The 129,845-nt window shown below is 43.7% G+C and overlaps 1 protein-coding gene across 1 annotated transcript; it reads right to left on the reverse strand.

Annotated features, from left to right (window-relative positions):
- Positions 1-5,669: 5,669 nt before the first annotated feature.
- Positions 5,670-107,499, reverse strand: XPO6 (exportin 6). The gene is made up of 24 exons (XM_055339985.1): positions 107,276-107,499; positions 76,331-76,421; positions 72,437-72,549; positions 71,472-71,669; positions 65,832-65,991; positions 63,844-63,921; positions 54,063-54,516; positions 50,632-50,758; positions 45,075-45,184; positions 36,399-36,507; positions 34,604-34,696; positions 33,303-33,372; positions 27,490-27,649; positions 24,650-24,742; positions 21,650-21,794; positions 19,950-20,096; positions 18,884-19,073; positions 14,194-14,349; positions 13,051-13,165; positions 12,705-12,876; positions 11,064-11,225; positions 8,724-8,822; positions 8,315-8,545; positions 5,670-6,377 (listed from the first exon to the last, which is right to left on the reverse strand). Exons 1-24 carry the CDS (start codon positions 107,276-107,278, stop codon positions 6,276-6,278), a joined length of 3,378 nt encoding a protein of 1,125 aa, XP_055195960.1. The 5' UTR covers positions 107,279-107,499; the 3' UTR covers positions 5,670-6,275.
- Between the last annotated feature and the right edge of the window lie 22,346 nt (positions 107,500-129,845).

Here is a 129,845-nt window from a genome sequence, read left to right on the forward strand (position 1 = left end):
CTTCCCACAGCTCAGGCGCTCCAGCAGCTCTGCCCACAAAGTGCCTCCGCTCAGGTCTATCAGGAGGCAGAAAACAGAGTCAAGCAGCCACAGTGCCTCTGGCAGCGATCGGGGCAGGATGTGGAATTCTCCAGACTCTGGAGCCACAGAGACCTGAAAGTGGACCCCAGCTTTGCCAGTGACTTGCTGTGTGGCCTTGGGCAAGTCACCTCCCTCTCTGAACCGCGATATTCTCCTCTGTAAGCTTTTGCTCTGAAGGCAGGGAATACTAAGGGGGTGGGTGGACAGCTGCAAAAGGCAAACCCGGCTGCATCTGGGAGGCAGTGACGGCCTGTCTCCTCCTCTCTTCTAGCATTGCAGTGGCAGAGGGAACCATTTGGGAAAATGCCATAGTACAGATCGTCAACATAATACAAGCCCCCAGAGCTTCCTCTGAGCTCCTGGCCCCACCCCAGGCAGGCTCAGCAGGGAAGATTGAGATGCTCTGCACATCCTTCTCTAGAGTCTGAATCACTCCTAGAGTGCCCTCCAGAGGCCGGAAGCAAGGTCGCCAACACTCCTGGAGTGCTCAGGAGTCATCAGCTCCAGCATGGGGACACAAGTGAGGAAGAGGCAGGGCAAGGACCAGTTGTAGCCTCGAGCCTCAGGCTGCCCCTCTGCAAAATGGGGATTATGCCTTCCTCAGCGGCTCCAAGAATGACAGTGTGGTTATCGCTGTAGACTCTTCAGGGAGAAGATGCACCTCTGGGTGAGCCTCTGGATTCAGCCCCCAGCTCCAGACACCAATGTGGGTCTGAGAGACAAGGACCAGATTAACTTCCTGCAATATTCTAGAGGTCACTTCCGCCTAACTGGTCTGCCATGGCTCAGCTGAAATAGCCACAGAGAGATGGGGTCTCTAGGGACCATACGGCTCACTCAAAGGAGTGTGTGTGTGTGTGTGTGTGTGTGTGTGTGTGCGCGCGCAATGAGGCTGCCACAAATGTAACGCAATCTTAATTCCTGCTGAAAGAAGAGGTGTTATGTATGGATATATATATAAATGTAGAATTTGTGTGTATATATATATTTATAATAAATAATATATTTATATTTATAATAAATATATATATAAATAAATATATATACACATTATATATATAAATGCAAGAAAAGGTCTGGAAGGCCACCCATTGAAACATTATTATATGATTTTGTAGATTTTCATGTTGTTTATCTTCAAGGAACATGTATTACTTCTACAATAAAGGGGAGAGAAACAAAGTCTATTTTTATTTTTTTAAAGATCTGTATTTGTTTGAGAGTGCGTGTGTGCACACGTAAGAGGGGCAGAGAGAGAGGAGAAAAAGAATCCCAAGCAGACTCTGCGCTGAGATGCTGATCACAGACCTGAGGCGGGGCTCCATCCCCCAACCCATGAGATCATGACCTGAGCCGAAACCAAGAGTCTGACGCTTAACCGATTGAGCCACCCAGGCTTATTTTTAAAGAGAAAAATCTACCCATTGCCAAAATGCCCAGCTATATCTGGCCTACGTTTCATTTAAATACTCTTTCAGCCAACCCCCAGCCCACTCCAGGTGGGGACCCAATGTGGACTCAGCCAAGAGCTTCTGGTGCCCTTCGGGGTCAGCAGGGCTCAGAGCCAGCTTCAGGTCCAACCTGGAAGGCCACCTGACCAGAGCTATCAACCATGCTACCCCACCAACGCCAAGGCTGGAGCTAATTAATTAACATGTATTTCTAAAGATGTTTCTAATGATGCAAGCAGGGAAGAGCAGAAAAGGGAGTCCTTGAACTAAAGAAAACCTCCACTGAAGAGCTGTTCACTCGAGAGCTTCTCCCTGAGGAGCCCTGCAAAGTAAGGCCAGGCATTCTGAGCAGGCACCAAGGACGAGGCTTCATTATGTTAAAAAAACTCATCAGAAGACACCTCCGAGTGACTCCAGGCTTCCTCCTGTGAGGAGAAACCCATTTGGATAAATCTGGAAAACCCTCGCACACTCGACATTTTGGGGCACCTGCTGTGGGCAGAGCTCCATGTCCAGCCTTCATTTGGGCGGGGGATGCCGCAGGTGCCATGGGGCAGTGAAGAAGGCCCTAGCTGGCAAGGTGAGTTCAGGGGAGCTCCTGAGGAGGCGGTCGGGGAAGACCTCCGCTTTCCCCCAGGGCCATCAGACCACATCCTCTTGCACACTCGATGCACAAACAGGAGACTGCCAGTCAGCTGTGTGTCTCCACGCTGGTGACCACAGTACCCCACCCCCATCCCATGAATCAGGTAGCTGCATTCACACCTGAAAGAAGAAAGTGGTGGGATTCCTTGTCTCCCATCTGTGCTGACGCACCAAGCCACGGAACCGGATGCGTTCTCTTCAAGGACAAGGGAGACCAAAATCCCAGCTCACCCCTGCTGGCCCAGGATTACTGCTGATACCGTCCGTTTTAACTCCAAACATCCTTGTTTGGAAAGAAAAAGAAAACTGATGGTCATCCCACCCATTTCCCCATCAAAGTTTCATGGCAATTTCGCAACTTTCAAAGTCTCCATCCAGGCTGCCCCAGCCTGCCGACCAGCCTTCTAACACCTTCACTCCTGTGTCCTCACCCACTTGCCCACTGGTGAGTTCCTCCACACTATCCAGGAGCCGGCTCAGTGGTCCTCGCCCTCGGGGAAGCCCCCCGATCCTCAGCCCTCCATCCATTTCCTGGGTCCCCAACCTCATTCACTGCACTTAGCACACCACTCTGCAACAGCCTATCTCTTGGGCCTGTGAACTCCTGGCAGGCACCCACTGCCATATTAGCCTCCTCCAAGTCCTTCACTTGCAACGCAGCACCTGGCTTAGACAGGTATTTGGTAAATAACATTTGCTAAATTCACTGCCATCAATCAGGGCCCAGGAGTCAGCTAGAACCACCAGCACCTTTCCTCTCCCTGGTCCCAGGTGCCCTACAGAGATGTCACTCTGGGATGATGGCAGCACTTAGAAGTGGGCAGGAGGCCCAATCAGACCCCACAACTACCCGGGCAGGAGAGTCCTCAAGATCCACAAGAGCAGGGGCTGATTTGGTCACATGATCTCAAAGGAGCCTTTACAAGCTCAGACATTTTGCAACTCTTAAGTCTGTAACTCAGCTTCTTCAGAATAGAAATCGGGCCTAGCGATGTCCATCACAAGCCTCGAAAATATTAGTGCCATCAAGTCCACATGGGGAAATCCTCAGACAAGCACCAAAATTTAACATGCACGGACGCTCACTGCAGCACCTTTTGTAGTAAGAGAAACTAAACAAAGCATGTCCTTGGAATGCCATCTGCCATTAAAAATCACATTTTAGAACAGTAACATGAGAAGATGATCCTAACACGTTAAGTGAATAAAAGGGACTGCAAAACATGAGCCCAATTCTACAAAGAAAAAAAGGGAAAGGAAAAAGCAAAACCATATGTATTTGTATATATTTGGAAAAAGAAAATTCACCAAAATATTAACAGTGGCTCTGAGCAGGATTAGATGACTTTTCCACTTTTCTACATTTATTTTTAAAGATTTTATTTATTTATTTGGCAGAGAGAGAGAGAGCACAAGCAAGGGGAGCAGCAGAGGGAAAGGAAGAAGCAGGCTCCCCACCAAGCAGGGAGCCCAATGCAGGGCTCAATCCCAGGACCTTGGGATCACAACCTGAACGGAAGCCAGACCCTTAATGGACTGAGCCACCCAGGCGCCCTTGCATTTTCCACTATAATGTTAGTCAGGAGGTGAAAAAAAAAAAAGGCTATGGAAAAGAAAGGTGACATTTCATGGCATGAGGCTGATGGCAGGCAAGTGGAGGAAAACGTTGGAAGTTGGAAAGCATTTCATCAGACCCCTTCCCAGAGCCAGTGGCTATGCCTCGGGTGGATGTCACTGATGGAAACCAGAGGAAAAGCAGGGTATGGACTTTTATTTATTTTTAAAGATTTTATTTATTTATTCATGAGAGACAAAGAGAGAGAGAAAGAGAGAGACAGGGAGGGAGAGAGAGAGATAAAGAGGCACAGACACAGGCAGAGGGAGAAGCAGGCTCCGTGCAGGGAGCTTGACATGGGACTTGATCCCGAGTCTCCAGGATCACGCCCTGGGCTGAAGGCGGCGCTAAACCACTAAGCCACCCAGGCTGCCTGGGTACGGACTTTTATAGCAGCCTCCCCGCACTCAAAGGTGGCAGGTGGCAGGGCAAGCAGCTCATTGCTGTCCATCTCCTGCCTCTCCCCATCATGTCCCTCAGAACACAGAGTCTTTGGGTTTGTCAAGGGCCTGTTCTTGCCAGGCCCTAAAGTGGGTTGGCACTGCAGACAAGAGGGATCAAGTCAGAGGACTAGGGAAGCAGACCCTTTCTGCAGGTCAACCACCCTCTGCTTGCACACCTCCAGGGACTAGGAGCTCACTACAACCCACACAGGCTAGGCCCACCTTACTCCCCTGCAGCCTTTCCCCTACCACCCTAAAATCCTATCTCAAGTTCTGTCCAAGGGTGCAGCTCTTGGGTGACAGATTCCATCCTCTCGCCCCTTCCATCTGTGGGCATTCAAAAAGCCTTTTCACCTGCTCAGGCATAGACCACACTCAGGCCTTTCCGACAGGCAGGTGAGGTGGTATTTATAACCAAGGAATAATTGGATGTTAATTCCTTTCTGCAGAAGAGTGACTGGAGTTTCAATTTCTTCCTCTGCAAACTCTCAAGTGGGGCTAGCTGCAGCTGAGAGGCTATGACTGACATGCATGCACGGCCCAGGCTCCCCTGCCCCGTCAGCCCCCACAGTGATTCTTATAAGGGCCTCAGAAGCCATCAGCCCCCAACTCCCTTCCTCCCCAATTCTACCACCAACCAGTGGCCAACCTCACTTCAGGCGAGCAAGCCTCTTCCTGCCAGGTGTGGGATTCCACATTATAATCTAGCCTTGTCCAGGGGTGCCTGGCTGGCTCAGTAGGTAGTGTGTGACTCTTGATCTGTGTTATATTCAAGCCCCACACTGGGTGTAGAGATCACTTAAAAAAAAGAAAAAAGAATCTAGCCTAGTCCTGTCAGTCTGGTCACTGTTCCTTAAGGCAGGAAGGAGCCGCTGATACATCACCCCAAAAACTTCAGAAGCACCACTTCCACACACGAATGGCTGACAAGGCCCAGCTCTCAGACACACCAGTGAGCCCTGAGCACCACCCACCACCACCCCTCGCCCACCTCCAGCCTCTCTCCTCAACCCCTCCTCTCAGATAAGCCACCTACTCAGACCTCCACCCTGCTGCTGACCTCAAGAGAGACTTTGGTCCACTGACAGGCAATAACCCGCTGAGTCTCTTGGCAAGGATCCATTCCCTAGGGGGAGGAAGAGTGTGAGCCCACGCCTGATGAGCACCTGGGCTCCACACCCATTCCCACCACAGGTGAACTGTAAGGGCAAGTCCCTACCATCAGACTCTCAGAAAAAGGGGCCCTATGTCTTCCCGTAGCTTTAATGGAGAGGCCGTCTAGGAGACCCTGCCCCAGCCAGCCCTCCTCTGCTGTGCTCTCCCAGGGCACGGCCACAGGCCTCATCCCTTACTGCCCAGCTCCCCACCAGGATGGCCCCTCCACCTGCATACTGGCCCCAAGAGGCTTAGGGGAAACACGCTCCCTGACCAGTGTTTATATAACAACAACATAAGCATTTTATTTTTTCATTAAGCTTCTTAGTTCCTTAGTATCACAATGGAATGATGAGAAAACAAGAACAAAAAAACCCATGAGTCTGCAAATCTCTGACAAAGAGCAGAGACTTCAAGGCAATCGGAGGGGAGGGCAGGAGAGGCTTGACAGAAGTGCCAAAACAGTTCCAGCATCAAGTCTCTCCAGGCCGGCTGGGCCGGGGTTGGGGGTGGAATGGTGAGAAGGTGGCACTGTCATGAGCGGTCCTTGGCGTTTCTGCCTCATGGCTGACGTCCAAGGGAGTGGCGCAGACCAGCCCACAGGATTCCCTGGGGCCTCCCTGGAACCTGGCCACATGACCCTCTGCTTGCTCCCGTTGCCCTGGGCACTCCAACCAGTGCTAAGATGCACCCTGAAGCCAGCTCGGCTGGGTGGGCAGCAGGAGAGGAGCGTGGAGAGGGGCAGGGGGGCAGGCAGCACTGTTCAGGGTACAAGAATCCAAGGAGCAGCCGAGGCCTGTCTCGGAGCCGTCTGTGGCAGAGGGCAGAGGTGATGCGGGTGGCAGCAGCAGGAGTTCGAGTCCCTTGGCAGCAAGCAGGCTGTGCCTAGAGCTTCACGGTGCCGGGGGGCAGGCTGTCATTGCAGAGTCTGTAGTAACGCAGGTCGTTGACCAGCCTGTGCACGTTCTGGGTGAATGAGGGCAGGTCCTGGAAGGCAGGGGCACAGCTGCAACCCAGCCCCATCTAACACCCCAAATCATCCCACCCCCACCCCACCCCAGCTCTTTCCATCCCAGGGTGGGCCTCAGAGGTCTGCAAATGTTTTATTAAACTCGAAATTTCTACTCATTCATGTACCATGTGTCAGCCAAGGCCCTATAGGAGCAAAAGAACAATAGTTAACACTCCCCTAGTGCTCACCATGTACCAGGCTCTGCCACGAGGGATCCAGATACTAAGTCACTCAAACTTCGCCACGAGCCTGAGATATAGGTTTCATTAGTACTTCCATTTGAAGGACAAAGAAAGTGAAGCACAGAGATATTCCAAAACTTGCCCCAGATTCCACAGAAAGAAGGGAAGGGGGTCCAGACTAGACTCTCTCGTGAACATGGGTACATCTGCCAATGCACATCTCTCCTTTGCCACAGCTAGCCAAGCGGCGTCCACAGACTCCTCCTCCCTATCCAGGGCTCTAGGCAGGTCCTATCAATCAAGAGAGACACCCCAGTAGGAGCCCACAGGCCACAGACACCAGTGGAGAGGATCCCTTGCAGCTAGAACCCCAAACTCTACCATGATCCAGCAAGACATATGAATGAAGGCAAAGATTCCTTTACTTATTTCATCCTTCAGAAAACAAACCAAAGGGGTGTCTTTTAGATCAGTGGCTCACAAATGCCAAATTCAAATTTCCTGAGTGGAACACAAGAGTACGTTTCTGTATATTTAATAAGTCCCTCCAGGTGCACTGACATATAACTAGATTTAGAAGCCGCTACTTTAAGTCAAGAATTGACTGATAAGAATATCATTAGAAATGGAGGGTTAAATATGAGGATTTGGCCTCAAGGAACAGGAAGGAAACTACCCAAGTGGCTGAAGTGAACTTCCAGAAGCTTAGGAGAAGACAAGATAGATCCCAAGGAAAAAAAAAGATTTCAAGACCAAGGAAAACAGGAACTGACTCTAAAAGGAAACTACCCTCACACATTATCACAGATGTGATAAGCAAAAAGTGAGCAGACTTTGCTCCAGCAAGAGCAACGTGTAAATCGGCAGAGGGCAGTAGGCCTGCAGGCTGGCTACTCCAGCATGGGAGGCAAGGCAGGGACAGCACGAGGGCATGGAACAAGACTGCATTTTGCCACGTTGACACGCAGTGAGGGATGAAACAGACTCATCCCATGGGAAGAGATCCAGAAAGAGCCCAGCAGGCAAATGCAGAGAACTAATGGTGGAGAGAGGAAGGAGGGCAGGTGAGAGCCCTGACAGGACACCCTGGGACAGGAGATGGCATGTGCACCAGCAACGATGGCTCCATATGCATCCAGCGCCTTCACCCCGGCCCCTACCTAAGGTGCTATACGGGACTGGAGGGGTGGGGCGGGACTATCACAGCCCCCTTCCCACCTCCCCATGCTCCTTGGGCAGGCAGCAAGGGGCACAAGGGTGAGACCTGTAGGAGCTCATCCCAGGACACAACAGCAGGTCAGCCCATGTTGAACCAGAGGCCTAGGCAGAGCCCACAATTCCATCCCTGACCCTGGGCTCTCAGAAGATGTGATTCCTGAGCACCAGTCTTCCCAGCCTATCTGCAAGTTCAGACTACAACTGCTCAGGATACTTGAGGAAATGATGACTGGGCCCGGTGGCGGGGGTGATGCTCGACGGGATGCGGTGAGAACAAAGAAGCAGAGGCCATCAGATGGACTGCTGGGGCCAGTGGCTGAGATGAAGAACACATGCGTTGCAGAAGCCCACATGGGGGGGCTTCCCACATCCAGCCACAGCCCCAAGTCGATCAGGAGCCATCAGCAGGTACAGACCACACAGGGAAGTGGCCTGCCCTTTCTCCACTGAGTGGGCACCAGGGTGAAAGCCCATGCTTGCCCTTCCCTTTAGCCTAGCCTCTCTCTCCTCACCCGATCCATCTTGAAATTTCGCCCCAGCACATTTTTCTGGTTGGCATCCACACCATCACAGCTGGTCAGAAACTCTGGGAGGAAGGCTGCAAAGAAGCCATCAAAGTCCACAGAGGCCATGTTGTAAATGGCGATGCCGATCTCCTCCTGCAGAAGGTCATGGGACTTGTGAACCAGGACCTGCAGCAGCACGTTCACAAACTGAAACAGCATGGCGGTCCGGAAGATCTTCTGCAGACAGAGAGGCTGGGGTGAGTGAGGGTATAAGGGCTCACTCTGCCCCCGGGGGCCCATCTATGCCCCAGCCCGCCTCCTGCCATGCATCCCAGCTGCTGCCCTAGAAGACTGGGACTCCACCCACCCCACTGACACCTCTGATGAAGGACCCTTTCTGAGAGGGGGTGCTAACCTTGTGGTACAGCTTCTGCTTGGTGTTGAGAGTTTCCAAGTAGAAGAGATTTTGTTTAAATAGGTGGATGTCAGGCTGAAGAAAGGACTGTCCAAAAGCCTAGGAAATAAGACCACTATGTGATGAGCAGCACTTAAACCATCTCAGACCCAGCCCTCCTGGGGCCCCACCCTCACTCCCCACCAAAAGAACCCACACCCCACAGGTGGTTCCTCATGCCCATGGCAGGACAAGGGTATCTACTGCCTTGATTCTCCTGGTCAGATCTTGGAATATTCCTGTGTAGTCTTAGCTCTACAGTCCTCCCGCACTGGGCTTAACTCCACATACTAGTCTCACCTTAACCTTTTATAATAAACCTCCAGATCCCTTCATGGATTCCACTTTTGAAGCAAGAAGCTGGTCAAATGACTCTAGTCAAATCCTCAGCAATCCCAGCAGACTCCTGCTGCCTCCTCTCAAGCCAACCCCTCACCTCTGGAAGCCACACACCCTCTCCTTGGTGTCCCAACTTTTATAAACCACAAATCCTGGGAGGCTCCTTCAAACTGGATGCCTCTGTCTGGGGGTTAAGCAACAACAAATTTTTAAACTGCTTTGAGTTTCTGGACTATAAAAGTTACAAGTTCTAGGGCAAAAAGTAATACCCTTCCTCTGCAAAAAAAAAAAAAAAAAAAAAAGCCAATGATGTGTAAGCTCCCACCCCCAACAAGCTGCTGTCTGTCTGTCCTTTTGCGTCCAGGCCCCTGAGCTACGAGAAGAAGAGTCTCGTAAGGCCTGATGCAGCAGGGAGATCTTCAATGATGTCCAATGGTTTTATTTATTACTGGAGTATGACACTGAGTAAAAAAAAACTCACCCTTTTGGGGTTCACCCTTGTGCAATTCTGACCAAACCACAGTCATCTAACCACCATGACAAACAAGACACACAACACTTCCGTCTCTCCAAAAAGTTCTCTCATGTCCCCTTCACAGTATCCTCCCCCTACCCCAAGGGAACCACTGCTCATTCTGTCCCTCTGGTGCTGCCTTTTTCAAAAGTTACATGATGGAGTGGAAATCATATGGTCTGGGGCCTTCTGGATCTGGCTTCTCACCCAGCATAACATATTTGGAAGCATCTATGCTGGTCTTGGTGTAAGAACATGTTCCTTTTTACTGTTAAGTAGCAGTCCATTACATGCATGTGTCTCAGCTGATGGCTATCTGGATTATTGCCAGATTTTGGAATGTGTCTCAGCTGATGGCTATCTGGATTATTTCCAGATTTTGGCAATTATGAAAAAAGCCACTATAAACACCTACAAACACATGGCATGAATACATTTTCATTTATCTTAAGCAAAATGCTTAGAAAGTGGGATTCTTGATCAGGTAGTGACTACATGCTCAACTTGATAAGAAACTGACACTATGAAGCTGTTTTCCAAAGTGGCTTTCACAATCCTGAGTAGGGGGCCAGGCATCCGTCTGCCCCAGAAGGCTTAAAAAACAAGGTTGAGGTGAAGGGAGGAGGAAAGCACACGAATATTCCACACCCAAAGCCACACTGGAGACAGCAGGGCAGCAAGAGGCCAGGGGTAGGGCTTGTGTTTATCCAGAGAAGAATCTCTACACAGGGAGCTCAAGGGAAGAAGTGGGAGAATCTCTCTGGCTATCCCAAAAAGAAAACCTTGCAGTGACAAAAAAAAAGGGAAAACATTCTACTTTGACCTGGGCTTAGAATAAAAAGCTATACGATGAAGTATGGAATGAGGACAGCAACCAAGCAGCAGCCACTAGGCAGCCCGGCCATCCCCAGCAAGGGGGGTACCCTGGTCTCCTACAGCAGGGTCCAGTCAGCCCCCAAGACAGCCTGCTCATAGGACAGTGTTTCCCCAGTATAGTACCAGCCAGAATGATCTTTACAAAATGCAGATCCCTGGGCCCCTCCCCAAGGGACTTCACTTAGCTTCCAGTTAAGTGGGCCCCAATGTACTACAGGCAGTCCCCTCACACTTGGGAAACACCCACTACAAGGCATATGGACAGGTATTTATCCAGCACCCGCAGGCGCCAGCTGCTGGGTGGAAACTAACTCAGTCCACCCTCACACTAAAACCCATGAAATAGGCAGCATTCTCTCCACTTTACAGATGAAGAGACAGAGGCTCCAAGAACTTAACTTCCCAAGTACTAAGTGGTAGCACTAAGCTCTGATCAGACACTATATGGCTTCCTCATATGCCAGGGAAGCAAACCAAGGGACAGACAGCCAAAGGACCCAGGTGGTGTCCAGAATGAGGCCTCTCCATCCTGGGATTGCGTGGCAGCCTCACCAGCTCTGCCTGCACATTACCTGCATGATGGCACTGAACTGAGGCTCATTCTCCATCTGCTCCTCAGCGATCCCCCTCTGGACACTGGCCAGGACAGTGGACTTGAAGAAGTACCTCCAGTTGTGATGGAGCGTCCGGAAAAGGAGCTCAAACAGCTCAGCCTTCACATCAGGGGAGGGGCGCTGCGGAGACACACAGACCCTCAAACCTTCCCTTCCTGCGGCTCAGGGGGCCACTCACAGCCTTGGCTCAGAGCAACAGAGAGGCCTAAGCGATGCCTGGTTAATAGCACAGAGTCTCAGCGTCCCACCCACACTCTTGTCCAGTCAAGTTCCCCTCGGGCCAGCAGTTCAAACCAGGCCAACTTCCCCAGAGACACGACACTGGAGTCAGTTCCAAGGGGCCCTTTATTTTACATTTTTTCCCCTAAATGTTTTATTTTTAAGTAACCTACACTCAAAGTGGGGCTCAACCTCAAACCCTGAGATCACCACAAGTAGCACACTCTACCAACTGAGCCAGCCAGGCACCCCCAGGGGCCTCTTTTCTGTCGGAAGCACTCAGTCCTCTCAGCTGGGGAAAGAGGCTACCAAATGGCAGAACAAGTAGGAATGTGGGTTTCCTATTTAGAAAGCAGCTGCTGTGACCTGCCACATCTTCTTGGTCGTGCTGTTCCTTTTCCCAGGATAAAAACTGCTGTCCCAGCTAACCTGCTGATCTTATGCAAAACAAGTAAAAAGTCTTAAAAGCAGTTCTGCCCTCTGTGGAACAGGAGTTCAAGGAGCACCTACAAGCCACAGAAAGCCACACTAGAGGATCCCCAGGGGGAGGCGGCGTGCGGGGCTAAGTACTCTGGGCCCATCTCCCCAGCCACTGGTAGCAAGATTCTGAGAGGAGGGGTGAAGGGGAAGATAGACTCAGCAATATTTTCTAATTGAACCAAAAATCTCCAAGTCACTGAGGGGCATGCCAGGTCACCATATTCCAGATGTCTCTGCAGAATTCAAAACTGTAAGGTCCGGATATATTTAATTCAGCCTTGATTAAAATTAAATTGGGACCAGAGGGCACGAGCTCCCATGGCAGGAATCCTTACAGGACCCAAGTGTGTTTAATGATGCAAAGCAACTGACTTATTTAAGCCTTAGTTGGGGCACTTAAAAAGGTTAGTTCTTATTTAACTATGACATAAAATGCAATTAAATGCACACTTATTCTGGATCTTGTCATGCTGAATGTCTGTTTTCAAAGGAGGAAGAGCATTCCTTTAACAACAGAACCTTTGCATGGTTCCAAAAACTAGCCTAATATCCTTGAGATCAGTGAAATGTTCTTACTAGGATAATACATTTGTTATAATGTTTGCTAGAGAAAACCACATATTCACTTAAAGTTATGAATTGTTTGCCATAGGAGACTGATCTTACCAACCAACCTGGTGGCAATTAACTTGCTATGCTTTCACTAGACTAGTTCAGATTCACACAACCAATATAAACAGACTGGACCGAGCTAAAGGCATTCTTTCTTAGAAAAAATTATTTTACAAGAAAAGTAACTAACAAATTAGCTTTAAAATGCAATGCATTTTCTTCACGATTTCATTCTGTCCCCAGGGGCACACAGGAGGCAGCATAGGGTACCGGCCCAGCCTCTCGTACCTCGGCAATGATGGGATACACCTGCTCCATGCACAGGGAGATGATGCTGGGGAGAAAAGGCTTGAACACCTGGCCAGGCTCCTGGACCACCACCTGCAGGATCTTCAGGAACTTCTCCACCACCCGGCAGCCAGTGCTGCCTTCATGGAGGATACTCTCAGCCAACTGCTCTCTAAAGACAAGGGGAAGCACACGGTAGCCAAGGGAATGTTTCTCAGGGGCCAGCACAAAAACCAACACTTGAGGCAAGTGAAGAAAAGGAACAGAAAGTCCCAGGCTCTGTAGCCGGGCCCCACTACTTCTCCCTTGGGAATCTGGAAGCCAAGGACAGTAGATCTGCAGTTACCTGGTAAACATGTTGAGGAAAGTCTGTATGATTTGCTCCGTGAAAGGCACACCCATCTGTACTCTAAGGCCTCGAAACAGGGTGAGGAAGAAGCTCAGCATCTCATCAGTCACATCTACATAAAGGCACAAAGCAAACAGTCAGAGACACATGCATAGATATCAACAGAAGCCCTCCTTTTACAAACTGCACCACCATCTCTCCCAAAGACTTCCTGCTGGAAGAAGCTTCCCCAACACCACTGGAGTCCATGATGGAAAGTGGGAAACAACTAGGGACATGCCAAGAAAACCAGTCTGGCGTCATGAACCTCTGGTTGACAACGGCTCACTAGAGAAGTGAAGGTCACTAGGAAGCCTCCTTCACCACTCGGCATCCACCAGCACTGAATTCTCAATGTAGATAGATCATTTTTGTGCTCACTCTGATGGAGCCATTCAACTGGGCCAACACCTGAGTGCTCTTACCATTTCTCTCTGACCACTAATCCTCGCACTCGGGTCAGGGGTTAAGTGGCTAAAAGTGGATAATGAGGGTGTATTCAGGCTGCATAGCCCTAGTCCATTAAAGGGATTAATTGCAGAAAATACTGGTTACATTTAGTCTGGTTCCACTTGCAGATCTAAATAATCATCTTGTACAGTACATTTTGGCTCTAATCTCACACACTCTGCTTACAAGAGGCAATCATGGAGTGCGTGCTGACTGACAAACCCCACTATCTCCCTTTTGAGAGCCAGGCCATGTGCAGTCACTGTGCCACAGCACCTCACTGGTGACACTGACAGAGGGAGAGAGGGATCCATGTCAGCAAAACCCACCTTGCCATCTAAGGAAATAAGCAGCACTCATGGGGAAAAGTTTTTTCTTCTCCTGTACAATGACCCCATCACCTCATCCTCTCATATTCCACTCTGGGAGAAGGCAAAGACTCAGAAGTGAACACTATGCAAGATGCCCCAAATTGACTCTGGGCCACATGACACAGGTGCAAGGTCCAGGTAAGGGCTGCCCATAAGCATCCCTGCCCTCTACCGTCAGCATCAAGGCCCGCACTGCCCATGCCATGCATTCTGCAGAGCCAACCAGTCATTCTGGGACTTGCCGGCACCAGCCACCAGGGGGCCTGCCGCCAGCTCCTACCTGACTGATGGATAAAAGCTGGAAAGAGGGCCAGGGAGACCTGCACGGATTCCTGCAGCGACTGGTAGCATATCTGCCGGGACTTGGTGGACTCTCCGGAGATATTCTCCACGATGTCCTCTAAGACGCTAAGTGTCTGGTGGATAATCACTTTTGCTGCAAATTGAGATTCAGTGCACGTTACAACTTGTCTGAGGATAAAGCAGGGTAAGGGAACACACGGGGAGGGGACATTTGCACAGGTATTCAAAGGACAGTTGCAGAAGTCTTGCTAAAGGAACACTGTCTCTCTTGATTATCCATCTCTCTCTCTTTCTCCATACAACCTTTTCTCTCTTTTTGCCCTTTTACTGTCAGGACTCCAGTTGCCTGCCCACTCAGTTTTTTGCCTCTCTTCTGCCTCTATCCACCAGAAACCAGTCCACAGAGAGGGAAAGGTAAAGTGCAGTCTCTGGTTAGGGGACGAGTGAGAAACTCACAAGGCAACTACCCCAGGCAAGAATGGACACACGCAGATCAAGCACACCTTCAGCTCCAGATATACCTCTGGTATATCTGGAACTCCTAAAATCCACACCAACACCTGCCAGCACGTGTGCTGCTGCTGTCCTCAGGAATAGACCATCTGATCAATTCTTGCCCACTGTGCTTGTGGCCTGACAATACATACAATTATCATATGATATTGTGTTATTAACCACAAATACTTCTAAGGAGACCATGATGTGAATGCTCACATGATCCCTCCACAGAGAAAGCAGAGGTAGTGGCCAGCAAACTGGCAGGAGCTAAGAGGACACAGCAAGGGCCCAGACCAGAGGAGCCTGGAGAAGAACTACAGATGAGCACTAGATGGCTCTAGAACCGGGGCAAGCCCCTTATCAGGACACTGGGGATAGCCAACAGCCTCACCTTTGCAGGGTTGCTGTGAGGATGATAGACAAGGTTGAGAATGTTTCAGCAAAGTACCTGGCATATCAGAAGGTTCGGTACAGGGAAGCTGTCATCCTTCCCCAGCACTGGTGGAGTTGGCTCTCACCCTTACACACAGAGTTGCCTCCCCATGGCTCAGGGAGCTTGGCGGACTCAGCCCTGGTGGAGCTCTGGAGGCTGAACCAGGACAAGGCTGAGAGCTGGCCTCCACCTGGCCACGCTCCCTGGGCCCCCACGCTCACCAGCCTCTCTGGAGACTGAAGCAGCTTCCAGGGAAGGGTACAGCAGAAAGAATCGATGTCTGGCAGTGGATGCAACCAGGATTGACTCCTAACTCCACTAGATTCTAAGTCTCAGTTTCTCATCTGAAAGTATGGATAGATAGATAAAACCACCTCATTCAAAGGACTGAGTGTAATTGAAAATAACAACCCACGACACTCCTGGTCTTCTAAAGGCTGGTCATGCAGACGAGGCAGGTGAGCCAAAGGGACACGCATCATACTGAAGGAGCCACTCACACACCACTACTCCAAGCACAGGGACTTAACCAAACCAGGAAACTGTACTTGGGTTAGATGTTTCCCCAAGAATACACAAGGCACAGGAGAAGTAGTTTAGGGGGAAAAGCTAACAGAGTCAAGAGACCAAAATCTGACCTCTGATGTGTAAGGAAATTGAAACAAGAACCAAAGTACATTCACAGAAATGTAGAAGGGGAAACTAAAAGCACCATTAAATATGTAATAATAGGAGAATAGGTATATAAAATGTGGTACTTCCATAGGATAGGATGTTACCAGACCATTAAAAACAATTCTTTCAAGAACAAGGGGGCGGGATCCCTGGATGGCGCAGCGGTTTGGCGCCTGCCTTTGGCCCAGGGCGCGATCCTGGAGACCCGGGATCGAATCCCACGTCGGGCTCCCGGTGCATGGAGCCTGCTTCTCCCTCTGCCTGTGTCTCTGCCTCTCTCTCTCTCTCTGTATGACTATCGTAAATTAAAAAAAAAAAAAAAAAAAAAAAAAGAACAAGGGGGCAATGTGGTAAAGAATCAGGATCTGGAGTCATTCAGATGCAAGGCTGATTCCTGATCCCATTCCTTCTCTCTGATCCTAAGCAACCTACACCTGCGAGCTGGGGGCGGGGGTGGTGCAGACACACACACGGGAAGGGCACTTTACAATGGAGAAACTGGCAGGCCCTGCTTCCAGCAGGTGACCACACTGAGCAGGCCAATAATGGAGCACATGGAAGCGATGCAACAGAAAGGACACAACACTGCCCAAGTGGTATTCCTGCCCAAACTGCTGGAAACAGTCAGAAGAGCTTACAGAACATTTTACAAGAATGTGGGTTTGGACTCTTCAAAAATGTCAAGATTACATAAAACACAAACCAGGAATGCTTTTCTGTATTAAAAGACTGGAAGGATTGGACAACCAACTAGAATACATGATCCCTGACTATATCTTGGATTTTTAAGAAGCAAAAAGGTCACTTTGGTAACACCTGGGGAAAATCTGAATGTGGTCTTTATGTAAAATGGCATTATCATTTACAAGGCTGCACAGCCTGGTTGTATTCATGGTGTTTGGGTTATATAAGAGAGTATCATGTTTCAAAAGTCAAGGTTAAGAATTCAGGGATAAAGTGTCAATGTAAGCAGCTTACTCTATTTATATGGCTCTGTTAAAAAGAAAAGTGTGGGGGTGGGCAAGAAGACAAGTGTGGCAAAATATTAAGTGGTAAATCCTCGAGTGAGAGAGACAGTTGCTCCTTTGCTTAGTCTTTCAAGTATTGTGTAGGTATCAAAATTTTTCAGCGTACTAAGCTGCAATGGGAAAAGCTTTCCAGGCCTTCATGTTATCACTCATAGAAGAGAAGACAAATTTCATTGGGCTGCAGGGAAGGCTGAATGAAGGAACATGTAGAAAGTTCTCAGCCTAGCACTCAGCACACAGTGAACATGCCACAGATGTTAACTCTGCTGTTAAGTATGTTCCCTGTGGAAATCACTGGTTCTGTTCAGCAGACAGCTCCAGCACACAGTGGCATGCACTCTGCAGGGAAGCCGTGGCCATATACTCGTATGTTCTGGCCAATGAAATGTGAGCAGAAATACAGAGGCCAGGTGTCACCTGCAGACCAGCTCCTGGAGCGCTACTGCAACATCCCCCACGCCCCAACCTCAGTGTAAGCGCAAACTGTACAGCAGCCTCAGCAGCCTGGGGCCTCAAGTGAACAGAATAACAAGCAGGACATTCCCAACCCCCTTGATCCCAGCTGGACATGTAGTAGGAGCAAGAAATACCTCTTGTTCCTGGATTAAGCCACTAAGATTTTGGCCTTATTTACCACGTAGCTTACACTGACTGGTAATAAGTACATGTAAGATAAAGGGAGAAAAGACACTAGCTGTATGTAACCCCTAGGAAAACCACTTCACCTTACCCTAGTTTCCTCAGGAATTAAATCAGGATATCAACAGTAACTAACTCAAGGCTGATCTGGGAATTAAATTACTGAACACAAAGCACTGAGATCCAGGACCCGACAAACACTAGACCGTAAAGGGTGGTGCTGGCACAGCCAGACATGCGGTGATGAGGAGACCACCCAGGCAGGTGCCCAGTGCATAGAGCACCCTCACTAACTCTGTTCTTTTTTTCTTTTTTAAGATATTATTTATTTACTTGAGAGAGAGCAGAGCAAGAGAGAGAGCAAAAGAGACAGTGAGCACAAGAGGTGGGGAGGGGCAGAGGGAGAGGGAGAAGCAGACTCCCTGCTGAGCAGGGAGCCAAACACAGAGCTCGATCCCAGGACCTGAGATCATGACTTGAGCCAAAGGCAGACCCTTAACAGACCCAGGTGCCCCTAACTCTGCCACTCTTAAGCACCCACAGAACTAGAGAAGATATTGAAACAGAGAAAAAGGAAGACAACAAGATTGCTAAAATGGTTACTTTCTAAAATACTGAAATGGGAGATTTAAGAGATTTTTTCATTCTTTACAGTTCCTAATATTTTTGTAAAATGAGCACTTGTTAATGTTCCTGATTATTAAAATAATGTTCTTAGAAAGTATGTTGAGTACTTATTGCTATTTCTAACATTTCACAAAGCATTTTTGTTGACATTCTATAAATGATGTCATCCAACATTCCAGTATTTTCTTAGTGTGAAAATATTGTATTTTTAAAGTATTTCTACAAAATTTGTACTTTCTGGAAGATTTTTCAGAGAAATCTGATGCCTTCTATTTGAACTGGGTTTTCTTGATTCATCTTTTTCCTCCCTTTTGAATATAAACAATCAAATTTGAAGTGCCATTTATGAAGATATCAACTTCTTTCAAAGCCTCTGAAACATATGCATTTAGAGAAAGGTTAAAAATAGTTTCAAAAGACAGTACTTAAATCCATTTTTCCCAGTGTGTAGAGGTGAATTGCTTTGATTGCTTATACAAGTATCTAAAATGAATCAATTAGTCACTGTAGACTTTTTATCCACAGAAGACACCATCAATGGTTTACTTATTTTTGACATTTTAACTAAGAAAAGAGGTGTCCTACATTCAGGAAACAGGTCCAGCTGACAGGTTCACAGAATTCCAGAGAAGCAGGATTCCACCAGCCAAGGCTGGCTCTCCCACCCAGCAGCCATGTGACAACAGACAGATGAATACCTCATCAGCCACAAAGGAAGTGCTGCCCTACCTGTCTTCCCAGGCTGTCCCTGCCTAGGGGATACTTACTGTCATCCAGTGGCATCTTCCTCTGTGGGGCAACAGCATTGGGCTTCAGGTTGCGATAGTCCCTTGAGAGTGCAGAGATGAGGCTGGCATGGTTGATGGAACGCACAGGCCACTGCTGCTCATTCTCAGGGAGGTTTGGCCACGGAAGCAGAAGGATGTTAGAGAGGGCTCGGCACACCAACACCTGAGCCTGGAAGAGACCCCCATGGGCATCCATCAGAGGGCAAAGAGCAACAGACAAGTGCACATTACATGGCCTTAGCACCTAGCACGGGCACACACAGCTCAGGCCTCCAGGCTCTGTTCCCCCAGACTGGGCCTGGAGCTTTGAGCCCAGCCAAAGGTAATGCAGGGAGGGGAGAGAAACTGAAGCGGTAACAACAAGTCTGGGTCCAACACATTCCGGACCCAGCCCTAACAATCTTTCTTGGTGCCATCACTTCCCCTCAATTCTGGTACCAGAAGACTTACAGAGGGAAAAGTCACAGATACTGCAGACGCTAGCATTCAACACCCTCTGAGAAGCTGCTCAGAACAGGGATGAGAGTGTGAGGCAGTAAAAAAACCTCTTAGGACATATGCTCAGCGCTGTGTCCAAAGCAGTATGTTCACATCCCAGGTGCTCTCAAGTAACTGCTTTGACTGCCCTGTGACACCACCTCTGTTTTGCTTTTAAACTTCTAGCCTGAGCCTCCTAAAGATTATGAAAATCTTTGTCTGGAGTGTCTCAACCCTAAGAAAAGAAATATAACAATAAAAACAGACTGTTTCAAACCAAAAAGAATGCAAAGGGGACTCTCGACAACTCCAGTCAAATCCCCAGCTCTCAAAGCAGCACCGTTTGTGTGCCTACCAAGAGGAATGTGTTACATCCTCATCCACATCTTGCCTGCCGCCTGTGTTCAAAGGGCCTGATGAGAAAGTGCTGAGGCTGCCCTAAGTGCCACATGTAAAGAAACCGTCTCTGCTGGCATGGGCTGTAAGCTCCGAGTGCAAAAGAAAGGTCTCCCTGAGTCTGAGCCACACGGCTCCAGGACCAGTGCAGGGTGGCCCTGGGGTCTCCCACCTTATCGACAAGTCGCTGAGCAGAGGCATCGGTGATTCTGTTGAATACTTTCTGCACCGCAGGGATACTGATCAGAAAGACGGGCCTCACAGTGGTGGCCAGGGAGACCAGTAAGTGGCACGCAGATAGCAGTAACTTGTCTTGGACCTGGAGACAGAAGGGGACATGTCAGCTCACTCTCCTGTGAGCCTGGTATTAGAACTTTAATGAGGCAGCCACAAGCCAAATAAGGCTCTGGGAGCCATTACCCACATGGGTTCTATATCAAAGAAATTTCTGGGGACGATGCCCAGCAATGCAACACCCTCCTCTGTGCTACATCTTGGCTCCTGACCTCAGGCCAGAAACACCACCTCTGGTTTCTCTTGTCCATAGTCACCAACACCTCCGGACTCAGTCATTTCTTAGCTCCACAATCCCATGGCAAATTTCTTGGCATACCATTCAAATTACTTGGCATTGTTCATCTCATTCCTCTAGCTCCAACCAAGTCAACCTTTCTCTCCACCTGCCTTTTTTATACTCCACCAGTCACGCCAGGTTCTCTTGCTTCCTCCCCTCAGTGTGCCAATCAAAAACTAAGTTCAAGGACCATCTGTCCTTTTCAAATTAGCAAGAGAAAACTCTTTATAGACAGGTCCTAGTGCTGGCTGGTAGAAAGAAAAAAAAATACACATCAAAGAGTCGTGGGCATGTAGAATTATTTTGGGAAGAAATATTATAATTTCCTAGAACCACAAACTATCCGTCACCTTTAATCCCAATTTCTCTAAGAAAATCATCCAAAAGGATAAAGCTAAGTTCAGGAGTACATAATTTCAGAATTATCTAGGATAACTTTTTTCAAATGGAGGCAACTATAAAGTCCAGCAATGACTAGGTATATTATAAATTATATAAATCCCCCTCATGGGACATTGTAACTCATTTACAAATTACAATTACAAACTCCACAAAAATTTACAGAAAACAATACATTGTTCTGTAAAGAGCAGAAGAGAATGCTATGCCTGATTAAAACTACAAAAAAGGGATGCCTGGGTGGCTCAGCAGTTGAGCGTCTGCCTTTGACTCAGGGTGTAATCCTGGAGTCCCAGGATCGAGTCCCGCATCGGGCTTCCTGCTTGGAGCCTGCTTCTCCATCTGCTTATGTCTCTGCGTCTCTTGTGAATAAATAAATAAAATCTTTTAAAAATAAAACTACAAAAAAACAAATCTCTATATGCTACATAATACAAATCAGTGTCTTCTCGAAGGACAACCCAGTAGAATCTTATCAAATTTACTTGGATACATCTTTGACCCAGCAAATCCACTTTCCAGGATCCATCCTACAGGGATGTACACACCAAGAACTCACTTCCATCTATAGGAAAATTATAAAACATCCCCACTACGGAACAGCAGTGTTTTGGAAGAGGGGATTAAAGAGTACCACAACTTTTTGGTCTATAAATTTGAACAGTGTTTTATGTTTTCACAAAGAGCATGTATTTATTAGTGTGGGACCTAGCTAAAAAAATAAAGTTATATTTGAATTTATGTGGATCACAGCTCAAAAGGAACATTGAAATGACATATGGTTCTACCACAGTGGTGAGAATTATGGATCTAACACCAAGCAATACTTTAATTTTATAATAAGTAGGACAGAAGGACAAAGAGTTAGCTACAAAGTGTAGCCTCTGCTGTTTCAGGACCTTCGTGCTGATCAGAGGTGTGACTGCATCCATGGTGGTGGAGATGAGCGTAACAAATTGCTGTGTGTTCTGCCGATGAGCTTCACTGCAATACTGTGCTAGCCAGTGAGAGTAAGCCTGCAGAGCAGCCAGGGACTGAGCATGCCTGCAAAGGGGAGAAAAGATGCAACTTTCAAGGTCAAGGCCAAAATATATTAGCATTAAACTCGTTTTCATAGGAAGGAAGAATTCCACCCAGTGCATTTGCTGTTCTAAGACACGTGTGACAGCACAGAAATAATTTACTTGCTCAGGTAGGACATAAACATTGAAACTCATCATCTAAACCTTGCTACCACTACCTCTTACACAGAAAGCAATCAGCTCTCTAAGTTGCTGTGGCTCCTTTTAGTGGAGAAAGCACTTGAGAGGGATCCCTGGGTGGCGCAGCGGTTTGGCGCCTGCCTTTGACCCAGGGCGCGATCCTGGAGACCCGGGATCGAATCCCACGTCGGGCTCCCAGTGCATGGAGCCTGCTTCTCCCTCTGCCTGTGTCTCTGCCTCTCTCTCTCTGTGTGACTATCATAAATAAATAAAAATTAAAAAAAAAAAAAAAAAAAAAAAAGAAAGCACTTGAGAAACCAAGAGCGTGAGTACTCAGGGGAGCACTCTCTCTGGTATCTCACTGCTCCTAGGACCTTTTAGTAAAAAGAGAGGTAGGATTGAGGCAGACACCACGTGGAAATCAAATGGAGTATCAATTCAGGAGGGTAAAATGACCTCAAGTGCCCCCAGATGGGATGCAAGGAGAAGAACATACTGCTACCTATCTAGTGTTCTTGCTAAAAATGTTAAATATCAATCTCATACAGTACAAAAACAACTAGACAAATCCTGACTTTAAGATTTTCTTTAAAGAAAAAGAAATAAGGTCTAAATCTCTAATCAGTTTCTCTTTCCTTCTCTCCCTCTCTATCCTTCCCTCCCTTTCTTCCCCACTGGTCTAGATTATAGAAGATAAATATAATACATGATTCATGGTTAGACCTCGGATTTAAAAAAATATATATAAAGGACACTTCTGAGAGGACTGGGAAAATCTGAGTATGGAAAAATATTATATATACACATATATATTCTTAAAAATGCTACATACTGGGTGCCTGGGTGGCTCAGTCAGTTGGTATCCAACTCTTGGTTTCAGTTCATATCATGATCTCAGGGTCATGAGACTGCACTCTATGTCAGGCTCCACCCTCAGCACAGAGGCTGCTTGAGATTCTCTCCCTCTGTCCCCCGCCCCCATGCATGTGCTCTCTCTCTTGCTCTAAAATAAATAAAATCTTTAAAAAAAAAAATGCTTTATCTGAGATCCTCTGTCTACTAAAAGGTCCTAGGAGCAGTGAGATATAGGTATTATTGTATCCGTGAAAGTCTCTGAGTGGTGAAAATGGTATTATGGTTATGTAGGAAGATGACCTTGCTCCTTGTTCAGAAACATGCTGAAGGGTTTATAGGTGAATTGACATGTTGACTGAAATTTACTTTCAAATAGTTCACCTAATTAAAAAAAAAAAAAGTGTGTGTTCCTGTGTATACAAAAAAAAAAGCAAATATAGCAAAATATATATAACTGATGAATCTAGTGTGAGAGTGTTCATTCTATTTTTGCCCTTTTCTACAAAAGATGGGAACTTTTTCAAGATAAGAAGTTAGCTAAGAAAAGGTATTAAATACATTAAAGAAAGAAAATACAAGTAATTCATGGTGACCCAGAAGTTATTTTGTATTTTATATTTAGAATGCATTGATCATTTTACCCTTCAAGCTCTTGAGTACCAAATTAAGAAAAAGGACATCTAAGTCTGCCTTTAGGGTCTAGGAATTTTAGTCAATCTATCAAATTCAGAGAGCTCCACAAAGCTGAAGAGAGGAGGCTCCAAAACTTCCTGAAATTGTGTGCAAGATGTTGTGTTTATGAGCAAATTAGCATTTTTCTCAGCAAAAGCTTCACAGCTTTCTCTAAAGTCTCAAAAAGAATATATATATACACATATATGCATGCATATACACACACATACTTTAAAAAAAAAAAAAAACCTAAACCACTATAGTAAATAAGACTATCATTTACTTAATTTGTAGCTAAAGAACTATCTAGAACAGGGATCAGCAGACTTTTTCTGCAAACACCAGAGTATAAATATTTTTGGCTTTGCAGGCCATACATACTCTCTCCATCACAGCTACTCAACTCTGCCGCTGTGGCACAAAAAGCAGTCACAGATGATATGTTAATAAATGAGCACGGTTGTGTTCCAATAAAACTTAATTTATGAAAGCTGGCAGTGGGCCGGATTTGGTACAGGACATAGTTTGCAAGGCTTCTGGGCAGTGTAATCTCTGGGATATGGCCCCATCTCCAGTCCCCATTCTTCTATCCCTTCTGCAAGTCACTTTCCTAATGGCTCCCCACAGTCCAGAAAGCTTCTAAGAGTGTGGTCCCTGAATGCCCTCAAAATCACCCATGTTCTTATGTAACACACGAACACCCAAGAAGCCTTCTGCCCTCCTGCTGCAGTCAGAAGCTCTGAGAGAATGTGTTCCTTGAGTAAGTCCAGACCCAACAGTTTCAGTCAATGGCCTACAGGGTAAGACTCTTGGCACTCGAGTTGTTTCCACCTTGGTCCTCCCATAACTATCCGGCCTCCTCCCCTACCACACAAACTGCTCACAGCCTCCCTGACTGCGGGACCCTGCAACCCATCTGTGCCTTGGCTCATGCTGCTCCTCCCTCCTGAAATGCCCACTCCGTATGCCCTCTGCTTTCAGCTCTCACCACCTGATGCACTCTACTTACTCCAACCACCCCCACCCCCAATCAACCCTCTCTTCCTAGGTTTGGAGGAGGGAGTCTTTCTTTTCTTCATGGCAGCCACCAGTGTCCCTTTTTACCTATAAAATGACAGGGGGCTAGAGGACTAAGTCTTCCCGAGAATGCACTAACAGCTCCATACTTACACATCGATGAGGTCAGGTTTCAGTACTGATGGCACAGCAGTTTCAATGTTGTACAACTTTATCTGAGATCCATACAGAGTGACTTTAACCAACCTGTTGGCAAAGAAATAGGAAAAAGAAAACACTCAGCTTATGGACTAAAGTAGACAAAATGGACAAGGCACCAACAAGGTCCTGAGGATAGGTATTTTTCCATCCAAATAAGAAATCAAGACTAGACCTTCAATTTTATCCCAAAGATCTGATCTTAGATGTGCATAAAGATTTAAACAAAGATACTAACTAAAGCATGATTTACAGAATCAAAAAATTTTGACCACAAAATAAATAACCGGGAAATATAGACAATATACAAAATAGAAATAGTTAGGATGGAAATATTTCATGTTGTGTGTTTCACCACAACAAAAAATTCGAGAAAAAATAAACATTTCATATGGATATATGCGAGAGAAAACATAGCAAAATGTTCACTATAGAATCTAAGTGATCAGTATATATGGGTATTCACTGTACAATTATTCCACTTTTTCTGAAGATTCAAAAATGTTCATGATAAAATGTTTGAAGGAAGAGGCAGGGCATGAAGTATAAGTTTTTAGAACCAAATTGAGGGGTTTTTAACTTTGAGCACAATCCTTTCAGAAGCAAATCGCTGAGCCCGTTGGCTGCCCGAGGGCTCACTGCATACAAACTGACAGCCAGCTCTAAGGGGAAATGGAAAATGCCTCTTTCCTTAGAGACAGACGTTCCTTTCTGGGCAAAGGGAAGAAGCTGGAGGCCCAGCAAAAGTTCTGTCTGTGCTGGCTCTCTACAGAAGCCTAGGAACAGGTCTGAGGCTGATGCCAGGGAAGACATTGGTGTTCTTCTCCCAAGGTACAGTGTAGAGCTTCTCAAGCTTCAATGAGCCGAAGAATCCACTGGGGAGGCTTGTCACTGTACAAGCCCGTGGTTGTGAGGAGCCCAGAAATCTGCATCTCTGAAAAACATCCAGGGCTCCATGCATGCAGACCACACTCTGAAAACTGCTCTTCTCTTAAGGGAGCAGAAAGCAGGACTTCCCTAGAAAACCACAAGGTTAAAGTCCCAAAGCATTCAAGGTGGGAGGAGCAGTCAGAAAGTGAGGGTCAAAGAGCCAAGGGCTCTCAATCTGAAGTTCTGGGAAGGGACCAGGGTGCTAACATAGTGATGCACCAACGTGCAGCTGGCGTTTAATTCTCTAAACTGCTCTACATTCTGCACACAGTAAGTGTACATTTCAGTGGCACTGAATATACTTATTGTGTGCAACCACTGCCACGCGTCTCCTTCACCTTTTCATCCTATAAAACCCACAATCCGTACTCACTAAAGATAAACTCCATTGCCCCTGCCCTAACCCTGGTGCTTGCCATTCTCCCCTTTCTCTCTGGTTCTGACTATTCTCTGTACCTCACATAAGTGGAATCATACCACGTTTGACTTTACATTCTGTTTTCACATTCTACAGCATTCTTTAGTGCTATTCTACACTTAAAATGGACTTCTAAACGTGTCGTTCATTATTTCTACATTTTGCAGTTTCACTAGTACGTTTGTTGTATGTAACCTCTAAGTGAAAAATCAACTAATCACACTGGCTATGAAGATCACATAGCCATAACAAGGAGCCTTCTCCCACACTTTGTTCTAAAGGAAGACAAAATAACAGTATCTTCAAGTACTGGGCCTGCAAACCCAAGCAGTGCAGAAAAATGTACATATAAGGACCTATAAAAAATAATGATGCAGGGACTCTAAAGTCTGAAAACTGGGATTTCATATAGGAAGAAAGACGCATCCCACTCCTCCTAACCATCAATGGAAACAGGCTTAGCCTGGAAGGAGAGGAAAAAGGGCACTGTAGGTAGGAGTTCTGTGGTTTGGAAAGAGCAGGAAACTGGCTACAATCCATGTGTTCCCTCCTGTGAACAGTGTGACCTTAAGCAAGGTACCTGCCATTTCTGGGCCATAGTTTGCTCACAGATAACATGACAATCCCCATCCCTCAAAGTAAAGAATGAAATGAAATGTACAAAATCACTTTTGAAAATGTCCAACTGCATGCTACTTTTATTATTAATATTAATCTGGCTTCAGGCTTGGCTCTGCTTGGTGTGTTACCAATGATATGGCTATGGGGCAATGAAAGAATCCAGTCTTGACTTTGGGCTGGCTGGACCCACATCCATCCAATTTTGATCTAATCATTCCACGTTACCTTTAAACAATCTAAACCTATCACATTTGAAGCATCTGATTTTTTAAGCATATGAGTTCATGAGGGGGGAGGTGAGGAAAGCCTGGGCAGTGGGAAGTGGTCCTCAATAAATGCAGCTATCAACCCTAAGAGGCACCCGAGGGGAGGAGTTATGAAAGAAGCCTGGTGGTGGAGAGCTGGCAGCCACCTCTTGGGTCAGCTTAAACTCCTGAGGATCTTTAACAGAACTAAGAAAAATCCCACCTCTGGCATATGGCTGTCCAATTAGAAGATGCTGACTTTGTCTCCTGCCAGAGTTTTCCTATTGTCTCTTTACCTTGTAGGCAGAGACATAAGATTGACCTCACTTCGTTTCTTCTGAGGCTAATCCTGTCTTTTATCTACAGACTCGATTTTGACTAGTAGCACTGTGCTAAGTGCTTCCTCTCATTAAATTCTCACAATAAGCTACAAGATACCAGGGTCCCCTCCAAGTTACAGACAACAAACCTGAGTTCTCAGAGGTTATCTGCTCCACATGCACCTCATGCCTGGCAACATGCTGCCCAAGAAGCACAACTGGGTTCTGAAGATGGAAGGGTGCCAAGGAACCACCGCCTACCTCTCCACAACTGTGAGGGCATCACTGAACCGCGCTGCAAACACATCCCCGATGAAGTACTCAGCCAGCCGGCCCACAGCCTGCAGAAGGGAGCTCAAGTCTCTTAGGGAGCAGTGCAATCGCCGACAGTCGTTTTCTGCTGTGATGTTCAACCTGTGACCTGGAACATAAATACCACAAATGGTTTCCCTTGGGAAAAACGTGCTTTAGTTACCACTACAGGGAATAGCTCTTCCAGGCAGACTACAGTGAGCAAAACCAATTCTTGAGGGGCACCTAGGTAGCTCAGTTGGTTAAGTGTCAGACTCTTGATTTCAGTTCAGGTTATGATCTCCGGATTGTGAGATCAAGTCCCACCGCATTGGACTCTGCATTCAGCATCTGGCTCTGTGTTCAGTGGGGAGTCTGCTTGAGATTCTCTCTCTCCCTCACCCTCTGCCTCTCCCCCTACAGTGAAGATGCAAAGGAGTGAAGACAAAAACATCTGCCATTAGGCCACCCCTCCCTGTGTACCCCTCTTCACCAAGGTCCACAAAAGACAGTGGGAACTGCTTGACTGGGAGAGCTCGCTCTGCAATGGATAAAAGTTCTCTGTCCTCACCCAGTCAGAGGGACGGTAGAGTAGCGATAGTGGAGAGACCCCTGCCCCTGCCCACAGGGCACCTGTAATGCCACCACTACCGAAATACCAGTCCCGTCCCACTGCCATCTCAGGAGTTTCCTCTCTGTTAGGAGACAAGAACTGGCTAAAGGCAACCCTCCTCCCGAGGCATCCATTCCACAAACATCTTCCCAGAACCCAGACCTAAGCACACAGTTCCCCTTAAGCAAGGTGCCAAAACTCCTGGGGCTCTATCCTGGCTCTGTAGGAGAACATTAACACCCCCAGCATCAATTCTAAGAACTCTTGTGACCTCAATGCCTCCTGCCATTCCAATTTCTCCCCTGGACCCACCATTAACCCCTGGTGCCTCAGGTCCCTGCCTGGACTGCCCACTGCATCTCTGGCCACTCACACCTTGCATGCTCTTACATATTTTCCACACTCACATAAGCACTATCTCTTCTGGGAGGCCTTCCCTTTGCACTACACAACAGAAGGAATGTACACTTTCCTCCCTCCCTGCCTTCCCCTCCAGGACGCCTCATGTGCTTATGGGAATAAATCAAGGATCTCCAAGTCCCCTCATGGACTATGAACTTCTTCCCTGTGAAGAGCTGAGGTCAGTATCCAGCCCAGTGCCTGGTCTAGAATAGGTGGCCACACTGAATGAATGAATTAGATACCAAAGAACACAGAGCAAACTAGAGCAGGACAAGGAGTCTGGGGCGGAGGGTGTGCTAGAGTGCCTCATAATGCCCTTGGGAATGTTCCCTTGATTATTTAAATCTGACTATGGATAAGCAACACCTGTGGAAATGCAAATAGCAAGGCCGAACACCTAAGAAAGTGCTGGGAAGTAGCAAGTTTGATGCCTCAGATCCTACACTGACTTCCAAGTGTTGAAACTGGAAACAGCCCTCAGAGGCGGACAGGAGTCTGGATAAGAGTGTGGGTCACATCCTGAGGATCAGGAGAACAAAAGGAAGGGGCAGCTCAAGGAAGGACCTTTCAGAGACAGAGCCAGTGACAAAGGCTGGCTTTTGCTTGCCTCCCAAATCACCTGTTCCTCCACCCTCCACCCTGCACTGGGAGCAGCACCTCGAGCAGTAAACAACAACTAAGATTCTCAGCTTTTACGCAGCACTGCCCAGGCCCAGGGGTGGGCGTCGAGGAGAGCAAGCCAGCTCTTCCAGTCAGCACAAGAGGTTGGCTACCCCACACGGCCAGTCAGATGAACCCAGGGAACAGACAGAACCAGGAAGTATTCTCGGTCACGTGCAGAAAACACTGCCTCTCCTCCTCTCCCAGCTAACAAAAGCACCACAATTATGTATCTTTTGAATGTCTAGGATTTTCAGGTTACAGCTAAGTAACTGATTCCCAGGGTAAACTAAAATGTGTTCTTCCTTTGCATACCAACAAAGTTTAAGGCTGTAGAAATAAAGCTTTAAGAAAACTCTACCCTGAAAAAAAAGAGAAGAAAAGAAAACTCTACCCTAGAACTGGATGTGGGGGTAGTAGAGGCCGAAGAGACAAGGCCAGCCCTCCTTCCCCAAGGCAATATGGTTTAGTGCCTGCCTTCAGCCCAGGGCGTGACCCTGGAGACTTGGGATGAGTCCCACACTGGGCTTCCTGCGTGGAGCCTGCTTCTCCCTCTGCCTGTGTCTCTGCCTCTCTCTCTCTGTGTCTCTCATGAATAAATAAATAAATAAATCTTTAAAAAAATAAATAAATAAACATGAAGGGGAACATTCTGTTTCTCTTTTAAAGACCAAAGCAAGATACCACCCTAAAGTAGGTTTCCACTGGAGTACAGTTCCTAATAGTCATTAAGTCATCCCGAGCAGGCCTGTCCCCTTGTGCCTGCATCCACATGAATACACCTGAGGCAGGGCCTCCTCCCAGAACTGCCCCTGGGGTCTGTTCCTGATGCCTCTCCAGGGAGTCTTCCATCTTTAAACAGCTTGGTCAGAAACAATGAGGGGAAAAGTGTCCCCCATTCGAACCCCACACCCGCCAATTCCTTATTATCATACCTGGTCCCACCCCTTGAGGGAATACAAAACAAGCCTAAGCCTGCTGACTGACATATGGCAGTCTTGGGGAGAGGTGAAGAAGATTCTCCTCTTGGCTGAAATACACCCCTGGGTCCCTTCATTTCCCATGTCACCCTCTGCTGAGAATCCTTGACATCCTGACCCGTTCCCCTAAAACCCACCTGAATTTGTTAAACAAAGAGCAGTACTTAGAATAAAAAACAGCTTGGGAATACTGTGATTTTAAACTATTAGTCTGAACCATAAGAAATTGCTGATGTTTAACCATTTCTGACCAACCAAAACTGCAATTCCATATAATTAAACTGAATACACATGTGCCATGGAAGGTTCACATTAATGCAAACTGCAGCTGCAAGGCAGACAAGTGCACAGGAAGTACCCCAAATCAAAGTTGCCACCCCCTGGCTTAGAACCCTCATACTACCAGTAGCACAAAACGCTGCAATCACCTCAACTCGAGGGGCAGGCCTGAGTTCCCACTGAGAAAACTGTTCCAAACCACCCACATCTTATTCTATTTGGTGAAGGCTTAGATGGCCCTCTAATAGCCAAGAATTATCTGCAAAGGGGAACCCTCAGAGGGGAATTACTGCTACACAGAGGTTTTTGAGAGAGAAAATATCATGGCCACACTGAAGTTCTCTCTCCCATAAATCGAAATCACCCTGAAGCTGTCGAGATGCACCCTTTACCACGTCCATAGGACAGCTCCCTGGCAAATCACTGCCCTGGGAAAAAAACATTTTAATGTGAAATATAACTCACTCTTCTCTCTGTTGGGGAGTGGGGAAGTAGGGTTGTAAAAATCGGCATTTGAGGAATTTCACTCTGAGAGAACAAGTAGGTAGTATATAAACCCCAGCAGAACAAAGAATGTAAGACACATAACAACCAAAGACAGGACTTCTCAACCCACAGACGGTGAGAACAATCAACAACGGGAGCAAAGAATGACCTCCCAGGGGAAAAGATGTGTAGCCACTGAGATGCCACAGCGACAACATGTCTTGCCTTGGACCTAATCAGAGACATGGAGTGTAGAAGACCAGCAGTGGTAAGCAGTAAGATTCCAGTCTACACGGGCTCCAGGGGAGACCCAAGAATTACAGGCTGGTGAGAAGCAGTACATGTTAACGTCAGGGGCACCCTGTCAAGAGGAAGACACCACAGTTTGTTATGAGGCAGTAAGGCTGCCATTACAACACAGAGCTTATCTGAGAAGGTGAATGACCATGGGAACCAGAGAACAAAATGTATTCAGAGTTTCCATCTTTTTAGTAGGCTTTGCATTGGAAACTTGGCTTTGGAGCCAACAAGGGATGGGGAATGCTTTTCCATGGATAAGAGAGCTTGTTTTAAAATGGGAAATATTTCTTTGGCCTGAGAGGATTTGCCCCTGGAGTATGCACCAAGGTCAGCGTTAGGGATAAGATTTATAAACGATCTGGAAATACCAAGTACACTGTGAAATTGCCAGTAAATGGCTCTCAATGAGAACCAGGTATATGATATTTCGTGTAGGGAAAAATAAATCAGCTTATCCTTCTCGGATGAGAAATTCTAAGTTACCAGTTACCTCTCAGAAAAAGGATTTAAGAATCACTCAGATTTTCGCCTGAAGACAGACTCAATGTAACATAAAGAAGGCAGCTACAATCCCGAAAAGGAACATAGGGGTCAATGCAGGGGGAGAGGGGTGTTTGCTCCACTTTTTTAAAGATCAAGAATAATGTACTGAGGATGCTGAGTACATTCTAATTTGATGAGTGGCCCTGCGGGAGAGACCACCAGGGCACAATTTTTTTCCCCAAGAATGGATGCTGGAAACGTGTGGCACTGGTACACAAATGATTTTCATCAATGTTGACAGAATATTTTACATGCATGTTTGCTTTGAAAAGTGGTCTTTTAAAGTTCTTTTTAAGTTGTTCTTAGCCTATCTACAAACTTTGGGGCATGCCAAGTCCCATCAACCTCCTGGGGCCCAGTGGATTATTTAGAAGCTAATAGAGCCATGGAAACAAACGTCACAGGCCACTAAGAAGGGCAGCCTCCAAAAGAGCTTCTTATGGAGGCTCTGCCATGAATAACAAGCTCGTCCAGGAGATTGTCTGTACCCACGGCGGCTGTGTGCCAGGCTGAGACAACAGTTACACAACAGAGGGACTGGAGGCCAAGGCCAGGCACAACTCCCAGAGGGGAGACATTGTGAGGAAGAGCAGTAGGACATGGCCACCAGAGATTGGGGGGTTGGGGGAGGGTGGCTGGCTGGGCAGTGGGGTGAGCACAGGTGCATCTGCAAGTGCAATGATTAAGTTTCTCGTGTTTGCAGCTAGCAAAATTGTTGTCAGATTTGAGTTAATTCAACTCTTCAATCCTTCCCTCTTACACCATCCTGGGAAAAATGAACATCTCTGGACATCAATTTCCTCTTCCACAAAACAGGAGTCGGTGGTATCAGTCCTCTAAGCTCCAGGACAGCCAAAAGAGTTAAGGAGAACTTAGACCAATACTACACAGTGCCAGGCAGGTAGTGCACGTTCTCCAAACGGAAGCTGTTATTGTTATCAACAAAATAACCCCAAAATGCAGAGCCTAAACACCAAGCAGGCAAAGCCTACAAAAGGTCACCCTAAGTCTTTCAACCCAGCCATGACCAGGCCTCCCATGGGCCATCTACAAGAAGAGAGTTACAAGCTGGAAGCATGTGCCTCCTCCAGAGCCACTGGGTCCTCCTGCTTCTGAACACCAGGGAGCAAAGAGCACAAAGCACAGAAGCCCAAGGCTATTTTTCCCTTGCGTACTTGCTGGTTTAAAAGACATAAGGAAATATTCTAATTGCTGGGGGTTTTTCAAAGTCCTCCCTCTCTCTGCTCCAAACTAGCGCCCCCCCACCTCTTCAGAACACACTGTCAAAACCTCATCTTTTACCTCCCCACACATGACTGACCATGATTCTTTAAAAAAGCTTTCCCTATGTAGAAGTGGGGAGAGATAACTTCCCTCCCTTCAATTCCAAAGGTAACTCTATTCTGGTGGGGAGGTAACAGCAGAGAAATCATGTTCCAACAGCAAAGACAGCAGTAATTAAATATCAGCCCAGTATTTTTCTTAATGTTGGTTAAATTAGAAAATAAAAACCAGTTTACCTGACCCTGAAGTAACTATAAACTGCTGTAACCCCAGATAAACTTCTAAATTGTCCTGAAGAACTGGGAACTGAAAACAAAGAAACAAAGATTAAAAAAAAAAAAAAAAAAACATAAATGCAAATTTTAATAGCATTTTAACATTAAAACATTACAATCATCTATGGGGGGTGGGGGCATCAGATAAAAGAAACTTTTCTCTGGGAACCTTCACAGGCAGCTAAGCAGAAGTGTCTCCATTTGGTGCCCTGCTCTCAACAATTTCTACAATTCACACCACCAATTAATGTTTGGAATAAAAAAGAAAACAACATATCAGTTCAATACTCTTTAACTAAGTGAAGCAGTGGATGCTGGTTATGGCTGTCATAACTGCAATGTTCCTAAAAGAGGACATCAAACCCCAAATGATCTATACCTTCTATAGCTCAGAGACAGGGTCTATTTATCTCCCCTCAATTCCAAAGGAAACTCTATTCTGGAAAGAACTACCAGATATGCCTTATTAAAGTGCATGGCAAAATGAAAAGACAGGCCAAATTTTTTGGAAGTCAGATTCCCCTACTCATTTAGCAGACAGGACCCTCATAACCAAAGCTGTATTTTCTTTCTAAAGCTGCTAACTCAATATTAAGATAAAGATCAGACTTTAATGTGACAGGCCCCTATGAAAGGCAGCTGGCAAAACACAACAGCACTTTCTCCTAGAGAACACAAGCCCCCCAAATCATCTTGCCCTTGAAGAAGAGCTGGGCTTAGTGAAATCTCAAATAACAAGCACCACTTAGTGAATGAAAGCAGTCCTTATGACTAAGATTCTAGCACATAAATATAGGCAGAGTGCTAGCGATGAGCTTTACAAAGGCTCACTTTCCAGCAATGCTATCTTTTAAGTAAGTCTTCTACGTGGCCTGGCCATTTTTGAGTTACTGACGCAGGCATGAAGGCATTAGGAAAATTCCTATTACATCCAAGAGTTTAGGAAAGAAAAACAGTGCTTCCAAAGCTGATTTAAAATATTTGGGGGGAAATGTTAACTTGTTAAACTTGAGGGTCGGTTATGGTAATTATTATTCTCTTTCATATATATATATGTATATATATATATACACACACACAAATATATATACACACACATATATATACACACACACACACATAAAATGTGTGTGCGTGTGTGTATAGATTTATTTTTATTTATTTATTTTTTAAATACCCATGAGCAATAAAGCTTACTACTCATGCTACATGTTCAGGGAAAAAAAAATAGGTTCTTCATTCCCCTCCAAGTGGTGAGTTACCAGTGTTGAGAAGGCGTGTGTGGGAAGGAGCTCCATCACTTTGGCCACTACCTCCAAGCTCTGGCGTAAGTACCGCTGCCACTCTGTCTGCTGCTGCGGGGGAAACACAAAAGGATCAGCTCTCCCAGAAAGACAGAGTCCTGTCATCTCCCCTGCCCATTTATCCACAACCTCAAGTCCACTCTCAGACATAAGATCTTAAAGAAATGGCATATGATGGCACTGGGTTATTTAGTACTTTAAAAAGATCAATCTAGAGTATTTTTTTTTCAATCCAATGAATTCATAAAAAGTTATGCCCTCAGCACAGAATCCACAAAGAATGATCTAATTCTTCTCTTACGGTCACAGGAATATGGATATTTTAAGAAGCCCCTGTGAAGTGCTCAAGCCTCCTTTCTGACGTCCTAGCTATAGGAAGTGGTCACTCATTCCTTAACTTCTGAGATAGTCCATCACTACCTTCCTAATCAGTATACGGACTATATCAATGCCACTCAAAGTACGGTCCACAGACTGGGCGGCACCAGCTTCTCCTGTGGGCTTATAGGTAATGCAAATTCTGTGGTCCCCAGCTCCAAAGCAAAGTCTATTTAACAAGCTGTCCCAGTGATTTTTAACCATGCTCAAATATGAGAAGCACTGTACTAAATCATATGGTTAACAAGAAGTGAAACTCACGTTTACCAAGCACCGACAATGTGCCAGGCATGTAGCCAATCCTTCTATAAGCTACCATCATATAACTGTCAGCACAGGTTAGTCAGACACATTCCTCTCCTTTTGGGAGAGGAGATTAAGGCTCAGAGATACTGAAGGCCTACACGTCTATCTCCTTTGGGCCTAAGGCCTTTGGGTTTCAAGTATAAGGCTCCTTCTAACCCAAACATGGCCACCCTTAAGGTCTCAACCATGCCACTGTCACTGTTATTTTGAAAATTCTACAGTGCATGGTGGTTAAGAAAAAGGATCATAAGAATTATGTCCTTCAACACGTTTTCTTTATCCACGATGGGCACACCAGCATCAATAAATTCAAGATTGATTTTAAGACACTGATTTACAAAACATACTCAAGAGAGACTTCCTACCATTCTAGGCTTACCATTTAAGTTGTTCTTTATTTCCACCTGCATCCACCTGACTTTTGTTTGTTCCCCAGAATGGGGAGCAGAGGTGTGGGTGCGAGGCAGGGGAACGAGAGGAGGGCACACCCTTTACTAAATCTCTCCTCATTGTGCATATGATTTCTCGGCTTATATCTCTAGTTCATACAGATAAAAATGCCTGTCAACTTCCTTTTATAATTAACCCAAAAAGATGCCTCGGATATACAGCTGACCCTTGAACAACAGGGGTGTGAACTGTACAGGTCCAGTTATATGGGATTTTTTTTTTTTTACTAAACAGTACAATACTGGAAATTTATTTTCTCTTATGATTTTAATAACATTTTCTTTTGTCTAGCTTAGTTCACTGTAAGAATACAGCATATATAATACATATAACATACAAAACACAGATTAAGTGACCGTTGGTTGATAAGCCTTCCAGTGAATAATTAGGCTGTAAAGCAGTTGTGTGAGAGTCAAAAGTTATATTCAGTTTTTGAACTGCAGGTGGTCAGCATCCCTAAGCCCCGCACCATTCAAGGTCATCTGTAACCTTCATATGCACAACTCAAACTGTAAGGCTACTTTGGCTCCAGAGCAGAGAGCTTACAGGTTCCAAGTCTCCGTTTGGACTCACACCAAAACACGACAATGACTAAGGTTGATTAGGACATGCCGCTTACATCGTCATCCAAAGTCTCGTCATCCAGCTCCTCCAACTGGGCCTGATTGTATCTGAACTGGATTCGATTCAACACCTCCGTGAGCAAGAGGACTAGAGCATCTTCGTACCTATGTGGCAGGGAGAAATTCAACATCAGGTGACAGCAGGCTTTTAGCCTAGGATTTTGAAAGGGTCTCCTGCACTATGAGAAAGAACAGCATCCCTGCTGGATTATCACATACAAACAGCATGTTAACTAGATTTAGTTTGTGGGCTAAGTGCAATGGTAGCAGGGGTAGTTATTCATTTCACTATGTTCCGGCACCTTCTTGATGGACTAACCTTTTATCATTAGATGATATCCTTCCTTTTCCCTGGCAGCCACTTTTTTGTTTTTAAAGTAGACTCTATGTTCAGCATGAAGCCCAATGCAGAGCTCCATCTCACACCCCTGAGATAAGACCTGAGCTGAGATCAAGAGTTGGATGCTTAACCGACTGAGCCACCCCCCCCCACCCTGCCCTGCCAGCAGCTACTCATATTTTAAAGTCTGTTCAACCTGATATTAGCATAGCCTGAATCTCTTTTGGTTACTGCCTGCATGGAACAGATTTTACTTTCAACCTATTTGCGTCTTTGAAACTGGAGTCTTACTATAGACAACATGTAGTTGGAACATGTTTTTTTAATCTATTCTGACAATCACTGCTTTTTAAACCAGAGAAGTTAATTTTTCACGTTTAATGTCATTACTGAAAAGGAGGGACTTCTGCTACTGTGCTATTTCCTCCAAGTCATAGCTTTTGTTCTGTTCCTCTATGACCACCTTCTTTTGTTTACCGATAATTCCTAGTGTGCCGTTTTCATTCTCTTGTCATTTCTTTCACCGTGCATTTGTGGGCTATTTTCTCAATGGTTTGCTCTGGGGATTACAGGTAATTATATACAAACATCAACTTATACTAATTCAATATATGATTCAATTCAATAATTCAATCCTTTTAATACCTGTAAGAGGTAGGTGTCACTACTGGTGTTTTTCTGATGAGGAAATCAGAATTAATAAAAGTTAAGTAAACTGCCTGAGGTCACCAAGCTAGGTGATTTGAGGTTGGGGCTCCAGAATTCAACATTCCATGTTCTCCACATAAACCACCAATGATCTTTGAGCCTGCTCCACCCACTCCCCAAAACCTTACCTTCAGTCAATTTTTCAGAACACTTAAAACCTAAAGTAAGAAATGGAAAAAGTCTGGGGAAACCCTGCCCTTTGACCTATATCTAAGAACTCCTCAAAGAAACATTTAAAGCCCCAGGCCTGGATATTTCCCACAGGTGGTAAGAACCCACCTCAGAAGACACCAAGTTATATGCAGCAACTGCACCACAAGGACCAACAAACCACTAATTTTCAAGAACAAACCAGCTGCCTATCTGTCCTGAAACATTTCTAAGGTAGGTTCAGAGACTACTCCCACTCATAAAGCTGGGCACCCATGCCAGGCACTCAGCACCGATCTACCGCATACCTAGGGATGCTGGGGGCTGAGAGTGCACAGAGCACACTTCTCTGCCTGGAGGTTCTGCAGCAGGGGCACTGCAGGAAGACCCAGAGGTAGAGGGGGCACAGGCACACCAATCCTCCTGTGGGCTCCCTGTTCTGGCACAACTGCTTCAGTCAACCATGACCTGGCGGTAATAAATGGTTCCACTTTCCAATTCCCCATTCCTAGAACCAGCCTCATGCACTCTCAGAGGTACCAGCAGATACCAGCTTGCACTCCCTCCTCTGAATATCAGTTCCATGGGGCCCTTCATCTGAGCTCCTGTGGCAGCTGGATGCTACCCTCTCCTCGGAGACCTGAGCTCTGGCTGCATGAGGCCTATCCCACTGATCTAGATTTTAAAAACTCCACCTCTTTCTTTGTACCCTCAGCCCTTCGAGTGGGGCTGCTTCCTGTAGTTTTCATCTGCCTAATCTCGGGGTTTCCTTCTAGCTCTTCCAATCCTCCAACACCAGTGAAACTGGTAACTTCCTACACTGAATTCTTAAAATAATGAAGTCTGGTTTCCATTTTCCTGACAGGACCCTACCTAATAAACCATCTAATCCAATGCAGGTGAGTACCAGGACAAGCTAACCAAAGCAAAAAGGTATTTAATGCCAAGATCAAATACACCATCTAGTCTAAGTTACAACTCCTGTAATGAGACTCGTTAAAGACAGTCTAAAAACTCCATTAGGATCCTCCTGAACTGTCACATTGCAGAGTTTGGTGAGTGTAAGAGCATATTTTTTTCACTAAGACAGAAACATTGACCACCTCTCCCCCTCAGCATTTGCAAATGATTTAACAACCTAGGCTAGATGGGTAACTGAACATGCCCCAGAAACAAATGCTGGCAGCGAAAATCACTAATAAAATAGGCAGTATCTGGGCAGCCCAGGTGGCTCAGCAGTTTAGTGCCGCCTTCAGCCCGGGGCATGATCCTGGAGACCCAGGATCGAGTCCTGCGTCAGGCTCCCTGCATAGAACCTCCTTCTCCCTCTGCCTGTGTCTCTTCTCTCTCTCTCTCTCTCTCTCTCTCTCTCTCTCTCTCTCTCTCTCTCTCTGTGTGTGTGTGTGTGTCTCATGAATAAATAAAATCTTAAAAAAAAAATAGTATCTAAAGGAAAAATTGCCAATAGTCTCAAAATCCTATTTCAGTAGACTTCAGAGAAAGTTAAGATCAAACACTTAAGCCTGGAGCTTATATTTGCCATTTGCTCAGACAAAAAATTCCTAAAGTTAGTTATAGAAGTTTTATGCTATAAATTGCTATGATGGACCAATGCATTTTCACAATTTTTCTAGGAAAGAAAATCTACTTCAGACTAAAGGGCAGATGAAACTTGTCATCTACAAATTACCTTGCTAAAAGGGAATTTAAAGACCTTGTATCCATAGGATAACCCTAAATTAGACCTAAAACCCTACTGGCAGTTAGCAACTCTAGCTGGGGGAAAAAAAAATTATCACATAAAAAATTATACCCAACTAGGAACCAGGCTAAAGCACACTTAGATAGCAACTGCTCCCCCAAAGTGTTTGATGAAGGCGGGGAGAGTGTATGGGTGTAACAGACTCTGGTGACCTACCCAATACCCTTTCTTCCTTTCTCCTTCAGTTAGACAACCAGGCACTGAGGCCAACTGGAAGATTACCATTTCCCAGCCTTCCCTGTAGATGGCAGTGGTTGAGGATGTAACTAAGAGAAGTCATTAGGCCGAGCCTCTTTCAGAGCATCTTTTGTCCAATTTCTCCCTTTCTCATTCCTGCTACCTGAATCAGAATCGTGGGTATGGGGTCTGTAAATGCAGCATCCATTTCTAACCACAAGTTGACTTTGGAGATGGAAGTCATGCCTGAGGCTAGTAGGATAAACAGGTAAAAGGACCCAGAATATGAGTCAACATACAAAGAATGTGGAGGCACTGACCATTTATCAAGGGGAAAACAACCAACAGAAGCCGATTTCAAGATGATGGCACACTGGAATTACCAAAGACTTTTAAGGCATATATTACAACCATCCTCCATAAGGCTTTTCAGATCGAAGGTGCTAGGGACTGAATTGGGTCCACTCAAAATATTTATGTTGAAGCCTTAACCCCCATTTAACTTTGGAGATAAGGCCTATAAAATGGCCAGTGGTATTTTGTTATGGCAGCCTGAGCTGATTAACACAGAAGGTAAATGACCACGAGAAAGATACCTGGAACCTCAAGAATGAAGGACAAAAGCAAGAGAATTGGCAAGTATTTGGGTAAATATCATTTCTCTAGTATTTGCTCCTCTTAAGATCTTTAAAAATATTAATGATGGATGAAAGCAAAAGTAAAACATTGATGGTTTTCCATGAATATAGATGTAAAACATGGCAACCTCAACACAAAGAAGGGAGGGCAAAGGATCTATGTGGTGGTAAGGTTTCCACATACACTCGCAGTAGTGAAATGTTAGTGTGAAAAGCAGATATACTATAATACCAGAGTGACCTCTACAACACTCAGAGGTATCATCAAACAACAAAAAATTGAAAAGGGAAACTAAATTTGTGTGAAACTAACAGAGTCTCCGAATAAATGAAGCAAAAATAATAGGGCTGAAAGAAGACATCGTAAACCCAGAATTATACCCAGAGAACCTGCCTCTCTCCTGCTGACAGAACATGACAGAGGACACACAGAATGCCATCCGCCAACCTGACCTAACCGACATCTACAGAATACCTCACCCAACAACAGCAGAATACACACTCTTGTCAAGTGCAGTATGGACAATCACCAAGAAAACTAAGTCATAAAACAAACCTTAGCAAGTTGAAAAAAACTGAAATCATACAAACTATGTATGTGGATCACGGTAACTAGAAAATAGTAACAAGACAGATGGGAAATCAAATATTTGGAAGTTAAACAAAGAGATGAGCCCAAGAGAAATCAGAAAATCTCTTCAGCAAACAAAGGAAAATAGAACATATGACAATCTGGTAGACACAGTTAAAGCAGTGCTCAGAGGGAAATTTGTAGCATTACATGCTTAAACATGCAATGGAAATAAACCCATAGATCTGTGTGCCTTGAGCCACAAATATGATCCCAAAGCACTCTAACGTCTGAGTTAAAAAAAAAAAAAAGCTGTACATGGTGGGGCAACTACATAGTAGGTGTTCAGTAAACAAATGATGAGTCAAAGTACAAATGAGCAAAAAAAAAGAATAAATGCACAGGCAAGAAACAGACAAAAGTCCAAATCAGGTGACTACACAGGACTGGAGCAGAACCCTGGACCACTTTCTCAACTCAAAGAAATAACCGAGACTCTACTCATTTGCTCTCTGGGGCCATCAACAGCATGGATTTTTCCTCACAGGATCTAGAAATCTACTAGAGCCCTAACACAAACCTAGTTAACTAGTTAACACCTTATATTAACTGTTATCAGAATGCCACGTGCTGTAATGGCACTTCCTTTTTGTTAAGCAGAAAAACCCACCCGGAAAGAAAGGGCAGCAGGTTTTCTCACGCTCACCCACAGTTGTTTACAGTCCAACCCAGTGTCACCCGGAATCCCTGGATGGTCTGTGGCTAGTACTTGCCAGTACTCTCATGACAAAGGGGCTAACAGGACATGACTCAATAACTTTAGGTTGCTTAACTCCCTTCAGGTTTCCTCATCTTCCTGTAAAAATAAGTTTCTACACAGGTGGCTGCTTTCACAGTGACAAGCAGAGAAGGGAGTGAGGGAGAGAGAACAGAAGAAAACCAGAACTTATTCACAAAACACCTACTGTCAGCCAAGGTACCAAACATGTACTGGTTCACTTCCTTTTCTCAACAGCTTGTAAGTAGGCACAACCCTCCACAGAGTACAGCAGAGGAAAAGGAGCCTGAACTTCAGGTCTTCTCAAACCATCACCTGAAAATGGTCAATCTGGACAATGAACTCCAGCAGCAGCTTTGTTCAGCTGGCAATGTTACTGAACACATTCCTTCGACAGTGGGATGCAAGTCCCCAGCAGCTCTGATCAAGAAACTCTGGAGCATTCTCACTGAATAAAGAACATGCACAGCTCCAATGCTCCTAGGTCCAAAAATAAATCCATGTACATTTGTGCTTCTAAATTTATAGCCTACAATGCCTACACCACTTTGTTGTGATGAATGATGCAAAACCTATAAACCACAAGGGACAGGAACTGAGTGCTGCCTCTGTCACTTAACCACACCTACGTTTCCCATTTAAGACACCAAGAAAACATTCTTGACTAATTCCTGCAAGATCAGTTGCTTCTAAAATTCTGGCTCAAGCCACAAATGTGATTCCAAAAGCACCTCAACTTCTTTCAGATGAATTTTGTCAGCTGAAAAACATCTGATCACATTTATGAGCTTTATTAAAATGAGTGGGTCATTACCAGTAGCCAGCACTCTTTATCAGCTACCTCTGCAGAACAATACATCTCTGACATATTAGGGACTCCTAGAACCTAGAAAAGTGGTTGCCACATTTCAAAACTTTCATTTAAGGAACTGAGCATACATCTGCATAAATATATAGTGTAAGAGGTGACAGGAAAAATATAGACATTAAAATTCAACTATTTTCTTTGTGCCCCTCAGGGGACTACCTTATACACCCTTCTTTGCAGCCTGCAACCCTAGACCCTAGGCAATGTCTGATCAACAGTTTCCAGTTCCCAGGGTGATGGTTACTATTCAATGGTTTAAAAAAAAAAAAAAAACCCACAGACCAGCTTTGAAGGTTTGGGGCTTTTGTTTTGTTTTTTCAAGGGCATAAAAGTATTCTAAGTGTATATACTTTAAAAAACAAAGTCAGGGCAGCCCCAGTGGCACAGCAGTTTCGTGCCACCTGCAGCTCAGAGCGTGATCCTGGAGACCCTGGATTGGGTCCCATGTCGGGCTCTCTGTATGATACCTGCTTATCCTCCCTCTGCCTGTGTCTCTGCCCCACCCCCGTCTCTATGACTAAATAATAAATAAATAAATAAATAATAAATAAATAAATAAATAAATAATAATAAATAATAATAAATAATAAAATAAAAGTCATAAAAAATTAGAAAGTCTCATTTAGAATGATGATCAAATGATCAATGAGAAAAATTTCTCGAGTTTAAAGTGGTCAGTCATCGCCCCTGACAACTGTGACATCAGATGATAGACGCTTGGGCAGGCAGGTCAACATGTGCAGGTAGAGGGCCCAATCACTTAACTCCACAGTCATCGGCAGTCAAAGGGCAGCAACATCTCCTGTTACTTATTATCACAGTTGTGGGCATCTCTGTGACCAATGACTGAGTGCTTTAAACAGGGTAAATACTGTGCCAGGCAGTTTATATACAAGATTTCCTTGAATTCTAACCATCCTGCAAGAGATATCAGCATGTGTATTTTGCAACAGGAAATGTGATCAGCATATAACTTGACCAAAAGTAATACTGCTCCCATGAAGCAGCAAAGGAATTTAAATTCTAAACCACTGCTTCTTCTGTTGGTACAATAATGTGCACAAGTGTATATTTAATACTAATAATCTGCCAGTGCATACTTTCTCAATGAAACCATATTCTCCACACCTAAAACACATTTGTACTTGCTTTAAAAAGCATTTGCATATTAATCATTTCCTCAGTTTATTCTTCCAACAAGCCTGGGAGATGTGAAAGAATATCTACCACTAAATATAGCAAAATCAGGCACAGTCCCAGAACTAAAGGACACAACTGTTCAGCATACAAAATAGAGAATAGGGCGGAAATACCTTTTCTTTGAAGAATCTCATTCAAAAACACAATTACTTATAGCTGGCAAATTCACCAAAAACAAATTCACCAAAAACAGGATCTACTGTTATGTAATGAAGTTTCAGATACAGGAGTATACTACCCATAAAGCACATTTGACCCATTACCATAGCAACTTAGAAGCTATTTTGCAATCACAAAAATAATGTTTTGGGAACAAAGGTGCAAATTTTAAACTTGGAATGCAAATAATCTGTTTAGAATGTTTAAAACTCATAAAACCTCAGCAAAACAAAGCGTTTTAAGAGGGTCAGTCCAACCTCTTCCCAAACAGGGGTTCGCCTCACCATCTCCATTTGGCATATTTTTGGGGAAGGGGTGTTCACTGTCTCCACCACCAACCACTGATGCCATTTACTGAGCAAACATTCATAATGTGCCAAGCATTCTAGATACATTAGCTCATTATTTCATTTCTGAAATGAATTAACTATAATATACAGGAAATATACCTTCTGCCTGCAAGTAAGAAAAATGACCTGAGAAACACATGGAGGGGAAGAAACATTCCCCATTTTGTTTTTTGTTTTTTAAAGATTTTATTTATTCATGAGAGAGACAGAGAGAGAGAGAGAGAGAGAGAGAGGCAGAAACACAGGCAGAGGGAGAGGCAGGCTCCATGCAGGGAGCCCGATGTGGGACTCGATTCAGGGTCTCCAGGATCACGCCCTGGGCTGAAGGTGGCACTAAACCGCTGAGCCACCCAGGCTGCCCCTCATTTTGTTTTTAAAAAATACAATAAAAAGTACAAAGTAGTTATCGTTGGACTGTGGGATTATGGGTAACTACTTTATATTTTTTTTATCTTTTCCTAGTTTTTAAAATACTTATTTTTCACAACAAGCCTTTATTACTTTAAGAAATTTTCAAACACATACCAAAAGAGCAAGAATATAATAAACCCCAAGTTAGCATCAATACAGGTCAACATCAATTATCAACACATGGCCAACCTGCTTTTCCCTCTATTCCCAGTGGATTATTTTAAAGCAAACCCCAGATATCGTATCATTTCATCTAATAAATACTTCAGTTTTTCATCTCTAAAATAGGGCCATTTAAAAACAAACTCATGAAAACACTGTCATATCTAAAACATTAACAATACAAATGACTTTTTTAACCAGAAAAAAAAAATGTTTTAAGAAAATGAGATAAAAGGGAGAAAAAAAAGAATACAGATATGCACAATGATATTAACTACCTAACCAGCTTATGTGACCTGGTCTCACTGAAGAGGTTGGGCTGCATGGCTGCCCCTTCAGGCCACAGGAAAAACTGGCAAAATTTTCTATTTCTAGTTATCAATGTTTCTGGGGTTTACCTGTTGAGAACTGCTTCCTTGTCTCCCAGACGGCTTTTAATTTTACTTGTCAGATAGTCCAAAAAGAGCGTCCAGATATCCAAACAAGAGAAGTAACCTTCATGAGTAGGCTATGATGCAAAAGAAATCCAGACAATGAGATTACTTAATGCGACTCCTCCTTAGAAACACACCCACCAGTGTTTATTTCCACCAGAATGGTACAACCATAAGCCTAGATTCCCTCTGCTTCCAGGTAACCACAACTGGTGTCTTTTAGATGGTCTTCATGACTGGGCCCTGGTGATCCTAACAAGACAAGGGTGCCATGGAACAAACACATCATTAGGCAGGACAACCAAATTACAAAATAAACAGAGCAGATGCCAATCTTTAAATCTGAGATTGACTGGGTTGTGGGGGGAGGGACCCTCAAAGATGATCCAATTCAAATCTGTTTTAAGAGAAAAAGAAACTCAGATCCAGAGACACAATCTATTCAAGGTCAGGAGTAGGAGCAGGTCCTTCTACCCCCAACCAATGCTCTTCCCAATACATACCCTTACAAAACCAAAAACAAGCTCCAGTGGCTCCAAAGGTGACAAGTTCACATATCTGAAGATTAAAGAAAGTAACAGCTGCAGTGTTCCTATAGAGCAGACTGAAAATGAGCTTCAGTCTGGCCCTCGGGCATCTCTGCAGAAGGAGAGGTAGTCCAACAGACTAATTGCAAGCTCTAAACAGATGTTGATAAAGACAAAGAGAGAAGAGCAAGTCTTTGTAGGATCCTAATGCTGATTTCTCAAGAGCCTTGAGATTCTATTTCATGCAAAATCCAGACACTATATTCTCCAAAATCTAGTCCTTCTTGCACATATTCTATTTTAATTTGTGACCCTCAATCCCTTCTATATTCACTCAACTTCTTGTTACCTCTGAGAACTCTTTGGTTTTGTGATTACTTCACTGAACCACATGTCTGGTGGCAGGATCAGACAGGAAAAGAAACAATGCCATCATCTTCTGGGATCAATTTCCTTCCATTTCAGATACACTAGGAAATCCAGAGGCTTACGAGGGTATATATGGGATTTACGCATTGGGTGGTAGCATGAGATGGGAGTTCTGTACCCAGGCTGAGTCTGAGACAGAAAAACTAACTTATTCAGGAGCAGACTAGGAGAGAGTCCGACCTCAAAACCCCCAGGGTCGCCCTAGAACTGTAATGCACAGCTCAGTAAGGACCACTGACAGGACCGTCCTCAAGAAAACAAAATGACCATTTCCTGTCTCCACTTCATCCTTTGCAAAACCCACGATATCCAGGACATGAAATGAGCCAGAATAAGGAGAAAAAACAATAAGCCATGTGGAAATAATATGGGTAGCTTATAGACAGGCACTCAACTTGCACAGCCAGGAGATGGAATCTTTACTAGCTGCAGCTTGCTGAGCTTCCTGTAGGTCATTCACTCAGTTGTCCCTCCTTGGTTTGAGAACACCCACCTTCCCCCCTCCATAGAACATAACTGATCAGATGCATATGAAGTGCTTTTGGTAAAAGTCACTACACAAACCCAGGGCTTATGGTTATGTCAAAGTACTTTACCATTACACACATCCTCTTCATGCCTTTGAATTGAGGATATATCACGTGGCTCAAGACCAGAAAATAAGGTGGACAGATCCACCCTCTGCAGGACCTGAAACTTCTTCCTATCTGCAGGGCCCACTGTGAGGCCTTGTGTGCTGCCCACAATCTCACCTTTGACAACTGCTGTGGATACAGATCATTAAGGTCACATAGATGACCTCCAAAAGCTGCACTTTTGCAGTCATCCAATATTCAGAACCTTCACAGACCCATTTTAAAAATGTACCTATACTCAGATTTATTTTTCATGCTCAAGGGCTAACTAATCACTAAAAATCCAGACAAGTTTCTTCAAGAAGGGTAGTGATACCACCCTTCTCTCTCCAAGCACTTTACAGTGGTTATCTGCATTGGTCTATTTGATCTTCATAATAGCCCTGGAAAGTAGACAGGTGTTTTTCTTCTTCCCATTTTACAGATAAAGACAACAAAGCTCAGAAGCAAAGTTACCTGCTCAAGGTGATGAGATAAGGAACAGAAAGAGAACTAGAACATGGAACTTAAGACTCCTGGTCCAGAGCCCTCGCCCCCATGCCACACTACCCCAGGCACTGTTTCAAGAAGGACAGGCAGGTGTGGGGTAGGGGGTGAAAAATGCAAGACCAAGAAGGCCCTGCTGACAATATGCTAAGAGAAGGAGCAGGAAGATGGAAATAAGACAGAAATCAGATGCTTCTAGGGACACCTCAGCAAGGAAAGCAACGGTGGAGGCAAATATCTGCTCAGCCCAAGGGGCTAGAGACACTGCAGCAAGATGCTTTGGCTTAAAAAAAAAAAAATTGTAGGAAAGGAAATGAGAGGAAAGAATCACAGAAAGATACTAACATCATCTTTGTCTCATTACTATTCTTTCAATATACGATGACCAGTACTAAATTTCTTATGAATTTTCTTTAAGTCATCTCTATACCCAGCATAGGGCTCCCCGAACTCATGACCCTGAGATTAAGTGTCAGACAGCAGATGCTCTACTGCAGAGCTAGTCAGGCACCTCTCTATGAATTTCAGAAACAAAAGGCAGAAACACTTGAGTATACTCATAACCCTTTAGACAAGAGGAAAGAACATTTTCCCACTTCACAGATAATTAAACTGCAATAAAATAAGATCACACAGTTAATGAATAGATGAGAACTTAAAGCTGAGAGCACTTCATTTCTTATTCTTAAATCTTACCCCAAAGAACTCGTTCCTGATCCTGGAGTGCACCCTGCCACCTTTTTTCAACTCTGCCTCTCCAGTAAGGGGCAGCCCAGCCTACAGCAAACTGCACAGAGCACCTTCCAGCTTCCTGCTCCTCTACCAGATGCTCAAATCCACTTCAGCCTGGACCTCAAAGGACACCGACTCCCACAGTAAGAGCCTGTGCCTAGTAAGCAAGGTTCACATACAGTAGACCAAGAGAGAACAAAGGAGGTTGGCTAACAGTGAACTCAGGTAATGGAGGAAGAAAGAAGCTTGTTTGCTTCATGACCAGACCCATTTCTTTTCCCAGTATATAAATACAACACATATAAATATATAAAACTGACACTACAGTTCAATGGAAAACGAACACATATGATTCTAGAGAGGGGACCACAGAAGATGACCACTGGGCCAGATTGTGGAAGATGCCCACCACAATCTTCTTAGGTGAGGAAACTAAATCTAAGGAAATTAAGAAGACTCGTCCAAGGACACAAGCCTCAAAGAAATAACCAGAGCTCAAACACTGAACTGTTTGTTGGGTACAGGTCCAAAGAAGTAGGCATAAGACCTACATACTTTAAAACTTGTATTTAGCTTTTTTCTATACCGCACATAAAAGACAGATAGAAAACTTTACATAGAGCAAAATGGCAAAATATTTTCATTCCATTTTTCCACATAAACTCCTTCTTCCTGACCGCACCACTTGCTCCTCATCTCTTTCATTTCTGCTACAGACTCTTAAGTATCTACCAAATCCTTTCCTCCTGGTCCCTTTGCATCCATTTCTTTGGATCCATCTCACAACACTCCCACCTTGAATGCTTCTCTCCTATCTCCTCACCCTCCCACTTCTCAACACCTCTTCCATTCCTTCTTAGGTCTGGTGAGCTCAGCATGCTGCCCTTCCTGCTCCACACCCACTGGCCCCATCAGACATCTTGACACTTCCTCAGCCCTGGTCCTCCTCCACCTGCACCCTCCCTGCTGCTCCCAGGAACAGTTCACCCATACCCATTGGGGGCACTACTTTTATGTGCCCTGAGAGAAAACCTAGCTCACCACCAAAACCTCGCTCTAAATTCCCAACCACATACACACACCCCTGCTAGCCTAGGCCCATGTCTCTCTTCCAGCTTCATTAAGCTACAATGTTAGTGGTTTAAACCACCTAAACAGTCTACTTATAAAATCACATGCCCTAACTGACCCAGTAATCATCCCTAGGATACACCAAGACAAAGAGCTACATAGGTACACCCAAATGCATGTACAAGAATGTCTACTGCAACACCATTCATGATCACCGAAAACCAAAAGCTGCCCAAATCAAAAGTGGAATGGATGTGCAGATAATGACTTATTATAAGCAATGAGGGCAAACCACTGCCACACACAACACAGATGAATCTCACAAACTGATGCTGAATGAAAAGGGCAGACAAAACAAATACTGGATACTTCCATTTAGAAAAGTTCTCAAACAGGCAAAACTAATCTGGGATGTTAAAGGCAGGGTTGGGGTTATACACTGGGAGAAGGGAAGAAGTGACTGGGAAAGGACACAGGGGGGTGCTGGCACTAAGTCCTACTTCTTGATTAAGGCGGTGGTGACATGGATTTATTCATTTTGGGAAAATTCACCAAGCTATCCATGTATAACTTGTGTGCTTCTCTGTATATGTGTGATACTTCAATAAAAACCTTATTCTATGGGACGCCTGGGTGGCTCAGCGGTTCGGTACCTGCCTTCAGCTCAGGTCATGATCCTGGGGTCTGGGACTGAGTCCTGCATCAGGCTCCCTGCGAGGAGCCTGCTTCTCCCTCTGCCTGTGTCTCTGTCTCTCTCTCAGTCTGTGTCTCATGAATAAAAAATTAAACCTTTAAAATAAAAAACTTATTCTAAAGACACAAAAGGAGGACCTCTGAATAATGTACAGAATGACTGAATCACTATATTGTACACTTGAAACTAATGTAACACTGTGCATTAATTATAGTGGAATTAAAAATAAATCTCACACATACACACACAAATGCATAAGGGATAGGGCATGATAGAAATGTCTAAAACAAAATCGTGATAATGGTTGCACAAGTCTATAAACTGAGTATCACTGAATTATACAATTACAATGGGTGAAGTTCATAAGATGTAAATTTCAATTTCACTTCAATAAAGCTTTTAAAAAATATGTGTGTGTGTGTGTGTGTGTATAAAAGACATTGGGTCAAACTCAATTAAGGCATGGACTTTGCTTGTGAGGGTTATATGCCTAGCCCCTGATATACAAGATGAGCTCAAAAAGTATCTGTCGAGTGCAAGTAAAAATCGGATCCACCAAAACTTAACTCTCGAGAGCTTCACTACTTAACATCCTTATCGGAAGTTTTAACAACAGTTACAGAATAGAACGAAAGATTATTTCCATCTCTTGCTTCTCCAGCAAAACAGTGGTTAATTACACAGACTCTGTGAGTTCAAGTCCTGGCCCAATCACTTACTGACTATATGAATGACCCTGAGCAAGGGACTCCCTGTGCCTCGGTTTATCTGGAAAATGGAGATAGTTAATAATACCCACCTCCAACGGCTGTTGTAAAGGAGACATGTGTTCATCTTCACAAAGTAAGCACTATCTAAATGTATGGGAGGTAAAGAAGCTCTTTCCCCTGAAAACGAGAGAGTAGACTTCTTGCGGGAGGAAAGGATGGGCAGTTCTGGTGTTTTACCTGATGAAATGTGTACTTGAACAAAAGCGTCAAGAACTCCACCACGGGAAACTGGGAGTAGGACTCGATTCTTCTCAGGTGAACACTCACAAAGAGCCGGAGGAAGTCAGTAAACTTCTCGATGTAGCTAGTAAGACAAGAAGACAAGGGGTGACAATCTGAAACCCAGCCATCCCCTTAGAAAAGAACTCAAATTCAAACCAAATTTCTTTCAGTACAGAACTACATAGATTTAAAATATAGTTTCAGTTAAAAATATAAAGGCCTGCAACAATTACCTACAGGTCAGGCAACCCTTCATTCCATTACCACCTGAAACATAGCAGAAAAGCAACTTTAATCCTCAGACACTATCTCGTAAGGCATCTTATAAACTAATGCTCTCAGAGTTTCTAACTCCTTCATGTTATGACCCCATTCAAGTGAAAGGAAATGGTACCAAAAAGTTGATGGGCAGAGCATGTGCATCATTTCAATGTGGCAAGTCTGGGAGGCTTTGCTATGAGGCCAAAATATTAAAATGAATGTGCTAAGAACAAAAACAAAACAAGGCTAGACCAAAGACATGGCATCCAGGTAAGGCATATGCAGGCTTGCAACCTAATGCTCTTTCTTCCCACCCCCTTACCCCGCCCTCTAGCTCCTGGTGCTAATTAAACATAAGTACATCCTGGTCCACTCTGAAAGTGATTGCAAAAATAAGGGACGAGGGCTGCCCAGGCTGGACAGGCCTCGGGGACAATTTAGTCTGGTGCTTCATTGGACAGATGAGGCCCAATGAGATAAAGTGACCCGCCTGAGGTCGCTGGGCCAGCTCACAGCAGAATGGGACCCCCCATCCACTCCCACGCCAGTGCTCTTTCCTTTCACAGCACAGTGACTCCCCAATTCATGTGTATTCCCAGTATCATTTCCCAGAGGAGAGTGAGTCCCAGCTGCAAGGATAAGAGACTGCTGTTACTAAACACACAGCACATCATCACTCTCACATTTCAGAAACTGTCATTATAAGCCCCTCGATACCAAAAGGTGATTAGAAAATGAGATGGACATACCTCCATAAATCACATTTCGGAGACCAATAAACAATATAAAGACTCACTACAGGCCTTAGTCAAAAATTAAATCATGGTTACAGGCAACTCTGAAACTCACCACTGCAAAAAGCTTTTTTAAAAGCAAGGATTATGCAATAATAAAAGGGGAGAAAAAGACTACTACTCAGAAGAGCAAATTGGCCAATAAATAAAATGTCCTGTATTGTTCCTGAGACCTAGCACCCTGGAGGCAGCCAACCCAGCTACCTGGCCTCTGCACAGCTAGCTAACACATATGTGTAAGCATTTGTGCAGTTAAAAAAAAAAAAAAAAAAAACAGAAACAAAAACATTAATTTGCTTGATAAGGAGAATGGCCGTCTCTGTGGATCATGGGACCAAGTACTTGAAACATAGTAAGGCATTCAAATCGCCTGTTTTTAGAGTCAAGTGTGAGGCTTCTCTCCGATGCCTCAGATCATGAATACTCAAGAGCAGGTGCTCCTCATTCCTTGCTCCACGTATCACATGATCTTCAGCCGTGGCTATTCTGAGCCATCGCCCACTTTACTGCTCTTTAGGAAGACACCCTCAAATCTCTGCCACTCATAAAACAAAGAGAAGTCTTGGGTAAATGCCATACTGCCTCGATTTTATTTTCATCTCCAACCCAATTTTTTAAGCAGACCAACAATGGCTGTTTGGTAGCTGAAAGTCTAGATTTTATTTCACCTCATTTTCTTTCCTTGCCCACCTTCTGGTACAGGTGCTAATGAGCAGTGGAAGGTGTGAAACAGGCACTAGAGGGAGAAGGACAGGAGCAGAGGCCCTGGGTCAAAAGCTCCTAAACAACTGAGAATGGACTTAGCTGTTTAGAATTAGTGGTCAGGGGCTCAAGAGCCAGGAAGCAAGCACACAGTACTATTTAGGTCACCTTTCTGCTTCTGGGCACCTCTCAGCTTTCTCAGGGCAAGAGGAAGCATAGGATTGAAATATAAAACCAAAAGCACAAGGGTTACACGTAACAAAAAACAGTACATTGATAACCGGTGACAATATTTCTTTACCACCCGAACATAAGCCGTCACAAACATTGTGCTACATGTCAAACTCAAAGCCCAGGTACCTGACGCTCCATACAAGCAGCTGAACTTTTCTTTTTAACATATGAAAATATGGCCTTTCTTAACCCAAAGCTAGAAAGGCTTAAAACTGTGTGTTTGCATACCGATGCCTTTGAATTCATACAGAAAGCGATTACAAAATAATGGAAAATAAAACCAACATATCACCATACGAGATTATGAGCTCTTTTGTGATTATACCAAGAAAATTTCACACAAAGCTTGTTTACAATGAACCAAACCAAAAGAATCTTTGTATCCACATTTTCAACTTCAGAAAACCCTTAATAAAACTGCTATATTTAAAAAAGCACTAAAACAGTCTAAGCACTTGACTTTATATTCTGCTACTTACTCTAAGGAAAAGGAAAATGCCTTAAATCGGTGTAGCTTAATAACAAAAAACAAGCCACGAAAGATGGATTAAAATATTAACATTTGCTGCCTGGCAATCGATAAATATCTTCTAACTCAATACAATTTATCCACCTGGAAGTTTCTGAACAGTCAACATGATGCTTTTAATTTTCCCTCTTGCTGTTACACAGCAGTGGCATCGCATCAATGAAAGCTGTGGGACAGATAATGACATCATCCAGAGGAAGACCGGAAGACCACGCCTCAGCGTACTGTGATGGAGTCATCTTTTTGAGTACTTCAGAGAGAAAAGCGAGGTCATTTTTGGCTCCAAGCAAGGGGAGGTAACAAAGAAACCCAAGTGTGTGCCACATTCATACGTGCCCTTTTCCACATCTCTTTTCTTTTGATGGAAGTGTGCCATCCGTGCAAAGCTCATGGTAATAACATTCCTATACACTGCACGATGTTCACTTGGGAAAAGTCAAGTAGTAAAAACTGACAGGCAATATCAAGTGAAAAGGGGGATGAGAGCTCCTGTACCTCCAAGGCCTCCTCTCACGTTCCTGGCTACGCACGAGCAGCAGACTCGGCTCCTGCGCCACCTCAGACCTGCAGGCGAATCGTGAGGATGGGGTGGGGGAGAGGGCGGAAGGGAGGACAGGAGGCAGAGAGGGGGAAAGACAACACACCTACACAATTCACAGGCATGTTCCCAGCTTGACTCATCCCTCTAGCCACCCTAGCCCTTCCAGCTACGCTCAGACTTACTGGTCCACACCTACCTGTCCATTCCTTGTCAGGAGCCCCAAACTCTGAAACCAAAGAGGATTACAGACACTATGCGACACCGCGTGATAAACAGTCACGGCCCCTTCTCAGAACACAGCCGATTCCACATCTGTTTTCATTACCTCTCATCGAGTTCTTCCAGCCTGCTCTTCACTGTGTGGGCATTGTTATCCTTGGTGATTTTCTGCAGGAGGTAGAAAGTCTGCTGGAACATACGTAGTAAATACTCCTCGAATTCCATAGGCACACAGTTCTTGGACATGAGTTCATTGATGCAGGACATGGCCAGGACCCCAAGCCGGCCGCGCTCCTGACCCAACACACAGTTCTGGCTGCTGCCGTTAACTGATGCCATCTTTCTGGCCCGGATGTCACAGCCAAAGCGCGCAAAGTGGAAGATGGTGGTTAGGAGGGATGGGGTGATGCTGGCAGACAGAGGAATCCAACTGAAGAGATGGGCCAGGCACTCCAAGGCCAGGGAACAGATATACTCACTCTCCGCATCAAGGATGGGGATTGGCTGATTCAACAGTTTGGCTGAACTAGGACTCTGCAACAGGTTACTCAGTAAGTCACCTGGAAATACAAAAAGCCTTTAACACACGCTATCAAGTCTCTTACAAATAAGTTTACCTACTACAACAGAGAGAAAGCCAAAGCCATCTTTCATTAAGCTCCCTACTAAAGGGATCTGTAGAAATGTAAAATAATGCCACTCACACCTCTTGGTGCTCGTAAATTTGTTTGATTTGGGTAATGTATTTTTCATGAGAACATATCATTTGTTTACATGTAGAGTTCATGACAGTTTTTAAATGAATCAACGTAAATAAATGCTCTCAGTGTTAATATCAATAGATGTAACTCACAAAGCTCTTTGAGGACGTCGATAATCTTTAAGAGTAAAGGGGTCCTGGGTAATAGGGTGGGCAAAAATGGGTGAAGGGGATCAAAAGTACAAACTTCCAGTTATAAGAAGTCCTGGGGATGTCATGTACAGTGTGGGGACTTACAGTTAGTCAACAATACTGTACTGTATATTTGAAAGTTGCTGGGGGAGTTAATTTTGAAAGTTCTCAACAGTAAGAAAAAAAATGTTAACTGTGTAGTAATGGATGTTGCGATCGCAACTTCCTGTTACTATCAGTTTGCTTTATTTACTTACTTATTTAAGATTTTATTTATTTATTCATAAGAGACACACAGAGAGCAAGAGAGAAAGAGAGAGAGGCAGAGGGAGAAGCAGGCTCCATGCAGGGAGCCTGACGTGGGACTCGATACCAGATCTCCAGGATCAGGCCCTGAGCTGAAGGCGACGCTAAACTGCTGAGCCACCCGGGCTGCCCTAGTTTGCAATATTTAACATCTATCAAATCATTATGTGGTATACCTGAAACTAACAGTGTTACATGTTAATTATATTTCAATTTAAAAAGAAGAAGAAGAAGAAAGGGGTCCAGAGACTAAAACTCTTGAGAACTACAGAGCTGCTCAAAGTTAGGTCTGTGAATCTGCACCATCAGCACAATCTGGGAGCTTGTCAGTAATACAAATTATCGGGCCCCACCCCACATGTACTGTGGTAGATCCTGGAGGGGTGTCACCCAGAAACCTGTTTTTACACATTTTCCAAGAGGTGATTCTTAATTGTTTTTCAGTGGTTTTTAAGTTTTTATTTAAATCACCCTGTGCTCATCACAAGTGCCCTCCTTACTCCCCAACCCCTATTTCTCCCATTCCCCAGCCATGGTTTATCTCTTTTTCCTTTCCTCATTTGTTCTGCTTCTGAAATGCCACATAGGAGTGAAATCACATGGTATTTATCCATTTCTGACAGACTTATTTCACTTAGAATAATACCCTCTAGCTCTATCCATGTCTTTGCAAGTGGCAAGATTTCATTCTTTTTGATGGCTGAATAGTACTCCATTGCATGCAATATACATATATACACACACACCCCACATTTTTATTCATTCATCAACTTGATAGACTCCCATATCTTGGCTATTGTAAATAATGTTGCTATAAACATAGGACTGCGTTATCCCTTTCGTTATCCCTTTGAATTCGTGTTTTTGTATTCTTTGGGTAAATATTCAGTTATGTGATTGCTGGATCATGGGGTAGTTCTATTTTTAACTTTCTTTTTTTTTTAATTTTTTTTAAATTTTTATTTATTTATGATAGTCACACACAGAGAGAGAGAGAGGCAGAGACACAGGCAGAGGGAGAAGCAGGCTCCATGCACCGGGAGCCCGACGTGGGATTCAATCCCGGGTCTCCAGGATCATGCCCTGGGCCAAAGGCAGGCGCTAAACCGCTGCGCCACCCAGGGATCCCTATTTTTAACTTTCTAAGGAACCTCCAACATGCTTAATTTCTGAGAAGCATCAGACTCAAAGAAATCATGCAAATGAAATGGGACTGCAAAAAGCTATAAAAGGATTTTAGAGAGGATATAAGACAAATATTCAAAACTATAACAAGAAAACATTCCTGAAATAAAAGGTGTATATACAAAAGAAAGGGGTTTATTCTGCCCCCAAGAAGAAGTGATAAAGACTAATCAATACTAAGACTTTTTAGGAATAAGGAAGAGATGTAGGCATAACAAGCACATACACAAAGGAGAAAACACCCAATTCAGACTTCCCCACAGTAATACAAGAAGCCAGACAATAGTGGTACTGTGTCCACAAGTGGTGGGGCAGGGAATGATTTAACCCAAAGCTCTCCTTGGAGTAACAAGGGAAGGGAACATTTTCCCAAACACAGAAACTCAAATAATATACTGCCTACAAACTCTTTTCAGATTTTATCCATTTGAGAGACAGCGAGCATGCACATGAATGGGAGAGGAGCAGAGGGAGAGGGACAAGCAAACTCCCTGCTTGGGAGTGGAAGCAGGGAGCCCAATATGGGGCCCATTCCCGGGACCCTGAGATCATGACCTGAGCCAAATGCTGACACCCAACTGACTGCCACCCAGATGTCCCATTCCACAAACTCTTCTTGAGGAAACTGCATAGAGAAACCAAATAAAGCAATAAATAAAGCAATAAATAAAAATGCAGAATTAAGGAATGGAGCAGCTGTGCAAGGGGACTAGAGCAAGCACTGAATTAAATGTAGAATCAAGACTAAATATATGTAGGAATCACAGAGGGTGTGCTAGCTAACTTTTTTCTTTCACAAGCAAGAAGTCTCAAAATAATATGGGCTAGAATTAAAACACGTAGTAAGAAATTGGTTTTCCTCTTTTTTTCTTAATCCTAGAGGTTATCTTTTACAAACTAATATGCCCTGTGGAAAAAGTATCTCAAGGTCAGCAATTCCTACTGTTTTTAAAACCTCCCATTGAATTCAAGTAAAACTATAATTTGTTTTTATTAAAAAGAAAACTGAGGGCACCTGGCTGGCTCAGTCAGAAGAGTATTAGACTCTTGCTCTAGATAGGGTCAAGATAAATTTAAAAAAACATTAAAATGTAGGATGACAATTTTTGTCTTTTTATTTAGCTTAACCTCACTGCAACTACATATAACGAGGAGTCTAGAATGCTGTAACTTCTGAATGGTGGAATATTGGCTAAATTTTTATACTGTATTTTGTGCTTTATAGCAACAGTTCTCAAACATTTTGGCCCCAGAACCCTTTGTACTCTTAAAAATTACTGAGGATGCCAAAGAACTTTTTAAAAAGATTTTATTTATTTATTTGAGAGAGAGAGAAAGGGAGCACAAGTAGCAGGGAAGGGCAGAGGGAGAAGCAGGCTCCCCACTGAGCACGGAGCCCAGCCTGGAGGCTCTGTCCCAGGACCCTGGGATCATGACCCAAATCAAAGGTAGCCGCTTAACTGACTGAGCTACCCAGGTGCCCAGCCAAAGAACTTTCACTTATGCAGGTTATGTCTATTAATATTCATCACATAGAAATTAAAACTGAAGTTTCAAATATTTTAAATACTCATTTAATAATAAATGCCTGACATGTAAGCATAAAATATTTTTAAATGAAGAAACTATTTTGCTGCCAAAAAAATAAGTGAGAAGAGTAGCACTGTACATTTTTGGAAATCTCTATAATGTCTGTCTGGCTCAAAAGAAGATAGACTCTCTCATCTGCTTCAATCTGTTGCAATATGCTGTTTTCGCTGAAGTATATGAAGAAAACAGCTTCACACAAATATGCAACTGATAAAGACTAAAGTATTTCTGTGGCCTTTCTAGGTGATTAGAGCTGTTCTTTAATATATAAAAATTTTACTAGTAGTAATTTCTTAAAGGTTAATTGCAATGTGGGATCTGAATGAGTTTTATTTAGTATACTCATGAGAGAAGGAGTAAAAACGACAAATAACATCTTAGTACTTTTATGAACGTGTATTTGACCTTTGGGACCCCTGAAAGGGCTCCCAGATCTATTGAGAACTCCCGCCTTACACTAATGCAGGATGAATATGAACAGATTAGTTAACCTTTCTCAGCCTCATCTCCTCAGCCATTAAAACGAGGATCTTGTAATTTATTAACAAGGGGTTTAATTTCTACTGTAAAAAGTAGATTAAAAAGTTGTCCCTAGGCATCGTATCTTGTATGGTGTTCACTGGTTTCTATTCTGAAAGAGCTGCATTTTTTTTTTTAAGATTTCATTTATTTGAGATAAAGGAAGAGAAAGAGCACTGAAGGGGCAGAGGGAGAGAATCTTCAAGCAGACTTCCCACTGAGCACAGAACCCAAAATGGGACTCAATCCCACCACCAAGGAGATCATGACCTGAGCCAAATCAGACGCTTAAATGACTGACACACCCAGGCACCTGAAAATAGCTGCATTTAATACTAGTTGAAACTCATCATGATCTCAGCAACCCATGCTGATAATCAGAAGACCTAGTTTCAAAGAGTTATGCAAGAAGGATGTTCAAGTACAACCTACAAATATTTATCCAGTTCGTTACTGGATTAATAAGGCTATTTTCTGAATTGCTGCCGTGGCTGTTCACTTGAGTCTGTATGTACAACTTTCTCTCATTCAATGACAGTAACTGTTTCTGGTATCGCTTTTCTCATTGTTCAAGGACCAGTGGCCATTTATGGAAGGTGCTGGAGTTAGAGGAAATCACCACTCTCCAACTAGAAGAATTTTGGGGGTGGATAATTAAGCAGGATCAAATGGAGGCTTTAGCAAAGGAGGAACCATCAGACACCATCTCAGTATGATCTTCTATTAAACCTGGACATCTTTGGACCCTTGGACCTTTTTTTAAAGTTTCTTGAACATTTCTAAATAGAAATAAATTGTGGCTTTAAAAACGAAAACAAACAAAAAAGTTGCCCCTACTCTTTAGCTCAGAAGAACTTTTCCAGAATAGGATTGCTAAAGGGACGAAGAAAAGCAAAGCAACAATAATTACATTATGAACAGCTCCCATTTGATGTGCTATTATTATATGTGTGGTGCTGCACTAAGCACTTTACATACACATTCTCCTTTCACGCTCACAGCTCTAAGACAGGTATTACCTGCATTTACAAACTATTAGAATAACTAAGACACAGAGAGATGAAATCTTTCCCCCACGTTCCCCTGCTAATAAATAAGTAGAGCTAAAACAGAAATCCAAGCCTGGCCCCTAAGTTTATGCTCCTTCCCAGAAAGCAGGTCAACTGGAAAGATCATGCAGCCAGGAAAAAGAGATCAGTATGGAAGCTAATATTCAAATTCAGAAAAATATGCTTGATCTGAAGTCCTAAATAAACCAGCATGTACACCGTGACGGCAACTGTAGGACGATACAGGCAAAAGGACAAATGCTGAACAGGATTATGCAAAGGTAAAGATTATTTAAGTGCATAAGATGATCCCTATTATCTTTTTTCCCCTCAAAACAAGAATCTTAAGGTTGCTCGCAATGAAAATGATTTTATTCAACTTTAAATGTTCCAAAGTATTTTAGTAGGTTACAAAGAGTTTTTCAAAAATTGTATTTTAATCAAAGCGTAAGGAATTTCCACAGAACAGAGGGACTCTGCTTCACGTTGCCAATATTTCCAATGCAAACCTAAGAGAGCTTTAAATAAGCTACCTGTGCAAGAGGGTACAACTCAATTTACAAAGCCTGTGAGAGACTTCAGGTTCTCTGACTTGGGCCAGCAGTACATACCCCTGCCAAGAGGTAGTGGACAACTCTGGTGTATTTACTCACCTGGAAGCAATCCAGATGTGTTAAGCATTCATGCGAAGATCCCTTTGGCTTTTTTACTTTCTTAATTATTAAAATTTCATGTTTCCTATTCAGTTCTACATCTACTAACTCAAGAGTTTCTCAACCTCAGCACTACTGATATTTGGGGCTGGATCATTCTTTATTGTTCTGCGCATCATGGAACATTTAGCAGTATCCGTGGCTTCTACTCATCAGATGCCAGTAGTACCCTCTCCACTCGTTATGTTAGCCAAAATATCTCTCCATGTTGCCAAAGAACCCGTGCAGGGCAAAATCGCCCCAACTGAGAACCAGGGATTTCACTGCGGCCTCAGCAAAATGTGGAGTAATTCCATTCAAGGAGCCTGAATGGGAAAATGAGCTCACAGGATTGAGTGGCCCTCCCCAGTCCCATCTGCCTACAAGTAGCTGATAAGGGGATACTCGAAAAGATTTGGACGTGCACAAAGACCTGCAATTTGCAAAGTCTAGGAGAAAACAGGAAGGCATAAACTGGTCTCCATCAATCTGAGGTCCCTGATGTACTTGTACTCTAGAAACTTGCGACTGTCCGTTTATGTACAGATCCATATCCAACAGTATGCATCTTGCAGACGGGAATGCTATGGTCTCAGGTTTTACTGCAGAATGACGAGAGCGAACTCAGAATTGCAGTATTTACCTCATTTCATTCTTTTCACTGCTTCCTCCCTGCCCCGCTCATTTGTCCAAGCAAAGAGGTGAGAACAAGAGAAGGCTGAGGAAGGAAGAGGGCTGAGGCTGCTCCAATGAAGCAGGAAGCCCCAGCCCCAGCCCCAGTCCCAGCATACGGAGGGCTCAGCCACGCCTTCCCCATACTCGGTCCTCCATTCTTTGCCTTTCACAGCCCACAGGGCCAGCGGTCAGGGATGGCACACTAAGTACGTGGCAGAGCCAGGGCTCTAAATCAGGGGGAGGAGGAAGCAGGACGAGAAAGCAAATTTAGGATGAAGACCAGGCACCTAAGCTCGGACGGGTTTCTTTCCCTGCTCCATCACTTATTGGCAAAGGGATCCTCCCATGAGCCCGTTTGTTTGATACAACCATCATCTACCTCACAGGATTTTGGTCTAGTGAGGCGTATTTAAAAGCTAAGGCAACAATATGAGGAACTATTCTGAGAAGCAGACCACAAGCGCCCTTCAAAGCTTCTTCTACATCCAGACTGTTAAGAGTCTGGATGCAGGGACAGTACTTGGGCTTTGCTTGTTCTTTGAAAATGATGTTACCAGAAAGCATATGAGGGGGGAAAAATGCCAAAAGCCATGGGGCTGCCAGAGAGCTGCATGCAAAATTCAGCCAGGCAGACAGAGGCGGACAGGAATGCCGGACTAGAGGATGGGATGGGATGGGATGGGATGGGATGGGATGGGATGGGATGGGATGGGATGGGATGGGATGGGATGGGATGGGATGGGATGGATGGGATGGGGATGGGATGGATGGGGTGGGTGGGATGGGGTGGGGTGGGTGGATGGGGTGGGGTGGGGTGGGGTGGGGTGGGGTGGGGTGGGGTGGGGTGGGGGCGGGGGGGGTATCTGGTTTATTCACTGGGCCCTAAGTTTTCTCAGAATGACTTTCCTCTAGAACAGTGAGCTTATGGTCACCAAAGCTAAACAGTCTTCTATAAGTTTTACTACTGCTTCACTTGGTATCTTCAGTGCACAGAGGCAGTTGAGCAAAACCATCAAAATAAATATTAAATCATCAGCACTGTCCAAATAATGGAACAAGATCTGACAGCTTCGCCTGCAACTGTCATAAAGGGAAAAAAGGCATATCACATGAACGTGTAAACCTATTGTTTTTTAAGAAGTATGCCAGCTTAAAAGCCTACTTCACTTCCTAGGCCCCCTACAGTCTCCATTTTTTTTTTTTTTTGCCTTTTCTCAAATACTAAAATTCAAGACTTCAAAAATGTTTTAACAGTGTCTAAGAGGCAATTTTCAAGAAGTATGCACCACACTGTTAGGTTTTGTTTATACGGAAATGTCAAGTCAGTTCATACTGTATTTTACCTCACCTCATCAAGAAAACCTCGGCAACGCAGAAGGGAGGCAAGCATATATTTTTGATTCTGATATTCCCCAGCCCGGCCTCCAGGAAAATAGGTCTATTAAAGTAGAAATGGAGTTCGTTCAGAAGATGTAGCTGAACTAAACCAACTAAAACACACAGCTTCTGGCATTGGAAAATGATCTCTGAGAAACAAGTTTTACTTAAACTGCTGCTAACTGGAACTGGATGCTAAGTCAGTATTCACCTACCTAAAACCAAATCCAATTCAAAAGAACTAATCTTTTTGTAAACTATAATTTAAATGAAATGACACATTTTAAGACCTGCCAAACAAACTGCAGGAGATTCAAAAGCGTGCACTCAATTAAAAAAAAAAAAAAATCAAAGCTCAGCCTCATTAGCAATTTTTTTCTTTAAACATCAAATACTGCAAAATATAAATCTGCTAAGTCATCTCAAATATTCACGTTGAAAATGAAAGTCTGCCACCAAGGACAAATAAAGTTCAAATCCCTGTTGATTTTTAACACACTCTCAAGCTCTGTAATAAGTGTTTAATCTAACAAGTATGACAAATGACTCTCTAATAGCTTTTAAACCAAGTATGATAAATGGAATTTGGAATAAATTAGTATACTATGAGCCGTCCCTAAAACGTCATGCTATATTTTCAGCCCTACAGTAGGTCTGCAAGAATTTCAACTTCCACTTATTAACAACAACAGGCTACATGAAACAGCTCAGGCTTGGAAATGTCTGATTTCAACAGCCTGTTTGCTAGGGTAAAGGAGAAAGATGGGGAAATCTTTCTCATTAGCCATACCAATATTTACAGTAGAGGAAGAAATGTGTGCAATTCACAGGATGTACTCTACTTGAAAAGCATTTGTGATCATTCAGTGTAAACACAAGCATTTGGAAACTAAAAGTTTCTGCTCAGACACAATTTCCTCTTTCTATCTATCCTTGAAAGCAGCCATTTTTAGGCAAACTGCACTTGGACTTTTAAAAAAGGTATTAATATAACTGTGGATAATTAACCACCAGTAAAATACTTAGTGACACTGCAAATGTGCCCATACTTTATTATTCTGAACAGATATAAAGTCAATGCTGATTACTGCACACTGATCCCATCTTCCCCCAGCCCAGTAGGGAAGCAAGCACTAAACACATCCTCTTCCTCTTCCTCCCCCTGCCCACACCCCTTCAGGAAACTAACCAGCCCCTGCAACCTTGACCCCTGCGTAACTGAACAGCAGACCTGTCAAGCCCATGGGTGCATGCCAACCCCAGCATGAGCAATACAGCCACGAAATCTGAGAAAAAGCAAAAACCCAACCAGAAGGGACAACAACGGTTGTAAACTGAAGGGAATGGAGGTGGATGACAGATCAAAGGTGCCATCTTTCTGAAGGATAAGGAAGAAATAGTATACATTGCTCAAAGTGTATTAGAAAGTACTTACAAAGAACTAAGCAGAGCTAGCTCCTCAGAAAACATGGGCAGAAAGACCAAAAATAGATTAAGGAAGAATCAGCACATGTATCTGACATAGGTAAGCAATTGCTACCCCATCAAGACCCCAAACTGCATTTAAAAAGAGGAACATCATATGTGGTGGGCAGACCATACCACTTTCTCCTGAGGTCGGGGATGGTGGTGGGGTGGCAGCAGTGACACTGTGTTTGTCCCAGACAGTCTCCAAGATACCTATCAAGAAAGGAGAAACTGAGTTTAAGAAACAAAGTCTAACCTATGAAAATCAGATTTAGAAAAATGATATCCCTGATCAAACACCAGTATTTAAACATCTCTCTCTCCACTGTATGTCCACCTGGACATTCCTGGACAACACCACTTGGATGTTCTAAACTCAATTTATCTTCCCCCACAAACTCACCACTATTCCTCTTACGCTCCTCCCCTAGCCCACAGCACCAGCCCACACGATCTCGGCCTCAGGCCTCTGCTGGCCCATCTGGCCTTGCCCACATCCCCACACAAGGCTGCACATGCCAACCTAGGTGCTACTCCTTCCACATCAACCTCTGACCTGCTCTCCTCCTTCTACTCCTGCCAGACTCACTGCTACTAACTACCCCTCAGAACTCTACCCACCTGTCATCGTTCCCAGAAATCTTGTCTGTTCAGTTCTGCCTGTGAGTAAAACACGCTTCGACTAGAACTCTTAACACACTGGTTTGAGCTGTCTTTCTCCCCTACTAGAGTACCCCAACCTAGAGGCAGAGACTGTTTTATTCTTCTCTGTGCTTCTTTACAGAACCTACCACATAAGATGATGGATCGTAAAAGCTTTTGAAAATACTGTGTTTTCAAAATATTTAATAGTATAATGAAGATGAACCTTGAAGTATCACACTAAGAAAAGGAAGCCAGACACAAAAGGCCACATACTGTATGATTTCTTTTTATGAAAAGGCCAAATAAGAAAATCCATAGAGAGACAGATTAGTGGTTGCCAGGGGCTCAAGAGGGAAGGGCAATAAGGAAAATGTTCTGGAATTAGATGGTATGATCATTCTGCATTCACTTTGGAGAATATATTAAAAACCACCAAGTTGTAACACTGTAAAATGGTGGATTTTATGCTATGCAAACTAATCGCAATTTAATACATTTTAATGTCCACATAGCAGGATACAGAAGTATCAGACATGGTCCTTGACTACAGAAATGTAAGCCTCTGGTTGGGGACATCAATAAATGTGCCGTGAATGAATAACTGCTCTGAGGTATGGGTTTCCCCTGGGGATGTGGGAAAGAACAGAGGGCAAATGACAAGTTTACTTTGATCAAGCATTCTTCACTGATTTAAGTGCCCACTGCATGCCAAGCACTTCTGTAACCCCTACGAAAGAAAAAAGATCCTAGACACCCAAGAGGAAAGCCAGGCAGAGGAGCTGGAGACAAAAAGACTTTTTTCAATACAGCAATCCCCTCAAGCAGCAGGCCCAGGCCCTCTGCACCTCAAGGATGCCAGGACCAGATCTGCACCTGTGCCTCCTCCTCAAAAGCGGCGAGGCCCTGCTGGGCCAACGCATTCCACCCTCACCGCACCTTCCTGTCTCATTCTGTGGTTTACTTTTGCTTTCTGTTTCTTACTCCCCACATGGTGTCATGAGGCTCTGATAAAACAGACAAGGTGACGAAGAAAATGCTACTTACAACTACAACCTAGTGCACAGGGTGCTGATTCAACACCTGATCTTGCTTCCCTGCACAGAATTTACACATTTCCCATCTTCCCCCTCCTCCAACTTCTCCTGATCTTAAAGTCAAATGATTTTCAATAAGGTGTTTGCACCCACCATAATAAGAATGCAGTGCTGAGCATTTCAATCCCACCCCTGTGGCCTGACCTATACCTCATTCATCACAGTCATAGGATGGCCCAATCCAGATAGACAGTAAAGGAAGTGGGTGACAAGCACTTTCACAGGGCACTTCAGAAAGTGTTGGACACTGCGCCCACTGCACACAGTACAGGCCACACTCTTGCTGGTTTTCAGTTCTGTCCTGGTCCAACTGAAATGGCTGCTCAAAATGAGCCTGAAATGGCTCCCCACACCTACACCCCTTGCCAGCACCACAATGCTCACCTGTCAGCAGCCCAAGCACAGTCTGCACCTGGTCCAGCAGCAACTTCCGCAGCTCCTCCTTCCGAGCCACGCTGAGGTCCTCTCGGGGACAAGCCAGCTCTTCCGAAGTCGTCTTCAACATGATCAGCCCAAGGGGGGTGGTTACAGGGGACTGGATCAACTGCGGGGAAAAGGAAGTTCTGAGCAAGGCCGTCGGGCTGACAAAGATACAAGGAGGACGGAGGAACATTAGCCCTCCAAGTCCCTCCACGCGTTTAATCTCACAGGAGCGGGCCACACATCACTCAGGACTCTATAGTCCATTTATGTACCTTTTTAACCATTCAAAGTATATTCTCATCTTATTCTAAGGACAAAATTCTAACCATGAACACAATGCTCTTTTACATCTAACGTGACAGTTTTTATACACATCTACATTGCTAATAGAGCCTTGGTCACTCTGCCCAGATCTATGTATTAGCCACAGAGAAATGGGTGAACCAGTTTATGACATCTTTTCAACATTCCGGTGTTAAATCAATTTTACATTTCTATGCTTTACAGGCTTTATGAAAGTTTGAGATTAAACACGTAGCAGAACAGAAACATGCATACCCCAAGACCATGGCTATGATTTTGCCAACACCGACATAGCATATTTTAGTTACTCTATCACCTGCAATATCCACTATGCTGTAATAGTTTCCTTAAGCAAGACACAGAGAAAGGTACACTTTCAACACCATAACACTACTTTGAGCTTTCTAATCGATTTCACAAAATTCAATTACTATTCAATTCGGTTTGTTAGTTTCCAGAAATGGTAAAAGCAAGCTGCCACTAAAATTGTTGTGTTATAGGCTACAATCTATGTGAGGGCACACAATTGAAGAGACAGACACCTGACCATCTTCTTCGCTTATAATTAACTTTAAATGTAGTTCATTCTCAGATACAGATGAGCCATTTGCTTATTCAATCTACAAAATGAGGGAACAGGAGGGTGCCAGGAACTGCAGCCAGACAATATCTTTCACCGCTTCTAGCAGTACAGGGCACTTGCCTTTCCCTTGAAAGCAGCTCTCCCCATTGCAGATGAAGGGAAAGCTCATCCCAAAGAGCAGGAAATGCCTTCAATGGTGGGAACTCAGGAAAAATTCAACTGCCTTCGGGAGTAGCACGATGTAAAAACAGTGGCCAGTAATGGCGTGTTGAAAATGCTATTACGTCAATTCTCTTAAAGGCTACCACTTCAAATACACCCTCCACAAGCTTTCCTTCACTTTGCACAAGTTTGGGCTACTTCTAACAACTTGAAAAAATGCAGGAGGGGAGGAACAGGAAATCCCTGCAGCAGCTTTTCTTTACAGAATAAAGAACTGAGGCTTCAGAAACATCTCCTTCCACCCAGAGGTCTGTGGGTTATCAATTTGTACTTTAAAAGATTTCTGAGGGCAACAGGTGTTAAGGAGGAGGGTGCTTGCTGGGATGAGCACTGGGTGTTATATGTAAGTGATGAACCACTGAATTCTACTCCTCAAACCAGTATCGCACAGTATGTTCACTAACTACAATTTAAATAAAAATTTGGAAAAATCGGGCAGTCCAGGTGGCTCAGCAGTTTAGCACCGCCTTCAGCCCAGGGCCTGATCCTGGAGACCTGGGATCGAGTTCCACATTGGGCTCCCTGCATGGAGCCTGCTTCTCCCTCTGCCTGTCTCTCTGCCTCTCTCTCTGTCTCTGTCTTTGTCTCTCTCTCTCTACCTCATGAATAAATAAATATTTTATAAAATTTTTGAAAAAATAAACTTATAAAACTCTTTTATTACTCCCCCACCCCTTGCATTTCTGTCTTTCCCCTTTACGTCTTTTGTCACTATTTTCCCCCAAAGCCCTCATTCTTACTCTCTCAGTTGGGAATGCCTTGGGTTTTTTTTTTTTTTTTAAGATTTTATTTATTTATTCATGAGACACAGAGAGAGAGGCAGAGACACAGGCAGAGGGAGAAGAGGGCTCCATGCAGGGAACCCGATGCAGGACACGATCCTGGAACTCCAGGAACACGCCCTGAGCCGAAGGCAGACACTGAACCACCGAGCCACCCAGGCATCCCTCAGCTAGGGATGTCTTGTATTACCAAATATTCCATTTGGCAATATATTTTCCTGTAGATAAGAAATGTTCCGTGCTCCCGGAAGTAAAAAATTCCTACACCATAGGAAGTGCAGCCGAAAGCCCTCCAGTCTCGCATCATTTGGAAAAAGGGAGGCAGCCAGGTTAAAAAAAAAAAAAAAAAAAAACTAAAAATGAAAGTTATTCTTTACCTGAAAGAGCAGCCTGATCAAATATTTTTTTCTCACTAGCTTTGTGTCCAGCTTGTTAGTAAAATGGTGTTTCCCTTCACCATCATTTCACCATCATCACATATATAATTTCAGCTCGTACTATAGGTAATTCTCTGCAATTTACTTTAACAGAGAATAAGCACTTTTAGGTTGAAGTTCAGGTTCTTAGTGTGAGCTTCTTAAAAGGTTCAATAATTTTTATTACACCACTGTATTAGAAAAGAAATGGCAATTCTTTATATGCTGCTTGACCCTTCATTATCTGGTCCCAGGCACAATGTGATCACAGGTCCAGCTCAGCAGATTTCCGGAATCTGAATAATAGACTCCTGAAGGTGTGATGTTTGGGCTAGTGTTTGGGGGGAGGTGGGCGCAGAGGTCAATTTCAACTTCAACTACTTCCTTCTCTAGTGGCTACAAAGGGTAGAACAAACACACAAAGCTGCAAGTATCCTTCTGGGGCCCTGAATCAGCTCCTCTCTTGCCTGTTATGGTGGTCACCACATTGATGGCAGAAACTGGATAGACGACCAACCAACCATCACAGAGTTAAAAATGAAAACAAACAACTATGCACCCCAGACAGCAAGCAGGCCATGATGAAACTGAGCCAGAAAAAAAACCTTTCAGATGGCTTATTCAAAGGACTGTATGATGGGGGCACCTGGGTGGCTCAGTCAGTTTAGCATCCGACACTTGGTTTCAGCTCAGGTCTTGATCTCAGGGCCATGAGTTCAAGCCCCACATTGTGCTCCACAATGGGCATGGAGCCTATTTAAAAAACAAAACAAAACAAACAAACAAAAAACAAGCATTGTAGGAAGGTGAGGTTGACTCTAGAACTGTTTGTTCTTATTTATCACTACCTAAAGAAAAGCTCACTTTATCATTATCAGAAATGTTAGAACTGAGCACCTTTACTGTTGACATGGCTTTCATGCCACTGATTGGTTCTCATGAATAAATGAGAAGCAGAGAATAACACAACTGAAGGATTTTAGAGATCACTTAGTCCAATCCTCTTGTTTCACAAAGAAGGAAATGGAGGCTCCAATAATTGGCAGATGTTGCTAAAATCAAAGATGATTTGTGAAAAAACTGGATGCAAATCCCAAACCCACTTGTTCCCTCCAGTGCTCTTGCCACGATGGGGTGTTTCAAAGTCAGAGTTGCATGAGGTAAATGGAGTCACTTCTGAAGGGTGGAAAGAGGGAAGTCGTGGAGAACAGAGGAAGAAAACTAGCCTTTTTAAACCTCCATGAGCACTTCACGTAAAAATGCTACTCCAAACTGATATTTGTTACTATGAATTATACTTCAGGAGTAGACAGGAATCGTCTGTTCTCCTCCTCACCTGGCTACTGGTAGGACAGTGCATGTCCAGCTCACATGCCACTGCTTCTTCTCACAGGGCATGCCACTAACCAACCCAGGGAATGCATTCTCCCTCCGGGGGGGCCATGGAAAGTTACCACAACTGTCCTCATCTTGGAGTGAAGGCAAGAGTGTCAGAGAAAGCCAGTAAAACCTCTCACCTCATGTCCTACCACTCTAGGCTTGCTAGCCTCCTTGCCATTCCTCAGAGTTTTTGTACCTGCTAGTCCCTCTGCCTCAAATACTGTTCCCCTAGATACCCACATGGCTCACTCCATCACTTCTACCCTAGGTTTCTGCTCAAATGGCTGCCCCTCCAAAAAAGCCTTCTATCATCATCCCATCTACATAACAACCCCTGACATTCCCTTCTCCCTACTCTGGATTTAATTTTCTTCATCATACTTATAACTACCTATAAACTTTTTGCTTATTGTTTATGGATGTCTGCCCTTTGAGATCAGAAGCTCCACAAAGGCAAGGACACTGTTTTTGTTTCATTACTATATCCCCACCACATGTTTAGTGTGGAAATGGCTGGTATTCAACAAATACCTTACTGAATAAATGAATGAATCTCCTTTGCAGTATCAGTCCAACAAATCCCTAGATAAATGGATCGCTATACAGAGGAAAAAAAAAACTGAATGAAGAATTTTTGTGCCACTTTGAGGCAATTTGAGAGAAGCAATAAGGATGCTGTATTTTTTTTCAGCGGCCCATCATTCAAATGCTTTGTCGGGAGAGCAGACAGAAGGTTAGAAAATGGTACTGTTCTAGAAAATCCTCAACCTAGAGTCACTGAGATACCGATTTTCAGAGAATTTTACTCCTATGAACTGTATGTAATACCTATTTCCTGCATATCCATGACTAATTCAGTAATATGAAAATGTTTTTAACTTCATCACAGGATTCAAATGAATAACAGCATCTCCTGCCTGGCTTTAAAGTCCCACCTTCACTCTAATGACTTCCAAATCCTGACCTGCGGCTAGATCTCTTTCCTGGGCCCCAGATCCATGGCTCCCAACGTCTCACTAGATATACACAGCAGAACACACAAATCTTGAATGCATACTCTGCCAAACTGAATTCCCCATCTTCTAACCAAATCCATTTTGGCCTGGAAATTTGGCCATCTGAGCCAGAAACCTCCCTTCCCTCACCCCTACCACTCAGTCACTGACCAAAGGCTCTTGACTGAGGCTCATAAGTGCCCCACCTCCATCCACCAGCAAGGTCTCTGGGCCAGGTCCTCCTTGTCTCACTCACACTTCAACAGCAGCCTCAGGGCACCAGCCTTGCCCCTCTGCAACCCTCAATGTTCCATCACTGTCTTTCCAACACAACAATGTGGCCAAGTGTTCTACACACTTTTCATTCGCTCCCAAAGGACTATGAATTACAAACTGTAGCCCCCATGTAAAAGCAAGGCCCTGCCTGCTCTGGCCCCGACCCATCAACCTGGCCACTTACTCCAGCACCTCACCACCTCACATCTCACCCAACAATAATGAAAATACCTCAGCTCCTAGAAGCTAAATGCACTCCAAACACACTTCCACACAGTAATTACCACAGTGCTGGATAATTATTGTTTGCACAGCTAGCCCCCCACAAAATTATAACTATTAGAGGTCCATCCTTATACCCCAACACCTGGCACAGTACCTAACAGGCTTTCAAATCTCTGCTGAACAAAACTTCACTAGAGGTTAACAAAGTGATCGGGTTTCTCCCTCCTCTTTCACCACTGCACAAAGGTACAACATGTGTCAAGAATGCAAAGTTAAGCGAATGAGATCATTTATCCTACAATGAACTCGCTCCTATGGTTCCAAAATGCTAATCTTAAAACTCTTCTTCAAGACAAGAAAATAATCACTTCTACAAACAAACAATTTATGAGATGAGGTTTCCTTAGGTATATCCTTACCTGTAAAATGTTTGTAAAAAAGTCATGGTAGAACATGGGCCAATCTTGACGGCCAATATCAACAATAACTTTGCAGAGCTTGTTCCGGATAAAGTAAGGTAAGGTTTTGTGGTGAGCCAAAAGGAGTTTGGGCAGGCAGCTACGGATTTCCATCTTATCTTGAGAGGGGACCCCAAGCCACATTTTATTAATCAGGTTCTGAAAAACAAATATACATCTTTTTAGTTAACCATGTAGAAACAAAAATAACTGGTCTTCATCCAATGATTAGCTATATCATCTCAAACAAAAAACTCTGCTTTTAAACAAAGGTTTAGGGCAATTTGGCAATAAGAGTACTAGGAATATTCAAACCCTGTGATATAACAATCTCATTGCTAGAAAGATCTGCTAAATAATTTCCCAGAAACAAAAGGCTACAATGGGCAAAAACTCTCTATACTACAACACTACTGTTTCTAATGGGCACCAAAAAATGAAAAAACAATTTTAATGTTCAAAAATAGAGGAGAATGACTTGGTGAATAATGGTATAATCATTTGATGGCATGAGCGATATGATTATAATTAGGCTTAAAAAAAAAGATGTGAATTGAAAGACAAAAATTGGCAGAGAGCTGAAATAAATGAAAATGTCTGTGGTTGAGATAACAGTATTATGGGTACCATCTCTCTCCTCCCAAACTGTTTTTCTTTCATTATCTTTCTATTTAAAATGATAACATGGAAGGAAAAGTTACATGTTACAGCAAAAAACCTACCTACTGACGCAGCCCTATCTCACCTTTCTCAGGTCAGAGACAGAAAGCTGCCCCAGAACAGCAGACATATTGAAAGAGGCAGTGAGCGGAGCTACCACTGTTTCCCAGCCTTCTACACATTGAAGCTAAAGTCTAGTGACAATAACCCAGCACTGTGACCACAAAATACTTCTCCAAACAGCAGAAAGTCATCTGACAACTTACCTCAAACACCGTTAAACTGTACATCATGACATAGTCATTTCTAGTGCTGGAGAGGAAGTACAGGCAGAGTCTCCAGGCTCCTATTTGCTGGGCAAAGTTATCAAGAAGCTCCTCTGGAAAAGTTAAATAGCAACAAAAGAAGGCTATGAAAAGACAAGAAACCAACACAAGGCTGGGCTGTCTCACTAGTTTTTTAAACACATATCTCTCCATATCATGTGAATAATGCCAAAACCAACTAGAAAAATCCAACTGTGTCTTCAAGATAGAAAGGACAGACCATATAACATTTTTCTGACTCTGAGGTGACCATGAGCATGGACAGTGTGTTCAGCCATCTACAATCCAATAGCCTATGGGCACTTATTTAGGCGGAAAAACTTTCGTTGTTAAAGTTCTTACTTAACCTGGGGTGCCTGGGTGGCTAAGGCAGTTAAGCATCCAATTCTTGATTTGGGCTCAGGTCATGATCTCAGGGTTGTGAGATCAAGCCCTACATCATCAGGCTCTGCACTGGGCATGGACTCTGTCACCCCCATCCCTCTGTCCCTCCTCCTCAAAGAAAGAAAGGAAGAAAGAAAGAAAGAAAGAAAGAAAGAAAGAAAGAAAGAAAGAAAGAAAGAAAGAAAAGTTCTTACTTAACCCAAGTATAGACATACAGTTACAAAAGTATCATTTCTAAATAAATAAATAAACAAACAAACAAACATTTCACCTTATAAAGGATGGCTAATTGTTAACCTGTTTCCTCTGGGGTACCAGCTATATTTCTTTAGGGCTCACACTGTTCACACAAACACAAAATGATGGCTAGAAAAGCAGGACAAGAAAACATTAAGGCGGGCAGCCCTGGTGGCTCTGCAGTTTAGCGCCGCCTTCAGCCCAGGGCATGATCCTGGAAACCTGGGATCAAGTCCCACATCGGGCTCCCTGCATGGAGCCTGCTTCTCCCTCTGCCTGTGTCTCTGCCTCTCTCTCTCTCTCTCTCTCTCTCTCTCTCTGTGTGTGTGTGTGTGTGTGTCTCTCATGAATAAATAAATAAAATCTTAAAAAAAAAAGGAAAAGGAAACATTAAGGCTAACTTTATAAATTCAGGACAGAAAAAATGCAAGAGAATTAAAGACAGCTAATTCTCTTTATTTGGTTTTCATATGGTTTTATTTTAAAATACCACACCAAAAAAGTCTACAAATAAGAGTAGCAATCATAGAAGTTGCCAGGAGCAGCCCTGTTCACACCAAATCATTGAGAAATGATCTTCCTCCTCCTTAGGCTGCTGGTAGCATAAGCCCGAACCCCAAGACAGCAAGCACTAAGAGTCTGTCACCATGTTTCTGGACACGCTGCCCCTTAATCACCTTGACCTGCTACACTGATCATGAAATATAACACAAAAAGGGTGAAAACTTTCAAAATCAAAACAAACAAATTTAAAAGGGTAAAAAATTAATTTAAAAATTAAAAACTTAAAAGAAAAAAAAAGATAAATAGCAACAACCCCAACAGATTCTAGGAAGCCCCTGGAAAAGAAACAAGTACAGCAGCCTATTCTAGTCCTAAAATTACTGCTCTGCTAGTACTCTACAACACAAGCTAAATGCACTAAGGCAGCCTCACTGAAAATCCCATACAAGGAAGCTGATGGCCTAGTCTTTCAACTAGGTAAGTCTGTTAACAAGCCCAGAGCAGGAGTCACACCAGAGAGAATGAGTTCTGGCTGGAAATGAGGAACTTCGGGCCAGAGACTTTGCCACTCATTCCTGGTGATCACTGCTCCTCTTTGAGGCTCTACTGTGAAAATGACCAGATTTTCCCTTGAGGTTCCCTACAAACAGCTGTACTTCTAGGCACTGATAACACGCCTCTGGTGGAGGGTGAGTAGAGCCCCGGTAATAAAACGCCTCCCTCCTTTCTCTTTCACCTTGCTAGGAAAGCCTTCAGTTTATCCTAAGATATCAAAAAAAGCAGCAAGTTGTTCCAGCCCACACACTCAGACAAAGCTCCAAAGACTAGGTACAAAGAACTAAGGCACACATACACCATATAGAACCAAACCCCCAGGGAGTTCCCCTTAGCCTGCATTTAAATTAGACAGTTTAGTATCTAGTTATTTAAAGCTATTTTAAAATCATATTAGAATATGATTTAAGTGCAGAGGTTCCACTTTTAATTCATGAACACTGAGGGTGAGCAATGTTTGCTTTGCAAACCAAAGAATTTAGAGAAAAACCAAATGCACTTTAATTAAGAAGCTAAAAATAGGACTTTAAGACATCAGTGTTGGGATATAGCAGACTGATGTAAAGGACAGATCCTTCACTTGCTTTGGTAAAAATCACCAGTGATATTTTTACTGTAAGTATAAAGTACTTTGGTAGCATAAACCTAACAAGATGACTCTGGACGTAGAACAGTTAGCTCAACTGAGTAATAAGAGAATCTAGGGAAGCAAGCAGAGTGGATTTTCTACACCAAATGCCTGATTATCTATTGGGTGCAGCTTCTGTCAGCGATCCCGTTATAAATGTTCTAGTTCTCTATAGTATACTCCCTCAGAAAAGACAGGCATGTATAGGGCAGGCCTAAAAGAGACCACCAAGTTTAAAAATTAAAAAAAAAAAAAAAAGTGGGATCCCTGAGTGGCGCAGCGGTTTGGCGCCTGCCTTTGGCCCAGGGCGCAATTCTGGAGACCCCGGATCGAATCCCACGTCGGGCTCCCGGTGCATGGAGCCTGCTTCTCCCTCTGCCTATGTCTCTGCCTCTCTCTCTCTCTCTCTGTGTGTGTGACTATCATAAAATAAATAAAAATTTTAAAAAAAAAATTTAAAAAATAAATAAATAATAAAAATTAAAAAAAAAAAAAGGAAGAAATTCACATCTACCAGGAGCTGATGCAAGAGATGCCAAGAGAAAATGAGCTACAGCCAAAGGTCTACTGGCCACCTGGAAGTCTGGAGACTCCAGGCAAGTTTTAGACCAAAGGAAGAAATCAGCCCCAACAGTCAACTGGCCAAAAGACTTAGAGAAGCCAAGTGGGGCAGAGAAATGGGCCTCCAGAGTCCTAGAGACAGAAAAAGGCCTGGCCAGAGGTGAAAGCAATGAACGTAAGGTCAGTAGAGAGCAGCCAGACATCCAAGGGGAAAAGCCTTTAGGTTGGGATAGAGAAGAAAACATTTTTTGTTTTCAAATTCAGGGGTTAAGTGAAGACAGAGAGAAAAAAGATTACTCTAGGACCAGTGCAGCATGTCTCCGAGGCAGAGCTCTGACACTTGAATACACATTCTAGTTTACAGTATGCTTTAATGAATTGTTCATGTAAATAAACATGAAATTCAAAAGGATGTTCTAGAAGGTGCTAACGGTTCCCAGAAGACCTAAGGTAATTTTATCTATATCTCTCTGTTATTTGAAGTCTTTATTCATTAAACTTACAGAATGGGACAAACAATAGTAGAGATAAGAAAAAAAGAAGAAGCAAGAAGCTCCCAAAAGGAATACCAGTTAAAGGACCTTTGGACACTAGATAAAGTTTGGATTAGATTTCCACACACCAAAACTACATCATTTTGACACTTTTGTGAGTTTTAAGTTAATAGTCTCAGGTTTCTCTTATTTAAGTTCAACAATCCTGAAATTAAGAACAAAGCAGAAGGAAGGGTTTTCCACACTTAGCCAAAGGAAAGAAAATCCATCGCTACGGATTATAGTGGGCCCATGGACTGTATATAGCCCTTACACAGCTAGATTCACAGATGCCACCGACCAGCAAAACAAGAGCAAAAAAAGCAAGAATTCCAAGGGAAACAAGCAGGCTTGACCAGCCCAGGCAATAAACTCCCTCCTCCTCACTAGGGCCTTTTCATTTTAAGTGACTCTTGACAACTCAACACTTACCTATCTCACGTTTTCTTTCATTGGTTGTACAATCGTGGAAAAATTCTGTCATCAGACTTTCCAATGCCCTGAGGGAGGCTTCTTCAGATGCCTAACAAAGGAATTTGAAAGAAAAAAAAAATCAGTAACTGTATCAGTGCTACTTTCCTCACTTCCCTCCAGGTCACATTCAACAGCAATGGTAATTTACTTCCTCAAACATCTTGGTTCAACATTCTTCAAATGCATGGGATTCAGAAAAACTGAAGGGAATTTCCCAGCTGGCTCAGAACCCAAATTTTGAGTATACTCTATAAATTCATATTACCGTGCCACCAATTTTCAATTATTTATGCTAAGGAAAAGGGAACAAATACCTCAAAATTTAATTCCGGAAACATATTAAAAGCAAATTAACAGGGATGCCCGGGTGGCTCAGTGGTTGAGCATCTGCCTTCAGCTCAGGTCATGATCCCAAGGTCCTAAGATTGAGTCCTGCATCGGGCTTCCTGCAGTGAGTCTACTTCTCCCTCTGCCTATGTCTCTGCCTCTCCCTCTCTGTCTCTCATGATTAAATAAATAAAATCTTAAAAAAAAAAAAAAAGACAAATTAATAGCCCCTGGTCCTGACTAAACAGGCAAAGTGAAGAGACTCAGGGAGAAGGTGAGGGCTCCCTATAGACTTCCTGTCGATATTACACTTGCCCCAAGTCTAAATAATCAGCCATCTCTTGATTCAGAACTGCAGTTAAACTGCTGCCTAGATCCTGGGGGTTTCTGAAGGCATGTCAGGAGTCACCTGTTCTGACAACTCTCCGTCTGGCATGAGCCACCAGCAGAGACAAAGGTCAAGGCAGCTGAGAGCAAAGTGGAGCAGGAACTCAACATGAACACATCCTAGCCACAGAACCACAGCCCGCTGGACTCTCAGCAGAGCTGCTCGGGTGGCAAATGAGGAGAGGGGCTCTCGACCCCAATGCCCATCTTCTCGCTCTTCCATGTAGAGCCCCAAATCTACAACTCTTCTCTGATGCTAGTAGGAGGGATCATTTGAAGCAAGGAGTCCGGAATCCACACTCCTTCACTCATCCGTCTGCAGAAAGGTGAGCATTCCTAGACCATTTCTGAATCCTCACTGGTGTTATCTACCCAGAGATAATCAAGAGAAGTTCTGATTTCTTAATTATCTCTTTATTCGGGTCTCCCTACCATCCTCATCCTCCCTTCTCCATACCCTCTCCATTGCCCCCAGTGAGATCAGACTGTGAAAACTGTACTTTAAAACAAGACCACATCAAATGTATGTATCAAACTGTAATATTTACCAGAACCTCCACTTGGCAACTGACTTTTGAAGACATTGAGGAACCTGGGATATCTCTGTGGATGAAGTCTCTTAGGACTGGTATTAATTATAGAGGATGAGGCAGGCTTACACCAGCCCGTCTACATCAACCAACACATGCAAACAACTGCAGAGCACACAGGGGCTCCTCTGCTCAAGCAGTGTCAGGTACAGCTGTCTCTTCCATGCCACGGTCATATATGAACAGCTGTGCCATGACAACTCACAATGACACGCTGATTGATGAATTACTGTATAACAGCTTTGGCATTTGAGAGTTGTTTGAATTTTCTATTTATGATCAAGATCAGCCCTCTAATCTTACTTTTTTCAAACCAACGCATCAGTTCAACTGAAAAATATCCTTGGATCGCAACTTAAGCTGTTTTATTAAAAACTACACATTTTAGGGCACCTGGCTGGCTCAGTTGAGAGAGCGCATAACTCTTGATCTCAGAGTTGTGAGTTCAAGCCCCACACTGGGCATGGAGCCTACTTAAAAACAAAACAAGGGCAGCCCCGGTGGCGCAGCGGTTTGGTGCCGCCTGCAGCCCGGGGTGTGATCCTGGAGATCTGGGATCGGGTCCCACGTCGGGCTCCCTGCGTGGAGCCTGCTTCTCCCTCTGCCTGTGTCTCTGCCTCTCTCTCTCTCTCTCTCTCTCTCTGTCTCAATAAATAAATAAAATCTTTAAAAAACAAAAAACAAAACAAAACAAAAAACTACACATTTTTGTTTTCAAATGGAAAAATAACTGGAATGTCAGGCTAAAACAAACCTGTGAACTTTTTTAACCTGTTTCAGGTTTTTGCGTTGATGAGAACATCCTCACTGTTCTCACTTTCTAGGAAAATGCTGAAAATTCAAATTCCAAAAATGAATCGATATAAATAAAAGAATGCTTTGGTCTGTTTCATAAATCAACCTGGTACACCCATTTCATTTGAAAAACGGATTTGCAGGATGCCTGGGTGGCTCAGTGGTTGAGCATCTGCCTTCAGGTCGTGATCTCAGGGATCGAGTCCCATGGGGAGCCTGCTTCTCCCTCCGCCTATGTCTCTACCTCTCTGTCTCACTCATGAATAAATAAAATCTTTTTTAAAAAGAAAAAAGGATTTGGTGTTTTTAAAAAAAAAAGTTTCAGGGCACCTGAAGGGCCTCAGTCAAATTCCAACTCTTGATTTCAGCTCAGGTCATGATCTCAGCGTTGTGGGACTGAATCTATATTGAACTCTGTGCTAATAAGCACAGAGTCTGCTTGTCCCTCACCCTCTCCCTCTGCTCCTCCTCCTGTTCATACACTCGTGCACGCTCTCACTCTCTAAAATAAATAAATAAAATCTTTTTAAAATATAAAGTTTCTGGGAAGATCTGAAAGAATCAAAGAAAAATCTCGAGTTACTGGCAAAAAGTTTAAAGTTAAAATTAACATAAATTAAGAGATTTGTTGCACTTAAGTCAGCTATTAAAATAAATCAGTAGTTCTGGATCCAAAATGGGTCCCTGAAAACTAAGGACACATCTTCAAATCCCACCTACCCCACAACTTTTTCTTATAGTGAATCATTTCAGAATGATGATCCTAGAAAACACCTGAACTAATCACATTCAGGCAATCAACCGTCAAGGTCTATTTTCTACTGGTTTTTGAGGCAGAAGTTTGTGAACCTGACAATTACCAGCCATGCATTAAATGCTACTGAGGCAAGTTCAGGACAATCTCTCCAAAGAATGCAATTTTAACTCCATTCCCAGTCCCATCCATCCCTCCCCTGCCCCAACCAAAGCATTCCAGCAGAAAAGCAAAAAGATAAAAATATCCACAAGGATCACAGATCTCCATCAAATGATGGTTACATCAAAAACTAAAAACCTAATCTAGTTGCATCACCAGGTGTTTCCCAAGAAGAACAAACAGCATGTTGCTTGCATTTTCAATCACTTCTATAACTGCAGTACTAATACCTACCTCACGGTGACCCCTGTAAAGGTGCTAGGTAAACTCTAAAGAATTATCTAATTCATAGTTATGGCTGCTATCATTTGCATTCGGTCTGAAATACCAAATGAAAACAGACCAAAAATAACAACAAAAAATAGAAGTGGTCGGGCCGACTTTGAAACTGGAGATTCACATCCTTAGGCTTTCTGTGCTTTGTCCAAACATATCTATATGTGAGGCTTTTCCAACTGGATTTCAGAATTGAAACTATGTAAGTTTACAGGAGATAAAAAGGAGGCTGAGGCCTTGTCAAAGTCATACAATTAGAACAGAGATGTTAAAAACATAAAGGATAGACTCAAGACCTGCAAATGGTCAAAGGATATCGGAGAAGTCACTTCAACCGGCAAGAAGGCTACGGAACCTCTGCCAGATGTTTCAAGCAGGTGGTGAAGCCAAAATCCAGAATGCCATGGGTTTAGGAATTAAAGGCAAGTAAGAAGAGTAATGATAAATGCAGACTACACTTTCCAGTAATAAAGAGACAAAGAACATCAAACAAAAACCAAGTGTCATGTCATGTGGTAGGAAGAGAAGGCCCCAAATCCCAAAGATTATTCAAGCACTGCACTAATTTATAAAGCACACTCAGGATTCAAGTATCCCCAACTGCTTCTCAGCTTGTGCTTAGGAGTTAAGATCTAGAACAGGAAGAAAAAAGGAAAGATAAGATTAAATTAAAACAAAGTAAAGGGGCAGCCCGAGTGGCTCAGCGGTTTGGTGCCTGCCGCCTTCAGCCCAGGGCGTAATCCTGGAGACCCAGGATCAAGTCCCACGTCAGGATCCCTGCATGGAGCCTGCTTCTCCCTCTGCCTGTGTCTCTGCCTCTCTGTGTGTCTCATGAACAAATTTTGTTTTAAATTAAAAAAAAAAAAAAGGCACAGTCACACAAAAAAATTCCAGTTGGACTGCAGATATAAAATATGAGAGGTAAAACAATAAAGCTTCTAGAAGATAATATAGACTATCTTCATGACCTTGAGGTAGGGAAAATTTCTTAAAGACACCTAAAAGTACTAAACATAAAGGAAAAGATAAATCAGAACGTTCATCAAATGAAGAGAGTGCAACCTAAGAGACTTCGTTTCTTGCACAACAAAGAGAGTGCAAAAGAAAGCCACAAAATGGGGAAAGGTATTTCCAACACAGATAACTAACAGAGGGCTTAGAGTATAATCAATAAGGAAAAGCAAATGACTCCATGTTTTTGACAGGGAAAAAATTCATCGTAAGGTATTCAAAAAGCCTATACAAGAAAATAAGTGTTCAACCCCATCAGTTTAGGAAAATGCAAATTAAAAACATGACAGTGCTACGCATCACCAAAATGGCTAAAATTAAAAAGACCATAACAAGTATTGGTAAGGATGTTGAGCAACTGGAATATGCATATAGTGCTGCTGGTGGGATTGTGCACTGGTATGATCATTTTAGAAAACTATTTGGCTGAATGGGAGAAGACATTTGCAAATGACACGTGATAAAGGGTTAGTATCCACAATATATAAAGAACTGATACAACTCAACACTCAAAAAGCAAACAATCCAATGAAAATGGCAGAAGACATGAACAGACATTTCTCCAAAGACATCCACATGGCCAACAGACACATGAAAAGATGCTCATCTCACTCATCATTAGGGAAATGCAAATCAAAATTACAATGAGATATCACCTCACATCTGTCAGAATGGCTAACACCAACAACACAAGAACAACAGGGGTTGGTGAGGATGTGGAGAAAATGGAACCCTCATGCACTGCTGGCGGGACTGCAAACTGGTGCACCTGCTGTGGAAAACAGTATGGAGATTCTTCAAAAAGTTAAAGATAGGACTACCCTATGTACAGTAATCACACTACTGGGTATATACAAAAAAAATACAAAAACACTGATTCAAAGGGATACATGCACCCCTATGTTTATAGCAGCATTATTTACAATAGCCAAATTATAGAAGCAGCCCAAAAATCCATCAACAGATGAATGGATAAAGAAGTTGTGGCCTATATACACAATGGAATATTATTTAGCCATAAAAAAGAATGAAATCTTGCCATTTGCAACGACATGGGTAAAGCTAGAGAGTATTATGCTAAGTGAAATAAGTTGGTCAGGGAAAGACAAATACCATATGACTTCACTCACATGTGGAATTAAGAAACAAGCAAACAAAAATAAGCAAACAAGAAAACAAACAAACCAAGAAACAGATTCTTAATTACAGAGAATAAATTGATGGTTACCAGAGGGAAAGTTGATGAGGGGATGAGTAAAATAGGCAACAGAGACTAAGGAGTGCACCTTTCATGATGAACACAGGGTGATGTGTAGAAGTGTTGAGTCACTAAATTGTACACATGAAACTAATATATGTATATACACTGTATGCTAACTCTACTGGAATTTAAAACAGAATAATTTTTAAAAAGGAAACCAGTGGCAGCTGAACAATGCATACCTTATGATCCTGCAATTCTATTCCTTGATAACTCCCAACAGAAATTTGTACAAGTGTACCAAAAAAAAAGTACACAAATGTCCACAGTACCATTATTCATAATATTCAAAAAAGCCAAAAGAACTCAAATGACCATCACCAGTGGGATGGATCAATTCTGGTTTATTCATCAGGAGATATTATAAGACAACAAGAATGAATAAATATTGCTACATGCAACAACATAGATGAATCTCACAAACACAACGGTGAGTAAAAGTCGCCAAAACACATTCTTCATTATTCACTATATGTTAATTTTAAAAACAAGCACAATGAACCTGCGGTGCGTTATAATCACAATAATGGCTATCTTTAGGGAAGAGAGATTCTGAAATGTTGGTAACATTCTATTTTCTTGATCTGAGTGTTAGGCAAACAAGGAAAATCTTTACATTTACGATTTGCGTACTTTTCTGTAAATGCCCATACATTATTTTAAAAACTAACGTCCTACTTATCTTTAGCATTCAGGTTGGTATTTCAGATACTGAATTTAGAAGCTGTGTTTTTTCCTTACATTAACACAACTACTGAGAGCAATTGGGGGCCTGCGGGTCACATCTGAGTGGGAGACTTCTGGACTGCTGGGAGCAATCACCTATGTTTTTTTCTGTTAGGGCTGTTAGGGTAACAACACAAAGGATTACAATCCCAAAAGCCTATGTATGCTTCCCCAAGAGTTCGCTGGCTTACCTCAGCAGCAAATTAAAACCTTGAGGTAAGAAGAGAAAATAAACCTGGTTCAAAAGATACTCTCAGAGAGCTGTGTATCTAAAATAAACCAAAGTTTTCTGTTCCAAAAGAGTAAAAATCTGTGAAGTGGAGGAGCTTTCGGCTGTGCCTGCTTTGACTTTATCTGCTCCTTTTATTGTACTGCTCACAGTTCAGGAGTTCAGAGACCTATCTATCTACTATTGATTCATTTATTAAGGAACAACGAAGTCAAGCAACACCCATAATCACCTAATAAATGACAAGAAAAACCTAAAAGTGGAAGGATCACAGAGTCTGAAATCTTCTTTGACTCTTCCTTATATCTTCTATGCCCACAACTAAAGTCATCAGGCTGGCTGGCTCCTGCTTTACATTGGCTTCCAGAATTGTACCTTTTCCCTCACTACTTCTACCAGGCCCTAATCCCCTCCAGCCTAGGTTAATAATTTCTCTTAACCTGGTCACCTTGATGTCAGCTTTCCCAATCCCAATCCAATCTGTACTTCATCACCAGATAAATTCTTCTAAATATTGTTTCTCTGCCCCAATTATTCTAACTCTAGTTTAAAGGGTCTCTGAATCTGGACTGAGAAACTCCGCCATTCATTAAACAAACAAGTTCAATGCTCACTAAGTAACTGACACTGCATTAGGCCCCTGAGATATAATGATGATGAGTAAGACTGCCCCTGACTTCAAGGAACTGAAGGTAGCCTGGGGGAGAAATGGGGAGAGCCTATAACAAAAAAGAATATGATGGTTTACATCATCTAGTAGTAGCTTCAGGAGCCAAAAGGGAACTAACTCTGTCTGAGAAGGAAAACTTCACAGAGGAGATAATACACTTTGGGTTCTGAAGAAGGTAGAAGTTTACTAGGATGAAAGGAGGAAAGCATGCCTGATTGACCACCACTCACAAGAAGCCATTGCTCTAGACTGAATACTCGTGGCCTCCTAAGCACATGTCTATTCCCATCCTGCATTTGCTCCTAGATCTGCAATCATAGTTTTACCTTCATGAAATTTCTCACAAAACCAAAGTTTACAGCATGGCTCCCTTCTTTGTATCTCGTGTCTCTTGTCATATAATCAGTACCATAGTTTTGCCCGTGGCCCTCTCCTCTGGTCAGCTCAACATGGCACGATGAAACAGCACAGGCTCTGGGCTTGGGTTCCTTGGGTTTGAATCCAAATGTACCTCAACCTCAGCCTAGTTATTTAATGTCACTTTTTTCCCTTTTGTGCCCAACTGGGGATAAGAGAATCCAATGCATGGGATCATCCTAAGGGTTAAATAATCTGTTTTAAAGCACACAGTGAACACACTGCCAGGAATAAAGTAAGGGCCAAAACCCCGATCTATAACTGTTAACACTTCTTCAGTAATGGGCCTCTCTCCCTACCAGAACATAAAATGTCTGGAAAGAGATTCTGCTATTTTCTGCCACATCTGTATTTTTCTGCCACACCTAGCATGGACCAGTACATAAGATATTTTAGTCCGAATTTAGGAGAGAAAAAGGAACAAGAAGACAGTATCATTTTTAGTTTCTCAGGAATACTGGTAATCTCTCCAAATTTAAGATACATCTGACTATTTAAATTTCCCCCTTTATGGCCTCTGACCTTTGCTCACAAGCACTCAATAAACCTTTTCTTTCTTTCTTTTTTTTTTTTTAATAGAAGACTGCTAACAATTTATCTTAAAAAATAGGGGATCCCTGGGTGGCTCAGTGGTTTAGCACCTGCCTTTGGCCCAGGGCGTGATCCTGGAGTCCCAGGATCGAGTGTCACGTCGGGCTCCTGGTATGGAGCCTGCTTCTCCCTCCTGTGTCTCTGCCTCTCTCTCTCTCTCTCTCTCAATAAATAAATAAATAAATAAATAAATAAATAAATAAATAAATCTTTAAAAAGAAAAAAAACACTGAAGGTGGATAAAATGGTCCTTTATTCCTTAAGGCATCTACATGACAGATTTCTCAAACTCTGTGACTAAAATTTGTAATGTTTTATCTAACCGCCTCTAAAACACCCCCCTCTAAAAAATGACCTGTAGGGTGCCTGGGTGGCTCAGTTAGTTAAGCATCGGACTCTTGATTTCAGCTCAGGTCTTGATCTCAGGGTCTTGAGTTCAAGCCCCACATTGGGTTCCATTCTGGGCATGGAGTCTACTTTTAAAAATAATAATAATAAACAAATAAAAAAGAAAGCATAACCTTTCAACAAAATCGATGCTGGGGGAAAAAATGACTTTTTTAAGGAAGCTTTTCTCAAGCTTTCTGGCACCTTTTCCAAAAGCCACATTTTGTATATCCTACACAGAGGTAAATCACATAAGCCTCCTGTATTTAGGTTCATGGGATCCCTGACACCAAAGCTAAAAAAATGAGGACCAGTATCCCAGAGTAACATTCAAACATTCCTGTGGTATATCCAGAACAATATTATTCCATTTGCCTGTATATAAAGGTTTCTGAGAAAAGTGATTCTGTACTAGCTGCTGACCAAGCTGAAAAGTATGCAAAGCATACCTGAAGTGTTACAATAGATGCCATTAGTAAAGATACTCAATCTCATATAAACTTACTGGGAAGCTACCACAATTATTGTGGGTGTTCAAACGCTCTAAAGAACACTCTTTCTTCCCTCTCTTCATGGCAAAGAAAACAGATAAGCAAAGAAGTCCCTCTGGCCTTCAGGTCTGGCCTTCAGGCCTGAGTACAAACATGAGATGAATATAAAGCTTAAAAGAAGGCATGATGGGGATCAATGTGACATCTCTCTGGCCCCTCTGAAGTCACTCAGGTCAAAACTCTAGAAAGCAGGAAAGACTGTAGAGGAAGCCCCAGTGAGTAAGGGCAACATTCACAGGTCTTCTCCCACTTTTCTGTCTCTGCTCTCTCAAATGGTAGATACTATCAAGAAAGAAAGAAAGAAAAGAAAGAAAGGAAAGGAAAAGAAAAGAAAAGAAAAAAGAAAACAAAAACGAATCAAAACCACACATCAGGATTAAGTAGAAATCTCACTTTACTTCTCTAAAAACAGTGTTGAAACTAGTTGGACCTTGAAAGTCCAGCACTCAGAAGGGCAGGCACTGAAACCCAGGGTGCTGGGTGTCTTGCTCACATGCAGACAGTTAGAGAGCAGCAAACCAAGTATCCAGATTCCAGTGCATCCATGCCAGTGTCCAGGTGTCCCTTAGCCTGCCCGTGACAAAGAGGTAGAGGCAAGTCTAAACAGAGGGGTAATCTAGGGTTACAGATGTACAGTGAAGTTAATTAACTCCAAAAATTATGTACAGAAGCTACAGGAAAAAACGTTTTCTACTATAGGAAAGAAACGGAGACACGCCATGTTCTGGGAAAGAAAGGCCAGGGAAGATTTGCACTTACCATGATTCCATGAACGCATGTCTGGAACTAACTATTGAAGTTATGCATTCACTTCAGAAGGGCTGCTTGTTGTCTTGCCTACAGCTTAACCCTGAAAATATTTCCCCTTTGAGAGTAATTATGGATATAGCTTAGTACAGTATCATCATGCAGATACTGATGCATGATGATCAGATTAATATCTGATTAAAACATGTACTTTAACAAAAAAAAAAAAAAACCATGTACTTTAGCCACATCTGAACATAATTCTAATCATTAAAAAGCACTTTTCTGCTTTAGTCTAAAACAACCATTGAGTTGACCAATGGCAAAAAATACTTCCCAGTTTTCTTGGGTTTGCACAGAATTTCTTGGGTTTGGGTTGATTCTCCATCTCTTCTAAGAACAAAAGGGGTCTGTTTACTGCTGAGGACTAGGAGGTAGAAGAAGGATAACTGCCAAGCATCTAGGCCAAAAAGCCCAACTGGTCCCACTGTGGTGGTGATAACGATGCAGCATTTTCTGTCCCCCCAGGGACCAATTAGAGGAAACATCTTGTACACAGAGGACAGTATGTTTTATGCTGGGAAAACCTATCCATGTACTATACTGGCCAATGTATAAAAACAGAAGAACAAATTAGCTACCACTGGACAGGAACACTAGTTTCAAAAATATAAAACAAATCTAAAGAAGATTAAGCAGTTATCACAAATAAATACTACACTTGATTCTAAGGGTAGATAGATCCTGGGCTGAAGGGAGGAAAAATGCTATAAGGGGCATAATTAGGCCAAAGGACAAAACTGAAATACAGACGGTACATCAGATAAAAGTCCTGAATCAATGTTACATTATCTGAGGTTGATAACTGCACTGTAGCTTTGTAAGAGAATATCCCTGATAGAAAATACACTACATAGAGTCATTGGGCCATGACGTAGGCAACTTCTTCTCCAACAATTCAGAAAAAGAAATGTGTGTGCAAACATTTATATATGTATGTGCATGTGTATATAGAGAAAAGGTGAAAATAATAAGGCAAATAGGGCAAAATGTTAACAATAGTGGAGTCTGGGTAAAGGTATGAGTGTCCTTCACACTATTCATTCCTTGCAATCTTTCTGTCAGCTTGAAATTATTTCCAAATAAAAAGTTTTTTTAAAACTTCTGTGGGAGGGGGATCCCTGGGTGGCTCAGCGGTTCGGCGCCTGCCTTGGCCCAGGGTGAGATCCTGGAATCCCAGGATCGAGTCCCGCATCGGGCTCCTGGCATGGAGCCTGCTTCTCCCTCTGCCTGTGTCTCTGCCTCTCTCTCTCTCATTCTCTATGTCTACCATGAATAAATAAATAAAATCTTTAAAAAAAAAAATTCTGTTGGATTAGTATCCTCCCACTTTGCTCCTCACTGCTCCAAGCCAGCTGAGCAAAGAGGAAAGAGAAAGTGAGACAGGGATACAACAGGCAAGAGAAACTGATAGTTCTTAGATGCCAGGTTTACGATCACACAGTTTTTGAAAAAGGAGAGTACATAACCTAAGCATTAAAAATTCTGCATCTGCTGGTTGGGCAGCAAGCATATCCCACTAGCAGCTAAAATACATATAAGTGATATGCTTATTTATTTATATTATAGTGGAAAGCTTTAATTACACAGCCAAAAAAAGCAAATGATAAGAATAGTTATTCTGCAAGAAACTAAGATATAACTGAGTAATAGAGCCCAAAATAGGCCCTCTCTTCACAATTCCATCTGCTGCATTTTCCCAGGTACTTCTCCCAGGAGGATGAATATTTATATCTGCATGCCTAGTCAATTAAATGTAAGAGATACTGGGCACATTAACACAAGGCATGCTATCAAGAAATCCTAAAACATAACTACAAACTCTTAAGAGAGAAATACAATCCCCAGAGAAGAGCAAGCCCAACCTCCTTTTACAGAGGACAAAAATGAAGCTCAGAGAGAGTATCTTGCCAAAATCAACCAGCTATTGGTGAAGTGAAGGCCCTGTGGAGGGCCAAGCAGAGTCCTCAGCGACAGCTCCCCCTTAAAGGACACAGAGTTCTAGGGCTGTAAGGATGATGAGTGAGCCGGCATTACCTTGCAGGGAATGAATGAGTATGAAGTTGATAGAGCACTATAAACGCATACTGCAAATCTAAAATCCCAATCAACACTACAGCTCACACATAAAGAGTTTCATGTCAGCTGTCTTACTACCTGCAACTGTTTAAGAGCAAGTCTTGTAAAACCCATGACACCTTCATCCTCAATTATGTCGACAGCATTGGCATTTTAAATATCAGTTAAAATAACATTTTGTTTTGGCAAAAAAACCTCCAGACTGTATTACAGACTGCTGGGATTTGAAGGAGCATAATCACTTCCTTACTCCCTTCCAGGTTCTATCCAATTGCTACATAGGCTCAAGCAATCAAGTGCAGATCAAAGTGCACTGTCCTCTTCATGACTGGCAAAGCCGCAATGCCTCCTCATTCCCATCCTGAACTGACCAGCCAGGCCTAATAACGATAGGAAGGTACAGCAGGAAACAAGCTTCTCTTGAAGATAAGCAGGTGAGAGAAGTCCAAGGACAAAGCTAGGCATCATTCTGCCACAGTGACCTCACACCTGAAATGTAGGCCAATGGTGGTGGGCTCTCCCCAACACCCATCATAAATAAATCAGGAGATACGTCCTTCCTGTAGGAAAGAAAAAATGAGAAGGGGAAGACAGGGTTCAGAAGAATGTGCTCCAATACTGCTCCCACCTGGGGTACAGGTGACAATCCCCTGAATGAACGCCAAGCTAGGAATGAGGACACAGATGCAACATCATGAATGTACATATTTTAATGTTACTGAACTGTACTTTAAAAAAAAAAAAAGATTTTATTTATCCATGATAGATGTGGAGAGAGAGGCAGAGACATAGACAGAGGGAGAAGCAGGTTCCCTGCAGGGAGCCTGATGTGGAACTCGATCCCAGGACCCCAGGATCATGACTCAAGCTGAAGGCAGATGCTCAACTGATGAGCCACTCAGGAGTCCCTGAACTGTACATTTTTAAATGGTAAATTTTAAATAAATAGTAATTCATTCTCTCATGAATAAATAAAATCTTTAAAAGTAAAAATGGTAAATTTTATGTTTATTTTGTGGGGGAAAATATGTTAAGGCATCATTTCTAATACATTAAATATAAAGAATGCTTAAGTAAATAGTAAATAAACATAAAAATAAACCTACAAGTGTGACCTATAAATCCTATAGAGAAAAATAGGGAAGGATATAGGTAGCAAAAACAAAAATCCAAAAAACAGATAAAAATAAAATCTAAGTTGGTGATAACTTTTCCTACACCCGGCCCAAAAAGACATTACAGAACAATGAAGCTTTTTTTTTTTTAAAGATTTTATTTATTTATTCATGACAGACACAGAGGGGGAGGGGGGCAGAGACACAGGCAGAGAAAGAAGCAGGCTCCATGCAGGGAGCCTGATAAGGGACTCGATCCCGGGTCTCCAGGATCATACCCTGGGCTTAAGGCAGTGCCAAACCCCTGGGCCATCGGGGCTGCCCTATTTTTTTAACCTATGAAATTTGCAACAATTTTCTTAAGACTACCCAATGCTGATGGGAAAAATAAACTGGTGTAAACTTTCTGGAAAATATCTGATGACACACCTTAAAAACGTTCATAGTAAATCTAAAACTATTTTATGGGATCCCTGGGTGGCGCAGCTGTTTGGCGACTGCCTTTGGCCCAGGGCACGATCCTGGAGACCCAGGATCAAATCCCACGTCGGGCTCCTGGTGCATGGAGCCTGCTTCTCCCTCTGCCTATGTCTCTGCCTCTCTCTCTCTGTGTGTGTGTGACTATCATAAATAAATAAAAATTTAAAAAATAAAATAAATAAAACTATTTTAAAATAAAAGGTTTATTAAAAATCTTCATACCCTTGGGTCCTTCTGGGAATCTAGCCTAAGGCAATTTTCTGAAATACAGAAAAAGCTCTTTGCAAAAACATTAATCACATTATTTACAATGGCAAAAAAAAAATGGAACAATCTAACTGCCCAAGAATCTATCCAATGCAATATTACACAGCCACTGTAAATATTTATGAAGTATTTGAACATTTGGAAAGCCACTTATACTATAATGTTACATGGAAAAAGAAGGAAAAAAAAGTGCATTTACAGTGTGATCTCAGCCATATTTAAAAGGTAAACAGGAAAAAAGACTAGAAGGAAACAAAAGCCAAGAGGCTGAATCAGAGGACAGAGAGCTCTTGTCTATTTTATCACAGTAGGCTACAGAGTTCAAAATACTACCATCAGGGAAAAATATAACTAGGCAAAATCAAGAGGTGGCAGAGAAGACTCTATGATAACATCAGCACCTAATTCAATCACCAAATGCAGGAGAATGAAGAAGCCACAGAAACTGAGCTAATTCACTGGCCACAAATCTTGGAAGGCTTGATTATTTTTTTAGTAGCTTTTTAAAAAAACTAAATCCCCATGGAAGAAGAGGATGCAGGAACCCTTTATTTGTGCAACTCCTCTGAAGGTCTAAAAGTACTTCCAAAATAAGATGTTTAAGTTAAATAATAAATCCTTGAAAAACCACTTATTTTTCTCTCAAAACAGAATGTGGAATGCAGATGAATAATTTCCTGGGCTGGATTAAAGCACAGGGCTCCTTTTGTCATAAATTAAAAACCTTTTCTGGAGTGGATGCCTTCACAAAGATTACATGTATTGCCTAGAGGACTGCTCACTCTTCAGTATTTCAGAACTTTAGTCTACAAGAACTGACCACTCTTCCGCATGTATGTGGGGCTCCATCTGCCCAAAAATGGCCCTTCTGCTTCTCCACCTTAAGCCCCAATTCTTTGCCCAGTGACTTCCTATTCTGCTCTGCAATCTTACCCCAGTGTCACCTCCTTTGGGAAGCCTTCCCTGATACAACTCTCCAATTTGGACAGGCTTTTTTTTTTTTTTAAATACAATTGTACCTCTTACAAGGCTCTATTTCTGCACTTATCTCCCAGCACGGTAATCATTTGTTGACATGCATATATCCTCATCCAGGGTTAGAAACTTCCAGAAGTTATAAACTTCTAGAATTTCTCTTCACTCTTTTCCATCCTCACATTCAATTAACTCAAGATGAGTCCCCAATTATTTCACAAACTCTATTATAAGCAAGCCCCTAAATTCACCCGCAATGCTTCTTCCCCCTTACTTTCCATTTTGGTAAACAATTACAAATTACACACTTATCTGTGCGTAGACTGATACCACACGTTAAAATTCTTTCCTTTTTTAAGATTTTATTCATTTTTGAGAACACACACACGCATGCAAGCAGGGAGAGACAGAGAGGAAGAATCTGAGGCACACTCGAAAAAGAAACCGAGCAGTGTCAGACATGGGGCTCGATGCCACAAACACAAGATCATGACCTGAGCCAAAACCAAGAGTCCACCACTCAACTAAATGAGCCACCCAGGAACCTAATTAGTTAAAAGTCTTTTCAACCTTCCCTCCATCATCAGCAGTATTTGCAACAGCCCTGCACTCCTCCCACATTAGGACCTGCTTTCCTTTCTCTCTACACCGAGGGCATGGTGAATCCAAGATACCACCAAACTGAACTTTCTACTCTTGGACTTATCCCTAACTTTTATTTCCTTACTAAGAATTTTAACTTCCTTTTATCTTTTCACTTGTATCATCAGTTCCATTAGTTGAATTTCTTTGGGGTTTATCTTCCACAAAGTAGACTTTTTTTTAACATCTCCCAAGTCACAATCCTGAACGGTAAAGCACCCCTAGGCTGCCCTGAGCTAGGTCAGCTGGATCCACTCACTAGCTGGCTAAGTGACTTGTTCTAGACACTGCAAGACATACCTTTACAAAATAACAAATGATTTATCAAAGACTTTGAAGGTCACTGACAATCATCAAAACCACAAGCATCAAATGTCAAGGGTCTACAGAGCATGTGCCAGTAAAAGCAGTCCACTCAAAGCCCTTTCACTTTCAAACTGTTTGTTTTTTTGGCATAAAGGGGTATTCTTTTTCTCAAAATGTTTTCGGACATTTCTTCAAGGTCTTTAAAAGCCTTCAGGCATCTTCTCTTTAGAAGAACTGTCCTTTATGGTTCCACCAGGATGGGAATTTTCAGCACTTCTCAGCCAAGTCTATCTGTCCACAAAGGTCTGGAAACATGGACCAGTCACTCCCACAGTAAAACGATATGAAGGCCACCTGGTGTCCTCAAAAATAACGTATGTGCCTGGGTCTTTAATTTGCTTGTGAAGACTGGGGAGGGCAGAAAGGGAGGAGAGATAAGAGGAAAAAAGTATATATATTGACTTTTAAACAAAAAAATGTTTAAGGTACAACCCAAGAGTTTTAAGAAATGTCATATTTACAAAGAGCTGCTTTGACCTATAGCCCCAGGACAGGTGCCTTCCTTTAACCAATGTAGGGCTCTCTGCCATCAGGGAAGTTTCAGAAAAAAATAAAATCAGAGACATACTACACATGACTGGTAAACTCCTTTATGAAATTACTTCATATATATTTTAGCATTCTAAATTCACATTCTGGTTCATAAACCCAGTTAACAAATGATTACCAGAAAAATCACTTCACCATGGTGAGCTCCACAGCTTTCTGGCAATGGAATTGCTTTCCTAAAATTAAATATGTTTTTACTTGATGTTATGACATACATGAAGTTGTGTGGAGAAGAATAGAAGTTTTAACTGCATGGATCAAAAAAAAAAAAAAAAACTGCATGGATCACCAGACAAAAGTTTAGAAAACGATCAGGTTATGCAGTCCCATCACTGAAACACTCACTTTAGACAAGTCCACAATATCAATATACATGAAATGTTAGTGTTCTTTTTCTGAATAAAATCAGCAGTATGAGATTCATCTACCAAATGTGGAAGCCATTCCAAACATAACTTTATTGATTCTAAAATAGAGCCAAATTACATTTTTTTTAAATTGTTGGCTGACCCAACTGAGAAATATACACAGATCAGGAGACCAGGAATGGTCAGCAGACATGGGGAAAAAAAAAATCACACATGGCAATAAAATATCAAAAGATGTTCCACTTCACTCACAACTAAAGAAAGGCTCACACATGATGTGCCTGATGTGCCATTTTCGCCTTTCACATTAAAAAGTTTTAATGGTCAGCCAGAGGGCAGAGAAATAGGAAATACTCTACTAATGAGAGTAAAAACTGATATTGCCCCACAATTCTTCTAGAGACTTTTAATACAGTTTCACAAAGCGGACAAAGATATATTCAATGTGTTTATTACAGCATTAGCACCAAACACCAGAAATCTAAAACAGCCAACATTAGGGAATTAGCTAAATACCTTAAGGCAGGCCTTTAGGTATTTAGGGTTCTAGGGCAAAATGACAAAAAATTAATCCACATGTGGGGTACCTGGGTCACTCAGTCGGTTGAGTATCTGACTCTTGATTTCAGCTCAGATCGTGATCTCAGGATTGTGAAATCCAGCCCCAAATTGGGCTTTTCACTCAGTGGGGAGTCTGTTTGAGATTCTCTCCTTCTCCCTCTGCCCCTGCTCCCTCTCTCTAAAAAACAAATTAATCTTTTTTTAAAAAATCCACACTGAGACACCTGGGTGGCTCAGCAGTTGAGCATCTGCCTTTGGTTCAGGGCATGATCCTGGAGTCCCAGGATCGAGTCCCACATCGGGCTTCCTGCATGGAGCCTGCTTCTCCCTCTACCTGTGTCTCTACCTTTCTCTCTGTGTCTCATGAATAAGTAAATAAAATCTTTAAAAAAAAATCCACACTAAAAGATATCCTAATTGAGTTACTGAACTTCAATACAGATTTCTTCTAATAACCATGTAATAAAGGCAAGCTATCTCTAACTGGGGTAAAGGGACAACACTATATAAATTAGGCTAACCATCCTTTTCCACACATCACTCAATGGCAGAAAACAATGGAGAAATATCAACAAAATTCTTAGGAAAAGAATATATGACCCATGAGTATTACCATTTATGGACAAGGACAACAGGCATATTCTAACATGAAATAAGGGATCCCTGAGTGGCTCGGTAGTTGAGCAACTACCTTCAGCTTAGGGCATGATCCTGGAGTCCTGGGATCAAGTCCCACAACGGCTTCCCACAGGGAGCCTGCTTCTCCATCTGCCTATGTCTCTGTGCCTCTCATGAATGAATGAATGAATGAATGAATGAATGAATGAATGAATGAATGAATGAATAAGAGACTCTCTAAAAAATAATAATAATTCAGAGAATAACCATAAACTTTTGAAAAAAATTATCAGCTAATTAATGCTGAATAGATTAAAAGAGTCAATAAAACACTCAACCCCAGATGGTGGAACAATATCTAAGGATCTGCAGGAAAGAGTGCAAACCAAGAATTTTATACCTAGCCAAGATGTCCTTTAAGCATAAAAGTAGGCATTCTTAATTCACCACTTAAGTGACAATCAAAATTGACAGTAAAATCTAGCCAACAGGAAGATGAATTAAAGACTTCAGATATGGAAAGACCACAGTTAAAAGAACCAGTGGGGAACACCGAATCCTTTAAAACAAAAAAACTAAAACTAAATACTAAAGACATTATGGTTATAGAACAGACTATGAATAACCACCAAGAATGAGAAGGTGTAAAGAGGAGTCCAAATGTTCTTATTTTTCCTAATATTAAGCTCACTGATATTACCTAGAACTGAAACATGAAATATATTTATTAAAAATGCCATCTTCTTGGAGCACCTGGCTGGTTCAGTCAGTAGAGAGCAGACAACTCGATCTTGGGGTCATTGAGTTCAACCCCCATGTTGGGCATAAAGCTTACTTTAAAATAAGTAAAATAGGGATCCCTGGGTGGCGCAGCAGTTTAGCGCCTGCCTTTGGCCCAGGGCGCGATCCTGGAGACCCGGGATCGAATCCCACGTCAGGCTCCCAGTGCATGGGGCCTGCTTCTCCCTCTGCCTATGTCTCTGCCTCTCTCTCTCTCTCTCTCTCTCTCTCTCTCTCTCTCTCTCTCTTTCTCTGTGACTATCATAAATAAATAAAAAAATTAAAAAAAATAAATTAAATTAAATTAAATAAGTAAAATAAAAATTATGCCATCCTCTTAATGCCTTTCATGATCTTTTTCCTTAACCTATAGGGATTTATCAAGAGCTAATAATTATTGAAGCACAGATTTATTTGAAAACTGACAATTCCTTTTTCAGCTTCACTTGTTTTCTTTTTCTGCTATTAAATTCAAGTGACCTCAAGGGCACTATGCTTAGTGAAATGAGTCAAGCTCAAAAGGTTACATACTGACTACGCTCATACACCATTCTCAAAATGACAAAACTAGAGAGAAAAGAGAGATGAGTAGATGCTAGGACAGAGAGAAAAGAGATGAGTGGATGCTAGGAAAGGGGGAGGGAGGCTAAAACACAAGACAGTATTAGGCTTGATGGTCGTCTTCTATGCTGATGGGACAGCTCTATACCTTGACTGAGGTGGTAGATACATGAATCAATACATGGACTAAACAGCACAGAACCATACACACAAGTGACTGTAGGTTAAAAACGGGTGAAAACTAAATACAGTCTATAGTCTAGTCAATAACTAACACGTACCAATGTCAGTTTCCTGGTTTTGATATTGCACACAGCTATAGATGATGTCACCACTGGGGACTCCTGGTATTCTTTTTGCAACTTTCTGTATTTAAATATTTCAAGGGATGCCTGGGTGGCTTAGCGGTTGAGCATCTGCCTTTGGCTCGGGGTGTGATCCCGGGGTTCCGGGATCGAGTCCCACATCAGGCTTCCTGCATGGAGCCTGCTTCTCCCTCTGCCTATGTCTCTGCCTGTGTGTGTGTGTGTGTGTCGTGAATAAATAAATAAAATTTTTAAAATTTTTTTGATTTGTCCTTATTTTAAAACTAATATGATCCCAAAAAACAGCATGATCACTTTTTTTTTTTTTTTTATGATAGTCACACAGAGAGAGAGGCAGAGAGGCAGAGACACAGGCAGAGGGAGAAGCAGGCTCCATGCACCGGGAGCCCAACGTGGGACTCGATCCCGGGTCTCCAGGATCGCGCCCTGGGCCAAAGGCAGGCGCCAAACCGCTGCGCCACCCAGGGATCCCCAGCATGATCACTTTTTAAATGCAAGTACTTATTTTAGGACTCCATCTCACTTATCCAGATAGATACATAAGAACAAAGACATACGGATATTTATGTAAGATTAATCATAGAGTACTAGGATTTGGGATGATTTCTTTTTTTGCCAATGTTCTTTGTACCTTTTAACCCTACTTGATTTTTAATAAGCACATGTCATCCAATCGTTACGCTTTTCCAAATAAACAAATAAATCTTCCCAGGTCTGATTACGAGCCAATTTAGAAACCAATGTTTTTTTTTTGGGGGGGGGGGGGTACCCAGGTGCATTTAGCTAATAAAATACCTTTACCTTTTCAGGGAGTCTGAGACCAGAGATCTTTTTTATGATAACCTTCACACAAAACAGCAGGCTGCTCCAATGTAAATGAGCTAAACCTAATGGACTTAACTGAAGTGCATAAAGAAATCAAGCCACCTTCTTTGCGGCTGATGCCCCGTAATGTGGTCCAGCAACCACCATGCTCTCAACAGCCATGCCTGTCCTATCACATTAGAGGTTATGCGGATACCGAGGATCTCTTCTGTTACCAGCAAATTTTTACCATCTTGCCCTTTCAATTATGAAGTCAGTTTTACAAATTTTAAGGTTAGATGACTAGACGTTCTACTTTTCCTGGGACAATACACCCAGGTGGACTACATTTCAAGTATATATGCCTGTGTAAATGTGCACTGGCTTACGGAGAAACCTACGGATACAGAAAAAACATAAGCTGTGGAGTTAGAAACTTGGCTCCGAGTCCCATCCCTATCAACTCGCTGTGCAATTTTGGTCAAGCTCTTTACATTACCTTCCCGGAGTCTCAGCACCTTCATCTTCCCAAACTTACAATGGGAACAGAGAAGACCTACCTTGCAAGGCTGCCATTAAATGAGGTACCATATGCAGTGTATACGAGGGTCCCTCAACAATGTCAAGTGCCGAGCGTAATTATGAAACACGTAGACCTTTTGCTCCCTCTGACCCCCAGCTTCCTTCCTTTTCTCATCAGCCTCCTGCACCTAACTCACTTCCCTCTGCGCTTTGAGTTTCCTCAGCATCCACAACTCTTCTCTCACCACACCCAATCCCCACTGAGCCCAGCAGTTCTTGCAGCAGCAATTTGTGTCTGGAACCTCCCCCTGAAACACGCATCTACACAGCATTTCTTGTAACAACTTCCCCTCCTCATCTGTCCCTGGGCCTCCACCTGCCCAGGGGAAAAATGCCATAATCTGAGCGTGCAGGCTGCATGAGTTTTGGGGAAAGCAGGATGCTTACTATATTCATCCTTTATTTCAATCTTACCACACTCCTCAAATACCATCATTGTTATTTACTAAGTTCTAACACCTGCCTTGACCTTATTGCACTTTTTTTCACACCTGACTCTTTTTGACTGCCTCACTATCTGCAGAATGCTTAAGGCGCACTGGGAATGCAAAGAGGCCTGAGACTCACCCTGATACAGACTCTTAAAAAGGCAAGGACTAATCCTCCCCACCCACAGGCTTGGAGTGGGACTGAATGGAGGGTCCAGGAGCTGAAGAGTCTCTCACACTGTGCCCTTCAAACTTCTGCACTGTTTGACACTTACTAGAAGCATGTAGCGTAGTCTTTTAATTCCTATACAGTAAAAACAAATACATCAAAATAATAAAAGCCAAAAGGAAAAAACCTAACTATATCAAAGATGATAGCCAGAAACCCTCAAAAGGGCCTGTGAAAATGAAGCAAAGGACAGAAGAGCAGAGGGAACAGCACTGAACAAACGCAGAGAAGTATGAAGTGTACTCAATGTTCTGGAAATGACAGTTTGTTGTGGCTAGAAAACAGGTATAATTTGAGAAGTCTTTAAAAGACATTCCAAATAAATCACTTTAAGCATTTAATAATTCATCTGCATCTGTACCAAGAGAACTAAGAGTGAAACTATGAAAATCCAGGGCTCTAGCGCTTTCCACCACTCTGTGATGACCAAAAATTTGGTCTCTGAAGGCGCCTAGGTGGCTCAGTCAGTTAAGCATCCAACTCCTGATTTCACATCAGATCATGACCTCAGGGTCCTGAGATTAAGCCCCAAGTTGGGGCTCCACCTAGGTATGGAGACTGCTTAAGATTCTCTCTCTCCCTCTGCCTTTCCCACCTTGTCTTCTTCCCTACTCCCTCCCTTCCACTCTCTCTCAAAAAGAAAAAAAAAAAAGCAACTTGGTCTCTGACAATGGAGATTCTCTGCTCAGAATGATTTCTGAATGATTTGGGGTCATATGACATGCTCCCGCTTAAGCTCTGTGAGGGGGTTCTAGCAGGAATATAGAAGATGAACTGCAAGGGGGAGACATGGAAGCTGTCAAGACACCAAGAGTGAAAGCAAAAGACACAGCCTGACCAAAGTGGGGGAGAAATGGAAGGAAAGGCTGGGGTCAGAACACAAATCAGCAGAGCATCCACAAGTCTACATGTGGGGACTGAAGGCAAAGAGGAAGTTAAAGATGACTCAGGTTTACCACTTGAGAATCCAAGTGAATAAAGTCATGAACAGAACCAGGGCACAGGGGAGGAGGCACTAACCTGAGGGGAAGATGATGGACTTGGTTTAGACATGTTTAATTTGACGTCTACAGGATGCTCAGGTGGATGCCAACGGAAGTAGGGCTGAGCTCTCAATGGCACACAGATCCTAACTGAAGCCATAAGACAGACCGAGGGAGACTGAACCAAGGCAGTAATATCATGGGAGCCAACAACAAAAAAAAAAAAAAAGTTTCAGAAAAGAAAAGAAGTCTAGTGGTTGCCAAGGGCCAAAGGGAAAAATCAGATGGCATAACGGCTGAAAAGAAGCCATATATACTGGCTTCCACACACAGAAGTTATAGGTGATCTTGAAAAGCAGTGAAGACAGAAGGGCAATCTGCCATGGGTTGTCAAAAGTGCAGGCTGAATGCAGTAGCTACAAGCTCAGGAGCTCCCTCCCTCTTCACCCCACCCTGTACTGTTACATCTTCCTCCTTGACTTGGATAGGTATGTCGACAATCCACCTTCACAAAATCATCAGGACCCCATTGCCAATCACTTGCACCTCAACACAGCAGCAACGGCCCACCTCACGGAACGACATCTATTATCATCCTGTCACTTTCTTTACCTGTCATCTCCTCCATTCCTACCAAATCCAAATCACCAATTCAGTAAACAACCTATTTCCAGTTGCCAGGTTAGAAGCTTCCAAAATCAGCTTGAGCTTTTCCCTTTTCTTTATCCCTTGACTTCAGGATCAGTTTTTTTAAACAGGGACAACTCTCTTGCTCAAGTTCTCCTCACCCTAATTCCACACCCAAAAACCAACTTTTGTCACATCCATACACATAATATGTCCCATCAGTTTCCCATACCAACGTAACCTCTACAAGGCAGATGGATTCATTTTCCTTGTAGGAAAAACCAGCCCACAAAACCAAACTCCCTAGAGTAGTAACGAAGGCCCTCCAAAAATCTAGCCATTAACTATTTTTATGGCTTTCTCTCCAACTACCGCTACTTGACAAAACCCACCACAGTCAAACCAATCTAGCCAATGGTTTGAACATTATAGTAGTTCCGCCCTTCTCTTCTGAAATATCCTCTCTCTGCAAGTTCTGTTCATCATAGGGAACCTCGCTTACTCCCACCTTCTAAAGGCCTCTTTGAACATCAAGACCTCCACAACATACCTGTCTCCTGTACCAAAAATTGTTCCAGACTCTTGGGACACATCAATGAACAAAGTGAAGATCCTTAGCTTTACGGAGTCAATATTTTGGCCGAAGGAGATAAAAATAGATCTCATAAATAACGTTATGTATGTAAAATGTTTAAAAATGGTCAATGCTACACAGGGCGGCCTATCTGGCTCAGTCAGTAGAGCACGCGACTCAATCTCAGGGTCATGAGTTCAAGTCCCACGTTAAGCATGAAGCTTACTTTAAATAAATACATAAAGTAAACGCTACAAAAAGAAGTAAAGCGGATATGAAGGAGTGGATGCTCTGGAGAGGACCTGAGAACTAACCACCACCTGGAGTACCCGCAGCGAGGGACCTTGATTCATGAGCTAGAATGGAAGGTGAGAAATCAGAGAGCCCTATCCCCTGGAGTTCTATTGAAAAGGGGAACAAAGAAATGGAGCAGCCGCTGATCTGGGTAGCAGCAGTAAAGATATTTACCATGGGAAGACATAAACTGTTTGTGTCCTGTAAGTACCTGAAGCCCTAAAAAGTTCTAAGAACTCAACAAATGTTAATTCATTCACTTTTCCCTTGACATCTATGATTTTGTGATCTTTACTGATATGTATCTGATCTTTGTAACTATCTGCAAACAACTTTTCCTAACCCTTCAAGACTCAAATATGCCTCCTGGGAAAACTTTCTTGGCCCCTCTTCCTCAGTGAGTCTATCTCAGATAGGCTACCTTTGTACCAATGCATTCTTCTACTATCACCCTCATTACAGCCTCTCGAACAGCCTGAAAATAGTCTCATCTGCCTCATTAAACTGACTCCTAGAAAACAGAGCACTGCTAACCGTCTCGGGGCAAAGTTTAACAGTTATGAGCTCTGACTCTGCTGACTCTTGAGCCAAACTGCCTGGGTTTGAATCCCAGGTCCATCATGCAGTTGCAGTGTAGGAGGGTCTTGAACATTTTCATTCATAAAATGAGAAATAAAACTAGTCTCTACCTCCTGGCATTGTCTGGAAAAGTAAATGAGTTAACATATGTAAAATACATGGCTTAATCTAACCTCTATAAATATTAACTATTGTATTATTATATTGTACCCACAGTACCTACGATTATAAGTTTGACATAGATCAATAAATTATTTCACAAGTGAATAAACTGAGGCACTGGGGATCCCTGGGTGGCGCAGCGGTTTGGCGCCTGCCTTTGGCCAAGGGCTCGATCCTGGAGACCCGGGATCGAGTCCCACGTTGGGCTCCCGGTGCATGGAGCCTGCTTCTCCCTCTGCCTGTGTCTCTGCCTCTCTCTCTCTCTGTGTGACTATCATAAAATAAATTTAAAAAAAAATAAAAATAAATAAAAAATAAACTGAGGCACTAAAAAGCTCTCACCTATTGTAAAGAACTACTTCTCTATACATTACAGATTGTGTTTTTGTTTACTTTACCAGTAAAGTAATTCCATCACTTGAACCATGCATGTCTAATTTTCTCAAAAGCTGTTAAAGTCATTTCTTGATCATGGAACCAGCCTCCTGGCCTAGCTCTAACTATGTGACTGCCTACAGAACTTCTGAGTACTGCGGAACCTTTCCTTGGCATCTCCCCACACCACCATGGCTTCTTCATGCCTCCTACAGCATGCGGCATCATGTAACACCATTGATGAACAAGTGGAAGACATACCATTTGAGTGGCCAAAACTAAGGTCTGATTTTGCCTCCATTATAGGGACCACTCATTATCAGGAATGTCACAGAAGGGGACATTCAAACATTAGTCTTTGTAACCAAAGCAGTTTTTCCAAACAACTAGAAAAACACTAATTTAAGAACTTGGTTTTGCACATAATTTCCATAATAACCAACAGCTCATTCAATATTAAGAACTTTTCAAAAAAAAAAAAAAGAAGAAGAACTTTTCAGAGTAGTGGGAACCTCTAAGATATTATATCATTTAAGAATTCATGGGAATTTGGGACGCCTGGGTGGCTCAGCAGTTTAGCCAGGGCAGGATCCTGCCCTCTGGCCCAGGGCAGGATCCTGGAGTCCCGAGATTGAGTCCCACATGAGGCTTCCTGCATGGAGCCTGCTTCTCCCTCTCCTGTGTCTCTGCCTCTCTGTGTCTCTCATATATAAATAAAATAAAATCTTTAAATAAAAAAAAAAGAACCCATGGGAATTCAACAAAACCCGATAATCTAATAAAATGTAGTTACAGTATAGCTGTTCTAGTAATTCTGTACTGCAACGACAAATCTCTTTTTTTTAAAGATTTGGGCAGCCCGGGTGGCTCAGCAGTTTAGCACTGCCTTCAGCCCGGGGCCGGATCCCGGAGACGCGGGATCGAGTCCCACACCAAGTCCCACATCGGGCTCCCTGCATGGAGCTTGCTTCTCCCTCTGTATGTGTCTCTGTGTCTCTGCCTCTCTCTCTCTCTCTCTCTGTCTCATGAATAAATAAATCTTTTTTAAAAAAAGATTTTTATTTAGTTTAGAAAGAGAGAGAGAACGAGCAGGGGAAGGAGCAGAGGGAGAGGGACAAGCAGACTCCCCACTGAATAGGAAGCCAGACACAGGACTTGATCCCAGGACCCTGAGATTATGACCCTACCCTAAGTCAGATGCCTAATCCACTAAACCACCCAGCCGCCCTTAGAAATCTCTTTTTTAACTGGTTCTAAATTTCCAGGTTAAACTGTTCTTCTAGGAACAGGAATGTCCATACTCTCCAGCCCTCATCACTATCTACCTCAGAACCAAACAAAATAGAGTTGGATGACACTCCCAATCATCTTCCATGATCTTCCACGCAAGATCTGCACATGTATGGATACACCCCAACTTACAATGGTTTGACTTTAGGAGGCTGCAAAAGCAATTCACATTCAATAGAAACCATACTTCAAATTCTGACTTTGGATCTATTCTCAGGCTAGGGACATGCAGTACGAAATTCTCTCATGATGCTGGGCAGCAGCAGCCAGCTGCGGCTCACAATCAGCCCACAATCACCAGGGTCAACCACCAATACAACTATAACCATTCTGTTCCTCACCTTCAGTACATTATTCAGTAAATGACATGAGATATTCAACACTATTATAAAAGAGGCTTTGTGTGAGATGGTTTTGCCCAACTGCAGGCTAACTTACATGTTCTAAACACATTTAAGGTAAATTAGACTAAGCTATGATATTTGGTAGGTTAAGTATATGAAATGCAGTGATAGTTGAAACTTTCATAAGATCAAGATATGGAAATATCTTATGTCCCCATAAGTCATCGAGACATAACCCCACTGTAAATTGAGGAAGATCTATCCTGCCAAAAACGCAAGATTTGGAGTGAGTGCCTTGGTCCAAATGTGGCTCCACCCAGGTATCCTACAGCTGGTCGGTCTGTCACCTCCCCCTCTGGAAAAACTGGCATAATATAACCTAGCAGGGTTGGTCTGGTTAACCAGAGCAGATAAAGATACTGAGTGACTATAAGAAAAATGAACAAATGAGAAACAGCTACCTTACAAAAGACACATGATAAATGGTAGTTTGATCATATTACACCATTTTTACCTCATTCGGATTGAAGTTTTACAGACATTAGAAAGGCTCAAATTAAAAAAAAAAAAAAGGCTCAAATAGGGGCACCTGAGTGGCTCAGTCAGTTAAGGGTCTGACTTAAGCTTTGGTCATGATCTTAGGGACCCGGGATAGAACTCCACAATGCATCAGGCTCCCTGTTCAGCGAGGAGTCTCCTTCTCCCTCTCCCTCTGACCCTCCCCCACCCCGTTTGTGCACACACATGCACTCAAAAGGCTCAAACGTGTCAACTAATACTCTTAAAAGTAAAAATATTAAGTCAGTAAGAAATAGGAAAAAGTTCCTGGACTAAAGAGATGTGATCTCAGGGAAAGCCGCCGCCGCCTCCTCCTGTAAGATACACACCAGGGAACAGCTTCCTTGTATTCTGGGGACAAGCCCTGCCCCACCCACACCCCTGACCCTGGGACACCTACAGGATATGAACCCCCGGTGTCAGTAATGAAGAAAGGACATGATTAGCAGGTCCTATTCTCATCACAGCCACTGTGGCCACCCCCTGTGTGCTTAAGCATGTGAGGTCTAGCTTACAAAAACCCTGACTCAAAACTTACCCCTAAGAAAAAAATGTACGTTGTAATCTGAAGTCAACTACTTTACAATGATTGCTCAAAAGTGGCCATATTCATAATGCTCTGATTGCTAATTAAAATGAAATCTGAATTCAAGGGTGCTTGGCTGAGTCAAAAACCAATAAAATTCTGCCCAGAGGTCCTAAAGCAACATTCCTAGCAAGTTCCCTGGAGGGAGGAGCTCCTCTGCTTTCTTATCCGACATTCCCCAGAGCCCGGTGTTTAGTGGCAACTTAAAATTCACTGAAAGAGGGCACCTGGATGGCTCAGTGGTTGAGCTTCTTCCTTCGGCTCATGATCACCAGGCCCTGGGATGGAGCCTGGCATCGGGCTCCCTGCAGGGAGCCTGCTTTTCCCTCTGCTTTTGTCTCTGCCCATGTGTCTCTCATGAATAAATTTAAAAATCTTAAAAAAAAAAATTCACTGAAGATTTGTACACCCCCCTGTTCAAAGGAGCATGACTCAAAACAGCCAAAGGTGGAAGCAGCAACTCAGGTGTCCATCAGATGAATGGATAAACAAAATTGGTATATACTCACAACAGAACATTATTCAGCGTTAAAGTGGGCTTTCTGACACATGCTACAACACACTTGACATTGTGCTGAGTGAAATAAGCCACTTACAAAAAGACCCAATACTGTATGATTCCACTTAGATGAGATACTCAAGAATACTCAAATTGACAGAGACAGTAAATAGAGTATGGTCGCCAGGGGATGAGGGAGAAGGGAATGAAGTTATTGTTCAGTTTCGGTTTTACAAAATGAAAAAAGTTCTGGGGATGGAAGCACAACAATATATGAATGTACAGTGTGACCCTTGAACAACATGGGTTTCAACCACACAGGTCCACTTATACCTGGATTTTTTTTTTAACAAAGCATCATATTGTAAATGTATTTTCTCTTCCTTATAATTTTCTTTAAAAAAAAAAGATTTATTTATTTATTTATTTATTTATTTATTTAGAGAGAGAGAGAGAGAGAGAGAGAGAGAGAGAGAGAGGCAGAGACACAGGCAGAGGGAGAAGCAGGCTCCATGTAGACAGCCTGATGTGGGACTGACTCAATCTTGGTTCTCCAGGATCACAACCCGGGCTGCAGGCGGTGCTAAACCGCTGCACCACCGGGGCTGCCCCCTTATGATTTTCTTAATGATCTTTTTCTCTTGCTTACTTTGTTAAGAATACAGTATATAATACATCTAACACACAAAATAAATATTAATCGACAGTTAATGTTACCAGTAAGGCTTCTGGTCAACAGTAGAATAACAAACATTCAAGTTTTGGGGGAGTCAAAAGTTATACGCAATTTTCCACTGCACGGGGGTCAGTGCCCATGACCCCCGAGTTGTTCAACTGATCAGCTATAATTAATGCCACTGACTTGTAACACTTACAAAAGGTTAAAACAGTATATTTTATGTTCTGTGTATTTTACAACTTAAAAAGAAGCAAGAAAATTAATTGAAAGAGTAAATGGAAAAAGGAATACTGTAGAGTACTACTTTCATCACTCACTAAACGTCCAATCATACCTTTGGATTATTCATTAAGGAATTCCTAACACCACATTTTACAGATGAGGAAATTGGGACACAGAGAGCTTAACCTATCTGCCACTACACTACATACATTATCTACTACACGGTGCTGCTCAGCATTCATGGTCTATTTTACCCCACTGGTTGTGACCCCATGAGGACAAAGGGCCATGACTGCGGGCCTTCTTTTTATGCCCAGAACCTAACACAACACTTGAATGTCTTAAAAATCCCACTGGCAAAAGAATAAAATAAAAATAAAAATAATAAAAATTTAAAAGAAATAGAAATCCCACCGGCCTAAACATCTCCATCACAGATGTCATCACTATGTTCCTTTCTCTACTAAATCTCTGACAGGGGTAAAATGGACAGCCTTAAGAACACTTCCTTCACTGGAGGTGCTCAGACACAGGCCGTGCAATCAACCGCTCCCCCATGGGCTTACCATGTACCAGGGGCTGGGGCAGATAAAAAGATTCAGACAATTTCATCTTTGAGGGAACTGAACCTACTGCTGCAGAGAGACAAGGTGCAGAAACAATGATGACCATAAAGACAAAAGCTTAATAAGCAGATGTGAGTACACAAATCTAAGGGAGTACTGAGAGTGTCTCTGGGTCCGAAAAAGCGTGGAAAGCGAAGAGGTGGTTTCTGAGCTGAATGTGGAAGGATGAGTTTTCCAGGCACGAGCGGGGAAAGGGCCAGAGCATGAGGCAGAAACAGCAGCACACTGGGGAGTCCAAACAACACACTCCTGTTCCTGACTTTGCAACGATCCGGATAAGTGACCGCTGCAAATCACAAAGCCCGTGTTTCCTTCGGTATAAACCGACAGCAAGACCCCATCCAACTCCGTGCTGTGTCTAACAGAAGCTCTGAAGTCAAACTGCCGAAGTTCCCAATCGTGCCTCTGTCACCTGAGTGACCTTGAGCTGGGTAAGTCGGTCGCTCCGTGCCTCGGTCTCCCCACTTCGGGAGAGCGCCGGTGGGCTCATTAAGCAACACCAGCCAACCACTCGGCGCAGGCCCTCCGTAAACCCAGGAGGGCTCCTGTCAAACCAGCTGCACCGCGGGAGAGGCGAACCCCGGACCCGAGGGTAGTGCCTGCTGCGCTTCCAGGTCCCTCCCAGTCCTGAGGCATCCCTGGGGGGGAGGGGGAGGGGGGGGGGAGGGGGAGGGGGGATGGGAGCGCGGAGCCGGCCGGGGCTGCAAAGCCTGCACGCATGTGTCACTGCCGGGCTCGGCACGCGCCTCTCCCCGCCCCGGGGAGAAGCGATGGCTCAGCAGTCCCGGGGCCCGCTCCCGCCCCGGGGAGAGAGGGGGCTCGGACCCCACTTACCATGCTGGCCGGGGGAGGGGCGGCTCAGGTGAGCTGGCTCTCGAGCTCCGGACACGTCCCGCTCGCACACTTCAGGTCATGGTCCAGGCCGGATCGGGAAGTCCCCCACCCAAGCAGACACGGCCGCGGCCCCGCCCGGGCCCCGCGGGGACCCTCTAAAAACAGCGCGGCCCCCCGGCCCGCCTCATCGAGGACCCCGGGAACGATTCATCTAGACCCACCCGCCCCTCCCCGAGGAAACTGAAAAAAAAAAAAAAAAAAGCAGGAAATGGGGCTCGGAGGGCAGCGGCTCGGGGACGGGGGGGCCCCCCGCCCGGGCCCGACCCCCGAGGGGACGCTCCGGGCCCAGGCAGGGGCTCCCGGCCTCCGCCTTCAGAAGCGGCTGCGGGCCCGGCCCGGAGGCTGGAGAGGCGGGGGCTGAACGGGCCTCGGCGGCCGGCTCACGGGCGAGGCCCGGGGGCCCCCGCTGTCCTCGCCGCCTCAGCCCACACGGCCGCCGCCGCCCCCCGGAGCATCCCTGCGCGCGCCCGCCCCGGAGCCGCCCGCTCGCGCCGCACGGCCGCCCCCGACCAACAGCCCCAACGCGCCGGAAGTGGCGAGCGCCCGGCGCGGCCCCACGGCGCGGCCGCCGGGCTGCGGCGCTGGAACCGGACCAATCCGGAATCGAGCGGGGAGGGAGGGGAGGCGGGGGGGGGCGCGCGGGGCGGAGCCGCACCTGACGGCTCCCTCCTGGCCCCGCCCCCGCCGCCCCGCCCCCGCCGGCCCCGCCCCCGCCGGCCCCGCCCCCCGCCCCTCCACGCGGGCCGGCCGCCATGTTGGTAAAGGGCCCGGGCCTGCCATCTTAGTAAAGGGGCGGTTTCCCTTTCACTTCGGCGGCCCGTTCATTCATTCCGCAGATGTGCAGGGAGGCCCTCTACGCGCGCCCTCCACGCCCCGGGCTCCGGGCCGGGGGTCCGTGGCCCGCAGCCTCTGCCCTCGTGGAGCCTTACAGCCCTTCCGCTCACGCACGTGCTAGCGCTGCCGGGCCCGCGAGCCAGGACTGCTGCAGGCAGCGGGGGACGAGCGGGGAGGCGGAGGAGCGACCGGGCCAGCGGGAAGTTAACCGGAAGGAGGGGCAGCCCGCTCTGGAGGTTATGAGCGCAGCAAGCCAGCGGCGGGGAGGGATGCGAATGTTAAGTCCGTGGTGGGAATGGGGATCAAAGCCCAAGGAAGGCACTTGATGCGATGAGCACTGGGTGTTATTCCATATGCTGGCAAATTGAACACCAATAAAAAATAAATTTATTAAAAAAAAAAAAAAAAAGCCCAAGGAAGGGTGGGGAGCGCCTGGCTGGCCCAAGTCGGTGGAACATGCTGACCTCGGGGTTAGGAGTTTGAGCCCCACCTTGGGAATAGAGGTGACTTTAAATAAAAATAAAAAATGAAAGAACAGCAATTGCACAGGTTCTGCGGGCTTAAAATGTGATGATGAGTTCCTGTTCTATCCTCCAAACCGCTCTACTTGTGAAAGTCCTGATTTTTAAGACACAGAAGCAGGAAAGAACCGCCCCCCCCCCCATCATACGAGGTTGAGCCCTGGGCTGTGCGCGCTGCATAGACGAGAGCAAATCTGTATAACCCAGTGGCTTGCAAACCAGAGAGAACCAGAATCACCGGGAGGGCTTGTTCAACGCGGAGACTGTAACTCTCTAGGGCTGGGTGGGGCCTAATGATTGACATTTCTAACAAGTGCCCAGGTGATGCTATTGCTCGCGGGTCCTGGGGACCACGCTTGGAGAACCGCTCCCAGAACTCCAGCCCGCAGAAAGTAACAGCTTTTGTTTATTCCTTCATCAAATATTTATTGGCATCCACTTTTCCGAGGATTCAGTGCAGAGAAAGCAGATACACGTGTGCCCTTTTGAAGTAGACATTATTTTTAAAGTATTATATGATAAGTGATAGTTATTATAATTGTGGCAAGAGTGTGAAAGAAAAATACAAACCACCATGAGAATTAAAGGTCAAGGGATCCAAGTTGATTTCCAGGGTTGGAAGGGGGAGGATGTCGGGAAGTGACATTTATTTAAGCTGAGGCCTGAAAGGCATGTTGTAGTTTGCTGGGCAAAGAGAGGAGGCATAGACTTTTCTAGGCAGTAGAAACGGCATGTATTAGAGAATCCGTATCAGAAGGTAAATGGATGATTCAGAACTGAGATCAAGTGCCTTGACCTTTCTTGGCTCGGCTTAGTGGGATGAGCAAAGGCTGTAGGATAAGAGGATTTGGAATGGAATCCCCGCTCTTACCACTAGCTGAGGTATGTTAAATCAAAGTCTTGGCTTCCTCACTGTGTAATTGGATGAAATAACAGAAATTCAACTCAGACTCAGAGGTATGCCTTTGACTCACGTAACTCCCATAACCAGACATCTGGAAACAGTTCAGGTTTGGGGCGCCTGACTGGCTGCTCCTAAGTTCAAGCCCCACATTGGCAGGGAGCTCACTAAAAAATATATATTTTTCTAATTAAAAATAAAAAAAGGAAAGAAATAGGTCAGATTCATGCTGGGAGTAATGGAAGTCCTGCATCCATTCTTCTAGGATTTTCTTGATTCTGCTCTCCTCAGTGGATCTGTCTTGTCCTCAAGTTGGATGCCAGGAACAGCCAGAACCACAAACATCCACATTCCCATCCAGCAAGAGAGAGCACCTTATCTCACATCCTTTCTCGTGACAATAAACTTTATCCTACTGGTCCTCATTGGTGCAGGCCAATCCATCCCTGAACTAGCCACTGCCCAGGAGGATGGAATTGCTATGATTGACCATGAGAATACTCCCCTGGAGTTGATTTTGACTCCCCAGGATAAAGGGGTTGTGGTGGAGTCCCACACATTCAGCACACCTCCATCGCCAAGCTGGAGTTAATATTAAATTGAATGTGCACAGAACACCTGGCACATAAGGCATGCGATAAATCACAGCTATTGTTAATTTTACTCCAGGGATTTTCTCCAAGTCAACTAAATAACACTTTGTTATTAATGTTAATCTCAAGCCTGTCTATTCCAAAAAAAAAGATTTAAGGCTGCTATTACTTTTTGTTGGCACTGCAGAGCCTCCTCCCCTCCCCCACATCCATCTCCTCCTGCCCATTCCTTTTGTTCCTGCCTTGGTCCCATTCACTGGATTATTCATTCAACAAACATTCAGTGAGCGTCAACTTTATGCCAGGCCTTTTCCTAAAGACTAAAAATTCGCAAATGAATTCAATTGAGGCAAATTATTCACTGCCTCATAGCAGAAACAGCCACCCTGACAATTTTAGTACAAGAAGGTACTGTAATAGAGATGTGTGCAAACCTAAGTACGCAAGGAAGAGGGGAGGGAGCAGCTAGCTATGAAGGGAGGAGTGGTTGGAAGGTTGAACAAAGATTGTAACATTTTCATTGGGTCTTGCTGGATGAATAGAAGTTCATCTGACTGCTGCAGAGGCCCCATTCCCCTTCCCACTTCAAGCTCTCCCATTGTTATCAAGACTCTTTCCATAGCAAGTGACGAGGTTGCAACTCTGTAATTGGAACTCTATCAGAGAGGAAAAGGGACTCTATTGTCTCATGTAAGAGAATCTTCCAAAGATTTACATGAATTTCAGACATGGCTGCATGCAGAGTCTGAAATGGCATCACAGAGCGCAGTTTTTCCCCATTTCTTGGTTCTGATTCCTTGCCTGCGGGGTCCTTTATCCACACCGTTGCCCCCTGCATATCCAGGCTTTATCTTCTCCCAAATGGAAGCCTGATAGAGAAGAAAGCATGCCTCTCTTTTCAAGTGTTTTCAGAAAAATAATCCCCTTGGCTTCTGATTGGATCACTCCTGAGCCAGTCGCTGTGACCAGGGGAATGTGATGCTCTGATTGGCTGGACCTCAGTCACATGCTCCACCCCAATTTCCAGAATAGTTCTTTCTATGGCTAAAATCTCACTGAGCCCCACCACAGCTCTGTGAGGCCAACAGAGCCTGAGGAATTCTCTCACGTGTCGTGCTTGGAAATGCACTGGTTTCTCAAAAGGCATAGGCATATCACTCAATATGGATCTAATGAAAAAAGGAAGAAAAGATGCGCATCTGACACCCTCTTAAATGATAGGAAAATTCTGTTTAACATGGGATCCAGAGCCTTTGAAGGTGTTTGAACCTTTAGTCATACTCTCTGGTTGAGTTTTTACTCTTCTTATGTAGCTGTATGGCCTTGAGCAGGTTGTACACACATACAACTCTGTACCTGTTAACTCATCCGTAAAATGAGAACAATGCTAGTACCCACCTGGTCCATTAGGTACCTGTATCAGTCAGGTTCTATCAGGAAGTTCTAGTTAGAATTTGAAGAATTGACAAGGAAGCTATTTTTAAAGGAGTATAAGGAAACCCTACAAAAGATAATACAGCAGCCCCAGTCTAGTAACAGCAAGACTATGAGTACCCCTTGGCTTGAAAGGGCAAGAGGAGGAACAGTTGCCTCTCTAGGGAGAATCATGTGAAAGTAGATGAGGGAAATAGGCAGCCAAGTTGTTCCTGTAGGAAGGAAGCCAGTGAAATAAATACCCTGACCTCACTCTCTTCCCTCCTTCTATCTCCTGTCGGGGCTCCCCTTTGGACAAATCCAGCCAGAAGCCAGAGAGCAAGGGAGCCTGGCGATGTAGCTGCTGGGGACAACCTCCTGGACACAGAGATGGGGGAAAGGAATTCCAGAGGCACACGTGGAAGAGATCCAGAAGAGCATTACCATCACTGTGGCAAAGCACGCAAAGTGTTTAGAACTGTGGCTGGAACATCAAAAATATTTTCAATAACTTTTAGTTATTAATTACTGACTATTGTTTCCATCTGAGTTGCAGCCCACCCTACCATTTCCTTTCCCTCTGCAAGCCCACCAAGCTAGACTTCTCATGGCTCCTGGAAAGCAGCAGGCTCTTTCATGTCTCTGAGCCTGTGCTTATGTCATTCCATCATTTGAAATGTCCTTTTTCTCATCTCTTCCCTTACATTCCTACTCATCCCAAAGACCCAATTTAATTGCCTCCTCCTGAGTGACCTCCTTGTGTAAATAAATAGCTCCTTACAAGCATCCATTAGAATGATGAAGGGAGAAATCTCATCTGAAGACTTACCTAACTGTGACATCCACCAGAAATATCCAACAGAAATTATCTACAGCCACGCCATGATGGGAGAGAGATCCCTAATGTTCAGCGATATCTGTCTCAGCTCTCTTCCAAGTACAAGGGAGGTTTATACTTTCCCATGCCTTGCAATTGTACAGGATAATAGCAGTTGGGTGGAAGTAACCCATGTCACTTCTGGGCCTGAGCATTTCCTTGCCTGTCCAAGTCCCTCTAGTTCTTCTCTCCCTTGCCATAGTGACCCTTGAGGCATCATGCTGAGATTAGGGCACCATGAGATGGAGTGACTACACGGGGCAGAACCTTGCCTTCAACCCCACCAAGCCAGTAGAATGAGCAAGAAACAAACTTTTGTGTTTTGAGGCACTGGTGTTTAGGGGTGGTTGGTTACCGCAGCACAACCCGACCTATCTGGACTAGCTCACAAGACTATGTGTGGTAGCTGGTCTACAAAGAAGGGCCCCCACTGAACCATGTTTGTCAGAATTCCTATCTTTGTGTAGCCCCCTAACCTTGACTGTGGGTTGGTCTTGTTAATTCATTTCTGACTGGTAAAACGGAATGGAATGGAGCATGACTTCCAAAGTTAGGTCTTAAAAAGCTGCACAGTTTTTGCTTGGATTTCTTAGGATATTTTATTTGGGACAAGCCAGCTAGCATGTAAGAAGCCTGATTACCTGAGAACACCAAGCTGTGAGAAAGTTCTAGCTAGACATGAAAAGACCATGTGAAAAGAGTATTGCCTGACCAGCTTCATCCATCACAGTTAGCTCAGCTGAGGCACCAGCCTTATTAGTGAAGAGGGCACCCTTGGACCATTGAACTCAGTCATGACTTGGGAAGACTCCAGCCCTTGGCACCTCTCTGACTGCAACTGCATGAGACATCTCAAATGAGAACCACCCAGCTAGGCCCCATCAACTGTGCTATATTATGAGGGATAATATTGAGCTGTTATTATAAGTCATTATCTTTTGGGATATAACAATATATAACCTGAAAACTGTAGTAAGGGTCTGACCTTTAAGGAGGCTCATAAGGAATCTTCACAGCTCATTTCTTGGAGGACTATGAAAAATCGGTTGTCCATAACCAGTTTCAATCAGTCACTGGGCAACACCCTAATAAAAGACCTGGCCCATCTTTGTTGGCTGGGTCCTTAAAAGACAGGAAGTACCTGAGGCTCACATTATACAAGGTTACCCCTCATCCAGACCCAAAACACACCCAAGTCTCCCAGCTTCAGTGAGCATCAGGCTATCTTCAGTTTAGAGACCCTGTAGCTTGAGCCCAACCCATCACCTTCACTGTAAACTAGTTGCCAAAACAGATTTCTCTGGTATGACAAACTTCGGAAGAAATGACAAAGTGCTAAAGCAGGGCATATGTATAACTAATAGAAAAAAGTCTGTGATAGCGCAGTACCTCCATTCTGAACAGTGTGTGTAATAGTTATTTTTATCTAAATTATTTCCTGAACAAGACCTAAATTTAGGAAATCCAGTGTGTTATGGAACAATAGTTACTTTTTTAATGGCACACAAAGATGGGGAGGATAATAAAAGATCACAAATGGATCCAAAAATATGGTGCTGACAAAAGAAAAGATGAGCCCTGGTCTGTGGACCAATGAATACAAACTAGGTATAAAATACCTCTATTTTATATGCAGATTAGAACTAATAAAAAAATAAGTATAAAATGCAGAAAATTAAAAGGGCAGCTTATTATAAAGCAGATGACAAATGAGGAATAAACTAAAGCTGTAATGAAGGAAGATATAAAAAGACTCATTAAGCAGTGATTATATACATCATCAAAGTCTTCAATACAGGTGTGACCCAGGTGTCAGCTGTTCCTTTGTCCTCTGGCTCCTGTGTGCTTTGGTTTTGTCCAATTTCAACCCAAATACAAAATTCTGAACATCTTTAAGTTTCCCATAACAATCCACTCACACCAAAGCAATGTTTCCAGTGGGAGCACAACTGGCCTTGTGTGAGAGACATCTATCTCACCAGGGGGCATGATCCTGGTTACCAAGTCGATAATGACCATGCCGCCAGCCCCCTCAGGTCATTATGACAAGTAAAACCAAGCCCACATGCTTCCAGGGCTCCTGGAGGCAGTATCACCCTCAGCAGAGAAACCTTGCACCAAAACAATAGGGACCTATCTTTACTGAAGATTTTATAAGGATACAGAAGAGGGGACTTACATCACACATCCCATAGCAAACAATCTAAAGCTTTCATTCCCACTTTCTGTGATTTTCTGCAATCCTTTATCAGCCAGCCAGACTGCTACTAAATCATTTTTGCCTTAGCCCCTCAATCTTCATAATGCCTGTCTACTTTATCTTTCTTTCCTACAGAATTTCTTTCCAAATATCAAGTTTCTCTCACTATTATGCAGAGAGGCACCTCAACACTGCCCATGATGCTATCCCGTATTTGTACATTCACACTCATTATGGGTATTCAGCAGAGCAAAGGGCCCTCACATTAATAGAACCCACCATTTGTAGATGGTGGTTGAGCCACCACTGCTGGTTACTTGACCACACCCAAGTGCTGTACCACCTGTGCTTACTCTGGAGCATTCCAATTAACAAAGTTGTCTCCATCGTGTGAAACAAGAAGGGTATAGATGGTACAGGGAATATATTTGGTTTGTTGGGTTTTTTTTTTTTCTCATCCCTTCTGATGACTCGTTTTGCTATGAAGGACCACCTTTCCTTTATACTCAGGTTTTTTTTTTAAGATTTTATTTATTTATTCATGAGAGACACAGAGAGAGGCAGAGGCACAGGCAGAGGGAGAAGCAGTCTCCATGCAGAGAATCCAATGTGGGACTCAATCCTGGAACTCCAGGATCATGCCCTGGGCTGAAGGCAGGCGCTAAACCGCTGAGCCACCCAGGCGTCCCTATACTCAGTTTTTGAAGTTTTAATGGGGCTGACCCCACTACTTGATGTCAGAGGTAAGCATGTAACCCAAGATTATGTGATTTCCATTCATCTAAAACCAATGCTATAAAAAATAATCTTACACCTACACATAAATGTGCATTTGTATCTATAGGATAAATTCACAAAAGTAGAATTACTAGGTCAAAGGGTAAATGCCTTTGTGACTGATGGATTGTCCTGAATCACCTTCTATAGGAGTTATCTACTCATACCAGCTACACAGACAGTATGTATTTCTACACACACTGACCAATAGGAAATACAGTCAACCTTTTGGACTTTTCCCCACCTGAGAAGTGACATCATAATTTTTTGAAGATTTTATTTATTTATTTATTTGAGAGAAAAAGACTGCAAACAGAGGAAGAGGCAGAGGGAGAGGGAGAAGCATACTCCCCAATGACTGAGCTTGATCCTGGGACCTGGAGATCATGACCTGAGCCAAAGTCAGATATTTAACCAACTGAGCCACCCAGGTGCCCCAACATCACATTTTTTTTGTAAACTGTCTTTGTACTTTGCCCCTCTTTGCTATTGAGTTTTGGGCTCTTTGGCTACATTTCCAAGAATTCTTTATGCAATAGGGAGATTAACTCTTTGTGATATTGACTTACAAATATTTTTCCCAGATTGTTGTCTTCTGACTTTGCTTATGGTTTACTTTTCCATGAAGAAGTTTTGATTTATTTTTTATAGTTGAATTAGTTGATCTTTTATGACTTCTGAATTTTGAGACTTACTTAATAAGGATGTTCCTATGCCAACGTTTAAAGGAACTTACCCATGCTCTCTTCAAGTTCTTTTATACCTTTAATAAAAAAAATCACAGGTGAATCTTTGATCTACATTGAATTTATTTTGGTGTACAGTGTGAGGTATGAATCCAAGCTGTTGTTTGAAACAGGAGAATCTAAACCCAAACCAGGCACAGAGTAAGGTCATTTGGTTCCCAGAAAGACGCCAGACCTATTGCCAGAATCCAACGCACAAAATAAAAGAAGAGGGGGCACCTGAGTGGCCCAGTCATTTAGATGTCTAGCTTCGGCTCAGGTTATGATCCCCGGGTCCTGAAATCAAGCCCCACATTGGTCTCCCTGCTTAGCGGGGAGCCTGCTTCTCCCTCTCCTCCCACTTGTGCTCTCTCTTGCTATCTCTGTCTCTCTTAAATAAGTAAATAAAATCTTAAAAAAGAAAGGAAAGAAAGAAAACAAAAGCCCAGAACTGGCCAGGACAGCCAGAGCAGCATTACATTCCAGTAGGGTGACAGCAAGAAGACAGCAAACTCAGGATCTCTGTCAGCACAAGGACACAAGGAAACCAGGAGAGAGGCCTGGGTAGCTGCTTATGTGCTCCAGACAAAGCCTAGAAAAAAAATAAATCCGGTCTTCTTTTGTATCATTCAATAGCATTTTGAAGTTTCCTTCATATAGATTTTTTAAAGTAATCTCTACGCCCAACATGGGGCTTGAACTCACAACCCCAAGATCAAGAGTTGCAAGCTCTTCCAACTGAGCCAGCGGGCTCCTCTCCTTCATAGAGATCTTATGCTTTTCTTCTTAAGTTTATTTTTAGGTCTTTTACCTTTTGTGCTGCTGTTGTAAATGGGGGTCACCACTTCCATTATTTCTTCTGAGTGGCTGTTGTTAGTAAAAATAGGGAAGCTATTATTGATTTCCTTTGTTAAATTTTGGGCCCAGCCAACTGAGTATTTTTATTGTTTTTTTGTTTGTTTTATTTTCCCCAACAGATTCATTTGGGTTTTCCAGGTATAAAAATATATCATCTGAGGGGCGTCTGGCTGGCTCAGTTGATAGAGTTTGCAACTCTTGATCTTGGGGTCATGAGTTCAAGCCTCACGTTGGGCATAGAGATTACGTTTAAAAAGATCTATATGAAGGAAACCTCCCTTTCTTCATTTCATAGAGATGACTGAAAAATAGAGGAGGGCATTTTCCCTGATTCCAAATCCTGCATGTTTGGTAAGGAGGAAGAAATAAGAAATTCACATCTTCCCTGGTACCTTCTAGCTTTACATATGTCCACTCCTTTGTCACTTCCTCTCCCTTTATATGCTAGATTTCTTTCTCTCTCTCTCTTTTTTTTTTTTTTTTTTTTAGATTTTATTTATTTACTTGAGAAAAAGAGCATGAGTGAGAGAGAACGTGAGAGCAGAAGCAGGGGGAGCTGCAGAGGGAGAGGGAGAAGCAGTCCATCGGCCTGGAGATCATGACCTGAACTGAAGGCAGATGCTTACCAACTGGGCCACTCAGGCACCCCTATGTAGTAGATTTCTATCAGACTTACAGCCCAAGATCAAATGTCACTTCCTCTAGGAAGCTCTCCTTGACCTCTCTGCCCAAATCTGTGTGGCCTGTACTTGTCCATCACGGGGGTCACCCCAGTCACTCTGCTGCACTGTCGGAGGACATGATTAGTCAGCACCTCCCTGTGGCTGGAGCTCTAAGAGGGAAGGGAATATTCGTTCGTTTTGGGGAGCGTGTATTTTCAACTTTCCCAATATCCGTCCCCTGTCAATTCCCTTCTGAGATTTCCCTCCTCTCATTAAATACAGTGAGTAGGGGTTGAAATCAAAAGTTTTCCTCCTCTAGTCAAGGGAAGGAGCATATGGCCAAAAGTAGGCTAGATGGACCTCCCTCCTATGAATTTGAATATTGGAACAAAAAGATAGAAATGCTTGGGCTGACATTCCAGATGTGTGTCCCCTCTATGTGACAAGTCCTCCTTTCTAGCCTCTGGAGCTGCCCACGTCAAAGGCTCCTGTTGACCCCATGAACAGCCATTTCCTTCCAAGAAATTCACTTTTGCTTAAGTTGGGCACAGCTGACGCAATAACAACTTAAAATCTCAGTAGCGTAACACACTCAAATTTTATTTCTTGTTCATGTCACAGTCACAGAGGGTTGGCAAGTCATTCAGGGTCCCAGACTCTTTCTATATTGGGTCTCAATACCCTCTTTGGGTCCCTGGAGCCATCAGATCCTCTGCATCTGTTGGCAATAGGAAGATAATGTGGCGGATTGCTCCAGAAGTGCTTCAGGAGGAGAAAGATCATATATCACTTTCTTCCCAATTTCCATTGGCCAGAACATAGTCATATGGCCCTACACAACTGCAAAGGAAGCTAAGAAATGAGGTTTTCATGTCATAATGAAAATAGAAACAGGGTTTGCTGCCACTGCTCACCACCAACCAAAGTTACACTTACCATTGTATTCTCAGCCCCTAATTCCATGCCTACACAGAGTGCCCACTCAATAAATATTTACTGAATGAACAAATGAATGACATGTAATATTGTGTAGTTTTCATAATAACCTTCATAAGGCTCAGAATAGTTAAGTGACTTGCTGAAGGTCACCCAGCTAGTAAGTGGAAGAGCCAGGATTCAAAGCCAGTGTTCCTTCCATTGCTGCATGCTGCCACCCAAAAGTTCCAACTGTGTGCTGAGTCCTGAGCTTTGTGGAGAAATGAAATCGATAAGAGCCAGCCCTTGGCCTGGAGGAGTTCACATCAAAAGAGAAAAGTCGGAGAGCAGCCCAAGTTTGCCAAGATTTAAAGACCAACTCAGGACAACACTGGAATGAAATGGCACAACTTGCATGCTGAATACACTGCACAGACAAACGTGGAGCACAGAGAGATGCATTCTGGGCTGAACCCAATGATCTGAGAAATCCTCAGAGACAAGGCAGAGCTCAAACATCAAGAGAAGCTACGTGCACACAAATTCTCCACGGGGCCATTTTGGATCCAGGCTCTGGTTCATCAGCATGCTATACTGGATTCAACAGCAGGCAATTTGGGCTTTAGGTCTCAGCCTCGCTGCTCACTTGCCACACTATCTGTCTTGGGCTGAAATTCTCAAAATGCTTTTAGTTTGTCTGAGAGAAAACAATTCAAACTGCCTTTAACAAAACAGGTATATATTCTGATTCATACATATTGAAAGTCCAGGTATGGGTGGCCTTCAGGCATAGATTGATCCAGGAACTCCTACCAGGTCCTTGGAACTTGATCTCACTGTCTTTTAGTTTATCCTTTGCTCTTGGCCAAGCTCTCCCCTCGTGGTGGACCCTGGCTGTACCAGACTCCTATCCTCTCAGGAATAAGTCTAAAGGAAAGAATGATTTTCTCCTAAATTGTTCTGGAAAGGGTCCTATGACTTATTCTCAGTTAAGCTATTCCTTTTGAGCTGGGTAGTATCTAGTTTGAAGTCCTGGAGGGTACATATCTTTATTCTGTCACTCCTCTATTTCCAGACCTTGGTGACCTCTGGTGAGGAAGGATGCAGAAGGCAGAGACTAGCAAAGGGACTTCTGCCCACGTAAAGGGAGACCTCAGTCTGGCACCTCTTCTTGGAGCAGTCAGGAACCTGCCCAACGTATCATGACTCACCCTGGAAAATACTGTTAGTAGACAGGCCTGGATCTTCTTCAAACATTCAGTGAATGGAGGCTTCTGGTGGACAAAAGGGGGCCAAAGAGATATGGTAGGTTCCAAGGCTGACAATAGCTGGTGAACTATCCCCATCCTCCAGCCCACTTGAAGGAACAAAATGTTCTCTTCAGTACCCCTGAGCAGCATTATCTTATCCACATGACTCACTTTGACAAATAGAGCCTGGCATGGGAACCACTCGGACAGAACTGGTGGTGGGGTCTGGCTGAACAGGTTGAAGTGTGGTTAGGAACTGTCTTGTATCCACGTGGCCCAGAATTCAAGAGGCCGCCACTGTTTAGGCAACATGTGTGACAATAAACAGAAACCCACTTGAGCTAATTTAAGTACAGTGATAGTATATACGTTAGGAATGCTTTTAGCAATAAGTAACAAAGACTTAAAAATGAGGGCTTTTTTGCATAATAATAATAATTAAATGATATGACACTGTGTAGACTCGGCTGCTGATGGTGCTATGGCTTCTCTATGATTCTCTTGGCCTTGCCCTCATGGTGGCAAGATGGCTGCTGTGGCTCTAGACGTTGTGTTCACATTCTAAGTAAGAAGCATAGGGAAAGAGAATGTGCCAGCCACACCTGGCCCCCCCACTTCCTATAAACCTTGAGCAGCCTCTGCTCCCATATTATTTTTTTTAAAGATTTTATTTATTTATTCATGAGAGACACACACAGAGAGAGAGGCATAGACACAGGCAGAGGGAGAAGCAGGCTCCATGCAGGGAGCCTGACGTGGGACTCGATCCCAGGTCTCCAGGATCACGCCCTGGGCCAAAGGCAGGCGCCAAACCGCTGAGCCACCCAGGCGTCCCTGCTCCCATATTATTGATCAGAACTGAGAACTACAGCTTCCCTAAGCTGCAAGAGCAGCTAGGAAGGAGACAGTCTACTTTACTAGACTATAGTGGCAGTAAAAGGAGAGAAGGAGTGAGGAATGACAAATAATGTCAACCACAGGAAAGTTTATTATAAATATGGTAGGATAATGTTTTGGAGACATTGGCCTTCTTTTCAATTTCTTGATTTTTTTTTCTTCTCTGCCATCATGCTAAAAGCTACGCTGGTCACATCAAGAGAGGAATGTGGAAAAGTAAGAGAAAGAGAAAAAGCCATGAATCTAGCTTTGTGTCCCAATACTTTAAGTCCTTATCGGAGAAACATAAAAGCCGAAAATAGGGTTTGCCACCTCCAGATCAGGAATATTCTGCTGGGAGCAGCCTGGGTGGCTCAGCGGTTGGGCGCCTGCCTTCGGCCCAGGGTGTGATCCTGGAAACCCAGGATCGAGTCCCACATCCCCTGCGTGGTACCTGCTTCTCCCTCTGCCTGTGGCTGTGCCTCTCTCTCTCTCTCTGTGTCTCTCTCATGAATAAATAAAGAAAATCTTTTAAAAAAAAAAGGAATATTCTGCTGGGATATAAGGAAGAAAAGAAAGAGGAGACGTAATGAAAAAAAAGAGAGAATTTGGAAGGTCTCTGAAGGCCAGGCCTCAAACCCTACTTCTTGTGGGGGAGGCAGCAAGATTCGAAAGGAAGGTTTGGGAAACCCAAGAGCAGATGGAAAAAAAATGCTCCCCAGAGTACCTTGGTTCCCAGCAGGCATGAGAGCAGCAGAATGATGCTGGAGTCTTGGCAATGGTCCAGGAGAGGCCAAAGTAGCTGTGCAGATGGAAGCTAAGTGGCCTGTGTGAGCTGATGGTCAGGGGTAGGTGGCTAAGAGCTGATGAGGTCTTCGGCATACCTGCAAGGACGAAGGCCTTCAGGATAGCCACCATAGCTTGACACTTCAAAAGCCACCCAGGAATTAGACACATTCACACAGAAAGGTGCATGTACCTTCTTGGCTTGCAATAGAAATGATGATGAATTATGAAAAACGTAAAGAGGGTTACTCATGCACCCTTGAGTATGTGGACTGAGGCGATAGTCCGTGACAGAGATGGCTGGTCGTCTCCTCCAACATCCATTCTCCTCTGTTTCTTAGGAATAAATCCATGGCATGCCTAGGTGGCTCAGTGGTTGAGCATCTGCCTTTGGCTCAGGTCCTGATCCTGGGATAGAGTCCCACATCAGGCTCCCTGCAGGGGAAAGGAAAGAAAGAAAAGAAAGAAAGAAAGAAAGAAAGAAGAAAGAAAGAAAGAAAGAAAGAAAGAAAGAAAGAAAGAAAGAAAGAAAGAAATCCTTACTTCTAGCCAAACACATTTTCCAGACTCCCTTGCAGCAAGATGTGATCATGTGACCACATGGTGGCCAGAAAGATATTAACAAAACTGCTCTGTGGGACTAACAGGAAGTCGCCTTAAAAGGGAAGGACCTAGGGCAACCGGGTGGCTTGGATACTTAAGCATCTGACTCTTGATTTTGGCTCAGGTCATGATCTCAGGGTCGTGAGATAGAACCCAAGTGGGGCTCCGCAGTGTATGTGGAGCCTGCTTAAGATTCTCTCTCTCTGGGATCCCTGGGTGGCGCAGCAGTTTGGCACCTGCCTTTGGCCCAGGGCGTGATCCTGGAGATCCGGGATCGAATCCCACATCGGGCTCCCGGTGCATGGAGCCTGCTTCTCCCTCTGCCTGTGTCTCTGCCTCTCTCTCTCTCTCTCTCTGTGACTATCATAAAAAAAAAAAATTAAAAAAAAAAGATTCTCTCTCTCTCCCTCTGTTCCTCCCCTTCAACTAGTTCTCTCTCTCTCTCTCTCTCTCTCTCTCTCTCCCTCCCTCAAATAAACAAACAAATAAATAAGGGAGGCGACTGCCCTTTATCCCTTCTTCCTTGCTGTCTGGCATAGGCAGCTCCAGCAGGCATCTTCGTCCAGGAGGTGACCTTGAAAAAAGAAGATGGGAGAGAAAGTGGAGCCTGAGTCTGTGACGAAGACTGCCTGCCTCCAGACGTCCTTGACACGAGTGGGAGACGCACTACATCAGCCTGCCCTGGCTGCCGTAAAAAAGTGCCACAGGCTGAGCGGCTTAAAGGACAGAAACATTTTCTCACAATTCCCGAGAGTAAGGTATCAGCAGGCCTCCCTCCTTGGCACATAGATGGCCACCTTCTCCCTGTCTTCACATGGTCTTGCAACCTCTGTGTCCCAATGTCCCCTTCTTCTAAGGACAGCAGTCATAGTGGATTAGAGCCCATCCAAATGGCTTCGTCTTTACCTTCATCACTTCCTTAAAGACTGCATCTCACGCTCGGAGCTGCTGGGGTTAGGACTTCAACACGTGCACTGTAGGGGAGACGCCGCTCAGCTCATACACACCCTTGCTCGCAGGAGGCACGCCTATCTTGTGAGGCAGCTCTGCGTAAATCACACTCCTGCCCTTGCTGTGACTCAGTTTCCTCTTTTGTGAAGCAAGGTCCTTACCAGGCTGAGGGCTGCTGTTCATGTTGCTTCTCAAAAGCTCCCTCTGGGGAGCTAAATTTAGGGCCAATCTGTCCCCACCGTGGGCTTGGTGTAGCTGGAGAAGGGTGTGGGCAGATGACAAAGTGCTGGCTGCAGTCCCACAGCCTGCCTCCTGTCCTCCCTCCCTCTCCCACCAGGAGGCTGGGACTAGCTCAGGCCCTCCACTGACCACCGTAATGCACTTGGAGGAGCTGAGGACAAGGCCCATCCCTGTGACCAGCCTGCCCTGGGCTTCAGAAAAGAGATGAGAGTTACATCTAATGAAGGTCCATGCTAGATGCCTTTCATGGTTAGCTTGAGAACCCTCGTTTTACGGATGGAGAAACTGAGGCAAATCCCTACTCTTATACTTGGGCCTTGAATCTCACCCTCTCCCACCTTCTCCAAAACTTCTCTCTTCTGTATTTTCAACCCCTTTCAACTGGACTCATCCCATTAACTTTTTAAAGATAGTTCACCAGTTAAAAAAAAAAACCCTAAAACAAAAATGAAGCTATATTTGTCATCCTTGTCGTCCCCATGCCTCAACTCCTTGTAGAACCATGTTTTACTGTTTTTCCCTGTGTTTCTAATGCAAATATAAGCAAATACAGAAATATTTTCATATTTCCCACTTCCCCCATGACTTACACAAAAGATGGTACATCAAATACAGACTTCTTCCCATTGCCTCTTTTTTTTTTTTCATTTAATGGTATATCCTAGGTATCTTTGCATTACAGCACATAGAAACTTTCTTCATTTTTTTATAGCAGCAAAATATTCCGTTTATGCATGCGCCATAGTTTATTTAATCTGTGCCCTATTGGGTTATTTCCAGTCTCATGAGAAAAAAGTCAGCAGCAACAATGACCAACCAACACACACACTTTTATCCACTCCAAGTAGCTCCATAGCATAAATTCCCAGAAGCAGGACTGCTGAGTCAAGGATAAATGCGCCTGTAATTTTGATAGATAGTGACAAATTGTCGATCACAAGAATTGTACACATTTGCAAAACCCCTCAGAAATATATACAACTGTCTGTGTCTCTTTTGGCTCCCTAGAGTTAGAAGAAAAATGACAAACTAGAGAAAAGTATTTGTAACTCACACTACAAATGAAGAGCTCTCCTGCCTAATATATGCAACTCTTAAAATCAATAATAAAAAGACCAATGAACCAATAGGAAAAATGGATTAAAAACATTAAAAAAAAAAGTCTCTGAAGAATCATTTCCTCAGACTTATGGGAACCAAGTTTACTCATAATAAGGGAAATGCAAGGCAGCCCAGGTGACTCAGCGGTTTAGCGCCGCCTTCGGCCTAGGGTGTGATCCTGGAGACCCATATCGAGTCCCACCTCAGGCTCCCAGCATGGAGTCTGCTTCTCCCTCTGCCTGTGTCTCTGTCTCTCTCTCTGTGTCTCTCATGAATAAATAAATAAAATATTTTTAAAAAAGAACAAGGGGATCCCTGGGTGGCGCAGCGGTTTAGCGCCTGTCTTTGGCCCAGGGCGCGATCCTGGAGACCGGGGATCGAGTCCCACGTCGGGCTCCCGGTGCATGGAGCCTGCTTCTCCCTCTGCCTATGTCTCTGCCTCTCTCTCTCTCACTGTGTGCCTATCATAAATAAATAAAATTTAAAAAAAAAAATAAAAATAAAATAAATAAAAATAAAATAAAAAAAAGAACAAAATATTTCTTTAAAAAAAATAAATAAGGGAAATGCACATCAAAACCATGTCATGGGGTGCCTGGGTGGCTCAGTCAGTTAAGCATCTGCCTTCGGCTTGGGTCGTGATTTCAGGGTCCTGGAATTGAGCCCCACGTTGGGCTCCCTGCTCAGCAAGGAGCCTGCTTCTCTTTCTTCCTGCCCCTCACCCTGCTTGTGCGCTCTCTCTCAAATAAAATATTAAAAAAAAAACCCATACCAAGAGGCTATTTTTCACCTATTAAAGAATAACAAAAAAAAAAATCCAAAGGTTAACATTTCATCATTATTTACACATTTTCTCTTTTTTAAGGTCTTTAATTTTTTTAAAGTATTATCTATACCCAACATGGGGCTCAAACCCACAACCCTGAGATCAAGAGTCACATATTCTTCTGACTGTGCCCCTACTATTTATACATTTTCAAAGTGGTCTCTTTTGTGCTCTCCAGGCACTATCCTAGTTCTCATCTCTTCTCCACAAGCAAACTTCTAGAAACATCTATCTAATGTCACTGCCTCTGGGATCCCTGGGTGGCGCAGCGGTTTGGCGCCTGCCTTTGGCCCAGGGCGCGGTCCTGGAGACCGGGGATCGAGTCCCACGTCGGGCTCCCGGTGCATGGAGCCTGCTTCTCCCTCTGCCTGTGTCTCTGCCTCTCTCTCTCTCTCTCTCTCTCTCTCTATCATAAATTAAAAAAAATTTTTTTCTAATGTCACTGCCTCCATTTGTGAGCCTACCCAAAACACTGCCAAAGCAGGAGTTCTCAATTAGGTGTGGTTTTGCCCTCCACGGGACATCAGGCAATGTTGGCAACAATTTTTGTTGTCATAGCTGGGGGGGTGGGGTGATACCAGCATCTAGTGAGTAAGGGCCAGGGAAACTTCTAAACATCCTCCAAGGTACAGGACAGACCCCACAACGCAGAATCATCCAGCCCAAATGTCAACATGGCCAACGTTGAGATTCCCAGCATTAAGAGTATATCTGGAGTTCAATCTGATGGACTTTTTCTAAGTTTTCATGTACCTTGCTTGATCCCCTCATGGCATTCAGCGTGTTGACTGACCCTCCCTTCCTCCTTTTTGAAAAGCTGACTTCTGTGATGCTGGCCTTTCCCTTCTTCAATTCCCTTCATAGGTTCATGCCCCATATGTGGCAATCCAGTGTTGGGATTCCTCAAGGCTGGGTTCCTCTCACACCATGCTGACCCTACTTGACATCACACACACCCTTGGCTTTAATCGCTGTCTGTCTGAACCTACCTTGGAGCTTCAGTTTTGTAGCACTAATTTCCTGCTCCACAGTTCCACCCAGGTGTTTCCAAGGTCCCTGGCCAGGCTTGCCTGCTTGGTCCTCAATACCATCCTCAATGACTGGTAAAACCATCAGTCTAGATATGTGAACCAAATGCTGAGACGTCATCTTCAATGATGTCTTCTTCATCAAGTCTCACCACATCTTGAGATGCAGCCTCCAAATATCTCTCTAATTCATTCACTTCTCCCCATTCTCACTACCACTAGTCTGCTCCAAGTCACCATCACCTTTACCTTGGACCATTGTGTCAACTTTGTATGTTCTCCATCATCATCCTACCCCCCAGCAGCCACGGGGAGCTTTTCAAATCCCACATTGGCCTCCACTTGCTCTTGGGATCAAATCAAAACCCTTTACCTACTGTATGGCCTGGTACCTGCCAGCCTTCTCTCATAGCAGCAGAGAGGATCAGTGCCCCAGAAGACATTGAAGGGGGACTTTCTTTTTTTTTAAGGTTTTATTTATTTATTCATGAGAGACAGAGACAGAGAGAGACAGAGATATAGGCAAAAGAAGAAGCAGATTCCTCGCAGGGAGCCTGATGCCGGACTTGATCCCCAGACCGGGATCACGCCCTGAGCCAAAGTCAGACGCTCAACCGCTGAGCCACCCAGGTATCTAAAGGGGACTTTCTACCTGAGATATCCTGTAACTCAGGCCTCTGGTCATTTACAGCCTTTAGTGTTGCTTGATATAGTGACACTTGAGTGACAGACCTGGAGAAATTAAATGGCAAGCTATGTTGCTAGCTGGGGCAAGAGGGTTCCAGGTAAAAGACCGGGAAGTACAAAGACACTTGAGGAACAAGACAAGTTGAATATATTTCCCCACATACTTGCTGGCAGTTTTTATTTCTTTATTTTGGAACTGCCAGTTCATGATCTTTGCTGTTTCTCTTATTAGGTTCATGGACCATCTCTTTCTGACTTGTAAGAGCTAATTTTGTAGTAAGGATACTAACCTTTATCTATCCTTTGGATTGCATGCTTTAAAAATAGTTGGCCATTTGTTGGGGTGCCTGGGCAGCTCCATTCGTTAAGTGTCTGCCTTTGGCTCAGGTGATGATCTTGGAGTCCTGGGATCAAGCCCACGTGGTACAGCTCCCTGCTCAGCTGGGAGTGGGCTTCTCCCTCTGCCCTTCCTCCTGCTCATGCTCTCTTTCTCTCTCTCATATATATAAATAAATGAAGTCTTTTTAAAAAATAGCCATTTGTGTTTATTTTGTTTGCAGTAGTTTTTACTGTGTAGAAATTTTAACATTTTCCATAGTTAAATTTATGATTTCCGAACTTGGTTTCTCACCAGCAGGACACTTTCCCATTGAGGTTTTTAAAATTCATTCATATTTTCTCCTAATTCTTTTATAGTTTTATTTTTAAGTTTGAAACCCTTGCTCTATTTGGTGTTTCCCATGCTTTAAAGAGTGAGTTATACAGTGAGTAAGGATCTGGATTTATCTTTTTCAAAGAAAATAGGGGAAAAAAAGAAAAAGAAAGAAAATAGAGAAGCTCATATTTTCCTAATTTGAAATGCCCTCATGCCAGATATTAAGCTTAAACCTACCTCTTTATACTTGCTCTACAATGCAGAGGGCAGGGCTCTGCAAACTAGCTTTCTTCTGGGTCAGTGCTCTATGTACACAGAGGGGGTACTAGAGATAAATTTCAAGGCTGGAGGATAGAAAGGACCTTCCTGACCCTGATGCTAGGACCCAGGGTCTGTGGTGATGCTAAGGTGTGGCTTGAGGGGCTTTCAACCTCCTACCAATTCATCAGATCCCCGTCAAGTCATCCCAAATAAGCATACTCCAAGTTCAGCAATACCCCTGCTCTCTCTCACTGCCTCAAAACAAACTCCTCTTCCTCTTCCAATCAGATTGCCTTCCCAAAGATGCCTACAGAGAAATTCTAGAACTGATCTTACTTGGGTTCAGAAGGAGAGATCAACAAAACCTAAGGGGGCTGCTGTCCCAGACCTGAGACAAGCCTCACTGAGATTTACACAAAACTCACTCAGCCCGTGAAACTTGTCTTTGCAAAGCTGAGCCCACACAAGGGTACCAACTCAGAGATAGCATTCCCATCCCTTCACTCTCTGGTTCCTCCTCCCAGCCACATACAGATCTGAAAGAAGGACCCCAGTCTCAAGGCAAAGTCCCCTGGTGCCAGGGATGGACCCCACAAGACTGGGAACCCAGCCCATCTCTGAGGCCATCAGGCTTCTTCGGTTGTAACTGGCGCCCCCTAGTTCTTTGGGCAGCTCCATCATAACACAGGATCATGGGGCAGCAGTTCTCTTGCTGGCATCTGTTGGCAGGACTGCTGTATTCAGGGGAGGGGTTCTATTCTGTATGACTCCCCAAGGACAGGCTCAAGAGCACAGGGCCCTTCCCATTGCTAGGAGCTGTCTTGGAAAGGAGTGAGTTCCCCATCCCTGATGCTTTGCCTGCAGTGTGTTCCCTCTGGTATTAACATGACTCACCACTCATCTCCTTCAGGTCTGTCACTCAAGTGTCACTTTATCAGGAGTCCATCTGTGACTGCCTTATCTAAAATTGCAAACCTCCCACTCCAACCCTCTTCCTTGCTTCACTTCCTTAGCATCATCATATATTTTATTAATTTATCTTCCTTCTTATCTGTCTCCCACCATTAGAATATAAACTCCACCCAGGCAGGGATTTCTAAGTTTTGTTCATTACTGAATTCCTCATGCCTAAAACAGTGCCTGGCACATAATAGATGTTCAACAAATATGTGTTGAACAAATTACTCCCACCCACTTTAGAGGTAAGTATTGTTTTTATTCTCATTTCACAGAAACTGAGGCACATGAAGATGAAGTAACTGACTTTAGCAGCAGCTGTGGGTTTCCAGTCCCAGGCATGATCCCAGCGCCTGTGCCCTTATCTCTACACTATATTGTGGTTACAAAATGCTTATTGCAGCATTGCCTGGAACAGAGGAAGCCTGGAAACAACCTAATTTCCCATTAGTAGGGGAGCAGTATAAATTACAATACTAGGCATCCTGTAATAGCCTATAAAGCCAACCTATAAATGAATTAAGCAAATCTATATGCACTTTTTGGAACAGTCTCCAAGATATTGTTGAGTAAAAAATAGCAGGACTCAAAAGAGTGCATTGCATGTGCTTTTATCCATAAAAAATAAACAGGATAATCATACATACATTGGTTGGATATGCAGAGAAAAGTTCTGAATGGATACAGAATGGATACAGTTCTACAGAAATGGTTGACAAGGCAAAAGGAGAGTTTGGGGGTCTCTCATAGGAGGAAGTCTTTGCATTCCATTTTGCATTGTTGGGATTTTATTTATTTTTAAAGATTTTGTTCATTCATTCATGAGAGATCCAGAGAGAGGCAGAGACACAGGCAAAGGGAGAAGCAGGCTCCCCACAGAGAGCCCAAAGTGGGACTTGATCCTGGCACTCCAGGATCACGCCCCAATCCAAAGGTAGACATTCAACCGCTGAGCCATCCATGCATCCCTGTATTGTTGGGGTTTTAAATCATGAGCATGATTTACTTTTTTT

This window comes from Nyctereutes procyonoides, unplaced genomic scaffold (assembly GCF_905146905.1).
Source record: "Nyctereutes procyonoides isolate TBG_1078 unplaced genomic scaffold, NYPRO_anot_genome, whole genome shotgun sequence".
Taxonomy (NCBI): domain Eukaryota; kingdom Metazoa; phylum Chordata; class Mammalia; order Carnivora; family Canidae; genus Nyctereutes; species Nyctereutes procyonoides.

Excerpts from the sequence above, each read along its gene's own strand:
- XPO6 (XM_055339985.1), bottom strand. Across the intron at positions 71,670-72,436 it reads ACAGTTTAACGGTGTTTGAG|AACCTGATTAATAAAATGTG; the intron begins GTAAGTTGTCAG and ends TTTGTTTTTCAG. Across the intron at positions 6,378-8,314 it reads GAAATTTCAAGATGGATCGG|GACCTGCCCTCATTCACCCA; the intron begins GTGAGGAGAGAG and ends CCTGCCTTCCAG.